The sequence below is a fragment of the Mesoplodon bidens genome (genome assembly GCF_964165515.1).
Source record: "Mesoplodon bidens genome assembly, chromosome: 4".
In the NCBI taxonomy this organism is placed as follows: Eukaryota; Metazoa; Chordata; class Mammalia; order Artiodactyla; family Ziphiidae; genus Mesoplodon; species Mesoplodon bidens.
Genome location: NC_138160.1, coordinates 128,929,368 through 129,049,020, shown reverse-complemented (window position 1 = coordinate 129,049,020; position 119,653 = coordinate 128,929,368). Strand labels below are relative to the sequence as shown.

The 119,653-nt window shown below is 50.7% G+C and overlaps 3 protein-coding genes across 8 annotated transcripts; 2 read left to right on the top strand and 1 right to left on the bottom strand.

Moving 5' to 3' along the window:
• Window positions 1-3,606: 3,606 nt before the first annotated feature.
• On the top strand, window positions 3,607-7,881 carry RPS14 (ribosomal protein S14). 2 transcript variants are annotated; one of them, XM_081230519.1, is made up of 5 exons: window positions 3,607-3,753; window positions 4,614-4,764; window positions 5,268-5,429; window positions 6,752-6,828; window positions 7,759-7,881. In XM_081230519.1, the coding sequence occupies exons 2-5, from the start codon at window positions 4,616-4,618 to the stop codon at window positions 7,824-7,826; spliced, it is 456 nt and encodes a 151-aa protein (XP_081086645.1). In that variant the 5' UTR covers window positions 3,607-3,753; window positions 4,614-4,615; the 3' UTR covers window positions 7,827-7,881. The 2 variants fall into 2 exon arrangements, with proteins under 2 accessions (XP_081086645.1, XP_081086646.1); XM_081230520.1 differs by lacking the exon at window positions 3,607-3,753 and adding an exon at window positions 3,766-3,956.
• Window positions 7,882-26,287: 18,406 nt separating this feature from the next.
• On the top strand, window positions 26,288-35,182 carry CD74 (CD74 molecule). Its single transcript, XM_081233610.1, has 9 exons — window positions 26,288-26,530; window positions 30,249-30,421; window positions 30,625-30,698; window positions 31,243-31,305; window positions 32,068-32,163; window positions 32,439-32,526; window positions 33,550-33,741; window positions 34,230-34,292; window positions 34,565-35,182. Exons 1-9 carry the CDS (start codon window positions 26,454-26,456, stop codon window positions 34,573-34,575), a joined length of 837 nt encoding a protein of 278 aa, XP_081089736.1. The 5' UTR covers window positions 26,288-26,453; the 3' UTR covers window positions 34,576-35,182.
• Window positions 35,183-36,556: 1,374 nt separating this feature from the next.
• Window positions 36,557-76,070, bottom strand: TCOF1 (treacle ribosome biogenesis factor 1). Of its 5 annotated transcripts, none has more exons than XM_081232794.1 (27): window positions 75,932-76,070; window positions 73,464-73,519; window positions 70,468-70,619; window positions 68,114-68,187; window positions 66,990-67,176; window positions 66,294-66,367; window positions 64,239-64,466; window positions 63,173-63,355; window positions 62,722-62,949; window positions 62,339-62,545; window positions 61,993-62,175; window positions 61,605-61,859; window positions 61,318-61,515; window positions 55,595-55,732; window positions 55,217-55,402; window positions 54,886-55,089; window positions 51,528-51,635; window positions 46,848-47,031; window positions 45,300-45,436; window positions 43,632-43,745; window positions 43,075-43,321; window positions 42,522-42,607; window positions 41,807-41,987; window positions 39,319-39,867; window positions 38,534-38,631; window positions 37,742-37,785; window positions 36,557-36,948 (listed from the first exon to the last, which is right to left on the bottom strand). In XM_081232794.1, exons 1-26 carry the CDS (start codon window positions 76,037-76,039, stop codon window positions 37,759-37,761), a joined length of 4,392 nt encoding a protein of 1,463 aa, XP_081088920.1. In that variant the 5' UTR covers window positions 76,040-76,070; the 3' UTR covers window positions 36,557-36,948; window positions 37,742-37,758. The 5 variants fall into 5 exon arrangements, with proteins under 5 accessions (XP_081088920.1, XP_081088921.1, XP_081088922.1 ...); XM_081232795.1 differs by having other exon boundaries at window positions 36,557-36,945; XM_081232796.1 differs by having other exon boundaries at window positions 42,522-42,604.
• Between the last annotated feature and the right edge of the window lie 43,583 nt (window positions 76,071-119,653).

The following is a 119,653-nucleotide window of genomic DNA, read 5'->3' as shown; positions in this document are numbered from 1 at the left end:
CTCGGTCTGGGAAGATCCCATATGCCGCGGAGCGGCTGGGCCCGTGAGCCATGGCCGCTGAGCCTGCGCGTCCGGAGCCTGTGCTCCGCAATGGGAGAGGCCACAACAGTGAGAGGCCCGCGTATGGGGTGGGGGGGGGACGACAAAAAAACAGCTGGGGCGTTGTATGTGAGGGAGGAGGGATGGGAGATTAGGCTGGAGGAATTGCAGGAGCCACTTTCTGCGGGCTCTTACTTCGCAGTTGCCTTGTCGGTTTTTCCCATCCCACCCAACCCCATGCGCTATCAATACTTTGAGCACAGGAAACATATCTACCACCACCCCTCATAGGTGATTCATTCATTCAGTAAATACTTACTGATCACCTACTAGGTATCTGGCACTGTTCTAGATACTTGGGATACATCGATGACCAGAACAGATAATGATCCCTACCAACTTGGAGTTTATATTCTGGCAGGAAAGGCAGATGTCTTACCTAAGTAAATGCCCTATTACGTTAGAAGATGACCAGTACTATGAAAGAAGAAGAAGTCAAGCAAGGTAAAGGGTATAGGGGTCTGAGGAAAGGGGTGGGGCAGGTGCAGAATTAAATAGAGAGGGCAGGGTAGCCTTGTTGAGGAGAGATTTGAGCAGAGGCATGAAGGAGGAAAGGGAGCAAGCCTTTCCATTATTAGCGATAATCTAAGGGAACATTATTACTGGAAGAAGGAACAGCATGTGCAAAGGCCCAAAGGTGGAAACACTACTGACATATTCTAGGAAGAGCAAGGAGGCTGGTATGACTGGAGTAGGGTTAGTGAGGGGAGATGGGTGGGTGACAAGGGGATGTAACGATGAGAGAAAACGGGTGGTGGGGGCAGATTATATAGGCCTTTAGGTCATTGTAAGGATTTTGGCTTTTGCTTTGACTGAAGCTATTTGGAGGGTCTTGAGGAGAGGACTGACAGAATCTGACTCATGTTTTAATAGGGTCAGTATGGATGCTCTGTGGAGGATAGTCTGTCAATGGTGGTGGCATGAGGGACTAAAGTAGAAGCAGGGGTCACAGTTAAGAGGTGAAAGATAACTGGTACCTGAGACCAAGGTGGCATTAGTTGGGAGAGAAGGAAGTGCTCAAAATTTGGTTGTATTTTGAAGGTAGATCCAACAGGATTTCTTGGTAGATTAAACATGGGACATGAGAGAAAGGGCTGTCAAAGAAGACTCCTGTAATCCAAAGCAGGAACTTACTCCACACTGCTCCAGACTCAGCTAACAAACCTCCTTTACTGGGGAACTCAGTGTTCAAGAACAAAAAAGTTTTTTCTTTCAAAGAATATAAACAGACAATTCACAAGAGAGATGCAAACGCGCAAAACAATCCATAAAGAGGTGTCTGACCTTATTAATTATGGAATAAATACAATACAGCAAGGAGATAGATTTAGTTTCTCAGTTTAGCAGAAGTGAAAATTGGTATCAACTTTCTGGCGGGCAGTTTAGCAACATATATCAAAACTTAAAACATATGTTCCTTTTGACTGCTGGCAGTTTACCCAAGGAAGGAATAGCACAAGTGTGTTTCGGACACTTTTGTTTATATTTGAAAATTCTGGAAATAACTTAAATGTCCTACAATAGAGAACTGACTAAATAAACAATGGTACAGCTATAGAGAGGAATATCATATAGTAATAAAAAATAATGCAATACAGGTATTCCTAGTTGCTTGCAAAGAAGAGGACTGAGTTGCTGGGGACAGAAATGACAGAAGTAGGGTTCTGGGGTTTTTTTTGTTGTTTTCTTGGAGTAGGGTTTTTTTAAACATACTTTTTGATAACTGCAATTTTTAATTTGTGTGAATACATGTAATATTCAAAATAATAAATGAAATTTTAAATATCTGTAAAAAAAATGTTGTAGATCTCTATTAGTTGTTACGGGAGGATGTCCACAATGTTGAGTGAGAAAAAAAGTTACCAAATGGCATATAGAAAACAATTTCATTTACATGAGATTGTATATTACATACTAAAAATATAGGTATAGATATAAGTATAGAAAGTTATTTCTGGAATGATGCTCCAATTTGATAATAGTGGTATCTCTAGAAGAAAAAATTTAGGATGATTTTTACTTTTTTGCTATATACTTTTCTGTATTGTGTGAATTGTTTATAATGAGCATGGATTTTTTTTTATACTATCAGGGGAAAATATTGTAAGGTTATTTTCTTTTAAAAAGGAAGTGCCTCAGACTTCCCTAGTGGTGCAGTGGTTAAGAATCTGCCTGCCAATGCAGGGGACAGGGGTTCGAGCCCTGGTCCGGGAAGATCCCACATGCCACAGAGCAACTAGGCCCGTGTGCCACAACTACTGAGCCCACAGGCCACAACTAGTGAAGCCCGTGCGCCTAGAGCCCGTGCTCCACAATGAGAGAAGCCATTGCAATGAGAAGCCCCCGCACTGCAACGAAGACCCAACACAGCCAAAAATAAATAAATAAAATAAATAAATTTATTAAAAAAAAACAAAACTAGAAACAGAACTACTATATGATCCAGCAATCCCACTCCTGGTCATATATATCTGGAGAAAACCATAATTCTAAAAGATACCTGAACCCCTATGTTCATAGCAGCACTATTTACAATAACCAAGACATGGAAGCCACCTTCGACAGAGGAATGGATAAAGAAGAAGTGGTACATACATACAATGGAGTATTACTCAGCCATTAAAAAAAGAACGAAATAACGCCATGTGCATCAACGTGGATGACCTAGAGATTATCATAGTAAGTGAAGTAAGTCATACAGAGAAAGACAAATATCATATGCTATCACTCATACGTGGAAACTAATTTTTTAAAAAATGATACAAATGAACTTATTTACAAAACAGAAACAGACTTACAGACATCGAAAACAAACTTATGGTTACTAAAGGGGAAACGTGGTGGTGTAGGGATAAATCAGAGGTTTGGGATTAACATACACACACTACTATATATAAGATGGATAAGCAACACGGGCCTACTGTATAGCACAGGGAACTCAGTATTATGTGATAACCTATATGAGAAAAGAATCTGAAAAAGAATGAATATATGTATATGTATAACTGAATGACTTTGCTGTACACCTGAAACTAACACAACATTGTAAATCAACTATACTCCAATAAAATTTTTAAAAACAAAATAAAATCGCTTTCTTTAAAAGGGAAGTCAAAACAGTATCTATTTGATAGTGTGGTGAGGATTAAATGAGGCAATGCATATGAATCGCTTATCCCAGGCTGGTATACAATGGTAAGTATTGAATAATTTATTCTTATTTTTCCAAGTACACAGAACTTGAAAGTCTACGATCACCGTGGTTTTGTTGTTGTTGTTCGCCTCCACACCACGAGGGACGCTGCCGCCTCCAGGCTAACCAGGCTCAGGGTCAGGGAAGTCTGTCTAGCCGCGGTCGCCACCATCTTAGGATACAGGCCTTCCTCACCCACCGTGTGTGGCTGCTTCGTACAGTCTTAGAAGCAGACCCGCTCGCCAAAACACCCAGCCTCTTACCTCCTTAGGCTCTCCTTTAAGTAAGCCGTATTCTCGAGGGCGTTTTAATCTCCTTGGAAACGCTAAAATCGGCGTCTTCCGGGAGCCGGACTCGCCCCGTGACCGCAGACGTACACTTCCGGGGACACGGGCGTGACCCGTCGCCCCGCCCTCTCCCTCTCTCTCTTTCTGGTGGCTGATTCTGGAGAAGACGAGTAGGTAGGATTGCTGGGCGAGGAAAATCGGGTGGCATCCTGCGGCACGGGGGCCCGCCGGGGCCGGGGGCGCGGGGCTGGTGTCTTTCCGTGGAAGACAAACCAAGCGCCGGGCGAAAGGAGCTCGGCGGGCCGACCCAGACGCTGGTTCGCGCCCTGTCTCGGGAGGCGGCGGTATTGCTTCAGGGAAAAGCCGGTAAAGCAGGGGTGAGTTTGGGTCTAGCCTCGAAGGCATAGGTCCCGCGCCACGACCACACCTGCGCTTAAGCGGCAGCACAGCGTGGTTGATTGGGAAAGGAGAGGGAAACTAGTCTGTTGTGATCTCCCACCTTTACCCCACCAGCTTTTTCGTGGGCGGTCGCAGGCCGGTCCCCTGATTTCTAGTATGTTTTCGCTCTGGAAAGTAGGAATGGTCGTACGAATCCCGTGGGGATGTAGTGAGGATTCCAGAGGGGAATGCAGAAAAAATGGCCCTTCGTTAGGTGTTTCCTAAATCTGAGTGACTGCTGCTAAGTCGGGCATGTTTTAATTTCTAGGCGCTCAGGGCAGGTTTCTCAAAGCCAGAAATTAGGGGAAGGCTTAATTTCCCCTAACATCAGTGTTTGCTGAGCATCTACCGTGCGCCTGGTGTCGTTGAAGGCCGAGACGAGGGGCGCTCAAGTCTTGCCAGGGTGGGGTGGGAGGTGCAGGGCAGGGTTAGCCTCCAGCAAGCGACACCTGGAAATCCTGAGCGCTGGCGTGTTCGCGGCGTGGGGCGGGAGAGCAAGTGTCCGCGCACCTTTCTCGGGGGAGCAGTTGTTCCTAGAGAAGTAAACCTTGGGGTTTTCTGTCGTTAACACTGGGATTCTTTTTTCTTTCCGTAAGAAATGGCACCTCGCAAGGGGAAAGAAAAGAAGGAAGAACAGGTTATCAGCCTTGGCCCTCAGGTGGCCGAAGGAGAAAATGTATTTGGTGTGTGCCACATTTTTGCATCCTTCAATGACACTTTTGTCCATGTCACCGATCTTTCTGGCAAGTGAGTACCTAGGTGGAGAGGCCGAGGACCCAATTAACAAGGGTTGGGGTTAGAAACGACCCTGGAACTGGGTGGCAGTTTAAGGGGATCTCTTGAAATAAATGTTGTTAAAATGTTCAAATAAGGATATGTGCTTGGTTGATGAGTCCACACAGATGGTGTGATTCTCCTAGGAATTCTAAGAGAGAAGGAGACATTTTGTGCCCTTACGGGCTTACAGCATGGGGACCTCGTATGTAACATGAGGAGGAATTACTTAATGGAGTAATAGGAGGATTAAATGTAAAAGTACATGTAAATCGTCGATACAGAGTTTAGTTATCTAGGATCTGAACCCCATCAAGGCAGAGCCCATGGCAGTCTTGTCAGATCAGGATGCATGTTCAATTGACCTTCATTCTCTGCCCTACCTGAGCAGTCGTGCTTTTTACTCATTAGGATGTGGTATGCACTCTGAATCCTTGTTGGGTAGGAAAGAAAGGACCCTGTGCTTTTGTCCCCAGGGAAACCATCTGCCGTGTAACTGGTGGGATGAAGGTGAAGGCTGACCGAGATGAGTCATCTCCATATGCTGCCATGTTGGCTGCCCAGGATGTAGCCCAGAGGTGCAAGGAGCTGGGCATCACTGCCCTCCACATCAAACTCCGGGCCACAGGAGGAAATAGGTAAGGCTGGGACTGGGTAGTGAGGTCACTGGGCTTGGGCAGGACATCCTAGGTGTGTACATAATTAATACAGGCATACCTCAGAGGTGCTGTGGGTTTGGTTTCAGACCACTGTATTAAAGCAAATATATCAGTAAAGCAAGTCATGTGAATTTTTTGTTTTCCCAGCACGTATAAAAGTTACGTTTACACTGTACTGTATGTAGGCTACTGAGTGTGCAGTAGCATCATGTCTTTTTAAAAAAAAAAAAACAACCCAGTGTACATAACCTTAAGTTAAAAACACTTTACAGCTAAAAAAAAGTTTCTAACCATCTGACGATGAAGGGTTGCCATAAGCCTTCAATTTGTTTCTTTAAAAAAGGCATTATCTGTGAAGTGCAGTAAAATGAGATATGCCTGTAACTGGTTCCCTCACCCTCCCCTTCTCCAATTTACTGTGTTAATTGAGCACTCAGAGCATACGAGGTGCTATGTTCTAAGTACTAGAAGAGAGTGATGGGGGAAAATAGATATGGTCTCCATCCTCCTCCGTGGCTCTTAGGCTGGTGGAGAGTCAGGCTTTGAGCAGTATAGAGCAGGGGAGCATGTGGTTTCTTTTTGCAGCAAGTGCTGGGAAGCAAAAATGTGTCAGGGATGGGTTGGTAATAAAGTTTAAACTAAGACCTAATGTGGTGGTGTTAGAAGTCGGTCCAGTGAAGGAAGGACAGGAGAGAGTATTCCAGCCAGGAACAACTGGAAGGAAAAGGTCTTGGGGTGGAAATGAGCTTCATCTGTGGGAAAGAGTGGCATGAGGTGTGAACAGATAGGAGCGGGTGAGGTCCTGCTGGGTCTTGAAGAACCTGGTTAAGATTTGGACTTGGGCTGGGTGGTGGGGGCATGAAAACTTGTTAACAGTAATGATCTGTTGAGGTTGGGTTGTATGGTATTTCTTTGATTGTTGTTGTTGTTTGTCTTTTAAGATGACTGCTGTGTTGGGAACAGACCAGATAGGAAGTTGTTAAAGTGGTCCAGTGGACCGATGATAGTGTCGTGGTCTTGGGAGGATGGAAAAGGACAGATCACCAGAAAGACTTAGAATCACAGCATGTGACCAAAATGGGTACTTCCTTAAACAGGGTGCAGGCAGAGCAGGATACAAACTGTGACCCATGGCGGGGGGTGTGTGTGTGTGACAAAAAGTAAGTGGCATACTAAGCCTGAAGTATTTACGGTCTGGCCCTTTGCAGAAAGAAAGTTTGTAGAGCCCTGAACTAGAGGGTTGTGGGATCTTCTAATGACTTGGCCAAAGGCTTTTCTTAATTTAGATATTCATTTCCTAGGACCAAGACTCCTGGACCAGGGGCCCAGTCAGCCCTCAGAGCCCTCGCCCGCTCAGGAATGAAGATTGGGCGGATTGGTGAGTGCCTCTCTTTGGCTTATGCTTGGATTTGCTTTGAAGCACTGACCCCGGAAAGCATGTGGTCTGCGCAGTGGATACAGGGCCTAGTCTGGTAGCTTTTGGCAGTTAGGTTTGTTAATAGGGAGTGCAAGAGGCACTATGTGACATAAACTCTCTCCCTGATCACCCTTGTTGCCTTGATGTGAATGTCCTGCATTGGGACAGCGCCGTCTCATTTCTGAACTTGTGTGCCTGATGGTGACTGGTGGAACTGATGAGATGAATTATCCTTTCCAGTGTTCTCATGGGGGTTGCTATTGGTATTTTGGGGGGGTGTCTCCTGCGTGATCATTGACTACTCAATATCAGTAGGGCAGGCTAGGTGTTGTGACAAGAGTGTATGGAGGGGGCAGTAGCTCCCATGGTTGAGAATCACAGCAGTTCCCTACACTTGTGTAGCATGTATACCCCCATGTCTGATCTGGTCATTTATAGGTCTTAGGAAGGAGATGTTAGCCCTTCCCTACTGTTTCTGTGGCAACGTGTACTGATCCCTCAGTCTACTGGTCTAGTCCTCTCAAGATTTTTTCAGAACATTTTCAACCTCTTAGCTATTAAAAAGGAGATATTCTTCAGTTTATGAGGATTTTTCCACTAGAGTCAGTGTACTAGGTGTCAGAAACCTGGACTTATCACCTGCCTCTGACATCCTGTGCAAGTTACCTACTTTCTCTGAGCCTCAGTTTCCCCTTACGGTAAGTTGAGTTCAAACCACATCAGAAATTTTGAGGAAGCAGCAGATGGGGCAGCTCCACATCTATCTGTTAAATACTGAGGACTTGCGAAGCAGCAAGATCCACTGCTGATCCCTTAGACCGTTGGCCTAGGGAGGCCTGGACCCCTTCCCATCCAGCTCCAGGCAATGATGTTTTCTCTTCCTCCCCACAGAGGATGTCACCCCCATCCCCTCCGACAGCACCCGCAGGAAGGGGGGTCGCCGTGGTCGCCGTCTGTGAACAGGACTCCTCAAATTATTGTTCTCTGTTAATAAATTGCCTTGATGTAAGCTCTTTTCCGACTCTGGTCTTTTCTCCTTTGTGTAGGCCACCCTCGGGGATATTTTGATTCCTTCCTCCTGTATTTAACCAGGGTATGGGACTGTCTTGAGGTCATGGGTGCATTGATAAACCAGCAGCCATTTAATAGATACATTGCTTCAGAGAATGTATATAGCCTGTCCAAGAGGAACACAAGAGGTACTGATTCAGCCCCTACCGTGGAACAGGGTGAGCCTGTGTTCTGTGAACTGGTTTCCTGGGAGGAGGAGCCCAAGGAAAGGTGAGATAATGGTGGCTGCTGTTGGGTCTTTTCTACACTGCTTGTTGTGGTGTTAAGTTACCTCAGTCATCTAAAGCCGACCGAGGCCTTAAAGACCTTGTTTTGAAAGTGAAGATGTTGATTCCAAAAAGGGACCAGTTCTTAAAGAGCGGGAGTGGAGTGGAAACTGTTGAGCTAAGTGTATGTAGCCTGAGCAGAAGAGCCTTCCAGACAGCCATATATAAACACGTGTGGGTGTGTACTCGCCCCCCACACCTTCTGTGCAAAAAAGGGATCGCACTCTTGCATCTCGCTTTTTCTCACTTGGCAGATCTTGGAGGTTGTTCCACATCAGTACATAAAGTACATAAAGATTCGGTCACCCACAAATACACACCAAGCCCTATTTTCGTCGGAGATGAAAAAGAAAGTTTCTGCTTTCCGGAAGCATGCATCCAGCTCCAAGGACCCAGTGGCACCAGATGGTACTGAGTGTTCTGCAGAGGCTTAGCATAGGGCTGTGTGATAGTGACTGCTACCCCAAGGCAAGATAATGGCATAATGTTTTCAGGGTTCATCACAGCATGTTTCAGAACTTCATTCCTTTTTATTGCTGATTAACGTTCCATTACCTTGATACACAGATCTCTTCACAGTTCTCTTACCACTCAGGAAGAACCTTGGACAGGTGGGTCTTGCCATGGCTCCTACCAACTTACCCTGTGTGACGGACAAGCCATCTTTTTTGAGTCTCTTTGTTTCTTCATCTTAAAAATGAGTGATTACAACCCAAAGTATAAAATGAGTCCATGCTGTTGCAGGTGATTTGAATAAATTAAGCCGTAAGTCTTAAAAAAGATTCTTAATAAAAGTAGATGCTCCCCCTTCCAGTAAGTGGAACTTACTGTGGGCTAGACTTAGTGACTCACTTTCCAAAGAATAGAACATGGAAGAGGGAAAATGTTAACTTTGTTCTGGAGAGACCTTAACCAAACTATTAAGGTTGCTTAACACTTCTGATATATCATGTTGATAGTACTCTGATTTGACAAGATGAGCACTTCACCTCAATTCTCTCTGAAAACCCATAGTCCAGTTAGAGGACATTCTACAGCGTTATCAACATTTAAATTGTCAAAAGTTATGATAAACAAGGACTTAAGACCAGAGGAGGGACTTCCCTGGTGGCGCAGTGGTTAAGAATTCTGCCTGCCGGGCTTCTCTGGTGGTGCAGTGGTTGAGTCCGCCTGCTGATGCAGGAGACACAGGTTCATGCCCCAGTCTGGGAGGATCCCACATGCCGCGGAGTGGCTGGGCCCGTGAGCCATGGCCGCTGAGCCTGTGCGTCTGGAACCTGTGCTCCGCAATGGGAGAGGCCACAACAGTGAGAGGCCTGCATACCGCAAAAAAAAAAAAAAAAAAAAGAATCTGCCTGCCAATGCAGGGGACACGGGTTTGATCCCTGGTCCAGGAAGATCCCACATGCCACGGAGCAACTGAGCCCGTGCTCTAGAGCCCGTGCTCTGCAACAAGGGAAGCCACTGCAATGAGAAGCCCGTGCACCACAATGAAGAGTAGCCCCCGCTCGTCGCAATTAGAGAAAGCCTGCACGCAGCAACAAAGACCCAATGCAGCCAAAAATAAATAAATGTATTTTAAAAAAAAAAGACCAAAGGAGCTGAAGGAGATGTGATATAATGCATAGGATCCTGGACCAGAAGAGGCATTAGTGTAAAAGCTAATAATATCTAATCTGGAGTCCAATTAGTAGTAATGTACCTATGCTCATTAGTTTTGACATGTATTGTTATAATGTAAGATGTTAACATGAGAGGAAACCAAATGAATGTTAAACAGAAACACCATATGTTTGCAACTTTTTGGTAAATCTTAAAGGATTCCAAAATAAACATTAGGGGAAAAAATGAGGGTACTTTTCTACTGTCATTCTGGTTTCTAAGGCAGGACGTGGTGCACAGACCCTCAAGTGGTAGGCATTCCAGGATGAAAATCCCAGTTCCCCAGATTTGGACTCTAACCTCAGGCAAATTATTTAACCCCTCAGCCATTTAGTGAAAATTCCTGTGATAAGGGCAGCCTCATAGGGCATCACAAAACTAAGATTAAAGCGTTTAGCACAGTGCCTGGCGCTGAAGAAGCTGCCGCTATTCTTATGCCTGTTCAGTTCTGCCAAGCAGCATGAATGACAGCTGGCTGGAATCCTGGTGGGAAAATGCTGGCGCTTGCTGGAGCGTTCTCTTTATTTCCTGTGATGGGACTTTGCAACCTGTCCTGCTGTTTCCTGGTAACCAGGGGTGCAGTCAGCCAGGTCTTTGAAAGCAGTTCACTTCTAGGTTTTGTTTGCAAGTTACAAGGAGAGCTAATTGGTGCAGCCCAGGTTGGAACGTAAGCAGCCTCCTGGCCACTGAGGTGGACAGGGCAGGACTCGAGATGTTGCCCCCGCTGAGACTGCAGACCATGGAAGCCCAGCTGCTGGCTGTAAGTGCAGCCTCAACCAGGGCCATGGACATGGTCCCTACTTCTCGCTCCTTTCTTTTACCTGAGCTTCTGCAACAGTCTCTCCAAGTCTCCCTGTCTTCCCTCAGGCCCCTGCCTATCCCTAGGCCACACTGCAGCTGTGTGATCTAAAATTAATTGGATTCTATCACTATCCTGCTATTTTATCCCTGCCCCACTCTTCAGTCTAGAAGCCAATCTCCACGAATCTCCGGTGTTTTATCTAACCCTGCCATACCCTTCACCCTCTCTGCCCATGCCAAACCTGGTTCCTTTCAGTTTTCCAATTCTCCATGCCTTCAGGCTTTTGCTCATGCTTCCCCCTCCCAGCCTGGCTCCTTCAGTATCTCCTCTCCCCAACTTGGCCTCACTACCTTCTGTTCACCTGTTGGAATCAGTTTTTCATCACTCGCAAAGTTATCTTCCTGGATGCCCCTCAAGATGCTTCTCCACTCAGTTCCCCCAACACCCTTACTCTCCTTGTGGTACCACTAGTCTCCCTCTGTTCTAATAGCCTATTTCCCCACTAATCTGTGAGCTCTGAGAGGGCAGAGAGATGTCTTGTTCAGTGTCTGCCAGCCTAGTCTGCAAAAGTAGGGGCTCTCTAAAGATTTGTTTGATGAATCATTGAAAGAATGGGCTTCACCTTCTGTATAGTCAATTAGATAGCTGAAGGACTTTTCTAGATCCTGGATACATTAAAACAAACATGCATTCTTGGGCTCTCTTCCCAGGAGAGTTAAAGAAATGAGAAAGAAAAGGACATTAAGATGAAATGCATTAGGGAGCAGAGAGCTGTAGGCAAAGAAAGTTGGGGTAGCCCTCAGGGCACATACTGGAGTCGGTGCCCAGAGATTAAGTTTAGGCTCTGCCCTCAGCCCCACCCACAGCTCCAAGGTGAGGGAACTGAACTTGACCTTCATATTAAGCCAGAAATCCTCAGATTTCAGAGCTAATGTGGTCCCAGGTGGGAGTGTCTTTGGGCTCTTTGTAGAAAAGCAAGTCCTCTTTGGAGAAAACCATCTATATTTGAGGTCTTGCCAGTTGTTTCTTCTTCCGGTTCGCTTCATTGACCTGGGTGATGGTGTCATGGCTCCCTTTTGCCCAGGAGAATACTATCAAGGCCATCCTCAGTCTCTTAATGAAGGATCTGGAAAACCTTTCCCAAAACGTGGCCTCAGGGGAGCATTGCTGACCTTAAATGGTCCAAAGAGAAGATGTATAAGGGACTTAAAGTAAGTAAAGTTCTGTCTTGGGGAAGAGGGAGCAAGCAGTCTTGTTGCTTGTAGTCAGTCCTAAGGTGGTAGAACTTGGCCAGTGGGTGGGTAGGAGTTGTAGAGAGATTTAAGCATCAGATAAAGAAGAGTTTTCTAAAAGAGAGCTGCTGAGAGGAAATAAAACTGCTTCATGAAGAGTGGATCTCCTAATCATTGGAGGCATACAAGTGTAAGCCAGACCCCCAAAGGCTAGTTACATCAGAATCACTTAGTGTGGCAGAGACAGTTGTTCCCTCAAGTGCTTCTTGTTTCATTATGAATAGCAGTCTCAATTTTTAGCTGGATGTATGGTTGATCAGAATAGAGATTACAGTTCCTAACTATAGTCACCATGCTGTATATTACATGGACTTATTTTATAAATAAAGGGAACATTCCCTTTCCTCTAGATAATTGCTTTCAGATCTTTGCCGGAACTTGTTACCTTATCAAACAGCCCTTCCTTGATCATCACAGATCAGTTAATGTTTCTGCCCCCTGCCCCACCTCTAGCCATCATTCTTAAGCTGTTTACCTGCCACATTCATAGCACTTAACCCCAACTGATAGTCCGGGGTCTGTGCCTCTTGAGTCCAGTGGTTCTCAACCTTGAGAGTGCATCAGATTCAGTAGATCTGGGATGGAGGCCTGAGAATTTCTATTTCTAACAAGTCCCCAGGTAGTGCTGATGTCAGTGGTCTGGAGACCACACTTTGAGAACCATTGGACTTGTCTGTTTAGGTCACTGCTGTATCCCAGCACCAGGAACAGTGCGTTAAGTTGTGTTCTCTAAATGTTTGTTGACTCAAATTGCAGATATTATCTCATTCAGTAGCTTTAAGGCAAGTACTGTTATCCACATTTTACATATGGGGAAACTGAGGGTCAGGGTAAGTGAGTTGTCCAGGGGCACATAGCTAGAAAGGGTCAGAGTAGAGATTCAAACCTGCGCTTGTCGGTAACCGTGGAGCGTGCCCTCCTCAGTCACTAAGCTGTCATACCTTTGTCAGGCTGGGGCTCAGTACAGTCTGGTTGAGGAGCAGGAAGAGGAGGACCCTCCCTGTCCTTGCAGAGGATTGGGAAGTAGATGGCAGCAGAGTGCCTCCTCCCGAAGGGAGCCCAGTGGCTGTTGAGTTTGCAGCCGTCATATATGGGTGGCCACCAGGTGGCAGCATTGTACAGATAGGAAGCCACCTGCTGGGATGGGGGGAGGTGTCTGGGTTCTACCACCATTAACTTCTGTGGCCCTAGGCATACGCCATTTCTTATGGGCTTTAGTTTCCCCATATTCACAGACAGAAGACTGGATCTCTATAATACATAAAGAAAACTTGCAGCTCAAATACCACCTATAAGAGACAGGTGCAGCTACTGAAAATCAAATGCCCCCAAACCAATTATACTGTTTCTCTTCTCCCACACTGAAAAAAAAACCCAAAAAACCCACCACCAACAAACCCCCCCCACATAATACTCCACTGTACTATCACTGTCCAAAACAAATATGCAAACCACAAAACCAAGCCACATGTAATTTCAAATTCTCTAGTAGCTATATTAATAAACTATAGAAAGTGACATTAATTGTAATAATACATTTTATCTAACCCAGTATATCCAAAATATTTTCACTTCAATGTATAATCGATATAGAAAATTATTACCAAGATATTTTACATTTTCTTTCTCTACTAAATCTTTGAAACCCGGTGTGTGTTTTACACTTAACAGCACATCTCAATTCAGACTAGCCATGTTTCAAGGCTTCAACTGCCACATGTGGCTAGTGGCTGCCCTGTTAGACAGCACAGACCTAGGATATTAATCGCAAATGTTTATTGAGGTAGGCACTGTACTGTTTTATATACATTATCTTAATCAGTCCCCATAATACCCTATAAATCAGGCAAGATTATTATCAGTCAAATTTTGCAGATAGGGACTTCCCTGGTGCTCCAGCAGCTAAGCCCATGACCCTTGGGGAGTTCGTCTGGGCTGGGGCAGATGGAGAAGGCTTTGGATGGGAGAAAAGTGAGGGGGATGGTAGCTTGGGCCAGGAAAGCTGTTTGAACAAAGCAGTGGAGTGAGACTTTGTGGATGATGGGGAATTGGTGGCTGGCTTCATGAGAGGTGGGGCTGAGGGTCCTGAATCCAAGATCTCACTTTGATGTGGCAGGGTCCAAGGCAGGCAGGTGAGGGTTTCTGAACAGGGGGATCAGTTGAGCCAGGATCAGGTATCTGGGATTTGGAAGGTGAATCCAGCAGCCACAGGAGATCAGAGGAGAGACTTGGGCAGGGAGACGGGAAGGTAGCAGAGACTCTAGGAGGCAATAGGGATTTCTGGTTTATCCTCTGGGATCAGCTCCAGGAAGTTCTGTTTCTGAAATGAAAGCAATCTCATCTAGCCCAGGCATGGGGACTGAAGCTTTTTGCCTGTCCCTGGAGGCAAATGACTGTCACTGGACCTTGGAATCCAATAGCTCTAGACATTACCAGCTCCTCCAGGAAGACTCCCCTGACTTCCCAAGGAGCAAGTCCACCCTGGAGCCATGTTCTCTTACGTCAGAACCAGGCCCACCTCCGGCTCAGCCCAGCTTCCTCAGAGCTTTGACAATACTTCCTCATTCAATTGACCCAATTCCATCAGCCCAGAGAAGGCAAGGAAAGTGTATGTGGTCCCCTTCCCCGGGCAGATCTCAATGTAGCTTAGGGGACCAGCCTCAGTGACTGAAAGCAGCCAGAGAGCAAGAGGGGAGCACCTGTAAGCGGTACCCTGCATCTCCCATGAGCTTGGGGCGGGCCCACCGCACCTGAGACTGAGGCTGAAGTCTGTCCCAGGTCAGCCCGGTCACCTCAAGGCTGAGAGCCAGAGGCTCTGACTGTTCCTTCCAGGAAGGCCTTATTCCTCTCCTCTCCCTCCTGTTCAAGGTCTCCATTTCCCTGCTTCCTTACTTCCCCAGAGCACGATCCAGGGGCCTGGGCCCCCACCTCGACTCCGTAGCAGCGGGCTGTACAGACTTCTTTCCAAACCAGCTGTTTTGTGACCTTTTGTGCTTAGAGGTCATGCCAGCCTGTGGCAAAACCACCGTGTACTGTATTTATTTATTCTGTTAGTTGAAAAAACAAGACTCAAATGCCCCTCCCCTGCTCGGTCCCCTGTGTAGTTCAGCATGACACTCTGTCTCGTGTATCCCTCTGTCTGACTTCCTGTGACATTGTGACCTGTTCTTTGTCCTACTTGGCTAATAAAAGAGAACCTGGCAGCACACACACACACAAAAAAAATGCTTCCACTGCAGGGGACCCAGGTTCGATCCCTGGTCCGGGAAGATCCCACATGCCCTGAAGCAACTAAGCCCATGAGCCACAACTACTGAGCCCGCGTGTCACAGCTACTGAAGCCTGTGAGCCTAGAGCCTGTGCTCCGCAACAAGAGAAGCCACCACAATGCAAAGCCCACGCACCACAACAAAGAGTAGCCCCAGCTCGCCACCACTAGAGAAAGCCCACGCGCAGCAATGAAGACCCAATGCAGCCAAAAATAAATAAAATTAAAAAAAAAAAAAAAAAAGATCCCACATGACATGCGGTGTGGCGAAAAAAATTAAAATTTTTTAAATTTTAAAATTCATTTTGCAGATAATGAAACTGAGATTCAGGGAGGCTTCTTGGCCAAGATCACACAGCAGGTAAGCAGAAGATTCTGGATTTGAACTTGGCTCTGTCTGGCTCCAGAGTGTGTACCCGTCACCTTGACATAATCCTGCCCTGATAGATGTTAAGGATATGCAGTCAATGAGGCCCACTGATTGGGATTCCAAAGTCAGGGAATGCAGAAGCCCAAGAGCCAACAAGAAGGCCTGTGAGGGCAGGAGGAGAGAGACCTTGAAGCTACCATTCTCCCACCCCCCTCAATGTTTGGCAGCGTTGAGCTTGCCTAGCAAACAGCCAGTGACTCTGTCAAGAAGAAATCATGATCTTAGGAAAATCATGTTAGCATGATGAGTAACTGAGCTTGCAAAAAAAAAAAAAAATTGGTGTCAGGAGAAAATGAAAATTGAGAAATGCAGGACAATAGGAATAACCTGCAGAGAGTACGGAAGAGGGCAGAATTCCAAGGGAGAGGGCTAGGCCCAAAGTGTGGAAGTCGTAGAGAGCAAGTTGTAGCTCTACCTCAGGAAAAATAGCAATAATGACAGTGTCAGTAGCTAAAATTTATTAAGCACTTACCAAGCAACTTAAATGTAGCGTCTTATTTCATCCTCATTATCATACTAGGAAGTAGGTACTATTACTACGATTTTACAGATGAGGAAACTGAGGCACAGGATGCTAGTAGGAAGCAGAGTTGCGATTCAACCAACTGGAGTCCACACTCTGGATTGCCACACTCCTGCCTAGAATGAGCTGCTTGTGGAGGTACTGAGCTCTGTGCTCTGGAGGCATGTAAGCAGAGCGCCAGAGATGTGAGGAAATGCTCCAAAAGGACCATTCCCAAGGACAGAACTAGTGCACTGACAATTAAGCTTGTCTGGAGAGTAATGAAGGTAGACACTGCCCACAAGGATTGGGAAGGAATCCTATCTGCCTTTTGAATCCAACCCCTTGGGAATAGGGGCTGTAGGCGGCATGGCCTTCACTAAGACTGGTCAAAGTGAGTTAAGGGCTCTATGGGAGGCAAGGTACTTAAGAGAATGGGCTCTGCGGACAGGTCAGACCTGGGCTCAAATCCTGGGTTTGCCACTTGCTGGCACTTGGCTAGTGTTTGTACATCTCATTTAATCTCCCTGAGGCTCACAGGGCTATTGTGACAATAAAATGAGAAAACACAAGGAATAATTTATACTCAATTAGAGATGAGACAGATATCCGCCAAGTCAGGAAAGTCAGGAGCCAAGGCCTTGGTGTAATTCAGAAAGCTTCACTTTTTCCCCAAACCCAGTGGATGGGCTGTTGGTGGTAGCAATTGGGAAATGAGCTGCCAGGCTGAGGAGGCAGGTCTGAGAGCCAGAGAGCAGGAAAAGAGAGGCGTCAGGGATTTGGTCTGGTGCCTTCGCAGAGAGGCACTCCAGGACCACTCTTGCCTGGGGAGGAGGCTGGTCAGCCACACGACCCTGCGGTTCAGGGGCGGCTCTGTGGAAGTACCAGGGACTCACTGCGCAGGAGCTCGGCAGAACCCCTCCTCTTCAGCACCATCAGTCCCTCCCTCCCTCCCTCCCGCCCTCCCTCCTGAGGTGTTCCCATCTGGACAAACATGTTCAAACACCGTGACCTGTGTTCTCTTCCAGGGGCTACCCTCACCTCTCTGCTCCCCCTCCCATGCTGGCTTCACTTCTTCCCTCCCAATCACCTCCCAACCCAATTCTCAGACCTGCTTTTGTCAAGATCTCCCGTGACCTCCATGTGGCCCAGACCAGTGGGCATTTCCCTCAGTGATATTTGACACAGCTGACACTCCTTCACTCCTTTATTGGGATCTGTGATCACACCCTCTCCCCATTTTCCTTCTGATCCCTGACCACTCCTCTGCACTGCTCCTCATCCGATCTCTACACATTGAGGGTCCCCAGAGCTCAGCCCTGATCCCATGGTTGAAAATACTGTCTGCAATTTGGTCATTTACAAAGGTGTATGCTCACTCTTTTTCAAGTTTCAGTCTGGGACCTTCAATCATCTACTTGATGTCAACACGTGAGTGTCACACAGAATACAGCCAGAACCAAACTCTAGGGTCTACCGATTCCAGAATGTGTTCTCCCATCTTCTCCATCCCAGCAAATGCCACCATCCATTGTATAGCTCTAAACCCGGCCACCGTCTTTGAACTCACTCCCACAGCAAGTCCTGACATTTGTACTTTCAAAACAGCTATCGAACCCATCCACTTTTCCTTGTCTCCACCACCGTCTCTCACCTAAACTTTACTTTACTTTACTCCTAACTGATCTCCAAGCTTCCACTCCTGCCCTTGGTAAATCTATATGCCGCACATCATATAAAAACATAAACCAGCCCCAGCCCCTCCCTGCTTGACACCCTTTGCCAGCTTCCCATTGTTCTTGGAATAATACGTAAGCTGCAGCCCAGCCTGTCCCCTCAACAGCATCTGAAACCACCCTTCCCCTCACTCACTAGGCTCAGATGCACTGTACTTCTTTCTGTTCCTCAAATGTGCCAAGGACTTCTTGTTTCTGTGAATGACATCATCTCCATCACCCAAGCAGAAAAGCTCAGCAGGCATCTTGGTCTCACCCCTCTATCCATATCCAGTTTTGCCTGAGCCCTGTGGACTTCCTCCTGACGCTTTTATTCTTCGTCACCTTTCCTCCAATGCTCCTAGCTGTAGCCTCCAACAGGCCTGCCTCTCCAGCTTGACTTTTCACCACAGCCTCCTGACTGGTCTCCCTGCCTCCAGCCTCAGCTGTGACCTGACCCCAGCCACAGATTGACCCCGACCCCTAAGCCCAACCTCAGCCACTGGTGGCCTGGTCTCCGCGTGAGACTGGGGCTCAGCCATCGCCAGGTGTCTCCAAATGCCCCTGTGTCCTAGTGACAGGCACAGAACTGGTGCTTGATACATATTTGTTGGATGAATGAATTCTAGGGGAAGGCTCCGTCAGTCCTGCTCAGCTGTGCTAGCTGAGATCACGTGTCCAAAGGTCATGCTGTTAACCTACCTGCCAGAGAAAGAAGAGCAGCTGGGAGAAGAGTAGGGGATTCCCAGATCCTAAATTGGTTGTAGAACATCTGACCTAGGGCAAATTAAATCCTCTCCTCACTCAATTGTCCCTTCAGTAGGATGGGAAGGAGTGAAGCAACTAGTTTCTTTCTCCCAGAAACACTATACTATATTCAGTATAAAATGTTTCCGCACCCCAGTTCTCCTTGGACCTTCACAGCAGTGCCATGAGGCAGTGGGGATTATCTGCCCCTATTGTACTGATTGTCAACACAGCCTGAACCACCCTTTTAAACTGCAAGTCAGATAATGACACTCCTTTGCTCAAAGCCTTCCCATGGCTCTTGATTTTACTCAGAGTAAAAGCCAAGGTTGTGACAATGGCCACAGGATCTGACCCCAGAACTTGCTGACCTCATGTCCTGTCATGCTCCACCTTAGTGGCGCCACTCTAGCCACACTGGCCTCCTTGCTGTTCCTCAGCTATGCCGGGTGCATCCCCACTCTGGGATCTTTGTTCTGGCTGTTCCTTCTGTCCAGGGAATCCTTCACCCAGACACGGGCTTGATTAACCACCTCAAGCCTGTGCCCAAATCTCGCCTTGTCAATGAGGCCCAGCCCAACACCCTATAAAGTACTACAACCTGCCCCTATCCTGCTGCTACAGTAATACCTTTCCTTTTCCCGATCTCTGGCATCACTCTTTTTTTTTTTATTGGGGTACAGTTGTTTCACAATGCTGTGTTAGCCTCTACTGTACAGCGAAGTGGAATACCCTGTGCTATACAGCAGGTTCTCATTAGTTATCCATTTTATATATATTAGTGTCTGCCATCACTCTTTTTAAAATTAGTTAATTAATTTGGTTGTGCCAGGTCTTAGTAGCGGCCGGAGGGCTCCTTAGTTGCGGCTCATGGGCTCCTTAGTTGCGGCTCACCAGCTTCTTAGTTGTGGCATGCATGTGGGATCTAGTTCCCTGACCAGGGATCCAACAGGGGCCCCCTGTGCTGGGAGCGTGGAGTCTTAACCACTGCGCCACCAAGGAAGTTCCTGCCATCACTCTTTGATAAACAAACTTACTTGTTTGTTTCCCACTAGAATGTAAACTCCATAAGGGCAGGGATACTTGTCTGATTTGTTCATTTATGTAGCCCAAGGACCTGGCACAAAGTAGATGTGCAATAAATAATTGTTGAATGCGTAAATGAGTGAGTGAAAGAAGTGAAGTAAGTGGCTTGCCCAGGCCAGGCATAACAGGTACAGGACTGTAGCCCAGGCCTACTCCTTCCCCACAAAGAGGACCTTTACCGACCCCTTGTTCGTGGCCAAGGTGTGCTAGGGTCCAAGGGGCCCCCACACAGAAAGGATGGCCAGGCCATGTGGGGTGGTAGATAGGGCTGGACATGCACTGCCTACCACCTGGGGTGGCTCTTTCCTCTCAGGGACTTTGGGACCAAGGAGGAAAACAGGATGGGAGAGGTCCTGGGGGATTCCACCTCCTGGCTTACCCCGGTGATCTGGCAGGAACTCACACCTCTGGGTCTTGGAGTGCCCAGACCACTGGGTTGCATCTCAACCTAGACTAGCTTAATGGGGACACCACAGGAGGAGACTCCCAGAATGATCCAGAGGGGGAGGAGGAGGCCCCCTCTGGCTCTGTTGAGCAGCTCCAAATCTCTGGGTACAGGCAGGGTCCCAGATTCAGATGCAGCAGCTTTGCAGAAAAAAATTTATCACTGAACTACCTAACATTTATTGCACACTTAGTCTCTACATCAGGCATATGTATATTAATTCATTCAATACTCCCAACAATCTAATGATTTAGGTTCTATTAGTATGCCCATTTTACGGGTGAGGAAACTGAGGTACAGTGGAGTTAAGTAATTTGCTCAAAATCACACATCCTGTAGTAGTGGAGCTGGAATTTTTTCCTTATCAAAACAAAACTTTTGATAGTTTCTGAGAAATTTCAAGGAGGCTTACAACACACATTTTGTGCTCATGCTGTGAAAGAGCCCCCTGTCAATGTAATAATGTGTCAAGGTAACAGTGATGGGAATATAGTGTCTTCTTAGCAGCTAGCACAGTTCTTATATAGCAGGAAATAGGATTTGTACACAACTGCCTTTACTTTTTTTCTAACCAGTTATTATTCAAAATTTCAAACATACAGAGAAGATGTTCATACATATACCCACCACCTAGATTCACCTATTGTTAATTTTATCTATTATCTTTCTATCTTTTTTTCCTATTTTGAAAATAACTTGCAAACCTCATGTCATGTCACCTCCAAGAACTTCATTCAGCCTTCGGCCTCTAAAAGTATATTTTTCTAGCAGACTAAAGTTCCATTATTGCACCTAAGAAAAGCAGTAATAATTCCCAAGTATCAGCTAACATTCAGTCCATATTCAAATTGCCCCAGCTTCTTAAAAATATTTCTTACAGGGACTTCCCCAGCGGTCCCATGGTTAAGACTCTGCACTTCCAGTGCAGGGGATGCGGGTTTGATCCCTGGTCGGGGAACTAAGATCCCACATGCTCTGTGGCACGGCCAAAACCCCCCAAAAAACAGGGACTTCCCTGGTGGCGCAGTGGTTAAGAATCCGCCTGCCAATGCAGGGGACACGGGTTCGAGCCCTGGTCCGGAAAGATCTCACATGCCGCAGAGCAGCTAAGCCCATGTGCCACAGCTGAGCCTGTGCTCTAGAGCCTGCGAGCCACAACTATTGAACCCTGCATGCCACAACTACTGAAGCCCACACGCCTAGAGCTCGTGCTCTGCAACAAGAGAAACCACCACAGTAAGCCTGCATACCGCAAAAAAAGAGTAGCCCCCGCTCGCTGCAACTAGAGAAAGCCCACGCACAGCAAGGGAGATCCGATGCAGCCAAAAATAAATAAATTAATTAAAAAATTGTATTTAAAAAAAACCCCAAAAAACAAAACCAAATAAAAATCTCTTCCAGATTTTTTCCCAACCAAAATCTTGTCAAAATTTACCAATTACATTTGGTTGTTACATTTCTTCAAGCTTTTAAAATATAGAACCCTCTCCACACCCACACACTCACTTTTTTCATGACATTGACTCTTCGATGGGTACAGTTGTTGTTTGTAGACTGTCTCTGAATTTGTCTGTTTCCTCATAGTTTTATTTCATTTGTTCTTCTGTGTCCTGTAAACTAGAATTTAGGTCTAAAGGCAGATTCATTTAATGACTTTTTTAGCAAAGATACTCCCCGGCTGAGCATCTTACCCCATTAGGAAATACATGATGTCACGTTGCTCCACCACTGGTGATGCCAGAAGTTTGATCATGTGGTGGTGACAGCAGGGCTGCACCATTGGAGAGTGCCTTTTCCTGTAAACAACCAGCAAGGACTTTGGGGATGATACTATGGCATGTGGATATCCTGTTCTCCCCCAACCCTTTGTCTCATGGTTTTGGCATCTATTGGTGGTCCTTGCCTGAGTTAATTATTACACTGGGGGTTACAAACAGGTGATTTTCTAATTCTGTCTTTTCTTTTACATTAGTTAGCTTGCATTCTTCTAGAAAGAAGGGTTTTTCCTCATCAGCTGGGATTGAACTATATAGTTCCTTTTAAAGGGGCGGGGTAAATTATTCCTATTGATGCTGGAATTGTCTCATATTTGGCTGGCAGATGCCTCTTCAAGTTGGCTCCAGGGTCCTTCTGACAAACTCCAGCCGTCTTTGAGCACTTCTTCGCTTTCTGGGAAAAAAAGATGTCTCCGACTCACCTGTGTTTTCCCTTTCTCAGCCCTGGGATCTGCCATTTTGGAACTAGAATGTGAATCCAGCAAGTTGGCCTCAGAGCTCTTTTGTTTAGACCAGTCCCAGCTCTGTGTGACCTTGGGCCAGTTCCTTTCCGCTTTCTGAGCCAGACTTTCTTCATACGAACAGTGGGGGAGCAGAATCCTGCCTTAACCCTGGATACCCCTCAGGGTGTGGCAGATACCAAGCCTTCCTTCTTCCTGTCATTCTATCTCCATCCCCATGCAGGAGGGTGGGTAGTACGGGGCTGCTCCACTGGGCAGCGGGGCCTGTGTGACAACTGAGACCTCTTACCCTACTAGAAGAAAAGGAGGGAGCCATCATCCAGCCCACCCTCCTAGCTGGAATCATCTCCAGCCTCCTGTGGACGAGGTCAGGATGACCCTTGGGGTCACCCTCAGCCTTGGCCTAAAGCTGCTTCACAAGGAAAAGGCATTAGACTTTAGACATGAGAGGCCCATGTACCGCAAAAAAAAAAAAAAAAAAAGAAGTCCAAAGTCATTCTGATTCCCGGTCCTTTATATCTGTCTTGTTTATTTCTTTCTGTGGAACTTTCCTTTTGTCTTTATTTTTCTGAAACTTCACTTGATGTGCCTTGGTGTGAAATATTTTTATACTTTGTCCCTGGTATTCACTGGGCCCTTTCAGTTTGGAAATTTGTCTTTGAGTTCTGGAAATTGTACTGAATTTTTTCACTGATTTCTTCCCCTCTATTTTCTCTGTTCCCTATTTCTGGATCTCTGATATTTGGCTATTGGGCATCCTGGACTGGTCTTTAATTCTCTTATCTTTTCTATTTCTTTCTTTTTATCTTTGTGGTCTACTTTCTGGGAGGTAAAACACACACACACATACATACACACAAAACCTTTATCTTTTACCTACTGGTTGTTTAATATCTATCTACCCTCATATTTTCAGTCTTTAAGAGATTTTTTTGTTGTTCTTCTTCTAACAGTACTTCTATCTTTATAGCATCCTATTCTTGTTTCATGGGTGCAGTATCATCCTTTATCTCCCTAAGGCTATTGATGACTGTTCGCTTCCTCCATGGTTTTGGGGGTTTGGTTAGTTGTTTTGTTCACTCTCTTTTATGTTAGAGGTTTACTTCAGATGTCCCATGACCCTTGATTGTCTAAAAAATCAAGTGGAAGCCATGACCCATGTGAAGGGCTTATTTACTGAGGGCTTCCCTACAGGGTTATCTGGCTGGGTTGTTTCATTGTTGAACCCCAATATCAGCATCTTTAGGTCATTCCTTGTGGGATGGTCATGCTCTCCAGGGAAGCCTTCTCTCATTTATTGCCTGGAGAAAGAAGGTCTGGCTTCTGGCATTCTGGGAACTGGGTTGGGGAGAAGGCTGGGACTCTCAGCTTTAGAACTGGGCCCATGCCCTGCACTGTGCCTGGGGATGGACTTCCAGTCCTCTTTCAGGGAGGGAGGGATAGTTGGGGAGTGAGAGGACATGGATATCCAACTGTTTTCATAAGCAGACTTCCAAGGAATCTTCTTTTTAGCCCCACCTGTACTCCCACCCAGTGTGCCCAATACCTCAATTCCTGAGCCTGTTCTATCATGTAAATTGGTGGCTTCTCAGCTTTTCTAGCTGCAGGTTTAGGATTAAGCTTTCTGGGGTCTGTTAATGACTACATCTAATCCACCTGCTTTCCAGCTTCCAAAATTCTGCACTGTTTTCTCCTGTTCTCTTTGTCCTTATAGATTTACACTAAAAAAAAAAAAAAAAAAAAGGCAACTCTTTGCCATTTTAGTGACAGAGCCAAGTGAAAGAGAAAGCAAAGCTATATATGTGTTCTAGCTATCATTACCAAGAAATCTGTTTTTAAATTGAGCTATAAATTTCACACAATAGTCAAGCTTTTAAAATGGTACAATTCCGTGTTTTTTCCATGTATCCACAAAGTTGTGCAACAATCACCACTATCTAATTCCAGAATATTTTCATCACCCTGAAAGGAAATCCCATACCCATTAGCAGTCATTCCCCATCCCCTTTTCCCCCCAGCCCCTGGCAACTGCTGATCTACTTTCTGTTTCTATGGCTTGCCTAGTCCAGACATTTCAAATAGATGGAATCATACAATATGTGGCCTTTTGTGTCTGGCTTATTTCACTTAGCATGATGTTTTCTTTTTAAAAAATAAATATATTTATTTATTATTTTTGGCTGCGTTGGGTCTTCGTTGCTGCATGCGGGCCTTGTCTAGTTATGGTGCATGGGCTTCTCACTGCAGTGGCTTCACTTGTTGCAGAGCATGGGCTCTAGGCAAGCGGGCTTCAGTAGTTGTGGCATGCAGGCTTCAGTAGTTGTGGCTCATGGGCTCTAGAGCGCAGGCTCGGTATTTGCGGCGCACGGGCTTAGTTGCACCGCAGCATATGGGATCTTCCTGGACCAGGGCTTGAACCCGTGTCCCCTACATTGGCAGGTGGATTCTTAACCACTGCACCACCAGGGAAGCCCAGCATGATGTTTTCAGAGTTCATTTTGTGGCATGAATCAGTACTTCATTCCTTTTTTAAAAAATAAGTTTTATTGTGATATTAATTCTTCTTTATGGCTAAATAATATTCCATTGTACGGATAAATCACATTTTGTTTACTCATTCATCAGTTGGTGTATATTTGGGTTGTTTTCACTTTGAGGCTATTATGAATAATGGTGCTATGAACATTTGCGTATCCACACAAAAACTAAGAAGTTTTTGTGTGGATACATGTTTTCATTTCTCTTGAGTAGATATCTAGGAGTGGAATTATTACTGGGTCATATGTAACTCTGTATTTAACTTTCTGGGAAATTGCCCAATTGTTTTCCAAAGTAGCTGCACCAGTTTACATTCTTGCCAGCAATATATGAGTTCCAATTCCTTCACATCCTTGTCAACACTTGTTATCTGTCTGTTTGATTATAGCCCTTGTGGTGGATGTGAAGTGGTGCTTCACTGTGGCCTCAATTTGCCTCCTAATGACTAGTGATGTGGAACATCTTTTCATGTACTTATCGACCATAAATTTATTAATGACAATTTAAACACACACACAAAAGACATAAAGATTAATTTAAAAAATATGGTCTACAAGCCACAGATAGTCAGAAATAAAACCATGCCAGCACAGTTAAACCTCCCCTGGGCACCCTTTCCCAGTCCCTCCTCATTCCCTCCCTGTAGAGGTCCCCGCTTTCATGAATTTGAATGACGCAATTTGAGCATGAGGAGGCAGAGGGTAGAATGGTTAAAATCATGGGCTGCAATTCCTGGATGCACGATCCTGGGCAAACATGTAGCCTCTCAAAAGCCTCAGTGTCCCTATCTGTAAATGGAGATAATAAAATAAAACAGCCCTTAAAGGGTTACTGTAAAGATTAAATGAAACAAAGCAAGCAAAACGATTAGCACAGTGCCTGGCACAAAGGAGGGCTTGGTAAGTTGTGGCAAATATTAGTACCAGAGCCTTCGAACCATGGACTCAGGTTCATAAAATGCTTGAGTTAGAAGAAAGCAGAGGGAACAGTGAATCCAACTTTCCTCCTCCATTTTGAGATGAAATAACTGAGACTGAGAGGAGAGGAACTTGTCTAAGTTCACAAAGGGGGAACAGCCCCTTTCTGCACCCACTCATCCAATAGGTGAGAGGGGAGACAAACAAAGCATTTTCGGTATTTTTTGCTTCAAAGTGATTTCCTGTCTAGGGAGTGAACATTTGCCTGTTTCTCAAAACATCCAAAGAGCCTTATGAATCCACAGGTCTGCCCAGAAACAAGTGACGAGGGCCCTGGGCAGCCAGTGGAAGCATGCTGGCCTTTCCACCTGCCTGGGGGACCTCCCCCTACTCATCCTGCCCCCTTAAAGGCAGCTTTTCTCAAGTGGGGGGTATTTCCAGCTCTGTGGCTTTCACTTCCACTTCTACTAGGTGGGCGGAGTACCCTCCTGTGGACGAATCAGATTCCTTCTCAGCCCCAATTTCAAGAGGTGAGCCAGGGGCTCAGCATCCCAGACAGGCAGGAGGCAGCAGCAGCAGCAGGCGTGGGGAAGACCAGAGGTCAGCACCATGGAAGACCAACGCGACCTCATCTCCAACCATGAGCAGATGCCCATGCTGGGCCAGCGCCCCGGAGCCCAGGAGAGGTATGTGTGAACGGCAGGAGAGAGCACACAGACCTTGGATCGCACAGAGTGCGCACGTGCTACAGGAGGAGCGGTAGACCAGGAGTCAGAGGAGGCATGGACTCGGGCTCTGACCCCAGTGCTAACCGGGTGATTTTGAGCAAGTCTCTAGCCCGCTCTGGGCTTCAGTTCTCCCTCCTGTAAAGTGAGGGAGCTCCTCTAGGACAGGGGTTTTAACTTTCTATGCATCATGCACTTCTCTTCTGAAAATCAGGAGAGCTCTGGATTCCTTCCCTAGAGCTTCACACAATATCAGGAGCTTCACAGGGTCCCCTGAAGCTGGGCCATGAGGCCTAGGTTCGAACCAGGTTTTTGGACCAGATTTTGAAAATAGTATGGATCCTAGATGGAGAAGTAGATTTTCTAAAAGAGATTGGTAGAAGCAGCTCATCATAGAGGAGTTTCCCCCTAGTTACCATAAATTGCTATATGTGTTTATATCAAGGGAATTATAGTTGCAGGTGTCTGCAGAGTAGATGGAGACATTTGCCATCACAGGAGGGAATGAGAGATGTTGGAGGGGGATCAAAAAAGGGTGAGGGGGGCTCTGGCTAAATTTCTAGAAGGGACTGTGGGCTGATGTGGGTGGTACCTTGCCTGTGCCCCTCTCCCTTGCAGCAAGGGGCCAGCACAGCCATCCAGAGGACCCCTTCCCAACTCCAAGATGGCCTCATCCATCTGTTCCCCTGAAAAGAAAGGGGGGTGGTTAGAATGCAGCTACCCTAATGCCCCTGCTTCCCCAAATAATTTGCAAATGACAGGGAACTACAGTTGTGATGTCAGCTGTTGCCAGGCAGAAATGGGTTTGGGAGAGACTCTCAAAAAGGTGTCATGAGGAACTGCATACTGTGGGACAGGTGACTAGAGACCTTTAGAGACCGTTTTCACAGCCTGTGAAAATCCTGGGGAATCCCATGGCTAGGAGGGCCGACTCTTATGAGGGCTGGAGTCTGGTCCAGGTTCTGCTACTGTCATGTGTGACTTGTGTAAATCAGTGTTTCTCTCTGGGTCTCAGTAGTAGTAATAATAACAACTATGACAGGAGTTATGATAATAGTTCCTATTCACTGTATACCTGTCACCAATCTTCAGTCACTGTTAGCCATTACTATGATTAATTTTGTGCTAGATATATAACTAAATGCTAAACTCAATCGTAATTCTCTTAGAAACCCTATGAGTTGGGTACTTTTATTATTCCCATCTTTACATGAGAAAGTTGAGACATATCAGTAAGTGACTTACTTAAGTTATCGCAGCTACTGAATACTGGAGCCAGAATTTGAACCCAGGAGTAGTCTGATATCAAAGTTTGAGTTTATTCTACCATCTGACCTCCTTCTAGAGGCACGATTTGCAGGGAGGGGAGATGGGTCCCCCTCTGAGCTCAGGCCTCCCAGTGAGTTGCAGACCCAGCATGGGCTCAGTGAGCAGAAAGGGTGCCCCCTCGTCAAATCCTTGTCTCATTTTCCTTTCAGTTCAATTACTGCTTCTAAAAACTGTCCTGGCCTGTTTTGGATCCTTTTGTGAACACTTCTGCCTGGCAACATTTGTAGTTCTGGTTGGCTAGTTCTGGTTGGCTCCCGACTTTGGCCAATTATTATAACTAGTCAAGAAAGAGGCAGTAGAAAGGAGGAAGTGAAGAGAGGGGTGACAAGGGCCTCCCTGGTGACGCAGTGGTTGAGAGTCCGCCTGCCGATGCAGGGGACACGGGTTCGTGCCCCGGTCCGGGAGGATCCCACATGCCGCGGAGCGGCTGGGCCCGTGAGCCATGGCCGCTGAGCCTGAGCGTCCAGAGCCTGTGCTCCGCAACGGGAGAGGCCACAACAGTAAGAGGCCTGCGTACCGCAAAAAAAAAAAAAAAAAAAAGAGAGGGGTGACAAGAATTGGCCTTTGTCTAGAAGCAGGAGGCAGGCAATCAAGATGCATAAAGAGGAAGGAATCCAGATGCTAAAGTTAACTATTAACTCCTTTGAGATTAGTGCTCAGTGTTACTTATGGGGTGCTAACTACATGCTAGGTATGGAGTCGAGAGTTTTACCCCCGCTCTTATTTTATATAACAACCTTTGAGTAGAGTAGATGTTCTTACCTCAAGTTACTCAGAGAGGTTAAGTGACGTGCCCCTGGTCCCCGAGCTAAGGGAGTGGCAGAACCAGGATTCCAATCCAGGTTACATGGTCTCGTCTTCATTATGACCCTCTAGAGTCTCAGGCCTTATGAGAAACTGAGGTTCAGAGAGGGGATGGCGGGAGGCAGAGCTGGGGCTAGATTGGGGGTGGGGCTGCTGAAGGGGTGAGACTGTAGAGCTTGAACTCAGGCAAGACCCAGACTTGGTTGGACTTTTCACCACTTCAGAGGCCAGGCCACCCCTGTTCCTTGGGAAGGCCAACAAGTAGGATTTGTTTTCCCCTCCTGTCGGTTTTTCTCCTTTTCTCCACACAGGCTTTTTACTTTCTCCTTTCAGAATAATCCCTTGGGCTGGGCCTTGGCCCAGAAATCACAGAGGACTGACAAGCAGAGAGCCAGTGAGAATGAGCCATGTGTGTGATGTCATGAGTTACTAGGCAGCGGGGTATTCCGGGAGGTTCCTAAACTGTGCTTGCTGATTGCTGGAGTAAGCAGGGTGCAGTCTCGTCCTCAATTTCCAGTGGGGTCCTAGTAGTTCTATTCCTGGGGTAGGTGGGAAAAAACAATCCGGTCAGGAACTCTCAGGGTCCTGGGGTGGGATCCTTACTTCCCCCACACATAATATGTACGTGTGCCCTCAAAACTGTATCCAAGTCCAATAGCTCCAAGGGCTGGCCAAGGTCCGGCCACCCCTCCCTGTGCAGCCAGCCAGTCCAGAGAGCGTGAGACGTTCTCCCAGGTCATACAGGCTCAGGCACCAAACTCCTGCTGAGATACGCCCCACACTGCTCCCTAACCCCCACCCCCGGTAGATATTACCATTCAGAATACTTCTGTGGTCACAGACAGATCTTACTTCAGATGATGACCACCAAGTTCTAGAATTGCTGATGTGAGAGGTACCCATGAAACAGGCCCAGAGAATGGCAGAGATGTGCTCAGAGGCACAGGGAGTGTCTTGGGCAGCGGATGTATTCCCACAGGGGGTGGTCCCTGGCCCTGCTCCAGCCAGACATTGTCTGATGCACCCAACCCACTCCTAAAAATGGCAAGGCCTCACTTCTCTTTTTCAGGTGGGCTGCATGCTCTGCTGTCCAGGCCCTACTTCCTTCCTTCGTCTCTGATTTCACTGCAGGGGTTGGGTGCATAGTGGGGGCTGCCTGGAGGGCAGCCCTGATCCTCAGGAGATCCTCTGGTAGAGGGAACCTGGGGAGATCCTCCACCTCAACCCCTCATTGCACAGGTGGGACCAAGGCCTGGAGAAGACAAGGCACTTGTCCCCGGTTCTTCCCCACGCAGCCTAGGCCCAGGGGCAGCTCCAGGATTTCCACCTGGAAGGGCTATAGGGGCAGCACTGGTTGGAGGTAGGGGGTCTGGGGAACATCTTCAAGCTGCAGGTTCACAGGCACCTGTGTTTAAAGTGTGTGTTTGTTAGGGGTAGCTGAGGGCCGAGGGCTGGAAATGGGGGGCACACTCCCCACTCCCTGCTAGTCCTCAGGGCAGCCGCCTCCGCGGACCCTCTTCCGACCTATCTCCCCTTCCCCCAACAGCAAGTGCAGCCGTGGAGCCCTGTACACAGGCTTTTCCGTCCTGGTGACTTTGCTCCTGGCTGGCCAGGCCACCACCGCCTACTTCCTGTACCAGCAGCAGGGCCGCCTGGACAAGCTGACAGTCACCTCGCAGAACCTGCAGCTGGAGAGCCTGCGCATGAAGCTTCCCAAGTGTGCGTGCCCCACTTCTATCCCCACAGCCCTCACCCCCCCGTCCCTCACCTCAGAAAACCCCTCATTCCTGCACCCAGCTGTGCCCGCCGTCCCTTCTTTGGTCTGGAATTCCAGCCCCTCATCTGGGTCTGAGATCTCGGTCCCCGGAGCTGAGTGCCCTCTTCCCTGGGGTCACGCTCATGCTGTATCTTCTGCCCCACAGCTGCCAAGCCTCTGAGCAAGATGCGGCTCGCCACCCCGATGCTGATGCAGGTGCTGCCCATGGGAGGCCCGGAGGTAAGGCCAGCCCCAGGGCGGCGGAAGAGGGAAGCGTTACCTAGCCTGGATGGAGGGCAGGTGCCAAGGGACAGGGGAGGACAGCTGGCCCGGGAAAAGTAGAGCTGGAGAGGGGGTCCTTCCTGACTGCTGGGGGAGGAGGAGGAACTCCAGAGGTGGGGGAGGAAGGAGCCTCTTGGGGCCCTCCCTGGGAAGAGGGCTCAGTCCTCCACAACTTACAAAATACTTCTCATTTCCCAGAGCATCTCACAGTCCCTCCTATTCTCAAAGCCCTTGATATCACATATGGGTAATGTCTCTGTTCACAAAACGATCTCCTGTCCACAAAGCCTTGGGCAGGAAAGCCTATGCAGAGTTGACGAATAGGACATTGAGGCAGGAAGGTAGTGACTTGCCTGAGCTCTCACATTTGGAGGTGGCAGAGGTGGGCCTGTTGAACATCTGGGAATCCACACTCTCACCCAGACCCCAGCTACTGGCTCTGCTCTAGGGCCCCTCCTCCATGGGCCAGTGCTGGGAAACACCCTATTCCTTCCTTCCACAGCCCATGCAGAACGTCACCAAGTACGGCAACATGACACAGGACCATGTGATGCAGGTGCTCCTGGTGAGTGGAACCCGGCCAGGCATCCCTGACCTCCTGCCCCGTCCCCATAAGCCCCCAGTGAGGCTATGCTTCAAGACCTGCACCATGCCTGGCTCACAGCAGACATCCAATATGAGAGCACGAGATTAGTGAAGGAAGACAAGTGTGGCCCTTAAACATTATATGAAGTCCAGACCTGCCACTCCGTTTTGTGTTTGGGATGGAGAAACCAAAGCCCAAAGTCTGGAAGTGACTTGCTGAAGATGCCTGTTTTTTCCTTCCCAAATTTTTGCTGCATGTCTACTCAGTGCCAGGCACTGTGCAAGGCTCTGGACCCACGATCGGGAGCCATCAGATCCAGCTCCTAGTCCCATGGAGATCTCAGGCTAGCATGGGAGACAGACAAGTGACCAGGTGATGAGGGATGTGCAGGGGGCTTTGTGAGGAAAGAGGCCGAGGACCCAACCTAGCTGGGCGGTTGGGATGAGGTCAAGGAAGTCCTCCTGAAGGAGGTGAGACCCGAAAGATGAACAGGAGCCTGCAAGGAGTAGAAGTCTGAGGGTTATTGGTAGAACTGGGCCTGGAACTGGGTCTCCCGACTCCTAGCCCTGGGGTCTTGTAGCTGTGTGGCCGGATTACCCAGTCCACCTCCCCTCCCCACTAGCTCCAACATGCTGAGGGCTGGGGTCCAGCCCTCAGAAGACCAGGGGAACATGGGCTGCACATTAAACCTTGCCTGCCAGGAAGCTTTTTAACCTTCCTGCCTGCCTTGCTACCCTGCAGAAGGCTGACCCCTTGAAGGTGTACCCGAAGCTGAAGGGGAGCTTCCCAGAAAACCTGAAACACCTTAAGGACACCATGGATGGCATGGACTGGAAGGTCAGCAGCTTCCCCTGTCCTGGTACCCTCCCTCTCCTGACATCTAGAGCAGCCTTGGGAAGAGGCGGGGTGAGCAGGGAAGCCATTCTCAGGAAGCTGGAGGTGGTTTACCAGCACATAGAAAACCACAGCCATGGAAGAGTGACCAAGCCCTGTGGGGTCTCTAAGGAGGAACCAGGCTCCCGCTGGCCCTCCATGTCTCTGTCCCCAGGGACAGAGTCAGGCTGGGTTGGAGAGGGCTACTGAGCCTGACTCTCTGCCTTTATCCCCATTAGCTCTTTGAGAACTGGATGCATCAGTGGCTCTTGTTTGAAATGAGCAAGATCTCGCAGGAGGACAAGCCTTTTGAAGTTCCACCAAAAGGTAGAGGGAATGGGAGCCTTGGGGAGGCAGGGTTTCTGGGAGCTCCCTCAGGGGTAGAGCCTTAGGCACTCCCTGATCCATGCACAGGACTCTCCCAGCCTCTCAGCTCTCACTCCTGTCTCTCCTGCCTGCTCTTCTGGGCTCGGCTGCCCCCAGCCCCCATCCTGTCTGGGGTACAGAGTCCTCCCCTCAGGAGGTGACCCTCCTTGTGGAGGATGGTACTACACAAGGGGGCCTGGAGCAAAAACCACCCCCCAGGAGTCATGGCAATGACCTTCCCCACCCAGCACTGCACCCTGCAGGTTCCCGTGAGACGGCTGGGCTCATGATTCTCACCCTTCAAAGGTACCTCTCCCAGGTCACACAGCCAGCAGGTACTAGATAAGAGGGCCTTGGGGTTTTTCCATCTCATGGACAATGTATATCAGGGTTTTCAGCCCTAAAGCCTTTATGGGTCCTGTGTTCTCATCCTGATGCTAATTCGCTGTGTGACTTTGGGCAAGTCTCTTCCCTCTGGGCTTCAGTTTCAGAAGTGGAAGATCAACAGTCCACCCCTCTCTGGGCCTCAGGTTCTCCATCATAGAGTCATAGAGGGCACATCGGATGCTATCTCGACCAACTCCCAGCTAATGTCTGAATCCCCTCTATAACATCCCCATCACATAGTAACCCCCACTTCTACTTGGATACCCCCAGTAATGCAAGCTCAGACTTACCAAGGTGTCCATTGCTTTTCTCTAGAAGTCAGAATCACAGGTGCAATTCTAAACTTTAATAGGCATTGAGTGTTAGAAGAAATCATGTTCTGGGATGAATTAGCCACACAGCCATTCACTTCCTCTTTGATCCTGGACCTTGTTGGTTCAGGCCTCAGTTTCTCCATCTGTGCAATGGGTAGAGCAAGTACAGCCATTTGGACAGAAGGCATTAAGCGCACAGCAGTGGTATGTGGATCTCTGGTTCTGCTGAGACCCTGGCCCAGAGCTCGCTCACTCACTGTGTTCACCATGCCTGTCGCTTCAGTACTGACCAAGTGCCAGAAAGAGGTCAGCCGCATCCCTGACATCCACCCGGGCACGTTCAGGCCCAAGTGCGACGAGAACGGCAACTATATGCCGCTCCAATGCTATGGGAGCATCGGCTACTGCTGGTGCGTCTTCCCCAACGGCACCGAGGTCCCCCACACCAGGAGCCGTGGGCACCATAACTGCAGCGGTAAGCAGTGGCCGCTGTGCCAGGAGCAGGAAGGACCAGGAAGGCTGAGGGGCAGGAGGTCCCTCCTGGCACACCTGGGGCCAGGACACTCGAGGTGACAACTCCTGGGGGGGCAGCCACTCAGCCATGCATCCACCCACCTGTGCATTCCTTATCTGTTTGTGCATTTATTTCTCTCCTTTGCCCACACTCATCTACTTACTCATTTATCCTTCAGTCCTTCCACTTTACCCATCCACGCATGCATCCAGGAGTCTCCAGATCCACCCGTCTGATTTCATCACCCCCTCCTTGGCCTTGCTCATTCAATCCCCCGGCTGTACTTCATTGCCCTTGCAGCCATCCAACAAGCATCCTTCCATTCACATCTGTTCTACCAAGCACCAGGCTCGGGGCGAGGTTGGGAAGAACTAGCCCACCCAGGCCCCTTGTCAACGGGTGCGGTAGGCTGGGCTGCAACTAACAAGGGACGCTGTGCTCCTTTGCAGACCCACTGGAAATGGAGGATCTGTCGTCTGGGCTGGGCATGTCCAAGCAGGATCTCGGTCAGGGTAAGGGCCCCTGCAGGGGATCTGGTCCCTAGCAGCTTACCCCCCGAGGGGCCTACTCCCTCGTGGGTAGATGACCCTGGGCCATTCTCCAACATCCATTTCACAGATGAGGACCAGGGTTGGGGGTTTCAGGGGCTATGACGGTCAGTACTTGTACCCAAGCGGGAGGCAGTGGAGGGTAAAGAGCCCTCGACTGCTCTGAGGCCACAGGATGCTGGGAAGGAGCAGCAACAGTTGACTCCAACCCTAACCTGCTCTGTCTCTCTCTGCAGTCATCCTGTGAGCACAGCAGACGCAGATGCCAGCACTCAGCCAGCCCTGCATGGCCACAGCTTCCCTGGCCCCCTACCCTAGCCCCTCTCCTTCCTTTACACACCCCTCCCCTTGCCGTCTCCCACCCTGCACCTCATTCTATGAGACTCTGGCGCCTGGCTCTCCATCATCCTTGGACACATCAAATCATCAGAACGGCACAGATTAACAATGCACAAGGGCCCTGCTGCTCAAAACCCCATCCACTAGCAGAGACACAAGGCCCCGGGAGATGGACCATGAACCAGGCCGACCCCCACTTCTGACACCACATGGTGCTCCAAGATCTAGGCCCGTGGAAGAGGTGGGCAGGTGTAGGGAGAAGGGATGGCACTGACCCAAGCCCCAGGATGGACGCCTCTGCCGTCCCCTCCCCCACTGGCCTCGGCCTTCCAGCCCATTAACTGTGGGGGAGGAGCCACCCTTTCCCTCTCCCCAGCATCACCCACCCAGGAAGAACCAGCCTCTCCACCCGAAGCCCCTCCCTTCTACCAACCCCTCGTTCTGTCTGCACAGCCAAGCTTGTCATCGGCCCTCAGGGCCACGGCGCCTGTGAGAATAAAAGGTAGTGAACAGAACTCTCCCAGTTCCCGGCTGCTCTGTTGGGTCCGGTTCGTTTCCCCGAAGGGGGTGAACTGCAGACCTTGCATCCTGTGGTCTAGGTGGGAGGACACAGCCCAGGGAGCCCAAACACAGATGCCTGTGGGCGGGGCCGGGCCGTGGGGAGCGGGGCTGCAGTCTTTGGACGCAGACACGCTTGGTCTCCATGTTCCACACACGGGATCTATTCCCTACTTCCAAGAAGAAACAGGCTCTTGCTCACAGTTCTTTAAGCACAAGCTCCACTGGGTCCGGCTTCTCACGTCCCCATTTTCTTTTCTATACTGAGAACAGTACGAGTGTGATGACAGATGGCAACAACATGGGCCCTTGTGTCGGGATCACCAGGGAGTGGCGGCTGTGGAAGTGGGGGCCCCTGTCCTAGTTAAGCGGCGGCCGCTGCGGTGCCCCAGCCGCTCGTTGCCAGGAGGTGCAGAGGCCCCTGTGGTCAGATTTCTGGACTTTTTCAAGAGGAGCCCCAAATGAAGAAGTTCACTGAAATCTCCATTTCTAAGTCTGAAAACTTGCTGTGGGTCAAAGAAGCCCAATAGGACACTGCTCTGTGGCCTCTGTTCTAGATCAACACACTTAAGGGGAGAGAGGCTCCCTGGGGGAGGGCCTGGCCCAGGAGCCCCAAGTTAGGGTAAATGTGGATGCCACCCTGGCTCTCCCAGACCTCCCCAGCCCAGTGTTCTGTTTCTGCACGGCCTCTTGCTGCCTCTAGCAGAAGGCTAAAAGCCTTGGAGCGGAATCCATGACCTTGGGTGCTCCACACTACTCTGGGCTCAGGGAAGTGGACCTCTGCATCACTGGCCATCACAAAGTCCTGCGGACGTCGCCCTCACACATTTTTCAGGTTCCTCCACTTCTTGCCTTCATCATCGCAGAACCTCTGTTACCTAGACAAGTGGACAACTCTGTCCTAACTGGGCTTCCTGCTCCTACTGTCCCTGCCAGCTACTCGCCACCAAGTACCTCAAGAGAGCCTGCCCGCAGCTTGTCCTAACTTCAAAAGGTGACTTGGAAGACCCCCTTCCATTTCTTGCTTCCGGGTATCTGCCTGACCTACCTACCCCAGCAACCAGCCATGACCATGCCTGAGCTCCCCCTTAGCTTACATGCCACCTCCTCCAGGAAGCCTTCCCCACCCAATTCAACACCAGGGCCTTTTGCTGAGTCTCCTTCTCTGGCAAACAGTGTGTCACTCACCACAGTATCACAGAACCTTGATACACGGTCAAGAATAAATCCTGAGCGATGGTTTGTCCATCTGCAAGTGTCAGCCAGACTCTCCCTTCCAAGAATCAACCAATTGCAAAACGTTTGCCCCAGATGCAATGGGAACTTGCACCTTTCCTTCAAGTCTTTTATTTTCTGAGTTATTACAAAAAACACAAACAAAATGGGAGAAAACTGACAAAAAGAGGACAAAGCCTCAGCATAGCTGGAGACCAGGGGCATGGAAGGAGTCGCAGGCTGAGCCTCACTGGGTCTGCAGGGCAGAAGTGGAAAGTCCCGAGACCTCTGGGCATGTTGGGTCTGAGAAGGGAGGGGCAGGTCACTTAAAAAATATATATATGTATTGTACATGTCCATACGAGGCATCCTTTGTCGGCACAGAAGTCAGGCCAGGGTCAGTGAGTGGAGGTCACGGGAGCTGGGCGTGGTTCCTCCTCCCGGGACCAGCCTCTCTGCAGGGCTCACTGGCTTGGCCAGCATGGACACCGCAGCTGGCCATCATCTTCTGGGGAAGGAGGGGAAGTTAAAAATTCAATTCCAACCCTTGGTGGGCAGAGGGAAGAGGCACGGGGCTGGCCACCGCTTGGCTAAGAAATCCTTGGGAGAAGGAAACGTCACACTTCCTGACCTGTTTCTCCTCCAAGGAGAACAAACTCAAAATCTGGCATCTCCTATGCAGGGGAGGGGCATTAACTAACCACGGTGGATACTTGTCAGTGCTGACCATGTCCCAGGAACTGGGCTGAGTGCTTTAGAGCTTAATTAACTGCACTGAATCCTCACTACCAGCCTAGGCCTGTATTACCCCCACTTACAGCAGGCTGGGGCCAGCTCAGCCAGGCAGATCACTTAACCACTTCACCACTACCTGGGAAGCACAGAGCCATCAGAATGGCTTGTTTTGAGCAAATCATCTTCCTTCCCGTGAGCAAATGCCCTAGAATTACAAAATCATAAGGAAAAGGAACTGGCAGTGGCAAGGGAGAGACTGACCTGTCCCTGACCTCAAGCCTTAGCCTCATGTACAGAAGCACCAGACCAGTGCCCACCTCCCACTGCACACTCAGTGTCAGTCAATGCCAGGACTGTCCCGGACACTTCTGATTCTGCAGCTCTGGTTCCCAGCATCACCCACTCACCCTGAGGAACGCAACCTCTTTCTCCAAACCCCCTTCCCCTCAGGGCCTACCCACGAAGCCCAGTCTAGCTCCCCGGAACCACGGTGAATGCTGGGCCTGCCCCCCCACTCTCCCCGGGGAGCAGATGGTCAGCAGGGGTTCCCGGGTCAGGAAGTGCACCTGCCGCCTGGTGTCCCTCAGTCAGTCTGCTCTGCCGTCTTCTTCTGTGAAGAGAGAAGTACGTATGAGAGGCTCCTGTACCCGAAGCATCTCCCCACCCACGCTGCCCCCACCAGGAGGGGATGTGACAGTGGCCTCCTGAGGACTCGTGGCCCCAGAACGGAGTCGGGGCTATAGAGATCCCGAGGGTAGGGATGGCGCCCCGTGTGCCCTGGAGGAAGGAGCTCCGCACTTCGCAGCAGCAGATGCTCAGCTTTTCTGACCACAGCTGAAGCCCTGCTGGCCACGGTGAGAACTGCGCCTGAGTACAAGGCGCTGAGGGCTCCCTGGCCAGGCAGGCAATCAGCCCTTGACATGCACGAAGCAGACTGTGTGTTTCTGTGGTGGGGATGCCCTGCCCGCTGGGGCACACACATCCCAGAGAACGTTTCCTCTCACCTGGAAACCTGCAACAGCCTACCTGGCCTCCCTGCCCACCTGGGGGGCTCTGCTTTCTTCACTTGTCGTAAGAATATCCTTCTATCTCACAGGCAAGAGAGGGCCACTCCATGGTGCCCATGTGCACAGACCTCGTGCCCCTCAGGGTGACGCCCCACCCCTAGCTCTTCTCCAGTGTATCACAACGCACAAGCCCCCGTTCTGGACCCTGAGAATGGAAGGGGCACAGGGACCAGGTCTGGCCCACACGAACCCCTACCCTGACATGCAGAGGCTGGGGCTGATCACATTCACCCTGGGGACTGGGTTTGGGCCCCCTTGTTGCGCCTGAGACTCCTCAGGAACTCACTCTACCTTTTTCTTCTTCTTCTTCTGCAATGGTGAGTCAGGGTCTTTGGTTGAGGCCTTTTTTGCTTTCTTCTTCTTTTCTTTTTTTTCCTTGTCTTTTTTTTCTAAGGGAAGAAAGTAAACTTGCTAAACAACAGGTGTTAGTCTTAAATGTTGGCGTCAATGTTGAGAGACACAGGGGGCGGGTCTCCAGGGGCCCTGGAGCTCTCCCCTCCCGATGCCCCACACCGTGGGGAGCCATCAAAGCACGGGTCCGTAGGCCTTTGCGACCACCTGCCCTGGCCCTCTGGCCAGCCTCGTGATTTCTGCTCCATCCATGGACCATCTGGACTATTACCATTTTCCTTGAACTCACTCTGTAAAACTTCTACACATTTATTTTAAAAAGACCCTTTCAACCTGTAAATGGGAATGAGTTATCACCCATCGTACAGGGCCGGAGTGAGGGTTAAAGGCAGCCCTGCCGCATGCGGAGTCGCAGAGCGTGCTGAGGGGCGGCTGCTGTCCAGGAGCCTGGATCGCAGGGGCCTGAGCTGCAAGTGCACGCGGCAGTGGCTGCTGTGAGGGAGCTCGGGGCTCCGTGGGCACAAGCCCTGGAGCCGTGAGCACCTTCTCAGCAGTGGTGGCCCCTGTGCTCCGGCACCTGGTTCTGGCTTTGCCCATCCTGCCCTCCATGGACAAGCCATTCTCAGCCCCATCTCTGTGCGGGCTGGAGGCTGCCTGCCCGGGAGGTGACCGACAGCGCTCGGCGGGGCTGGGGAACGCGCTCCGGGGCTGCACTGGGCACTTACTCTTGTCGGCTTTCTTCTTCTCCTTCTTGCTCTTTGGGTTGCCTTGGTCTCCCCCCTCACCCTTCACCTTCCCCGGCTCCCCTTCTGGCTTCTCCTTGGCCCCTTGGGAGCCGGGAGACTCCTTCTCCTTCTTCTCCTTGATGTCACCACTCGCTTTGTCTCTCTTGGATTTCCCCTTGGAAGTCCTGGGGGCCTTTTCTGGGGAGACCGCACGCTCCCCACCATCCCCGGCCGACAGCTGCTTCTTCTTCTTGCTCCTGGGGGCACCGGCAGCCGTCTGGTCTTCGCAGAGCTTCCGCTTGTTGCCCAGGCGGCCCTTCCGGCTGCCCTCCTTGGCGGCACCCACAGCCTTCTTCTTCTCCTGCTCCAGCAGCTCCGCCAACACCTTCGCCACCGACGCCTGCACCTGCGCCTCACTCAGGGGCCAGGGCTCGCTCAGCAGGCGCCGGGTGATGTCGCTCTGCAGCGCCAGCATGGAGGCCTGGGGGCTCCTGGGCCCCTTCCCAGTCTTCTGGGGCTTCTGAGGTGTGGCGCTAGCCTCTCTTCTGCCTATGGAGAGAAGACCCGGGGTCACGGATCGGAGAGAATCAGGAAATAGACCTCTCGTGGAATGAAAGTCAAGGGGCTCCAGCACAGACCTGACCTCCTCTGGTGCAGTACAGAGGGGGACGGCGGGGCCCCGCTGGGTCTCCGGCCAGCTGCCAGCTTCTAACTTAGAGCTCTTTTCTTGTCCCCTCACACTAAAAACTCAAGTTCAGGTTGGGGATGGAAATTAACTCCAGAATGTTCATCAATGGGCTTGAAATCTACCAACAAATCAAAGAATCTAACTGTCAGGATAGGGATAGTATCTACCAGTCAGGAGTCTAGCGCTGGGAGGCAGGAGACCTGGGTTCTGGGTCTGACAACCAAACTCAGTTTCCCTGTTTGTAAAATGAGGGGTTAGATGAACTGTGAGCCCCCTCACCCCCAATCTAAATCACAGATTCATAATAAAAGCGAAGGCCATGCAGTCATTCAACTCACACCCACCTGCGCACAGTGGGCCCAGGCCCTCCGTGGTCAGGGGTCCAGGTGGCGTGGCCTGGGGGTGCTGGGTGCAGTGAACATGCACATGGGGGCTGACTAAGCAGGTTTACTGCCTGCCAGAGCGACTCCTGCTGCAGCCTTTGTTTAGAATTTTCCACGCCTCTGCTCTCCTTTGATAATTGTATGCTGACTACACGTGTGAAAAACCTTCCACAGCCCCCTCTAAAATGTCTCCCTGTCACACCCGCCTCTCACAAAGAGAAGAACGCTGGGGAAAAAAGTGAGCAATGACTCCTCTGCTGACCCGGCATCAGGCAAGCTGCACATAAAGCCCAGGGACTGGGGGGTGTGGGACTCAGCGTATGTCCTGACGCCGCCCCAACTTCACAGGTGACTTGGCAGGTCTCAGCTCCATTCGGGGCCTCACAGCACAAGTGTGCCGACACCCTGGGCTTGGGGAGGTGCTGGTGGCTTGGCCCCGGCTCCACGTGGGGAGGAAAGGGCTGTTCCCGGCAGTGTGCAGTGGGCCCTGCAGCAGCTCTGGCCCCAGAGCCCTAGTGGGCCAGGGGTGGTGGGCAGAGGGGGTCGCAGGACAGACGGAGGCCCAATTCAGTCCTCTGGTGCTTCTTGGCGAGGACAGGAGTCGGCTAGAGCAGGGAGCTGAGGAGGGCACCGGGTGCCTCGGCAACCTCTCCCCCTGCAGCCCACCCCTCTACTTCCTGTCTACCAAACACCTTAGGACACCAAGGCCGGGGAACCCCTAGAGCTGTCCCAGGTGTACCCTCTAAATGTCCCATAGCACTGGCACAGTCAGCGGTGGCTGATGCCCCAGGCCAGGTGACCTGAGCACTCCAGTCTGCCCTCCAAACGCTGCGTGACCATTTTCCACATGTGCCATTTTCTACGTGACACCAATGGAGGCATCAACCCCTTCCCTGTCTGGTTAAGGCACTGAGGTCCAGAGAGGCCAGGGGCTCGTCTGAGGCTTTAGAGAACGTCAGTCCATAGCCTGGGGTCGTCGCCACGTGCTGAAGACTTCTCCAAACGCGGCCCCACCTTCTGTCTGAGCAACCCTGAGTCCTGATGTCCCGCACACCATGAGCCTACCTGTTAGGAAGAAAAGTCAACATGGACAGCTAGAGAGAGCCAAGGCCTGCCCTGAAAGTCAAGGTGCATCTCCTCTAAGGCAGGGGTCACCCTACCAGGTGCACCAGCATCCCACAGGGCTGGATAACCCAACCTCCAGGCTGCCCTAGACCACAGCAGCCAGCCCCCCGGGCGCAGGCCCCTGCCCTTTGATGAGCACCTCCAGGCCTGATGCAGGGGTACCAGGCCTCACTTGGGGAGGCCCTGCTGGCAGATAGGACCATGTTGGTGGGACGGCTCCTGAGGGAGGGAAAGGGGCCCCTGCCTTGTCCTTCCACATCCTGCTGTGTCCTTCCTGCAGCCCCCGACTCACCTGTTTTAGGGGACATGGTGCCTGCTGCTTGTTGGGGCTCCACTTCCTGCTTGCCGTCCGGGGCATCTCTGGTGGCCGGAGTAGAGGAAACCGAGGGGTTGGGGTCTGGCTTGGGAGTGGCCTTTGAAGCCTGGGAACTGGCCGGAGTCAGCCCATGGGTCACATAACCTGAGAGGAGAGACTGAAGAAGCCCAGTGTGAAGAGGCCCAGCAGTGCATGGCCTGCTATGAGGACACCAGCATAGGGACCCCGAGGGTTGGGCCAGCCCTACTGGGTGGTGGGCACATCAGCCCTCTGTGAGTACCTCCTGCACTATTTTAATTAATACATAGTTTTAACAGGCACATTTAAAAAAGAAACTTCTTATTACTAATGCAAACAGAAAAGCACTAGCATTTGCCACGTACAGATGATAACCTTAAAAGAAATCCCATCTGTTAAAGAGTGTTTTTATATGGGGATCACCTAAATCAAGGTAAGCCCTGTCTATAGACTCGAAGAGCTCACGACTTTATGCTGAAAAGGGACCTCGGGGCAGAAGCCAGCCTGGCTCCACACGGACAGGACCCTGCCCAGGGCCCCCGGGAAAAGGAAGAGCCCAGACCCATGAGCCAGGGGGTGGCCTTGGCCTACAACTGCATAGGTGGGCAAGAGCCTGGCCTGGGGCTCCTGCCCCAAGGCCCCCAAGGTTGCCAGCCCCTTCCCTCGCGGTTACCTGGGAAGGTGCCACCACCTCATCATCGCTGGAGTCTGCTGTGGTCTCTTCCACCAAGGTCTCCCTCCTGGAGGGGGCTGGGCCTACTGGAGAAGCACAGGTATCCTACTGGCAGTCCCAGGTACCCTGTGCCAGCTAGACAGGCCAGAGCCCTCAGGAGGGCCCCAGGATGGCCTGGTCCCTGTGTATGTGCCTCACCCTCCCGCCCAAGGCTTCATCTGCTCCCTTCCAAGGTCTACGGCTATTCACAGCATTCCAAGTGAGACACCTGAATGCCAAAACCTTCTAATTCCCAAGGGAGGCATGGCCCTGGGATTCTGGGGGCTCAGTTAGGGGAGCTTAATACCAAAAAGTTGGGAGTGGCCAAACAGCCGAGTAGGAAGGCCTCTAACATCATGTGGACCAACTCTGTTATGGGGTTGTGCAGCTGGGTAAACTGAGACCCTGTGTGGGATGGCTAGGCCAAAGTCGCAGAACAAGTGGAGATACAAAGCAGAGGCCTGAGGCGAGGGCTCCACCAGGTCCCCCAGCCTTTTCCTCCCAGGACCCTCACCTGGCCTGTGGGTCAATGGGGCCACCTGGGGCCCCTCAGCATCTTCTTCACTCCCTGAAGAGGTGCCACTGCTGTCCTTGCTGTCATCTGAGGTCCCAGAGGCCTTGGCCTTGGGGCGTCCCGAGGGAGGGGCTATGGCCCGCTGGGTTGCAGGAACCTCAGGCTTTTTGAGCTTGTTGGCCCCTCTGGCCTGCGCAGGAGTGCTCTGGGGACTCGTCATGGGCAGTGTTCCCAGAGCACTGTCGGTCTAATTTGATGAGAGGAGAAAGGGTGAAAGGAAAAATTAGGGGAAATAAGATCTGGTGCTTACTGAACACCTCAGTTAAGGGCCAGGCACCGTGCTAGCTGCTTCGCACACAGGCCTCATTTAATCCTCCCACAACTCTCTAAGACGGGCAGCAGAAGCCCGGGAGGTTAAGTGCGTGTGCTAAGGCCAGTGCTGGTTAAGTGCTGGTGCTGGGACTCAGGCCTCTGCCTGGGCCCTGCCTTCTACCCTCTGCGGTCTCTGATGACCATCCCCTCCAGAGTGGGGCCTGGCCCCCGGCTCCCCAGCTCACCCCACTTGAAGACAGGGTCCTGGCAGCAGGAGGCTGGGCCTCACTGGCTTTCTGGGCAAGGACCTTCAGGGCAGCCTGGGTCAGCGGGAGGTGAGCTGGGTTCCTCTTTGTTACCTGTGGACAGCCAAAGGTAGCCCTGAGACTCCCAGGTTCCTGGGATGCCATCATGCCACAGCCTGGTCAGATCCTGTCTGGCTGGGGTGGAAGGGGACCTGTAGCTGCAAGAGGAACCTGGGGCTGGAGTAGAGGACTGAGGGGCAAAGGGGCAACGCCACCATCTGGGCAGAAAATGGTGCCAGGCTTCAGGTTATGAGCTAATCATAGCGTTCTCAGAGGTCCAAAGACGGTTCCCAGCCCAGGGTGGGGAAGCAGCTCAGGTTCCACCGGAGGCCCCACCACTCAATCTGAGCCTCTAGCCTCATGGCTGTAACAGCCTCCTTAACGGTCTCCCTGGTGTCACTCCTGCTTCCCACACACGGCAGCGGCCAAGGAGAGAGAACGGAACGAGACCTGGGTGTGATCCCTCGCTGAAACCTCCAGGCCCCCCGCGGCCCTCACCAGGCCTCAGGCCTGGCCCCTCCGCCCCAGCTTCTTCCAGCTCTCCAACCCCCAAGTGCTTCCCCAGAGGTCCCTGCACCTGGGTCTCCCTGCTTGGAGGGCTCCCCAGTTCGCCCAGGCCTGGCTGCTTCTCCAGCCTCAGTGCTGCCTCCTCTGGGAGGCCACTCCGGCCCATCCTTCCTAAAGCAGGTCATCCCCCGGTTCCCTAGTTGGTGAGTACTTTAACTTTTGGTCTCCTTGTTTAATGGCTGACCCCCGCCTTGGGAACTCCACGAGGGCAGGGACCCTCCTTGTCTTCTTCCTGTTGTATCCTCAGTGTCCCACATGGACAGATGCTCAGCACCAACTGCTGGCTGAACAGCCAAATGGATGCAGGCTGTTGGGTGCCGTGACCACACACCAGCCACCCACTCAGCACCCATGCTCCCAGGAAGCTCTTTTTGAGCTGTAGCTCGTGATGAGCCCCTCTGAGTGGAGGTGCCCGAGTCCTGCTGCCGCCTCCCCAGCTCTCCCTCCTCCTGCCTTCTCAGCAAAAAGGGGCGGGCACAAGGGGTCAGGGAAACAAACCCTACAGCCCCAAGAGCAGTGGACTGGGAGGCAGGAGCCCCGATTCTGACCCTGCCTGATCCTGGTCACGTCTTGACCCTCTTGCTGAGGGCGCGGTGCTCAGTTTCATCATTTGAATGATGAGCCATTAACTCTCCCCTACCCGGTTTTTAACTTCCAGCAAGGACCAAATAAATAAAAATGCACTGAAATCCGTGAAGGCTGGGAAGAACGCTCATGGTCACTATGACAAACACTGACGCCGGCAAACTTTTGTTCAAACCGGGAGAGAAAAAAACAAACCAAAGGCCTGACACTGTTGAAAAAGCTGCTGAGGGACTCAGGGAGCAGGGCTGACTCTGCCTGGGCGCCACGTGCCAGATCACACAAGACTAATTTGGGAGTGTGGATCAGGGCTGCGGCCAGGCCAGGAAAGGCTCTGGCTTCGAGGGTGTGGGTGAAAGCAACTGCGGTGCCACCCAGAAGCCCTGTGGGGAAGTGGGGGCAGAGGAGGGAATCCCTCAGCCCTGCTAGCCCGCACAGCGCCCCCTGCCCGTCGGATACCTGAGTGGCTGGCGTCTCCTGTTTCTTGCCTTCAGACACCCGACTAGTGTCCTCACTGCTGCCGGCCCCCACCATGCTGGCTCTGAGGGCTGCCCTGGGGTGGGCCGTGGGCACAGTCGCCACGCTGGTCCTAATGGCTGAGACGGAGCGGGAGGGGCTGCGTCAGGGCACAGGAGCCCGTGGCCTCCCCAGAGGAGCAACACCCAATCTCTCAGCCCATCCTGGGGACCTGGCGCAGTGCCCGGGGCCTGTGTGGTAGAAGCCCATTAAATCCCCTCCCGAGCCTTCCAGGCAGGATCTGCCACTGTCTCCACATCACAGGGAGATAACACGACTGCTGTGGCTGTCACCCCAGGCCTCCTCCTCGGCCCCTCCCCACCTTCAGCCCCCCCACCCCCCACTGGCCAGGCCTCTCCTCCTGAGCAACAGGCAGAGCACTGGAGCCAAACGTGACTCTCCGCGCATGTAAGTCTCTCGAGGACAGCCTTGGTCATGTGCAGAGGCTCAATTACACACGTTCACTGCAGCAGTGTTCATGACAGCCAAACACCCCAAACAAAACCCTCAGCTTCCTCCAACGCGGCTCTGGCTAAGCGAACTGCAGGATCCCACCCCAGTGACCACTCTGTAGCCAGCAGACATCATGCTGTAAATATGTAACGTCACAACATACCAAATAAAGATTACTGAGCGTATGTACAGTGTGGTCTCACTAAAAACACATGGCGTTATCTTAGGTTTTTGCAAAGTTAATAGTTGTAAAATGTTAACAGTAATTATTCTGGACAGTGGGATTCCAAGTGAGGTTTTTCCTTTTGTGCTAATCTGCATTTCTTAATTAGCCTACCAAGATCAGGTATTAATATCTTCATTAAAAAGTGTTCTGGTAATAATAATAGTAATTAACCATTTTCTTGCTATCACTGTTAGAATCACAGATTGTCAAAAGTCAAAGAAGGGCTTCCCTGGTGGCGCAGTGGTTGAGAGTCCGCCTGCTGATGCAGGGGACACGGGTTCGTGCCCCGGTCCGGGAGGATCCCACATGCCGCGGAGCGGCTAGGCCCGTGAGCCATGGCTGCTGAGCCTGCGCGTCTGGAGCCTGTGCTCCGCAACGGGAGAGGCCACAGCAGTGAGAGGCCTGCGTACCGCAAAAAAAAAAAAAAAAAAAAAAAAAAAAAAGTCAAAGAAATCCCAGATCTGGTCCTGTCTCCAGGAATCCTTCCCTACGTGTCTCTGTTTAGGGATTACCTAACCCCCCCCTTTACATGCCACCAAGAATGGAAGGCTCACTACCTCACAGCCCTCTCCATGTTCAGTCAGTCAGTTGTTACAAAGCTCTTCCTTATACTACAAACCTGGTCCCTGCAGCTTCTAGCCTCTGGTCTGGGTTCTACCCTTTGGAGCCAGCACAGAGAAGCCCCAGCAGCTACTTCTCCTGAGCCAGCCCAGTGGGTGTGTGTGTGCGTGTGTGTGTGCACACGAGTGTGTGTGCGTGTGTGTGGCAGTTGCAGCAGGGGAGTCAGCCCTGCACAGTGGGCCTGTGCTCACCAGGAGTCGAGCACTGCGTAGCGGGGATCACGTCCTCATCCTCACTCTCAGAGGAGCTCCTGGGTGTGCTCTCTGAGGCCTGGGCCTTCCTCGGGGTGCTTGTAGCCTGGGCTTGGGCGGGGGTAGCAGCTGGGCCAGCTGGACTACGATTAGGGTCGACAAAAATCAGAGGGGTTTTAATCACCTTGAAAAACAAAAACAAAACACACCCCCCCAGTGATTAAAGGCTTGGCCAGGGGAAGAGGAAGGGGAAGGTGGGTAGGGGAGGGTTTTATAAGGCAAGGGGTCTAGAGAGCTTGGGGTGGCTGGGCACAGTCAGAGGCCATCCTAGCTGCCCAGGGCACTCCCAGCTCACTCCCAGCCCACGTACCCGCTAAGACCCCGCACAGCACCTCACAGCTCACAGGAGCCCATCAGACCCTCACATAAACCCCTGAGGTCAGCAGCGTTAGCTCCACCATACAGATGGGAAAACCTCAAGTCCAGAGAGGGGAGGAGAGCTGCCCAAGGTCACACGGCCCAACGGAAGCAGAGTCAGGGCCAGAACGTGCAATTCAGCTTCCCTCCTCTGGCTGACTTCAGAGACACCTGCCGAATGGGGCGCTCCAAGCAGCGCCCCCCTCCGTTGCCTGGTTGTAATACATGATTCACCCGGGGAGTTGTTCACAATCTAGTTGCCCCAATGCCCAAAAGTCTGATGCCGCCTCCTGAGGGTGCAGCCAGGACGCAGCAACCCAACTACATCAGCCCAGTATCTTCAACAAATAAACTACACAGGGAAAATCAACAGAGTAAGACCAAAGGGACCCAGTACAGTGTGTGGCTCTTACATGGACTCCTATTTGACCACGCCAGATATTGAAAACGTCATTCATGAGACAACTGGGGAAATGGGGACACTGACTAGGTGGGTCAACTTTTTAGAGATTTTGCTTAAAAAAAAAAAAAAAATGGGATTCAGTGGTGTTGGGGAAGTGAGTTGAAGGTTTGGATGAAACGAGCTTGGTCACAAGTTCAGAACTACCAAAGCTGGGGATGGTACTTGGGGGCTCTGTACACTGTTCTATCTGTGGGTATGCTTTGCATTTCCCAGTGAGACACTGAAACAGAGAGAAAGAAAGCAGCACCACCTGGTATTCTACAGATGCCTGGGAACCACAGCTCCAGTGAGTATGCCCACTGCACAGAAGGGCATCTGGGGAGCCTACTTTCCAGTCCCCAAAGGTCAGGTCTGGTCTGGGTTCTGGCCCCAGCCCCACCCCCACAGGGAGAGGAGGGCAGCAGGTGGGAGCTGCCCACGGCCACGGCCATGGTCTGGGACCCAGGTCTCTGCCCACCTCCCGAGCCTGACTCCACCTCCTCCCAGGGTGCTGCGGGAGAGGTAAAGTAAAAAGGAAAGCAGAAAGGGGCCCGCCCAAGGGGGGAAGCTCTGCTGGGCTTGGGCCCTTCCTACCCCTGCCAAACGGCCTCCCCCATGGCGGCTCCGATCTGCCACTTCCAGAGCCTTCCTTCCCATGTGATGAAAGAGAGAAGATGGAAAGTGGGAGAAGGCTTACAGTTGAGGGAGGGGGGATCTATATATATGTGAGAAGACAGAGGAACAGATTGTCGGGGATGAAGAGAGGCAGCAAGCCCACTGAGGCAAACAATAGCGTCTGGGATGTTAAAAGCAGCTCCGCAGCAGAAGCCTCCTCCCTGTTCCACCTGCCCACGCCGTGCACCCCTCCCTCCCCCGGGCTGGGGGCTGGGCAGGGGGCCTGGCTTTGGGGGCCGGGGCACGAGGGGGACCCTGGCTGAGCCCTGGACTGGGAGGAGGGTTCAGAAGGAGGGCTGTGCTGCCCAGGGGTATGTGGGATGCACTTCTGATCCCACCTCTGCCACGATCTCACCTTGTAGCCCAGCCCGAGCTTCGTGGGCCTCACTCTCCCACCTGCTGAAAGGGCTGTTAGTAACCCCAGCCTGGGCTCACACACCGGAGGGCCTCTGGTCTGCCCAGTACACACAGGGGTGACAAGGGCCTTCTTTCTGGGGCACGTCAGAAAAGACGCACTGGAAATGGAAGCAGCCCGAACATCTGGCTGGACGCCCCGTGTAGGTGCTGGGCAGTGAGGGCCCAGAGGGAATGCAGGCGCTCCTTTCCTACTACAGGGTCTGACGCCTGTAGGACCAAACCCAGGGGCCTTCTAGAAGTCACAGCTGAGCGCATCACAAGAGGGCCCTCGTTCCAGTCTGGGGCAGAGCAGGGGTCAGGCGGATTGGCCCAGGCTGCTGACCCCAAGGGACATGGCCATGAAGGCACCCGAGCTCTGGACGGCAGCACTTCTCCAAAGCCTCTCCCAGAACTGCCTGGGACTGGTTAGCAGATCCTGGGCCCACTCCACCCCAGGGAGATGAGAAATCCCACTCCCAGGGATGTGGCCTGGAGCCTCCATGGTTCATCAGCCCCCAGGGAATCTCACCCCAGGGGTTGAGAAGGCTGAAGCTCAGCGAGGGCAAGTGGCCCTACCCAGGGTCACCAGCAAACTGGTGTCAGAGCCAGGGCTGGAAGCTAGTCCTCCAGGCACCAGACAGGAACTCCTTCCAGGACCAACCATGCTAAGTCTCTGATTTAACACCCTCATTTAGTTTCTTACAGGTCTCTTCTTTCTTTCTGACTCAACCTGAAACTCTGAAGGCAGGGCCTTGTCTTTTTAATTTGGTACTTACCCCAGGCCCCAGCACAGACCCTGGCCTGGGGTTAATGCCAGCACAACAGGGCTGAGCCACCGACCACCCCGAGGTGCCCCTCAGAGAAAGGGGGGAGGCCCCACCCCCTGCATGGGGGGAGGCTGAGGCACAGTGAGGGGGCCTGGGAATGGACCACATCCCCTCTCTGCCTCCCAGCCTGGGGCTCTGCCCCCAACCCTGGGATCAATCCCTTTCCCGCATGGACGGGCTAATAATAAAAACAGTGAAACCCGTCAACAGAGAAGTGCCTGATAAACGCATAATAACGATAATAATAATAATTAGTGAGCTTGGGATTAAGGAGATAAAAATCCCCCAGTTAGGAGGAGGCTGCAGCTTCCCCAAGCTGTGCCATCTTCCCTGAATCCTCCCGGGGAATGCACAAAGTGCCGACATTTTTCTTTTCTCTTTTTCAATAGGGACTCCAGAACACTGAGGACTAACGTACCAATTAAATGGTTCAGTTTAAGCATGATGTTCATATTAATTGTGTTAGTCCACCCCCGCAGAGAAGGGCGAAGTGGCCCCCTCCCTCCCAGCTGTTTCGATCCTGCTCAGAGAAGGGGGAACCCTCCAAAAGGCTCCAGAGAGCCAGAGGGCAGTTTCCAAGCCCTGCTTCCTTCCTGCCATGGAGAGGGGAGTGTCGGGGTAGTGCCAGGGAGCAGAGAGCCTGGGTTCAAACACCGGGTCTGTCCCCTTGTTACAGCCCTGTGACACCAGGGCAGCTCACCCAACTTCTCTGGGTGAGAACTCCTCATTCCTTCCTCCTCAAAATGGGAATAAAAGCAGCACCTATCCTCATAGGTCTGTTGTGGGGATTAAACAGAATAATGAAAGTACAGGGCCTAGCACAGTCCTTGGCACTCAGGAAGTGACCAATGGTAGATGGAGTTGCTCATGGTTATTTTTCTAATCTAGGCTATTAAGGAGAGAAAGGCAGTGAGCACCCCAGCACTGGGGGTATGCAAATGGCATCTGACTTTACCGATGGACTGATTAGCACGTGGTATGATATCTAAGGGGAGCTGGTTGTTTTTTCGGCTGCACCGCGTGGCATGCGGAACTTCCCCGACCAGGGATGGAACCTGTGCCCCTTGCATTGGAAGTGCAGAGTCTTTACCACTGGACCGCCAGGCAAGTCCTTAAGGGGAGCTGGTTAAGGAGACCCACTGGTCTGGGGGTTGTGGGCTCCAGCATCTCCGAAGGGCCTGGCAGAAGCTTCTAGGAACTTGGGGCTAGAGGAGGACAAAGGGCAGTGCCAGCTGCAGGCAAGGCCTGGGGTTCACACAGAAGCTCAGACACCTGCCAGGTGAAAGTGGGCCTCTGGAGTTGGGCAGACAAGGTGGGCTTGGTCCCGCCCTCAGGGGTAGAGTCAGGGGAGGATGGCCGGCAGCGTGAGGATGGGCCGCAGGTGCGTGAGGGCGGTCTGGGACCAGGCCTGTGGAATTCTGACGGGCCCTGCAGAGAAGGCCCCCGGTTCCCAACAGGAAGCAGGGGTATCAGCGTTTGTCCCTTCCTTGGCTCTTTATGGGTCACAGGAGTCTGGGGAAATCACTTCAAGCTGTTGGGCCTTGACTCCTGATGCATCACCACGTGCCCTCCTGCATTCACAGGCCCTCCCTGTCGGGCGGCACGTTGTATACCTGTGCCAGCATGCAGAGCGGGGAAGCAGGACTGCCACCCTGCCTGTTCACAGCTGAAACAGCCGGGCCTCAGCATGGTTAAGGCGAACCCGGGCCTTGGAGATGGTGGGCGGGGCAGCCGGCTCTGACCCTACACCGTCTGGCTCTGCTGCCTGCCTCCGGGGTTATTGTGAGGATGAACGTGTTAAAACAGAAGAAAGAGCTCAGGAAACTGGGAAGTGCTATTTAAGTGGGACAGATCTGCCCCCATGCCCGGGCCCACCTGCCCAGCTCTGAGCCTGAGGGTCCTCAGAGACAAGGCCTGGCCTACCTGTCTCGCTGGCAGCTCATCACTGCTGGTTGAGGAGCCCTCTGCCTTCTTCTCCGGGGGCGCTGGGGCCAGGGTCTTGCTTCTGGCAGTTTTGGAGTTACCCTCCTTCTGACGGGACAAGCATATGGTGGGTGAGGGGGCATTTGTTAGCCGAGGGGAAGCAAAACTGAGAGGCCGGGGTGGGGAAACCACGGCCAGCGAGCAACGACCCTCAGTCTCCAGGGAAGATAGCATGACCCCCCTATATACAGCAGCTGGGGCACAGCTGCTGGCCCGGCATGCCTCCCAGCCACTGGGAACACAGGTCTCCACTCCGTCTATCCTTCCTCCAGAGCTGACTCTGAACGTGAAAGGGATGTGTGAGTCAGACACCACTAAAACCTGACGGCTGGTGTGCTGTTGGCCGGGCATCTGAATGAGAGGTGATAGGGGCCCGGGACAAGGTGGCAGGGGTGGGGCCAGTGGCCCCAGCACAGCTCACACCTGGCTGTCACAGCCCCAGCTAAAAGCAGGAGTTGGCTGAGAGTGCTCCAAGCGGCTGTTATCCCCTCCTGCCCTCCTCTTGCCGGGCTAGGCGTAGATGAGGGGGGCGGGCTGGCTGGGAAGAGCCGTCAGGAGCCAGAGGATGACTCGGAGAGCAGCGATTAATCAGCAAGGCGCTGCTGGTGACCAGCTCAGGGGAGCCCAGGCAGGTGCAGAGGGCAGCTCTGGGCCTCCCTACTGGTGCGAAGGTCCCACTTTCACCACTCAGAAAAGCAGGACCCATGCTGCCTGAGCCTCCAATTTCTTAAGAAAAGCTAGAAGATGCTGATTTGTGTATTTCCCAATTTTTAAAATGAATCAACTACAATGCACACTGCAACAGCCACGCCCCCATGGCTTCCTTGCTCACAGAAGCCTGACTCTGTTCTGGGGGTCCCCACCACAGGCTTTGGAGAGGGTGGCTCCTTCTCCTAGCCAATCACAGGAACTGCAGGCCTCTCATCAGTGAGTGACTTTTTTGGGGGGTGGCAGGAGGCGGGCAGAGCACATGCCTTAGATCTGGTCAAGGAGACAAGGGGAGGGGAAGTCAACTGGGGGATTTCCTAGCTCTTTAGGAGATGCTGCAACCCTGCTGTGACAATGAGGCACTGGAGGCATAGAGACGGAAGAAATCTGAGTCACTGATGATGCTGAGCTGAAGGAACCACCTTTACAGACACCTTACCCTGAAACATCGTGCGATGAGATAACCAATCCCCTTAGCATCTAAGCGCTTGTTAAGTAGCTCCGTTTTCTCCTGCAGATTAGGATGTCCCGAATGATACAATAACCTGGTTAAAACTTTACAGGGACTTCCCTGGTGGTGCAGTGGTTGGGAATCTGCCTATCAATGCAGGGGACATGGGTTCAAGCCCTCGTCCAGGAGGATATGACATGCCGCGGAGCAGCTAGGCCTGTGCGCCACAACTACTGAGGCTGCGCTCTGGAGCCCACGAGCCACAACTGCTGAGGCCCGCGCACCTAGAGCCTGTGCTCCGCGATGGGAGAGGCCACCACAATAAGGAGGCCACGCACCACGGCGAGGAGCGGCCCCCGTTTGTCGCAACTAGAGAGAGCCCAAGCATAGCAACGAAGACCCAACGCAGCCAAAAAAAAAAAATAATAATAATAATAATAAAAAATAAAAAACAAACAAAAGAAACTTTACAAAAAGCATCACAGTCCAAAACATGGCTGGGACCCTTGTGTCTTAGTCTGGCATTTAGGCCCCCATAAATGTTACAGGTAACAAGCAACTAGAAGTGACTATTGCCTACAGGACAGCTGGCCTTTACTGAACCTACCTGACTTTACATTCCCCCTCCCTTTCCACACTCCCCTCCCCAACCTGGAGGGTCTGTCTCTACTTTTGTGTCTAGGGAACCCCAGGTCTTCCTCCAAGCTCAGCTCATTCGTCTCGTTTGGCCTCTCAGACACGTGTTTTCCCAGCACCATCAGAGCACAACCAGAACATTCTCCAATAATCTGGTCACCTCGTCTTGCCCTACAGACTATATGCTCCTTGAGGGCAGGGCCAACATCTTTCATCCCTTTGTCCCTATCAGTAAGACAGCGTGTTCAGTAGTGGTCTGATGCACTGAAGGCAGAGAGGTTAGTGCTAGGAGCACTTACACTTCTTGGTGCTTGTTTACTCATGAAGAAAACAGAAATTTAGGAGGGGCTGGAGCTCAGCGTGGAATAGGGATTTCCAGCTTCCCTTAAGAAATGGAAGATCAAGGGACTCCCCTCGTGGCACAGTGGTTAAGAATCCGCCTGCCAATGCAGGGGACATGGGTTCGAGCCCTGGTTCGGGAAGATCCCACATGCCATGGAGCAACTAAGCCCGTGCGCCACAACTACCGAAGCCTGTGTACCTAGAGCCCGTGCTCCGCAACAAGAGAAGCCACCACAATGAGAAGCCTACGCACCCCAATGAAGAGTAGCCCCCGCTCTCTGCAACTAGAGAAAGTCTGCTTGCGCCCAGCAATGAAGACCCAATGCAGCCCAAAATAAATGAATAAATTAATTAATTAAAAAAAAAAAAAAAAAAGAAATGAAGATCTGGCCTCACAGAGGGTCCATCTCCACCAGGTCACAACTGGCTGGAGCTGACAGGGACTGCTTTTCTAGACGAGACAAGGGCTCTCCAGTTTGTCCTAGTTGCCACCACTCCCTACTGTCTCTCTTGACACCAAGGCTCCATGTCAGTTGCCAGCTATCACCCCTACCAGGCCTGAGCCCGTCGTTTCCATCACATGTCTGAGTCCTGGAGTTTGTCACCCTGAACTTCTGTGCAAGCAGACAGAGGGAAAATGGTCAAGATAAAAGTCGGTTGCTCATTCCTTCCCTCTCCCCACTTCCCAGGCTTCACGTTAAGCTAGAACAGCTCTCCTTGAGAGATACACATGCCTACAGGAGGCCCCAGGCCCAGGTGAGGGATGTGACTTCCTCCAGCTTCCCAGGGCCTCATGGTACCTGCATCACAGTCCAAGCCTCCTCATGGCCCTCTGTAATATCTTTGGGGGCTTGGCGGGAGTTGCTGGCCTAGCCTTCCATGGGGCTGGTGTGCCCACTCGTGCTGTGGAGACCTTGGTAGATATGGGAGTGCATAGGACACCTTTCATCAGGGAGGCCTTGGTTAGGGGGTTTTTACAGCAGGTTTCACCTAAGGAGACATGGGGGACAGCAGCTGGGGGAAAGGATCCTGGGGTCAGAGCCTTAATCTGGTCTTAATTCCTTCTTCACCTGGCCCTGAACCCACGTTCTGATGCAGGAGTAGGTGGCAGTCGGTGGCTCAGAGGCCTGGCACTGTAGCTGCTTCCTCATGAGGCCTCACCTGGGCTGGGGGCACAGCTGCCGGCGTCTCCCCGTCACTGTCTGACTCCTCGCTGCTGCTCTCCGAGTCCTCTTCCTGCTTCCCGGCCTGGGCAGCTGGGGCTCCTGCCTTCCCAGGGGGTGCTGGGGCAGCCCCTTTCCTGGGGGACCCCTTGGTGGAGGCTGAGGCAGTTCTGACCTGGGGGGTCTTCCCTGAGGGCTTCGCCTGGAGTGAGAGAAGCAGAGTCAGGGAAGGGCAACGGGAGATGGATGGGGCATGTGTAGCTGTGCTGTGGGCAGCTCCTGGCACAGAGAGGAAGCACAGGGCTGCTCTCTGCCCTCCCAGGCCTCACCTGAGCGGGCGCCTCCCCCTCACTGTCCGACTCCTTCTCACTGCTCTCCGAGTCCTCCTGTGGGCCCCTGACCGGCCCCAGCTGGGCCTGGGCTGCTGCAGCCAGTGCCTTCCCCATAGCCGGCACAGACGCCTGGCCCCTGCCCGAGACGGCACTGCTCTGGGGGGCTCTTGCTGGTGGCTTTACCTGAATCATGAGGAGGGAACAGTATTGGGGAAGGAAGAGGAAAGCACAGTTCCCCTTAAGTGAAGCCCCACCCAGGGCATGGCAGTGGGGAGATCACTCCCGCTTGTGCAGGGCCCTTGTCCAGGCTGGGGCCACTGCTTGGCCTCCTCTCCATCCCACCCTGGCACCTCTTTTGGCGCTGGTCCTACTTGCCTTGGCTGGGGACCCCAGTTTGGCTTGAGCAGCTGCAGAAACCCCTTTTCCAGGAGCTGATGCTGCCCCTTTGGCTGAAGCCACTCTGGTGGCAGCTGGGTTGGCTTTGGTCTGAGGGGTTTTCACTGAGGTCTTCACCTGGAAGGAGAAAAGGGAATTACGGAAAGGTGAGATGCAATAGAGCAGGTAGCCAAGAATGCTAATTCTGGAGTCAGATGCCTGAGTCTGGGTTCTGGCTCCTCCAGTAATAGCTGTGTGAACCTGGGCAAATCATTCGACCTCACTGGGCCTCAGTTTCCTCCTCTATAAAATGGGAATAAATGAGGCCTACCCACAGGGAGGGTGAGGACTAAATGGGAGATTTCCAGTGTTTAACACAGTGCCTGGCACACAATAAGCACTCAAACTTATTACTGTGAGAACTTTTCTTTTTTTTTTTTTCTTTTGTTTTTGTTTGCGGTATGCGGGCCTCTCACTGTTGGGGCCTCTCCCGCTGCGGAACACAGGCTCCGGACGCGCAGGCCCAGCGGCCATGACCCACGGGCCCAGCCGCTCCGCGGCATGTGGGATCCTCCCGGACCGGGGCACGAACCCGTGCCCGCTGCATCGGCAGGCGGACGTTCAACCACTGCGCCATCAGGGAAGCCCGAGAACTTTTCTTACTGTTAGCTAAGTATAAGACTACCCAGAGCAAAGGTGTTTTCCAGGCTCCCTTTTAGCTAGGTGGCCCTGTGATTAACTTCTGGCTAATGGATGTAAGTCAAGCATACATTTGACTTTCTTACACACATAGGAAATGTGTCTCCTTCCTCTCTGCTACCTGGAATGCTGAGGTAATAGCTGGAGCTCAAGCAGCCATCTTACTCTATGAAATGGGAGCCAAGTACTCAGGATGGCAGAACAAAAAGGAAAACCACTGTTGTTTGAGGTTTTCTTCAGCTTAACCTAAACTAAACTGATATTCAAGGAATCCCCTAAAAGCTTGTCAGAGTCTATAGACAGAACTATAGACATAAGAGCAACAAAGAGCAAAATCCTTGATAAGAGTGTGAAAGCAAGCCTTGCTAATGTGAAATCGGATGAGGAATTTGGCATCATCTCAAGGCCCCTGTCTCCTTCAGAGATGTAATTTGAACAGCGATATGCCCTACAACCCAGCTTCCCTCATTTGCATGGGACCAAGTGAAATAAATTATCAGTCATGAATTGAAGAAAGAAAATTCTCTAAAGCATGGACTATGTATGACTAAGGCTAAGGTGGTTAGCAGCACGGAACTCAAGTCATCCAGAGGGGAATAATGTTTTTTACATAGACTTACAAAAACAAAACAAAAGATACCAAGTCTAAGTTGACCTAACAAGTCTTAAAAGTTTAAAAGGACTGAAATCATACAAAATATATTCTCCAGCCACACAGGATTAAATCAGAAATCAACAACAAAAAGAAATCTGTATAATTCCATATATTTGGAAGCTAAGTCACTTCTTAATAATACATTCAAAGAATAAAAATTTAAAAATACAACATTTCGGGCTTCCCTGGTGGCGCAGTGGTTGAGAGTCCGCCTGCTGATGCAGGGGACACGGATTCATGCCCCGGTCCGGGAAGATCCCACATGCCACAGAGCGGCTGGGCCTGAGAGCCATGGCCGCTGAGCCTGCGCGTCTGGAGCCTGTGCTCCACAATAGGAGAGGCCACAACAGTGAGAGGCCCGCATACCGCAAAAAAAAAAAAAAAATTTTCAAAATTCATGAGACAAAGCTAATGCAGTCCTCAGAAGGAAATTTACAGCTTCAAATGTTTACATTAGAAAGAAAGAGCTAAAATCAAAAATCTAAGATTCCAGGGACTTCTCTGGTGGCACAGTGGTTAAGAATCCACCTGCCAATGCAGGGGACATGGGTTCGAGTCCTGGTCTGGGAAGATCCCACATGCCACAGAGCAACGAAGACCATGAGCCACAACTACTGAGCCTGCACTCTAGAGCCCACGAGCCACAACTACTGAGCCTGTGTGCCACAACTACCGAAGCCCGCGTGTCTAGAGCCCATGCTCCACAACAAGAGAAGCCACCGCAATGAGAAGCCCACACACCACAACGAAGAGTAGCCCTCGCTCACCGCAACTAGAGAAAGCCCATGCCCAGCAATGAAAACCCAACGCAGCCAAAATAAATAAATTTAAAAAAGAAAAGAAAAAAAAAATCTAAGATTCTACCTTAAGAGGCTAGAAAAAGAAGAGCAAAAGATCAAAGTAAGGAAAGAAATAATAAAGATCACAGTGGAAATTAATGAAACAGGAAAATGATACAGAAAAATCAATGAAGCCAAAAGGTGTTTCTTTGAAAAGAATGAAATTGATAAGTCTTTAGCTAAACTTACCAAGAATAGGACAGAAGACACAAATTACCAAAATTTAGGAAGGAAAGCAAGACATCACTTCAGACCCTATAGATATTAAAAGGATTATAGGGGAATATTATGAACAAATTTATGTTAACCAATTAGACAAGTGAGATGAAAAGGGACAAGTTTCTAGAAAGGCACAAATTATTAACTGTGCACAGAACTATTAACAGGTACAAAATAGAAACTGATTCAAGAATAATAAAATCTGAATATACCAATATCAATTAGAGAAATTGACTTAGTAAGTAAAAATCTCCCCACCATCGCCCACAAAAAGCCCAGGCCCAGTTGGCTTGACTGACGAATTCTATTAAGAAAGAAATAATACCAATCCAACACAAACACTCAGAAAGCAGAGCAGAAAATACTACCCAAGTAATTTTATGAGGTAGTATCACCCAATACCAAAGCCAGGCAGAGATATCACACGATATCTACAGACCAATGTTCTTGATGAGCACAGACACAAAAATCCTTAACAAGTGATTTGCAAACCAAATCCGGCAACAAATAAAAAGGAATATACACTAGGACCAAGATGGATTTATCCCAAGAATGAAACATTGATTTAATACCTGAAGATAACTAATGTAACACATATTAACAGAACAAAGAAAAAAAATCACTTCAATAGAGAAAAAGCATTTGATAAAAACCTAACTCCAATTCATGGTAAGAACTCTCAACAAATTAGAAATAGAAGGAAACTTCCTCAACCGGATCAAGGGCATCTATGAAAAACCTACAGCTAACATCACACTTAGGAGTGAAAGACAATGCTTTACCAGTAAGATTAAAAACAAGGCAAGGATGTCTGCTCTCATCACTACTATTCAACATTTTACTGGAGCTTCTAGCCGGTGCAATAAGGCAAGAGAAAAGCCATCTGGATTAGAAAGAAAAAAGTAAAACTGCCCTTAATTTGCAGACATGATCTGTACACAGAAAATCCTAAGGAATCTACAAAAGCCACTAGAACTGGTAAGCATGTGTAACAATGTCACAGGACATGACATCAACATACATCACAAGGTTAGGCCCAGAAGGCACCACACCACTTATCTGGCCATTCATCAAACACTGACTGAACATTTCTCTCCTGCCTTTCTCACACAAGGGCTGTCTTTCTATGATATTTAAGTCATGAATCATCTCCTTCCTGAGTCTCTGGCACATTTGGTTTTCCAGAACGGACTCTCTGACTTTGTTAATTTTATTTATTTATTTATTTATTTTTTTGGCTGCATTGGGTTTTCGTTGCTGCGTGTGGGCTCTCTCTAGTTGCGGCAAGCAGGGGTTACTCTTTGTTGCGGTGCACAGGCTTCTCACTGTGGTGGCTTCTCTTGTTCTGGAGCACAGGCTCTAGGTGCACAGGCTTCAGTAGCTGTGGCTCGCAGGCTCTAGAGCGCAAGCTCAGTAGTTGTGGCGCACGGGCTTAGTTGCTCTGTGGCATGTGAGATCTTCCCGGACCAGGGCTCGAACCTGTGTCCCCTGCGTTAGCAGGCAGTTTCTTAACCACTGCGCCACCAGGGAAGTCCTGTTAATTTGTTTTGAACCTCATTTCCCTCAATGGATGGTTTACTTTGAGCTGGCTTGGTGTCTCTGAGCAGATCAGAGATTGTGACTCATTTCTGACCCCAGCAATGCTAAGCAGAATAGAACAGCATTTTGCAGGTGAGGCCATACAAGTATTATTTCAATCCTCATAATAACCCCACAACAGAAGCAGTTATTATCCTCATCCTTCAGATGAAGGCAAGGAAAAGAAGGTGGTCAACAAGACTCCTATCAGCCCTGCTTGTTTTAGCAGAAGCTCTTCAGACCTCTTGAAGCTAGGAAAGGCAGTAGCTTCTGACAGAGCATCAGGCTATAAGGCTACGCCCCTATAGAGAGGGACTGGCTGCTCAATTTTACCTGAGAGAAAATAAGGCCCCAAAGTATGACCATTTCTGTGGCTGGAAAAGCTTTGGCCAAGATATAGCAGAAGGAAGTGGGAAAGGCAAAGGCTTTGGAGGCAGGCGCTGGTGGGGCTGGAGCAAGTCACCAAACAACTCCTCTAAGCTCCAATTTCCTCTTCCAGAAACCAAAGTAAATGAACACCGTCTCATGGTACAGGTGGGAGGCTCAAACGGGAAGACAGATATTTAAGTGAACGGCACACTGAAACTTTTAAGGCATTGGTCTGGAATATGTCTGTATCTTGGAAAAACAGGATAGGAGACTACTGACGTGAGACTCTGGGAAGGCCAAGAATAGGTTAAAATCTCAGTAAAGGAATGATAGGACCTTGGGTCCTACAAGATAATAGTGAGATCAGGACCAAAAAAAAAAAAAAATCCGTAAAAATGTGTGCTCTGGTACAGGGAAACAAGAAATGACTAATTTGAGTGGTTAGCGAAAAAAAGAGTGACAATTAAAAATAATAAATGGTGGGTGGATGAATGCAGGGTGTGAGATATCTTCACCTCTCCCAGGCTGGAAGGCAACTCTTGATTCTGCTCCCTCAGGGAGACGGATGAGAACTTGCTGTGTGCAGGCCCTTTGCTGGGTGTGGCAGCTGAGATCTCATCAAATTCTCAACTCTGCAGGTTGATTTCCAATTTACAGAAGAATAAACAGAGGCCCTAATGGATTACTTCATTTGCTAGGCCATGGAGCTAGGACTTGAACCCAGGCAGCCTGGCTCCAAACCTCCCACCATTCGCCATTCACATGGTCTCCCCTAGTGATCCCACCAGAATGTTCTGCTTGGGGAAACTCACAAAGCCAGGCACTCTCCCATCCCCTGGCTTTTGCGCAGGCTGGTTTCTCTGCCCGGAACACTCCACATCACCTGGCCAACTCTTTCAGCCCCCAGTTTAGATGCCACTTCTTCAAGAGGTCTTCTCTCCCGAAAAACCTCTAGACACCATCACCTGCCACGCCCTGCTAGCCTAGGCACACATCCTCCATCTCAGCCTTACTATCACACCATGCTGAAATAATCTGTACATGTCCACGCCCCCCCCCATCTAGGCTGGGAACTCCAAGGGCTAGGGCCAAAGGAGCCCCAGACAAGTTGGCACCTGGCAGATGGGGTACTTAACAGAGCTTGTGTATAAAGAAATCTCAGTGGGAGCTCAAAAGGTGATGAAGGAGACCCTGGAGCTCGACCCTGGAGCTCTGATGGGCAGAGGAGACGAGTGGAAGGTGTGGAATGAGGCTGAGCTGAGGCTGCTGCATACCTGGGGCAAGAGCAGCCTAGGTAAGCGCATCCTCAGCCCCATCCCAGGCGACGGTGTGGGTGGGGCAGGTTGGCTCCTCCCAGGTCTCACCTGTGCTGCAGTTGAGGCCACCTCCTCATTGTCCGACTCCTCCTCACTGCTCTCTGAGTCTTCCTGCACCTCAGCTTTGACCTGGGCCACTGCAGGCCCTGCCTTCCCAGGGAGCCCTGGGGTGGTCCGTTGCCCTGAAGGCCCCTTGGTGGGTGCCGAGGCAGCTTTCACCGGGAGGCTTTTCCCTACAGACTTCACCTGGAATGACATGGAAAAGAGGCATGTCACAGGAGCCAAAGGACCACGTGGGGGCTGGCCCTGACCCAGGCAAACAAACTTCGCCTCACCTGTCCCACGGATGCAGCAGGAGCTGTCTCCTCCTCGCTCTCCGGATCCTCGCTGCTTGAAGAGTCCTCCTCTGGTCTCTGGGTGCCCCTGACCACGGCTGGGGATGATGTGCAGGTTGGCGAAGTCACCGTTCCTGCTTTCCAGGGGGCTGGTGAACTTACTTGCCCTGGTGGGACCTTGGCAGATGCGGGTGTAATGGGGGTGCCCTTCCTTGGGGAGACCTTGGTCTGAGAAGTTTTCACAGCTGATTTTGCCTGAGGGGACACGGAAGTCAGAAGCTACAGAAGGATCTTGGACTCAGAGCCCCCATCCGCTCAGGGCTGGAGCCCCACTGCCATCCGCCCCCACAGCTCCCTGTGGAGCTGCTCCCCCGGCGGGGGCAGCTACCTGGGCTGGGGTCTTGGCTGTGGGGGCCTCGTCCTCACTGTCTGACTCCTCCTCACTGCTCTCCGAGTCTTCCTTGGACCTTTTGGCCTTGACCTGGGCGGCTGCAGGCCTGGCCTTCTGAGGGGGGCCCTGGGTGGGACCTGAGGCAGGTCTGCCCTGCAGGACTTTCCCCGAGGACTTTGCCTGCAGCGAGACACACAGGCTCAGGGGAGAGCACCCAAAGTGTGGCTTTGTGCAGAGATGCAGAGACAGAGACACGGAGAGGGTCAACAGGCACGGTGAGCGGAGGGGGATGGGGCTTCCGGCACTGAGCCGGAGAGAAGAGCCTGACGAGCAAGGGCCTCACCTGGGCCAAGGCCGCTGCCCTCACCGCCTCCCCCTCGCTGTCCGACGACTCCTCGCTGCTGCTCTCCGAGTCCTCATCCCACTTTGCCACCTGGGCGGCTACAGCCCTTGCCTTCTGAGGAAGCGCTGGGACAGCGCTCTTGGCTGAGGGTCCCGTGCTTGTGGCTGAGGCAGCTCTGACCTGGGAGCTTTTCCCCAAGGGCTTTGCCTGGGAGTGACAAAGGACAGGGTCAGGATAGGGGGCTTGGGGGGAATGTGTGTGAGGTAAGACAGGAGGTGAGCAGGGCGGATGGAGGGCAGCGGTTCTGGGTGCAGAGAAGGAGAGGCCCACGGGGTCTCTGCAGGTGACGCACAGGGCCGGGCCAGGCATCCTTCCAGCCTCACCTGAGCCAGGCTCGTGGTGTGGGGCACGGCTGTGGATGCCTCCCCCTCGCTGTCTGACTCCTCGCTGCTGCTCTCTGAGTCCTCCTCCTGCCCCCTGGTCTGGGCCTGGATGGCTGCAGGCCCTGCCTTGCCGGGGGGTGCTGGAGGGGCCCCTTTCCTAGGGGAAAGCACCTGGGCAGGTGCTGCTGCGGTGGCTCTGACCTGGGGGAGCTTCCCTGAGGGCTTTGCCTGGAGCGAGAGAAACAGTATCAGGGGAGGGAGCCCAGACGGTGGGCGTGAGGAAACACAGGAGAGCAGACAGGGTTAAGGACACCGCAGACACCACACCACATGGGGAGAAGGCGCAGGGCTCTGAGCATGGCTGGGGTGCATGCGGAGCAGGAGAACAAGCCCTCTGAAGGCCTCCTGGGATGGGGCGCTGGCTGTGGGACTCTCCCTCCCCAGGCCTTACCTGCAGCACGGTCTGGGCAGCTGGTGTTTCCTCCTCGCTGTCCGACTCCTCGCTGCTGCTCTCCGAGTCCTCCTCTGGCCTCCCTGCCTTCCCAGGGGGTGCTGGGGTGGCCCCTTTCCCAGGGGCCCCCTTGGCAGGACCCGAGGCAGCTCTGACCTGGACAGTTTTCTCGGAGGCCTTCACCTAGTAAAAGAGAAAGTGCAGTTTGCTCCCCTCCTTCTGAAAACCCCCTCGTGACACCTTAAGAATAAGGCTCGAAGCCTTAGCGAGGCTTGCAAGACCCCCTGCTTCTCTCCGCGCTCCCCACCTTGACTGGTGCTCCAGCCTCTGTGGCTCGCCAGCCAGTATGGCCATACCTCCTCATTCCCGGGGACTTCACACCCCCTGCCCATCTCACCTGACCACTACCGCCTCATCCTCTGGGTCCCAGACAGATGCCAGTTCCTTATAGCAGCTCTCCATGATGGCCCTGCCCCAGGGTGGGCAGGCTCAGGGATCCCAGGGGCCTTTTACCACCTGTCTGACCCCTATTCCTCCCTGCTCTCTGATTCCAACAGCTTCCCAGCCTCTCTGGCTTTCCCTTAGGACATGCACAGCTGCAGCTCTGGCTACCCAAGCGAGGAGAAGGGGGTCCCAGCCGATGGAATGGAAGCGGATTCCTGTTTGCTAACAAGCCATGATTTGGCCTGAGAAGCCAGAGGACCAGGTAATTAAAACTTCTCAAGTCCCTTCACAGCAGGACTAGATGGGACAAGGACAGCAGCCCACTTACTAGACAGGGAAACTGAGGTGAAGGGAGTGGTTATTGACTGGGTGGGGTGCAGCACCTGCCCTTTGGGAAGCAGCCATTCCAGGCCACTGCTTGGACAGGAAGGGTCATTTCCAGAAGCGGCTGGAGCAAAACCAGGTGCCCTTGCCCTTCAACTCCCTTAGCCCTGTCTCCCTCTCCCTAAACTCCAAGGTGAGTCTCCTCTGGCAGGGAAGGTGCTCATTACACAGTTACTCCACCAGTCTCGGGGCCAGGGAACCAGGGAACCCTGAGGAGCAGGCCTCCCTTGGGCCTCACCTGGCTGGGTGTCCCCGCAGGGGCCCCCTCCTCACTCTCGGACTCCTCGCTGCTCTCTGAGACCTCTTCTGGCTTCGTGGCCCTGCTGGCTGGGGTCATGGCATCCCCTCTGACTTGGGGTGTCACACATCCCGCCTTCCCTGGGGTCGGGGCTGCCCTTCTCCTTGGAGACTCCTTGGCCGCAGCTGCTGAGGCTTTGACCTGTGGTGGTTTTACTGCAGGTTTCACCTGGAACGAGAGGATGGAATCAAGAGAATAATCCTCTCCACCCCTGAGGAGTATAAGATGCTTCATAGTTTGTAAAGCTCTTTCCTAATGTCATCTGGTTCTCAAACAACTCCCTAAGACAGATACTATGTTTACACCTATTTTCCAGTAAAGGGCAAAAGGCTCAGAGAGGTTAAACCACTCAACACCAATACTAAGGGCAGAGTTGTGACTTGAACCCATGTCTATATGGCCCTGGGGGCAGAGCTCTCAACCACGATGCTCCTCTCCCACCTGGCACACAGGGCCCAGCAGAGGGGCAGCCACTCTCAAACAGGACAGCTCATGATTGTCTGTCCCTCCAGCTACAGTATCTGGTCATGGTGGCCACCCCAAGGGCCAGGAGGCTAGGATCTGAACCCCAGTCTTGGCACTGGCTTGCTGAGATTCCTGGGGCATATTCCTTCCCTCTCTGGGCTCTGGCCCACTGAAGCTATGTGTTTGGTTGCTGGTTTCCCAGGGCCAGGAGTGTCGCTCATTCCCTTGGCAGGGCCTGGGGGATGGGAGCCCAGGGCGTCCTTATGGCTGGCTGTAACGAGGGCCCAACGGTGGGATGGAATGTGGGGAGCAGCCCACAGCTAGGCCCGGGGTAGCTGGGAGCAAGGTCTCCACCTTCGTGGGTGACTGGCTAAGGCAGGAAGGCAAGGTAGGAAGCACCGTGGGTGCCAGGCCAATCCATCCCTGAATGCTACTTTTCTCCCTCTGCAACACCTTTCCCCAGGTGTCCTGGCGCCAGGCACCAGCGTTTCCTGCCAGCACTACTCCAACAACCCCTCAACCATGTCATTACATCTATTCAGCACTGTCCTCCGATCCAGGCCACGAGCAGCCATCTTTCCGAACCATAAGTCAGGCCACCTTGCCGCTGGGCCTGTAGCCCTGCAGTGGCTTCTCACAGCCTCCAGAATAAAACCCAAATTCCTTTCAGCAGTCCTCTTGGTCAGGCATGGATCTGGCCCCCGCCTACTTCTGACCTCACCTTGTATCACTTTCCGCCTCATTCATGAAATTGCAGATCACCGTTGCTTAAAAGCACCAAACTCATTTTGTGTCTGCCTCTGCCCCTGCTGTCCCTCTGTCTGCGTCACATTCCCGTTACTGCGCCTCAGAGCTCTCCATGTTTCCCTTTCATAGTAACCAACACCACGGCGTTAAATTTCTGAGGGAACCCTCCACTTCCCCACGGCAGCAGGAACCCCACCCGTCCTGCTTACCACTGTTTCCCCAAGGCCTGGTGCTTGGAAGGTGCACAATAAGGAATAACTTGCAGGGACTCCCCCCAGGTCACGATTCACAGAATAGACACGGCCACAGACTAAAAGACCTGCCTATCCCTGGCTGGTGCTGAGGCCTGGCATTCACCAGCAGGCCCAGAGACTCTGCAGCAGCCTCACCCACACCCCAATTCCCCGGACAGCCACGTTCCTGCCCCGGGGCCTTTGCTCACGCAGTTCTTCCCGCTCAAATTCCCCTCCCCCCACCTCCCTCCCCGGTGAAGCCTCCTGTGCGTCAAGGCCGCGGTCCAGTGCCGCCTCTCCCAGGAAGGCTTCCCCCCACCTCACAGGCAGGATGGCGTCTCTTCCCCCCAGCTCCACACCTTCGCCTGCCTGGAGTACAGTGAGCAGCGCCTGGCTCCCCGCCTCCGCAGGCCTCAGCCTTCCCAGCTCCCAGTCACCCTGACACCCTTGCTGAACTGATCCGGTGCCCCTGGTAGGTGAGGCCCCGGCCAGGCCCCCAGGAGGGTTAGAGGTTTGCAGAGGGCAGCTCCTGAGGATGGGCGGCAATTACCTCCACGTCCGTCTCATCGCTCGAGCTGGAGGTGTTCTCGCTGGAGCTGGCGGCCTGGCTGGCGGCCGCCATTCCTGAGGAATAAACAAGGAGGGGCTGAGGGCCTTTCCAGACCCGCCCACCCCTCGCCCGGCACCCTCCACGCCAACTACTCAGGGCCAGGTGTGAGCGCTCCTCCTCCCGCCGCAGCTCCGCGCTCTCTGGAAGGCGCACAGCCGAGGGGCATGCCACTCTGCCTGTGCTCCTGCGCGGCTCTGAGGCCCTGGTAAGGCCTGTGATGTTAGGTCCTAGCACACGAGCGCCAGAAGCTGATGGCTCAGATGATCTCCTTCCACCAGCACACAGCAGCAGGCAGGGCAGACGCCTATTTTACATGGGAGATGGAGGCAAGCCCAGGCCTCTCAGCTTAGCCTCTGAGCCTCTGCGGCGGGCCCTGAACCCACCTGAGAGCAATAAACCAGAAAGGGCTCCAAGCCCACCCCGGCTGCTCACACTCCCTGGCAAGGCCTGAGGTGTCCCTGCAGCTGACTCTTCCTCACCCAGGGGAGGGGAAAATGGCCTGAGGTGGCGGTCCTCGCTGTCATAGAGACAACCCCCTGAATTCCAGAGGGCCCCAGGGCCTGACAAAGCAGCGCCCAGGTCTGCTTCCTCAGCCCACACTCGGGGGGCCTGGTCCTAGAGGGCAGGGCTGCTCACCAGGCTTGGCAGTGGTTCTGAGGGCCGAGACACCGCCCTCCTCCTCAGTTTCTGAGACCAGGACGGTATTTGCCGAGGGCCCTGCCGCCTTCTGGGGTGACTTCCTGGTGAGGAGGTGGGCCACTGCCTTCGCGGAGGCAGGGTGTGCCGTGGAGTTCACCGTCTTGCTGGCTTTCTTGGTCTTTGCCTACACAGAACAGGAGTGACAGACAGTGGGTATGGCCTGGCAAATGAGAGCACAGACCACATCTGATCCCAGGTCCACCACTTCCTAGCCCTGTGAGCTTGGGCACACTACCTCCCTAAGCCTCAGTTTCTTCATCTTCAAAGTGGGGCTAACAATGGTACCTCCCCTCACAGAGGTGTGGAGAGAACCGAATTATAGTTCTTGGGACACAGCAGTTTTGCTCAGTGGTGAGTAGCATTTTGCTGTGGACATTACCATGGCCTCATAATTCTTTCTACATATTTTTTGCTAATGCTACAGGCAATATCAGGGACATAATCCTTTACATGCCTGTGACACTGCTTTGTGGATGACCAAAAAAGGATATTCTACTTTCCAAGTAGTTTCCAGCCTAGAAAGTGATTCTTGAGGGACTTCCCTGGTTGTTCTGTGGTTAGGACTCCACACTTCCACTGTGGGGGGCACGGGTTCCACCCCTGGTCGGGGGACTAAGAGCCCACAAGCCCCCCGGCACGGCCAAAAAAAACCCAAAACAAAATAAAGTGCTTCTCAAGCTTTCAGAGCCACAAGTGTCTTATCTGCTCTGGTGTCTCCACTGCCTTGTGCAGTGCCTGGAACATAATTGTATTGGTAACGATTTGCTGAGTGAACAGGTGAATGCGGGGCCGGAGGAGGAAAGGAACTGTCTCTTCCAGGTGTGTAATGTGCCCAGTGGCCCATGGCAGTAGGTATTATCCCCATCTTACAGAAAAAAAAAAACTGAGAACCACAGAGGTGAAGGGACAGACCACAATCACACTGTGACTGAGGCTGAGATCTGAATCCAATCCAAGGGTTGGGCCATTACCCACAATCCTATCCTTCTGACACAGGGGACTGTGTCCTCCAGGGCACTTCAACTCCCACGGGCGACAGCTTGGAAGGTGGTCTCACTCACCTTGGCTTTTTCTTTCACACTTGAAGGCAAAACCATCCCCGTGGCTGAGGAGTTGGTAGATGCTAGTGCCGGGACTGCAAGACACAAACACCGGTTGGGTGAGCCAGATGAGCATTTTCTCATGGGTGAGCGGCAAACAGGCTCAGCTCACCTAATAATTCAACTGGTATGGCTGCCTGGTGCTGGCATGAGATCTGAGGCTGAGCCTGGACTGGGAAAGAGCTCGGTGGTGCATCAGCCACATCCCCCAGGAGCAAGAGAGGAGAGTGACGACATGAAAGCCATGTGTGTGCATCCCCCATGGGGGTCCCGATTCCCTGGTGGCACGAGATGCTGAAGCCCCCAGAGGAAAAGGGATTGGCTCCTGGTCCTGCTGCATACTGCCCCGGAGGCCCCGCACAACTCCAGGGTGCCATTCCCACAGGCCACCTGCCACACTGCAGCCCTAACGTCACTCAGCAAGACAGGGGCAGGTCAGGCAGCCCCAGGTCCACAGAGAAAGCTGCTCGAATTAAGCGGTTTCTCAGTGGAGAAGTAGCTGAACCATGAGACGGGGACCCTGTTAGATGTCGAGCTTTCCAGATTCTTGTTGCTTTTACACCGGGGTATCGTCTCCTTAGAGCTCAGATTAGGGAAAGGCTTCTAATGTATGCTGTGAAATAAACAGGATGTTGTTGAGATGAATGATATGATCTAATTCTTTTCCTGACATTTAATTCCATCTCTCTATTTTTTTTTTTTTTTTGCGGTATGCGGGCCTCCCACTGCCGTGGCCTCCCCCGCTGCGGAGCAAGGCTCCGGACGCGCAGGCTCAGCGGCCATGGCCCACGGGCCCAGCCGCTCCGCGGCATATGGGATCCTCCCGGACCGGGGCACAAACCCGCATCCCCCGCATCGGCAGGCGGACTCTCAACCACTGCGCCACCAGGGAGGCCCCTCTCTCTATTTTTAATTACGGAAAATGTTAAGCCCGTTCCTACGTAGAGAGAAAGTGTATAAAACCACCCTGCCCCAACCGTTATCAACTTGTGGCCAATCTTATTTCAACTGTCCCCTCATTTGCCATGCCCTGCTGAGTATTACTCTGAAGAAAACACCAGACATCGTATCATGTTGCCCACAGATATTTCTGCATGTTTCTCTCAATGAGGACTCTTAAAAAGTATAATTATAATTCCATGATTACAGCTTTAAAATGTATTAATATCGAGTAGCCCGTCCGTAGGAAATTTTACAATTTTTGTTTTAAATAGTGTGTAGGTATGAACGTAGGCAAGTATGGATGTCTATCTGTATGATTTCAGATACAAAGGAGAGCACTGTAAGGCTATCCTCCAGGAGGTACGTTTAGGGAGTGGAAGGGGAGCAGGCGAGGGGAACAGGAAACCTCCCACTTTTCTTCTGTATGCTTTTGTACAGTTCACAGTGAACTTGCTTTGCATTATAATTCTAAAAGATTAAGCAAGGTATAAAATGCATATTCAGTATGATCTCAAGTATTTGAAAAAACATGTTCAGGAACAATAAATGGAAGAATAATTTGCCAAATTATATGTGGCAAGAATATGGGTAATTTTTCCCTACCTTTCTGAAAAGTAATTTTCACATATTCGATAATGAATACTCCATAAAAAGCCTATATTTCTTTTACCATCAGAAAACATATTTAAAAATTAAGAAATTATCTTCTATGTAAGTAAAAACCAATAATGCAAAGAAGAACGATAATTCCTCTGTGGAGCTATGACCACTGTTGGTTAAAGCACAAACTGCCCTGAGAACATGGGTAGAAGGGGCTGTGAAGGCCTCCCCGAGTCACCCCTGCCAACACCCTGAAACCAGAGTGCCCGGGACGGCCTGCCAGTGCTTACCTGCACACTTCCAAAATAACAGGAAGATCGGCAACTCCTGAAGCAGCCCATAAGCACACAGAAGAGGTGCCCGCCAGCTGCCCTCTCTGAAATCTCTCTAGCAGTTCTTCTGAAAATGTGGGCTTCTTTCTATCTTTACCAGAATCACCTGGAGGGCTTGTAAAAATACAGCTCCTGGGCCCCACTGGAGGGGTTGACTCCACGTACCCCAAATTAGACTGTAAGGGCCCATCCATGTTTTTGTTCACCATTGGATTCCTAGCACCTGGGACACGATGTCTGGCCCAGAGGGAGGGCTCAAATCAAGACTGAAATAGGTATGTGGGACCCTTCCAACCTTCCCTCTAAAAGGGCCGGTCCTCTGAGGGCTCACTGAAGGAGAAGCTGGAGGTAGACTCTCCCCTGGAACAATCCAATATACAACAGCCTGTTCCCGAAAGGTGCAGGGCACTGAGCTGAGCCCCCAGCACAAAGGGCTCTTACTGGCTTTGGTGGTTCCCGCTGCTGCCTCCTGCGCCTCCTCCTCATCCTCTTCTGAGCTCTCTGAGCTGCTAATGGGGTCTGACACGCGGGTCTTCTTGGCCTGCAGGGCTGCATCTTCCTCTGCCTTCCGCTTCTGGCCAATCTCCGAGGTTCTGCAGGACAAGGGTGACTGGCTAGTTCAACCAGGTGACAAGGATAACCCCAGGAGAGATGAAAAGGAAACCTCCCCACATCCTCCCTGCCCCCAAAGGAAACGTGCATAAAGAGAGTTTAAACAGTGATGAAACAGTGTTAGATACAATTTTGTGTTCTGCATTTTCACTCATTTCATCGTATTTTTACAATTGTCTATGAGTCTTCAAATATTCAGGAAGGGTGGACAATATTATATAACAGCTGCTAAGAGTCACTGAGCGCTAAGTGCCGGCACTACAGACACTTCACAGCACCATCCAGGCTCCTCCTTCCTCCAGAATTTGTGGCACCTGCAGTGTCCTCTTCCTGGAAGAGTCTGCCCAGGTCGGTCCCTATTGTCCTTCAGGCCTCAACTCGAATACAGCCTCCTCAGAGAGGCCCTCCCTGATCACCCCCCCCCCCTAAGACATTCTCTGCCCCACCATCCTGTTTCATTTTCTTCAGAGCACGTTTCTCTCTCCTGTTATTTAACCTACTTCCTGCTTGAAGCCCCCACTGCACAGCCAGGCCCCTGGAGAGGAGGGCTGGCAGGAACCTTGTCCAGCTCCCTCAGTACCTGGAGCACATAGTATGAGTCTCACGGCCAAGTGAGTTGCCCAGAGTCAAAGAGTAAGTCTCAGGTACTGGGGAGGATAAGCACCCAGATGGCTGAGTTGCTGGAACTTTCAAGCATCATCTCCCCTGACCCCAGCCTCCTGCCCCGAGGGAGTCACTGTCTGTGCCCCATGTTCTCCAGATGGGACGGATGCTGCTCTGCCAGTTTGGGATGTGCTGCTTGGGTCCCTTGTTCCCAGGGAATCTTCTGCAAAAACAGGTTTCATTTACTACATGCATCAGTTCACTGTGCCTCTCTCCTCCCAACAGAATGTAAGTTTCACAAGGGCAGGGATTTTTCTCCGGTTTGTTCCCAGCTATATCAAGAACAGTTCTGGCTCACAGTTAAGTGCTCGATAAATACGGAGGTGAGTGGGGGTGGGAGGGGGATGCCTCCAATGGCTAGGTTTAGCACTTTACCATTATTATCTTCATTTTACGGATGGAGACAGACTTGGGAGGCCAAGTTTGTCCAAGGTCATATGGCTAGTTGCTGGGTTTGAACCACTAGGTTAGGTTAGTTCTGGTGGGTGTGAGGTCCTCATCCCAGTCAGTACTCCTCACCCACAGAAGGGGCTGGTGGCGGGGAAGGGCGTGCGCTGTGGCTCACTGAAGGAGTTCTCTGGGGAAGGAAGTGCTGTGCAAACACACAGACACCTGGGCAAGTGGGAAAGGAAGTGGGGGTGTGCCCTGTGCTCACCTCAGCAGCAGAGGAGAGCCAAGAACTGAGGGTTGACAGGGCTCTCAAAGACCTTAGCTCTCTACTGGAAGCTTGGATCCCTTCCACACCATGCCTGCCTTTGTTTACACACTTCTTATGACAAGGAACTCACAACTCCACTGTAGCCTACCTCATTTCTGGAGAGCTCTGATGACCCACTGCTTTTATTCAGAAGCTGAAACCTGTCTTCCTAAAGCAGGTACATATGGGTCCCACTTCAGTCTCTCGGGCGCCAGGGACCACCCCACTCCCTTTGTCTTCAAAGATGTGCATACAGAGGTCCCTTGCCTGCCCCTCTGAATCTCTTTCCCATCCCAGACGGTTCAGTATTCACTATCATTCCTCATGGGATATGACTGCAGGTCCTTCACTCCCGTAGTTGGCTGTGGTCAGGCCAGTTCATGGAGAGAACGATTATCCCTCCTTCATTTTCAAACCATTCCTCTGCTGATATGTCCTTAGATTATTCCCCTCCTTGTTTCCCATGTTTTACAGGCATTTCACATTCAACATGTCTTTGAAATCTTTCCCTCCAAATTGGGTTCCTTCCATTCAGGTGTACAAGTCAGACACCTGGGAGTGGACTAGACTGCCTCTCCAAACCACCCGCAGACCCTCATCTCATCCTCTCACATTCCTGGAATCTACTGTCTCCCGCCCATGTTATTACTGCCTCAAGCTCCATCAGCTCTTGTCTGCATAATGATATCCACAGCCTCACCTGGTCGCACCATGCTGCAGTGATCTCACCACTCTCTGCTTCACCCTTCCGTGGCTCCCACGGCTTTTGGGGTAAAGACACAACTGCTCCCCATGGATGATCAGGCCTTGCGTGGAGTGGGCCCTGCCGACGGTCCAGCCTCATCTGCACTGTGCCCGCAGCTACAGGCCTCAGACCAGTAGTTCCCTCTGCCAGGTACACTCTACTGGCCCCTCCACATCTATTGCCTCGTTCACTCCCCCACTCCCTGCAGCTCTCAAATCAAAGGTCACTTCAGGGAAGCCTCCCCTAAACCCCCAAATGAGGCTAGGCTAACCCGTTTAGGTAGTTTTGGCACTGGGCACCTCTTTGCATAATCCTTACTACCACTATAATTGTACACTCATTTGTTTTTTCTGAGGTGTGCTTACCTTCCTGGACTCCAATGTCAGCTCCAGGAAAGAAGGAACCACGTATGTCTCACTCATGACAATATCTTTGTACTTAGAACAGAGCCTGGCATTCAGTAGTTACTCAATAAATGTTTACTGATTGAATGAATAATAAAAGCTGCTGAGAAGCTTTCGTCCTTAAGAGGCACTGATCACAGCTCAGTGTCCTCTCCATCACCAGACACCCGTATCTGTGACCTGGCTTCCTACAGGTGATAATAGTATCTACAGTGGGCTATGGGGACAGATCTTAGACCAGATTAGTATCCTAGCTGATCCCAAGCTGAGGGCTTGCAGTGTCCCTGCTGTACTCTCTCAGTCCCATTAGACTTACTGTTGCCAGTGTGTATAGATGTCCAGAAGGGTTACAGGCTGAGTCAGGAAACTTTTCTGCAGAGAAGTAAAGAGAAAGCAGCAATCAATCCCCCAAGCACAATAAGGGTCCTCCTTGGGCCCCACTCTCACAACGTCATGATCTACAGAGAGGTGGTTGAGAAGGGGGTCCTTCTGCTCTGGGAAGTATGTTTGCTTGACCCTTCCAGTAACACCCAAACCTTCCAGAGACAAGCAGGGCAAGTATTTCCAGCTAAAACCTTTTAAGACAACATGTTGGTGAGGAGTACCTTTGAAGATTAGAGTTGGGATGTTCCAGGCTAGCATTTATCCAGCCCCCAGCCTCCCTGGCACTCTCCAGGCTTAGGTGCCACGAGACAGGGCTTTTTCCACTCCTGACCTTTCAGAAGGCTTTCAAAAGCCAGGCTGGTCAATCTCCCCAGGACAGTAGGAACCACAGCCCAGACACCGCGCTGCCAGCTCACCCGCTGGGAAGAGACTGGAACCAAATGGTGCCAGTCCTTTGGTAGAAGCAGAGGCCTTTGGAGCCAAGATCAGAAGCCCTATTCTCTCTGCAAATGTCAAGAACCTGGGGTGTCAAGTGCCCCAGGGAGGTTGAGTGAGTAATGTGGGGTGAGGGCAGTGCCGGGGATTTAGGCAGAGTGGTCAAGAGGGTGCACCTGGACTCAGGCAGAGCGCCTGTGTTAACTGGATGGGCTACTCTCTTCACCTCTTCAAACTTCTGGTTCTTTCTTTCTAACATGGGGATAACAGCAGTACCCACCTAAGATGTTGCTGTCAGGCCTGATCGAGACCATCTAGTCAGTGCCCAGCACAGAAGCCAGTAACATTGAGACTGTAACTGGCAGTAATTGAAAGTGTCAGTTTCATTCTCCTCGGCCCCTGGCACACTGGCCTCCTCACTGTCCCTCAAATCTGTCAGGGCACCCTGCCCACACGGGGGCTTGCTATTCTTTCTGTCTGGAATGCTCTCTCCTGCCAACTGTACGGCTCACTCCCTCACTTCCTTCAGGTCCTTGCCCAAATGTCACCTTCTCATTGGGGTTTTCTGACCACCCTATATAGATAATTTAACTCTGACATTCCTTATCCCCCCATGCCTGCCTTATTTTTATAGCTAGCACCTACCATCACCCCACACACTGTGTCATTAACTTTAAAAAAAAAAAACTCAGTCATCTTTCGGCTCCTGCTGGAATGTATGCTCCATGAGGGCAGGATACTTTTGCTTAGGTAAATGCCCCGAAGCAGATGGGTATTCTCCTTCACCCGTTGTAACTGTTAAGTCATGTTAACTGGAGTAAGAAGGGCTACCGAGGTCCAAAGAAAACTGGAAAAAGCACAGGTAATGTCGTGAGGCCCATCATCCTTTAGTTTCTCCAGGAGCTCCTGAGAGCAAGCATCATGACCACAGCCTCCATCACAGCCAAGGGGTACTGATTAACCAAGTCAGTAGCCACCATACTAGCTTAAAACTTCCCAGTGGCTTACCACTGCTCTTCAGATGAAAACCAAAGTAAGCCAACTCCCTGCCTCTGTCTCCCCAGGGACCTCTATCACCCTTGTACTCCACACTTCAGTCAACTTTCTGGGGCAGTACATATGCAACAATTTGCACCTCTGCTTGGAATATCCACCTCCTTTCTCTCAGATCTCAAAGCAACATCCACTTCCTCAGGAAAGCAACCCTGGATATCCCTGAGGAGGGCAAACTGCCATTCTTGTCTTAGCACCCTATGCCTCTCATTCTTGGCACTTAATGCAGTGATAAGTGTACAGGTGCTTTTATGGCTCTTTGATTTATGTCTATCTCCCCTACCAAATTCAGACTGTAAACTCTAAACAGTGAATTGGGGGACCGTGCTCATTATTCTGTCACCAGCACTCTGACCGCCAGATTAACAGCTGCTCAAAGAATGGATGAAGTAAGAAATGACTGCACCACGAGTTCGAATCCCAAAGCTGTCCGACTCAGTACAGAGGGGCTGCTAAGGGCTTGAGCTCCAGCTCAATTAAGGGGCTTCAGACCCCCTCTCTTGGCGCTCTTTCGCCCCACCAGAGCTGGTCGCAATCCACCTCTCAGACTCGCAGCAACCTTCTCGCCCCAGGGAGCTGCGCCGAGCCACGTGGCCCGAGACTTCGGAAACTTTAAACTGCCGCTCCCAGGAAGGGGGTGGAGGTAAGGGGCGCGGGAATTATAAAGCCCTGAGCGTCATATCTCACGTCCCGGCCCGCCCACTGCACAGACAGGGAAACTGAGGCCCATAAGAACTGGGAGCCGCAGGGGTGGGGAGCAGAGGCTGAGCCTCCTTCGGCACCCCAGGCCGCGTCCCGGAGCACCGCGGGAATCCGGCTCTGGGCGCCCTCCAGGCCGCCAGGGGAGGAGGCGCGGGCCTCCTCTCTTCAGATCTTGCACGCGGCCCTCACACACGGCCCGGGCACGCTTACCTGGCCGCTCTGCTCCTTCACTTCCCGCGCCGCCCGCACATAGCCCGCCTGCAGCAGATGCTGGTAGATGAGGGGAAGTAGCTCCCGCCGCTTCCTGGCCTCGGCCATGCCCGCAACCCCCGACTTGTCGGCTTACCTGCACGCCCCCCTCTGTCCCCGCCCGCCACTTCCCTCTTGCCCTTAGACCTCGCGCCCCCCACTTCCGGCTCCTCCTCCACCCGCCGCGCGGTACGCCGGAACATGTAGTCTTATCTCCAGGAGTGGCCGGCCCGCCCTGGTGGGTATAAGGGGCGGAGGCAGGGAGGACAACAAGACCTCCCATTGGCTGGAAGGGCGTGGTCAGACCCGGATACGCCCCCTGGGCCGGCCACGTTTCGAATGACTTCCTCTTAAATCCTTCGGACTCGTTCCTTGAGGGGATTTGTCTTCCACTTAGCTGTCTGACAGGTGCGATCAGGTTTTACTCATCTCTGAACATCCTAATCTCCAGCTCTCTCTAGACCCGAACTTGCAGTTACCCACTCGTTTATTCATTTCACAGGTGTTTTAGAACCCATAAACCAAGTACTATTTGGCATCGTTCATTCATTCACTGAACAAATACTTATTGAGCACCATACCTTGGGCTGGCGCTAGGCTAGGATTGGGGAATAAAAAGATGAATAAGATACGGCAGCTGCCCTCAAAGCTCACAGGGAGGAGAGAGACAGTCGGTAATCAAGCAGGGAGGAGAGAGACAGTCGGTAACCAAGCAACTGTGGTTCAATGTCTTCTGTGCATTGTCCGGGACAGATACAGCCTGTGGGAGAAAGAACGAGGGGCCTCTGACCCCAAGGAGATATCTAAGCTTAAGCTTAAAGATGGAGTAGGAATTTCTAGGTGCAGAGGAGAGGGATGGCATCCCACGCAGAAGGCACTGCATGAGTATACACAGGAGAAACCACCCGGGTACAGGCTGGGAAACCCAGACATAAATCCAAGTCTGTGCTGCTGGGCTGTAGAGTTGGAGGGTTAGGGAACGAGTGAGGACACAAAAGGATGGAGAAGTTAGCAGGGCCTACAGCACCCCCTCCCCCCAGCCACAGTTTTCACCTTTGCTCCAAGGGCAATAGATAGTCTCTGACTGATTTTATGCAGGAGGGTGACCTGGGTTTATTTTTTTTAAAGATTGCTGTGATCAAAGCATGGAAGATGGATTTTTGGAGAACAAAACTGGACGTGAGGGTGTTGTAGCTGTGGAGGGGAGGTTGGCAGGGAGAGGGTGACCTAGGCTGGGGAATATTTGAATCAGCTGTTCTTTTTTTTTTTTTTTTTTTTTTGCGGTGCGCGGGCCTCTCACTGTGGTGGCCTCTCCCGTTGCAGAGCACAGGCTCCGGACGCGCAGGCTCAGCGGCCATGGCTCACGGGCCCAGCCGCTCTGCAGCATGTGGGATCCTCCCGGACCGGGTCACGAACCCGTGTGCCCTGCATCGGCAGGCGGACTCTCAACCACTGCGCCACCAGGGAAGCTCTGAATCAGCTGTTCTTAACTTCATGGATCCATCGAGAAACTGAAGACAGCACGAACCTAACCTTTGCTATAGAAAAATTTGAAGTGTACAGACACATAACATTTTCCATCCAGTTTTAGGACATGGATAAGCACGTACCTGAACCTCCTAGGCTTAGGAACTGCTGCTCTAGGAAGAAACAGGGACAGGACCAGGTGACTGATGGAATGTGGTGAGAGAGGAGACTAATCTACATTCAGCTATTTAGCAAATATTTACTGAGTACCTACTATTGGGGATAAAACTGTCTCTACCCCAATAGAGCTTATAGTCTAATGGGGGAGACACAAGCTAAACAAACAGTCATACAAATACACTGTTACAAACAGTAGTAAGTGCAGAAAGGAAAAGGATAGTGTTTTCTTATGGAAGAATTGGAGACGTCCCTGGTGGTGCAGTGGTTAAGAATCCATCTGCCAATGCAGGGGACATGGGTTCGAGCCCTGATCCAGGGAGATCCCACATGCTGCAGAGCAACTAAGCCCGTGCACCACAACTACTGAGCCTGCGAGCCACAACTACTGAAGCCCAAGCGCCTAGAGCCCGTGCTCCACTACAAGAGAAACCACTGCAATAAGGAGCCCGCGCACCGCAATGAAGAGTAGCCCCTGCTCGCCACAACTAGAGAAAGCCGGCGTGCAGCAACAAAGATCCAACGCAGCCAAAAATAAATTAAAAAAAAAAAAAAGCTACACTGGAGTCATGCTGCCTGTGTTCAAATTCCCACTTTGCCTCTTATTAACTAGGTGACCTTGGGTAAGTTACATAACTTCTTGGTCCCTCAGTTTCTTCACCCATAATACAGAGATAATTATAATTTCTACCTCATAGGGTTGCCATGAGGAGTAACTGAGTTCCAAGCAGAAATGCACAGAAGAGTTCCAGAGAATAGTACAGCGCTTGTGTGTACATTAGCTATTACTGTGAAAGCATTTGATAGGATGGAGGGACCTATCTCTTCTCGGGGAAGGATTCCCTGAGGAAATGATCTTTGTGAGGAAATCTGAACTATATGCAGGGGAGGATGGGGTTCAGGGAGAATCCTAGGCAGAAGAAAGAACCTGTGCAAAGGGCCTGAGGCAGAAGTTACAGCTAGAGAAGAGGTGAGAAAAGGCCTGTGTAACAGGGCCAGAGGGAGAGCAGGGGGACTGGGGAGTGCAGAAGGTGGGCAGAGGCAGATTTTACATTAAGGATCTTTCTCTTCATCCTCCGAGTGATAGGAAACCACTGACAGTGTAGGCCCAAGAAGGACAGGATGACATTTGCATTTTAATGTGACCCGTGTGAAGGCCTAGTGGAGAGTGGGGTAGTGTGTGTATGAGTAGCTGCAGGATAAGTTAGGGTTAGGAGTACGGGCAGGCATCCAGGGAGAATATCACAGAGGTGGTGCTGGTGGCAGTGCAGTTGGAGAGCAGTGGAAGGTTCCAGTTATCAGGAAGTAAAATCGTCACAGAGATGTGTGGGAATGGAAGGTTAGGGAGAGATAGTGTCAGGATGGACTCTGAGGTTTCCCTGCAAACAGGCAGGCAGTAGTTTTCACTGAGATGGGGAAAACTGGAGACCACTGGGAGGCGGTGTTGGGTGAGCAAGGATGGGAGGTTGTGGAGGGGATGTGGAAAGAGCAACTTCCACTTTAGATGTGTTGAGCTTGAAAGGCCTTTGGGACACTGAGTGTAAATGTTGAGTAGGCGCTTGGAGGCCTGGGTTTGGAGGCACATGAGGATGGGAAGTTGTCAGGAGACAAATGATCACGAGGCTGTGGATGAGGGCTGGATTGTCCAAAGAGAAGGTGCCCCAGGATGGAGCTGTGAGACACACCACAGGTTAGGGTTGTGCAAACGAGGATATACCTGCAGAGGCTGAGAAGGAGGGCCTGAGAGGTGGGAGAAAACCCTGGAGAGTGGGCATAGGGAAGACAGCCAAGGGAAGGAAGCTGAGAGTTTCAGGAAAGTGGGAGGAGTCAATGGGGAATGCTCTGAGAGGTCAAAAGGATGTGGATGGAAGCAGCGGCTTTGGTTAATGACAGACACGGGCAGATGCTGGTGGCTTTAGGGAGCACTGTTTCTGCAGAGTGATGAGAGGGTCAGATGGCGGCGGGTCTGATGAGTGAAGGAGGGGTGAAGGAGGCAGTTGGTCTTTTGAGAAGTATTTGTGTGAAGGGGAGGAGAGAGATGCTGTGACGGGGTCAAAGCATATGTTGGGGCAGGGGGAGGTGTGTTAGAGGTGGAAGAGACCTTAGTTTGTTTACAGGCTGATGGCAGATCAAGGGGAGAGATTAATTAAGGATGTGGGAAAGAGGGGAGATAATCAGCAAGCGATGTTTATGAGCATGTGCGAGGGGATGGGATCAGGCATGTAGGAGGAGAGGTTGGTCTTGGAAAGGAGGAGGGATGACTTCTCTAGAACCAAAAGAAGGAACAAAGAGAGGATGGGTGCAGATGTAGATGTAGGTTTGTAGTGGGATGTTAAGGGAGATTTCATCTTGAGCTTCTATTTTTTCTGCAAAGTGGGAGGCAAGGTCTTCTGCTGGGAGTGAGGAAGAGGTGGTGAGGAGTTTGAAGGAAGGAGGAGAGTGTGCATTCAGACAGTTGAGAAGCAAACTTGCCCACAAAATCCCCAAATGTCCGACAGTGTTGACAACCCAGTGTGCCCTGTCCTGTCGGCTGGGTGATTTCCCCCACCATGGGTCACCTACCCACGTGCAAACAGGGGAAAGTACTTGGTGGGGTTTATCCAGGCCCAGGGCTTTGCCAGATGGGCGGGGAAAAGGGCAAAGGGTTCTAAAGTGTTGGCAAAAGAGATGCCCAATCTTTTGGCCTTGGGAACTAGGCTGGGCGGGGTGGGAAGTGAAGACAGATGGGGTCCATTTTCAGGGAGAGAGTGGAAGCCTTCATGGACTGAGCAGCCACAAGGTCAGTAACCAGGAGCCTGAGCTCAGGGTTGGCAACTCGAATTGATGACTGGGTGGCTGGTAGGGCTACTCACTGAGACAGTGAACAGGCTGATAAGCATGTAAATCATTAGGAAGATAAAAGTTTTTTTTACCCCTCCAAGAACCAATTTTCATCCCCTTGGGGCATTATGGCCCCAGTTGAGAATGCCTGCCTTAGTAGAATGTAAATTCCCTGAAGGCAGACTGGTGGTCCTCTTGTTGCCTGCATTATTCCCAGCCCTGGTCCGTAAATACTGGCCAGTGCAAGGGTGGTTACAGCCTGTCTCCTGAAGAAGAGAGGAGGGCAGAGCAGGCAGGGCACACACCATGAGTACAGACCTGGAAGCAGAAATGTGGAAGTCTTCTAGAAGACAGTGGAGAAGGAACTGGGTCTTCCGTCCTTGGCTGACCTTGGAAGAAATGGAGAATTGGTATTAAATTAAAAAACAAAAACCAAGCCAAACCAGGATGATCTAATACCTTTGGTCTGGCAACAGGTTGTTTGTTTTTGTTTTCTTCCTAATGAAATTCATTTTAGGCGTTTATGGTTTATCCTTGGCTCCCGGGAGGCTGCCTCTTCTGTGGGCAATTTCTCTGTTTCTTTGATTTTCCAAATCATTCCCTGCGCTGCATTGCCTTGGGGCTCAAGCACAAAATCAAAACATTAAACTGATAAAATATAACATGGCAACAATTAAGACAGCAACAAACAAAAGAGTGCATTAAAAAAACAAAACAGCAAACACAAAACAAAACAAAACACCCACAAAACTGGCCTCAGAGCATTTTTCTAACACTTAGAAAAAGATGTCTTTGTTAGTGTTAGAAGCCAGAAGCTTCCAGGCCACTCGACTGTGAGCGCCTCTCGGGTAAGCAGTATGCCTTAGTCATCTTGAATTCTCGAGCAGGGCACTCAGGAAATGAGTGAAGGAAGGACTGTCAGTAGAAGGAAAGGAAGCTAAGCAGGTAGGGTTCTATCCCCTTCTCTTCCCAGCAGGAGTGGCTCCTGCACAGAGGTGGGAGGTAGCTTGATACAGGGGAGAGGTTACTGGGCCAGGAGTCAGGAAACTGCTTTTTTGGCCTGGCTCTACCGTGTGACCTTGGGTTAGTCTCTTGCCCTCTCTGATCTTCAAATTTTCTTTTTGTTGGAGAAGCTGGACAAAAGCCCTTCCAGCACAGACACTCTCAAGACAGGAGCCCATGTGGGATGACTGCCTTTGCCCCTGGCACCCAAAGTCGGCCCCTTCATCCACTGTGAAAATGGATTCTCCCTGGCCAAGTCACTTGGGCCAGCTGTGTTTCCCGCAGCTTCCTTCTCTCTCCTGGGATGACAATTCCTCTGTTTCTTTTTTTCTTCAATCGCACTGGAGATTTTTTTAAAATTAATTAATTAATTGATTTTTGGCTGTGTTGGGTCTTCATTGCTGTGTGCTGGCTTTCTCTAGTTGCGGCGAGCAGGCGCTACTCTTCATTGTGGTGCACGGGCTTCTCATTGTGGTGGCTTCTCTTGCCGCGGAGCATGGGCTCTAGGCGTGCAGGCTTCAGTAGTTGTGGCATGTGGGCTCAATAGTTATGGCTCCCGGGCTCTAGAGTGCAGGCTCAGTTGTTGTGGTGCATGGGCTTAGTTGCTCCGCGACATGTGGGATCTTCCTGGACCAGGGCTCGAACCCGTGTCCCCTGCATTGGCAGACGGATTCTTAACTACTACGCCACCAGGGAAGTACCTGCACTGGAGATTTTAAAGGTTATAAAAGATTGAAAAGTTATTATTGCAGTAACAAAACAATTCATAGATATATAAAGACCGAGTTAATCTTCCCTTCTCTCATTTATTCCCAGCCCACTCCTGAAACCGAGTGAGGCCTTTTGGGGCCCCCGGGCATGGAGGCCCTTTTGTCCCCAGTTTCTTGTCAAGACTCCAGCCTCCATGACCTTCCCTGAGTTCCAAAGGGCAGATTCGAACAGTTGCTAATCCTTCTTCCGCAGCCAAGAAACCACCCGAGGAAAGATTAAAGGAACCAAAGGGACTACCCTGGTGGTCCAGTGGTTAAGACTCCCATTCTGGGACTTCCCTGGTAGTCCAGGGGTAAAGAATCTGCCTTACAATGCAGGGGATGCGGGTTCCATCCCTGGTCAGGGAACTAAGATCCCATATGCCGCGGGGCAACTAAGCCCACGCATGCCACAACTACTGAGCTCGCCCACCTCAACTAGGGAGCCCAAGTGCTGCAAACTACAGAGCCCACGTGCCCTGGAGGCTGCGTGCCATGACTAGAGAGGAGAAAACCCGCACTCCACAACTAGAGAGAAGCCCACATGCTGCAACGAAGGGCCTGCGTGCCACAACTAAGACCAGACGCAGCCAAAAGTAAATTACACGAATAAATAAATAATAAAATAAATCTTTAGAAAAAGAAAAAGACTCCTACTCCCAATGCAGGGGGCCCGGGTTCGATCCCTGGTCCAGGAACTAGACCCTGCTGCAACCAAATAAATAAATTAAAAAAAAAAAGATGATGAAAGGGACGAGAAGCTCATCAAGATTAGGAGACCGGGGCTTCCCTGGTGGCGCAGTGGTTGGGAGTCCGCCTGCCGATGCAGGGGACACGGGTTCGTGCCCCAGTCCAGGAAGATCCCACATGCCGCAGAGTGGCTGGGCCCGTGAGCCACGGCCACAGGGCCTGCGCGTCCAGAGCCTGTGCTCCGCAACAGGAGAGGCCACAACAGTGAGAGGCCCGCGTACCACAAAAAAAACATATTAGAGCCATTTCTCCGGATGTTTGGATCTGCCACGGCCTTTTGAGTAATAGTAACAGCTCACATTTGTAGAGTGGGTACCATGAGCCTCTTCTGTGCACCCTAGGCAGCATATAACTGGCTATCAGCCCTGTTTATAGATGAGGAAACTGAGGCTCAGAGAGGTCAAGGCCTCAGCCGTGCAGCCAGTGAATGGCAGCATTCAGACAGACTCCAGCTGTTGAGTGCTCTTAACCATTCCCCTGTGGCACCACTGACCGACAGAGGCGGGAGATAGTATGATATAGGTTATTCCCTTCTAGTTGTTTGGCTAATACAACAGTGCCGCTCAGAACAGCCTAGTAAATACATTCGTACAGACCAGACCTTTAATTTTCGTAGGATGGAATCAAAAGGGGGCCAGAGGAGATGAATAGGTTTATTTTAATAGCTAAAGCCAGATTAACTGCCAAAAGGGTTGTAACAATCTGGTCTCGTCGGCATAATTTCTTCTTTTTTTTTTGACTCAAATACACTTTATTTATTTTTAATTTTTGAATCTTTTTTTATATAGCAGGTTCTTATTAGTCATCCATTTTATACACATCAGTGTATACATGTCAATCCCAATCTCCCAATTCATCCCACCCCCCACCCCCAACCCCCGGCCGCTTACCCACCTTGGTGTCCATACGTTTGTTCTCTACATCTGTGTCTCTACTTCTGCCCTGCAAACCGGTTCATCTGTACCATTTTTCTAGGTTCCACATATATGCGTTAATATGCAATATTTGTTTTTCTCTTTCTGACTTACTTCACTCTGTATGACAGTCTCTAAATTCATCCACGTCTCTACAAATGACCCAGTTTTGTTCCTTTTTATGGCTGAGTAATATTCCATTGTATACATGTACCACATCTTCTTTATCCATTCATCAGTTGATGGGCATTTAGGTTGCTTCCATGACCTGGCTATTGCATAATTTCCTCTTTATGTGGTTATTTCTCAGAGCCAAAAGGGTCCTTGGAGGGCATGGAGCCCAGCTCTCTCCTCTTGCCCATAAGGAAACAGGCCCAAAGGTAGGAACTGACTTGGAGAAGTCCCCAGTGGGGTAGAGTCAGAGGTAGGCCCTGTCCCTCTTTGCCTGGACCATTGCCACATTGCTCTTCCCTCCAGGCAACCTCTGTCCTCATTCTCTTCTCCCCGTCACTCTCCCTTCCCCTGTGTGTTCTTCACACTGCATTTGGCACTGCACCACTCTGCTGCTTACCAAACCTTCCCCAGATGAACCACTGACCATGGGATCAAATCACAGTTTCCTAATAGGCATTCAGGCCCATCCCGGTCCGTTCATCCTTCAAAACCAAGTACAAATGCCACCTCCACAATGATGCCTTCCCTGACTACCCCAGCTTCTCATCTCAGCATCGTCGTCTGCAGCAAGCCCCCCCTCTTCCGGCTGCTCCTTCCAGGAGGAGCCACACTGCAGAAGAACGGGCCAGGAGGGGGCAGTGCACACCCAAAGAAGGTCTCCCTAAAGGTCAAGGTCTCCAGGGTGCCTGGGGCCAACGGAGAGCCCTGTGGTGTGTACTTCTTAGTCTCTCCAGTGTGGATGCCTGTGGAAAAATGAGGTTCCACCCAGGGCTGTGACCTGTGGCAAATGCCACCTCTGCCTGCACCTCAGTTTGCATCTCTGTAAACAAGAGGGATGGACAAGTTTAATGTTTCTGAAAAGTGCAGTGACTCACAAAATGATTTCAGGAGATACACAGATGGACATTTCAAAATGGAAATCATTATGTATTTATTTTAAAGTGTATTAGACAAAAAACAACCAGCACCTCAAACCTGTTATTTCACAGGTATCATTGCTTAGAGTGGGGCTAAAGTAGGCATTCAAGTAAAAAAAAAACAGTGAGTCAATGTAAAAGAAAGTATCGATTAAATAATAGTACAGGTCGTAAGACAGCGGTGAATGGCTGCAATTGGGAAAACATTGGTCTGCCTCTGACATTCTAGTTCTAGAATTCTGTGATTTGCAGTGACTCCTGCCCTCGCCAGGGCGTGGAGGGATGGAGGAGAGGAAGGAGCTGTCTCTAGGGGCTGGGGTGTTGGTTCTTGGGGCGGAAGGGCAGGAATTATGCAGATGGGCCGTGTCCCCACCACCAGCCCTTCCTCTCCCTGTGGAGGGTACCAGTGCTTGCCCCTCTCCCCGCCTTCTTTCTCAGCTTTCCTGCAGTTACTAAGGAGTGGGAGGCTGAGAGGGGCTGCATTCTGGAAGCTCATCTGCTTCCTCATTCTCACCCAGCACCCTGTTTGGCATAAACTATTCAGGGTGATGATTAACGAGGATGCAGGAAGGCACTGGGGGTGGGGAGAGAAAATAGGTGATGTGGATAGAGTTTTCTCACAGACGTGAATGTCCAACCTGGAATGACCGTCTAACGATTCCCAGACTTGCCCAAGCATTGGAATCACCTGGCGATTCACTAGAAAGACAATTCCAGGGCCCCACCTCAGGCAATTCTGATTATGGGGCCCCTGCATCTGCATTTTTCAAAGCTCCCCAGTAAATGCTGATGCTTCTAGGTTTGCATCTCCCTCAGTGTACCTGGGGAGACACTGAGGCTCAGAGAGGTTGTGTCACTTACCCAGTAAATCAACAGCAGATGTCCTGACTCCCAGCTCAGTTCTTCCCACTAAGCATCCCTTGCTGAGCCTGGTCCACTGTTAGCAAAGAGAACTCCACTGACAAATGTGGTGCAATTCGTCTGAGCCTTCTTTGCCTCTGAGCTTCTCAAGGACTTTCCACAGAAAAGAACATGCTGTGTGAGCAGCCATCTGCTGAGAGAGCCGGAAGAGGTGGTGAGGGGTGGAGGAGGGTGGCAATGGAGGGGACGGCTGGGAGATGCGGTTCCTCTCTGCAGTTGCCAGCCTGCACAAGTAGCCTGCTGAGGGCAGGAGCCAGTTCGTATGTATGCCACCAATAGTTGGGATTTCACATGGGATCCTGATGGAACAGAATTAGGAGCAATGACTAGGAGTACATTTCAGATGGAATTCTCTAACCGTGATCAGTGACCTGAGAGACAATTGACCTTGGAGCAACTGTCCAGCTCCCTGCTTTTCTTTTTTTCTTTTTTTTTTTTTTTTTTTTGCGGTACGCAGGCCTCTCACTGTTGTGGCCTCTCCTGTTGCGGAGCACAGGCTCCGGCCGTGCAGGCTCAGTGGCCATGGCTCACAGGCCCAGCTGCTCCGCGGCATGTGGGATCTTCCTGGACCGGGGCACGAACCCACGTCCCCTTCATCGGCAGGTGGACTCTCAACCACTGTGCCACCAGGGAAGCCCTCTGCTTTTATTATAAAATATTTAACATGAAAAATATAGAGACGAATACATACAGCTCCTATGTTCCCAGGACCTAGATTGTGAAACATGACATCACAAATATATAGGAGCTTCTCAGCCTATTCCCCTCCCTCCTGCCCAGAGAGTCACCACCCCATTCCCTGAGGTTGGTGTGAATCCTTCCTGTACATGTTTTCATATTTATGCTACATATGTATATATTCATAAAACACATAAAGTGTTGCTTTGCAGATTTTTGAAGTTTACGTAAATGATATAATATTGTACATTGTCTTCTGCAACTTGTTTTCGTTCAACCTTTTGTTTGAAATTTATCCACGTTAATGTGCAGAGCTCTGCAGAATACATCATCACTATTCTAATCCTTTTCATTGTATGTACCACAATTTATTAATCCATTCTCTTGTTGATGGGTATTTATTTCCAGTTTTCCACGGTACACACCACACAGCCATGGACATCCTTGCATCTGAAGGCCTGGCTAATTTCTGCCTTTCCACGTCCAGGCTCAGGCAAGCTATTGTCAGACTTCAGAATTTATGTTGCTCTGATAGGGGCTAAATGCCTCCCCTTCGTAGTTTTAATTTGTATGTCTTTGATCAGTGAAGCAGAAACGTTTTCATCATTTATTGGTCTTTTGCATTTCCTCTCCTGTGAATTGCCTCTGTATCCCGAGCCCTGTTTCCTTGGGTTGTTTGTGTCCTTCTTATTGATCTGTGACAGCTCTAATCCTGGGTCTGTTTCTACTATCTTCTGCCAGTTGGTGGCTTGTCTTTTCACTTTATTTATGGAGTCCTGATGCACAAGGGTTTTACATTTTAATATAACCAACAGCACCAATCTCTTCCTCTACCGTCTGGGCTTCTGCGGGCTGCAGAAGCTGAGGCCATTTTTCGGTCATAGCACCCTTCTTGGGAGGCCTGGGGTGGAGTGAGAGGTGAGTGGCTTCTCCAGCTGGGCCAACCTGGGCTGAATTCAGCCTGAGAGGTTTATAGGCTTGGTGAACTTGGGAGGAATTTACCTTACCTCTGGGTTCCAGCTTCCTCACTTGTAAAATTGGGATGAGGGGGAATTCCCTGGTGGCCTAATAGTTAGGACTCAGCGCTTTCACTGCCGTGGCCCAGGTTCAGTCCCCGGTTGGGGAACTGAGATGCCACAAGCTGCGTGGAGTGGCCAAAAACATAAAAAATAAAAATAAAAAAATAAAATAAGGATGAGGACAGTCTTGAGTTCTCTGGGAGGTGGGGAAGAGGAGGGCAGTGGCAGGAAGTACTGAGGCCCCCAGGCAGGACTCACTAAGAAAAGTCTCTGGAGAAGCTGCACCCAGAAGGCCATCCCGTGAGGCTGCCCCATCTAACTACATCTCGGAGTGGCACTGGGTCTCTGGAGGAACTGGGACACGGGGAGCCCAGATCTACCAGCCCTGGGTCCCGAGGCATGTTGGCTGGCTCCAGAGGCAGGGATGTGAGTGGAGTGGCATTCCTGGCCTCTCAGGAGAGGAGGCAGGATGCACACCATGGCTGCAGAAGGCTGCCCATTCACCCGTGGCAGCAGGCTTGGGAGAGCACCTGACGGCTCCAAGGAAAACATTTGTCTGGGGAAGGAAGGGCCACACGTGCCTGGTCACTTTCATTCATATGTGACCACATGATGGCCACCAAAACAGGTCTCTTGAGGCCACAGCAGGGCGGTTACCCCTGTTTCCTCCAAGTAATTCATCCTGAGCACAGCACCCTGTTGGGGTGGGATCAAGCTGGGGTGGGTGGGCAGAGCCCTCTCAGGTCAGCAGCCTCTTGGACGAGGCCATAGAGCCATGGTCAGCAAGGCCAGGGGGTGTCTCTCTCTCTCTTTTTTTTTAGGTCATTTAGCTTATCTTTTAATTTTTTTTAACATCTTTATTGGAGTATAATTGCTTTACAATGGTGTGTTAGTTTCTGCTTTATAACAAAGTGAATCAGTTATACGTATACATATATCCCCATATCTCCTCCCTCTGGCGTCTGCCTCCCACCCTCCCTATCCCACCCCTCTAGGTGGTCACAAAGCACCGAGCTGATCTCCCTGTGCTGTGCGGCTGCTTCCCACTAGCTATCTATTTTACATTTGGTAGTGTATATTGTCCATGCCACTATCCAGGAGATGTCTCTTTATTCACCCCACTTACTGACCCCAAAGTACTACCACTGACACCAGGACCACCACAGAGGGGTCAGCCTGCTCAAATGACCAGAGCACTGGGATGGCAGTCAGGAGCATTGTTTACTTTGAAACATTTCTGGAGTAGGTAATACATATACATGATGCAAAATTGTAAATGTACAAAAAAGATACAGAGAAAAGTAAGTCTCCCAGCTTCCCAACCCCTCCCCCAGATTCCCAGGAGGAAGCAATGATACCGGTGAGTATATACATACATGTATTTACATGACATTGATAGAGGCACACTATACACACTGTGGTAAACCTTATTTATGTTTTCCTACCATATCTTCTCTTTCCCAGATTGAGGACAGGCAGGAGTGAATGTTCTAAGAATGTGGATTAGTGAATGGGGTGGTGGATGAATGAATGATGTTCGACCAGGTTTAGGCCTTTTTTACTCTGTATTTTGAGACTCATCCCTGACCTTGGGAGGTTCCCTCCTCCTTTGGCATGTCACTGCAGGTGGGTAAATTCAGGCCTTCTTGACCCTGGCATGGAGCCATAATGAGGGAACTAAGTGAACCAGGCAGCTGAACAGCTTAATTGTCATTTCCACCAGCAGATGGTTACCAGGGAGACTCAAAGAATGTTAGAACTGGGAGGGCTTTTTCAGCGACGTGGAGGCAGCCTGACAGGATCTCAGATTGGGGGTGGGGGGTAGTCCCCAAGTTCATTAAGACTTTAATTTTTTTATACTCATTTCAATGATAATCTAAAACAATTAAAAATTATATTATCTGGTTGTCTCTCATGTGCCTCATGTTGCATGGCCATGTGACTACACCCGTGTTGGTGTTTGTATTTATGATCACATGGGCACTGGGAGAATTAATGATTCCACAGTCCCTTGAATAAACCAAGATTTTCAGGTAGATCAAACCGAGAAGGTTCTTATATTTTGTGTCTGCAGACCTCCACAGTCAAGATCCCTTGCCGTATTCTTAGGATCGATAAGAATTTTTTAAAAGGCATCTGGATGTTACTCTAGTACCAGAAACCCTGGTGAAGACAAGAGGATGCCAGGCAAGGGTCAGGAGGCTGTTTGTGGGTCCTGTCTCTGCCTTTGATTGGCTGGGTCACCTGGACTCTTATGTCTCTTATGCTTTAATTTCCCCATCAATAAAATAGGGATCAAAATGCCTTCTTCACAGGATATTATGGAGGCAAAATGAGACAGTAAATGTGAAAGTTCGGTCTTTATAGCTGTGTTCAGCCTTCTCATCTTACAAAGGAGGGGGATGAGGCCTGAGAAGGTGAAATGACTTTTCCAGCATCAATTATTGGCAGAGTTGGGTTGGGAATTCAGGCTCCTAATCCCACCTGGTGCTTCTCCCACTGTCCCGGGCACCTAGGCCATTAGCAGTAATCGTGTGACTCTAATTCTGGAAGGTGTAGTAATAACATCTCAGGCCGGGCCTGCCACAATTTGGGCAAACAAACTATCTTTATTTTCGTTAAAGAGATTAAATTAAGGAAACGAAACAAATAAATGAGCACATTGAACTCCCCACAGCTATACTTCTTCCCGGAGCAAAAACAAACTCTTCCTCAGGCAAAATGTCAGGCAGGAGGTCGATGGAGACAGAACACCCAATCAAGCACTGCAGTGCCTGACGCTTTGATTTACCAGTTTACTGGGGTGAAGGGATACTGAGCCAGGCACGTGGGCTTCATTTCAGCACCTGCTATTCTGGGGGATGCAGTTTCAGGTTCAGGGTCATCCAGGGCAGACTTTGAGCTTCAGAAATCAGGGACCATGTCTGGTCAGTGCTGTTTCCCCCAAGCTCAGCTCAGAGCCTGGCATACAGTACGTGCTCAATGAACATTTAGAGAATGAAGGAATGAGTGGCTTGTGTCACTTTCTTTGTGTTTAAAGATTCGGAGGGGCTTCTCAGAGAAGATTTTTGCACAAATCCCCGTTCAAAATCAAGGAGTTCAGGAAGTGAGGGAGATCAGGGCAGAAATGGCCTGTGGCCTGGATTTCAGGGATCAGGCAGGTGGTAAGCAGGCGTGAGGACAGGTCCAGAGGCTGAGGTCAGACACAACAGGTCGATTGGTTGATTAACTTATTGATTTGTTGGATCAAGTCTCTGTGCTGAGCATGTTCCATATGTCAGGCTCTGGAGGCTGGGGATCCCAAGTGGAGAAAGTCCTACATCCCAGGAACCTCCAGTCTGCGGTGATGAGCACACAGTAGTGAAGAAGAGTTTGGGCTTCGGAATCAAAAAGACGAGAGCGCAACCCCAGCTCCACAATGTGTGACCTTGGACAAGCCCCTTTACTTCTTCTCTACATGTCAGTTTCCCTCCCTGTAAAACGAGATGAAGACTAGTAACTTCCTCCTCTGCTGGTAAATAAGATACAACCGAAAGGCACAGAACACCTGGCCCAGAGTGATGGCTTAGTACCTGCTATCCAGCATAACCATCTGACTGGGACTGGGCCCCACTAAGTATGGGCCCAGCTTCTCCCTCTACCCTGAGTCCTGACCAGCTTCTCTGACCCAGCAAGAGGAAGCAGCTCTGATGGGCACCTCTTGTCCGTGCACATCAAGTTATTTATAGTTGATTTGTTATTGTGGTTGTTATTTCTCCTAAGAACATTGATGCTATGAATAAACTGTGCATTTCTCTTAGTGAATGTGGAAAAGAGTTTCTCTCTGGTGTATATAATAATAATAAACAACCAGAAAAATAAGGACAATGAGCAATCAGGATGAATGCTATGGAGCTGGAACCTGGCTTGGAGGTGTTCTGAGAGGCCAGGTGTTAACCGTATAGTTGCTGGATCATGGAGAGGTTGGGGGTGTCCCCAAGGGAGGAGCTGGGGCAGCCAGAGCACAGGGCATCACATGGTGAAGGGACTGGGGAGAGACTCAGAGTAGTAGCTATTTACTAACTGGTATTATTTGGTTCCTAATACCAACATGGAATTATTTCAAAATTTTAACAACCAGTGTGGTCAAAATGATAAGCACTGGGCTTCCCTGGTGGCACAGTGGTTAAGAATCCACCTGCCAATGCAGGGGACATGAGTTCGAGCCCTGGTCCGGGAAGATCCCACATGCCGTGGAGCAACTAAGCCCATGTGCCACAACTACTGAGCCCACGTGCCACAACTACTGAGCCTGTGTGCTGCAACTACTGAAGCCCGTTCACCTAGAGCCCATGCTCCACAACAAGAGAAGCCACTGCGATAAGAAGCCTGCGCACCGCAACGAAGAGTAGCCCCTGCTAGCTGCAACTAGAGAAAGCCCATGTGAAGCAACGAAGACCCAATGCAGCCAAAACTAAATAAATAAAATAAACTTAAAAAAAAAAGGTAAGCACTGGTGTATATACACCTGGGAGTATATATGTCCAGGAGTGGAATTGCTAGATTGTAGGGAAAGTGAATGATCAACTTTATAAAATATAATAGGACTTCCCTGGTGGCGCAGTGGTTAAGAATCCACCTGCCAATGCAGGGGACACAGTTTGAGCCCCAGTCCGGGAAGATCCCACATGCCGCAGGGCAACTAAGCCCGTGCACCACAACTACTGAGCCCACACGCCTAGAGTCCATGCTCCACAACAACAGAAGCCACTGCCATGAGAAGCCCACGCACTGCAACAAAGAGTAGCCCCTGCTCGCTGCAAGTAGAGAAAGCCTGCGTGCAGCAAAGAAGACCCAACGCACACAAAAATAAATAAGTAAATAAATTTATTTTTTTAAATGTATATATATAATAACAGATTGTTTTCCAAATCACTTATCCCCACAGACATTTCCTCTAGCAGGAAGCATCTGGTTGATCCGAATCCTTTTCAACACTCGGTATTGTCAGGTTCCTTATTTTTTTTTCCCAATGTAGTGGATGTAAAAGGATATCTCATAAAGTTCTTAATTTGTATTTCTCAGAATCCTAACGAGGATAAACATCTTTTCATATGTTTATGGGCCTAGAGTTATTTGCTTAAAGGACCTGGGCCTCTGACACCACAGAGAACATTCTGCTACCTGCCTTGATCAACAGCCAGGTGGAGTGCTAAGAGCACCTGGTGGGAAGCCAGGAGACCTGGGTTCCAGCCTCAGCATGGTCACACCCCCACTCTGTGGACTTAGGCAAGGCATTTGCCTTTTCTGAGCCTCAATTTTACCATCAGCCACGCTGGGGAGAGCCTTAATCTGCTCACAGGTTGGGCAGCGAAGAGATCAAGTGAGATCATGGAAGTAAATGTGCTTTGGGGACTGAAAAATCCTGCAGCAGGCAGGGATACGTATTCCCTCTTTGAAGACAGTTTAAGAAGGCTGTGAAGCCCGGAGAGCAGGAGCAGCCAGCCAACCTCCCGGAAGCAGAGAGCACCAGTTCCAAGGCTTGCACGAATGTCTTCTTCCTTCTTCCTGTCACCACCTCCAGGCACTCTCTACCCCCCATCAGGCAGAGAAGGAACAAATCCCTTTAACTCATGGCACAAACATGCCTTAGGCACTCTGAGAGGCTTTGGGAACCCAAATTCATGCCCAGCTTGCTCTAATGTGAAGACAGTGGGCCTCCTGGGGCCTGGTCCTTTCTTGGGAGGCCTGCTGGGCAGGCTTGCCAGCAGGTGGCCACGGACTTAGCTGTCCAGGCCAAGTCCCAGAGACGCAGCCACGTGACAGTGCCTAACTCTTACATTCATGGCTCTTTCCTCTGTTCCTTCTGGCCTCACATCCCTCACCTGTTCAGTAGCAGGAAGGTTAGGCTAGACAGGCATTTCTCAAAGCGTGTGCTGTGGAACACCAACCATCATGGACAGTGGTTAATAAGAGGAGGAAAGATTCTGTGGCGAATGAAACATTGAGTTAAATTACTTTTGCAGCTAACATTTGCTGAATGCGCCAGACACTGGGCTAGGCACTTTACAAGCATTTTCTCACTGACCTCTTACAACAACTTTCTGAGGCAGGTCCTATGGCTGGCTCCATTTTACAGGTGAGGAAACTAAGCATTTGCAAGGTTAAATGACTTACTCAAGGTCTCTCAACTGGTAAGTGGTAGAGCCACGATTCAAACCCAGGTGGCCTATTTCCAGATCTGTTCTCAATCAGGTTGAATTAACAGGATGTGGTGATGGATGACACTGGGGGGTTCTGAGGAAGGGGAGGAAGAATTCACAGGCCCTTTCTCTGATTTAGCTCAGTGTCATATAGTAGCGTTCTGGTGGCTGGAGGAGAAATACAATGAAAAAAACCCCACAAAATCCCACCATACTCTACCCTCCCAGAACTTCAGATGAGGAGGAAGGTTTAGCAGAACATGAAAGCACACTGAGGTGGGTATGGGGAGACAAGGCTTCCTGAAGTGGTCTCTTTTAAGCCAAGACTTAAGGGACCATTAAACATGGGAAGAGGGCGGGAAAAAGGAGCCCCAGGCAGGGAAAATATCATGTGCAAAGGCCAGGAGCTAAGGCAGAGCATGCAAATCCACAGGCACAGTGGATTGAAGTGGTGGGGACAAGGGAGATGAGAGCCTGGACGTCAGCATCCAGGGTAGTCACCCAAGGCCTTGACTTTGAGGCTTCTAGAGTGGGACTGGGACAAGGGAAGGGAGGGAATTTGAGGAAGTACTGGGGGAACAGTGGTCTGTTGTCTGGAGCTGGGAACATGGGCAGAGGAGTGAGGTTGGGGGTTGAGGGGCTGGTGGTAATGAGCTTGGCTTTGGCCTCCCCAGTGTTGAGGGAGGTCACCGTTAAGGTCTCTTCCACTGCTGACCTTCTCAACTTCCCTGGAAGGGAGGAACATCTCCCCGCAGCCCCTCCACCCTCAAATATTCTGGGCAGGAAGGAGCGGAATCTGTTTTGTCAACGCAGCTTGTAATAAAGAGTCTCATTCAGGGAGGCAAACAGCTGCTTGACTATTAATAGGCAGGGGCCTCAGCCGCAGCCTGCTGGGAGGGCCACGGCATCCAGTTCTGCAAAGGTGAATCGCTTCCTTCTGCCTGTCTGGATTTTGCACCCCGTGGCAGAACAATTGGCCAGGTGCTCATTTCTCAGAAGGTCTCACCCTAGGACTTGGCTGGGGCAGCTTAGAACACGTGTGGCAGGGCCCTGCTGAGGTGCTGACCCTCCCACTTCATGCTGGACCCAGCCAGAGGGAGAGGGAGCCCAGAGGACCCAGAGCTGGCCTGAGAAGCAGATGTCCATGCGGATGGAGGGGAATGTCTTGTTGGGGTCTCCACAGCTGCTCTTATGGAAGATCAGGCACCCACCCTGAAAGGGGTCATAGAGAGACCAGAGTTGGGTGGCTGGAAGGGAAGGGGGTGGGTGTGTGAGTGTAGAAACAAGAGAACTGATGAAAGGAACTGGAGGACACAGGAGGTGGAGGTTGAGCCTGGGGTCAGAGAGAGCCCATGCATGGGGCATCCCTGGTCACGAGCCAGGCCAGGGCTCAGAGGAGTCTGGAAGTCGAGACCTGAGAGGGTGAGGCCTAGGGAAGGCCACAGGCCCCTTCTGGCTGCTGCCATCATGACACATGACCTCGTGTGTGGCCAGCCGGATCGCCCCTCTGAACGAGCCTGTGGAGAGGGCTGCTGGGAGTGAGCTAATAGAAACCCGACGGGTGCCCTGCTGAGGCCAAGTCCTGCCGTGTGAGCAGCCCCGTGGTGCCCGCCCGAGCGGACACAGGCCTCACAGGCTGGCTTTGTTCCCACCCTCTCAGGTGGCTGCTTCAGGTGGTGGCCACTTCAAAGAAGCCCCATTTAAAGCAGGGCCTCCCCTCAAGTTTCCTAAGGGCCCTCCCTGTCTGGGCTAATGAGATCATTAAGACGCTCCTTGTTAAATGGTTTAAATAAGGGTTGCCTGTATGGCCTTTGGCTGAGCCCTGCGCCCTGGGTGCAGTTTTTAAAAAAATTTTTATTTAATTTTAACATATGTGTATTTGTATCTGCATACATACTTAACAACGTGCTTGAGAGTGTAGGCTCAGGCCTTGGACTGCTGGGATTGTATCCTGGCCCCCTCACTTTCTTGTAGTGTGACCTCAGGCCAGTGACCTACCACTCCTCAGTGCCTCAGTTTCCCCATCTGTAAAAGGGGGCCGGTAGCCGTACTGCTGAATCATACTATAGAACCATCCGCTGACTCCCCGTTGCCCTCAGGAGAGTGACCAGGCTCCTTAGACTGGTCAAAACTTCATGGCCTGTGCATGGCCCCATTCCTCACCACACCCCTTTCTCACTCTTCTCACGTGGACCAAACGCACCCGCCCTCTGGATCAGTCTTCACGTGTGCTCTTTACCCATCGTGGAAGGCTCTTTGCCTTCATCTTTCCCTGCCTCACCTTCCTTCTCCTTGAGGTCCCCATTAAAGTTCTGCTTCCTGGGAGGCCTCTGCCGATCACTCACTGGTTCTGTGTGTCCCCCCCGACAGCACCTGCCGCATTGTACTGAGATGTCTGCCAACTCGGTGGCTTTCTTTGCTAGACTGAGGTCCGTGAGGGCAGGGACTCAGCCGCACTCCTCACGGTACCTCCAGGGCCCAGTGCTGCACGTGATAGTTTCTTAATAAGTCTCCGTCCTTTATTCGCAGTTCTTTTAAAGGTTAAGGCTGCCTCCGGGTCTTCTGTCATTGGCTGTTCTTGAAGTTGCCCCCTGTTCCTCCTCACTGGCCTTGACTCAACCCCACTGCAGAGAAGCGCGTGCCAGGAAGGAAGCACGGGGTCAAGGTAGGGGCCCAGATCCAGGTGCCCTGGAAGCTAAACCCACCTGGATGCGGCTGTCATTCCTCCATCGACAACCCGAACTCCAGCCTCTTGATTAGGCCTATCTGGCTCCACTGGGCCTTCTGCTGAGGAGAGTACGCAGCTTTCTAGAGCATTCTGAATCTTTGTACTTCTTTCCCCCAGAACCCCACGACACTGGTGTCTAGATTGATAGGGAGGCCCATGAAGTGGCGCCCAGCTCCAGGTGGGAGGTCTAAGGCTGTCTGGCTGGCATAGCAAGATGGAGGTCAGGATCCTTACTGATGGGGGGAAATAGCATTTTTCAAGTCACAGGGATGAGGAAAGAGCAGATAAATGGGAGGCAGAGTAAGAAAACTAAAGTTGGGGGTGGAGCAATCAGGCGAGAACCAGGGCCAGCTTGGAAGAGTGAATGGAGTCTGGGGGTTCAGGACCAAGTGCGTGAGCAGAGTGAACCCACTACTAACTTGTGCCATTGGGGACAACCGGGCAGCTTATGGGGGCCACTCAGGCTAAATACTCACCTTCCCACTAAACCAGGAGGTCCTCAAGGAGACGGACCAGGTACTCTTCACATCTGTGTCCCCTGGATTGCAGAATGAATCCCATATCCTTTCACGCAGTCAGCATTTAACAGAAGGGTTCTCTTCCCTGGGCACGTGAAATTGCTGATGCTCCTCCTCTTGTAAAAATGGGTGTAATTTGTTGAGCTCTTACCATGTACCAGGCACAGTGCTGAATATTTCACATCCATCATCTCTAATGCCGTCAGGTCCACGAGAGCAGGAACTGGGCCTGTGTTGTCTCACCACTGCATCCCCAGGGCCCAGCACAAGCCTGACACAGAACTGATGCTAAATATGTATTTGTTGAATGAACAAACAGTCTTGCCTATAAGCTGTATTTAACAGATAAGGAGATGAATCTCAAATAAGCTGAGTAACTAAGGTTATTTAGTTAGTGAGATGGGGAAGTCAGTATTTGCACCCACGTCAGTCTGACTCCAAAGTTCATGGGCTTAGCCATGCTCTGCTGTCATGGCTGTTTGTTATCTCAGACCTCGCTAGCAAAGTGTGACCTGAGAACCAGATCACTGGCATCACCTGGGAGCTTGTTGGAGCTGCAGAATCTCAGCTGCACCCCAGACCTATTGAATCAGAATCTGCACTGTAACAAGACGCCCAGGTGATTCAGATACACGTTAAACTGTGAGAAGCCTGTTTTCAGTGGCACACACTTCCTCCCTCCTCCCCAGCCTGTCCACCCCCACAGACCCTCAGGGGGTCTGTGCCCTTGACTGCCAAACAGCCTCATTCAAACTACACTTGGCCATTGGGTCCTTTGTCCTTTGCCACGAGACTGCTGGGTGTAATTGTAGTGCTGGCAGCTTTGGCCTTGACTTTTAAAATGATTACCCCTGAAGGATCAAAAGCATATTTTCACCTTTTAAATCTTGTATGCCCATCAAGTTTCTAGCACCGGGAGGTACATATTCATGAAAATGGAGAAAGAGTTTTCCAGATGGTGGTCTTGCCTCTGAACAGGACAATCGGAGGGGGTCTTGTCTGGACAGGGGCCCTTCTTGACTCTCTGCTGTTCTATATCCAGTCACAGAGGTTGTGGATTCTCAGCCCAGCTTCTGTTGATTATGAACAGACAATTTAATCCAATAATTTTATTTATAAACAATTCCCCAATGATTTAAGAGGCTCTGCTTTTTTATATTTTGAAGATTATGAGTTTGGTCTTTCAAAATAACTTAAAGAATTGCTTTGTCTAACCAAAGGAACAGAGAAGATGGCTCATGGTTTACTTCACCCAAATTTCTGCCTCTCCCTTCTCTCTCTGGCTGAGGCCCCCCAGGTCTCTAGGCCATCGACCCCCGTGTGTCTCTAGCCTCTCCAATAAATTGTGTGCTGCTCTTGTTCAAGAATTCAATGTAGGAAACAAACTTATGGTTACCAGGGGGTAACGGGGGTGGGGGAGGGATAAATTGGGAGATTGGGATCGACATATACACACTACTATGTATAAAATGGATAACTAATAAGGACCTACTGTATAGCACAGGGAACTCTACTCAGTACTCTGTAATGGCCTATATGGGAAAAGGATCTAAAAAATAGTGGATATATGTATATGTATAACTGATTCACTTTGCTGTACACCTAAAAGTAACACAACATTGTAAATAAACTATACTCCAATAAAAATTAAAAAAAAAAAAAGAATTCAAGGTAGGGATTTTCTCCAGACTCACCTGACTTCTGCTTATAGGTTTATCTAAGTCAAGAGTTCTTAACCTCAGGTTTGTGAAATGAACTAGGAGGCCTTTGATCACCAAGAAACTGTATGTGAAATTTGGTGCCAGCATGCATTTTTACGGGGGAGAGTCGATAATTTTCTCAGATTCTCAGTGGGGTCTGTGACCTCCAGAAGATCACTGGTGTCTCTTGCCCCTGAACTTTCAGGACCCACATCTGTTTCTCTCCTTGTATTCAGGTGACTTGGATTCTATCCTATTTGTAAAACTGTAAGTTCCATGCGAGTGAGGACTAGAGCCAGTGCCATTCACGTCAGAGGTTCTGCCTTTTAACGTATGAGATCCTTTTGCAAAGCACATCATCCTCCTTACACCAAAACACGTGAAAGGTGTTGTAATTTCATGTATTTAGTTTGCAGACAATTCTTGATGCACTGACGACTTCCCAGTCCTCTTAAAAAAAACACTGCCCTCCTCCTCGCATCACATCCTCCCCACCCCCGCCCAGGAATCTGTAGCTCACAGGTTGAGACTTTGGTCATAGATGATAAGAAAGGAAAGATTCTTAGGTATTATCAGTCCAATTCCCCCATTTCACAGATGAGGACACTAAGGCTACGAAGAAAAAAAGTGACTTGCCCAAGGTCAGGATGTCTGTCAGAGCTAGGGCTAGGAAACAAGTGTTCTGACTTCCCGAATTCCCTGCCTGTCCCCCACTGAGGTCTGTGTCACCTCAGCTACACAGACATTCTCAAGAAATGTTTGTGAAATAAATGGTTGAATATTGGGCATGGTAAGGATACCTGCAGATTTGAAGTTTATTTAGCTAAAATAAGTTAATAGTCTCTCTCTCTCTCTCTGTCTCACATACACACACGCACGCACACACACACACACACACACACACATGCTTAGACTGTGCTGATACAGCAGTTCGAGCCTGGAGGAAAAGCCTGAAGGGATGAGGGGGCTTCTTTCTTTGGAGCTTCAGGTTAAGGAGCCCTAACTTGATTTCATTTGACTCCAACTTCAGTTTCTAATAATAATCTTACCATACCACTTTTCAAGCATGGATGCATCCATTTGATTATTATTTATTGAGCAATTTTTATGTGTTGAGTACTGTGCTGGGCTGAGGATGTGAGGGTCAGTAAATACAGGCGTGGTCCCGTCCTCCTGTTGCTTGCAGAGGTGATGGCTACGAACCTTCTTTAGAGGCCATGGAGCCGATTGTCTCCATTTTCCTGACTGCAAGTCTGATAGATCTTCATTGATCCAAGGGAGTCCAAGTAGCCAGGATCACTTCCTTCTTGTGGTGGGCACTGCTGCATCTGCCACTCCCAATGCCAGGACTGAAAGGAACTTGGAGGACGTTCAGTTCAATGCTTTGTTTCATATGGGGAAACTGAGGCCCAGAGCAGCCACGGGACTTACCTAAAGTAGTCAGAGAATCATGGGTCCAGCCAGGACCGTCACCTGGGTCTCGGAATTTGGTCCTGTGGGCTGGATTAAGCCAGGGGCAGAGAGGAGGGTGAAGGCAGGAATAAGGGCAGAGGGCAAGAGGCGGGAATGTACCCGGGCTGAAGGGAGCAGGGAGGAAGGCATCCCTGGCTTTTCAGATATTGTTCTGGAGTCAGATGAAGAGAGGTTGCCTTGGATGTGAGGTCAAGGTCACCATCACGGAGAAGTTGTTATGCGCCCAGCTGCCGACGCTGAGCCCAGTTCAGAGACTGATGCTGCCCTCAGGAACCAGGGGGCATGGCAGGTGGGAAACAGAACTGTTACCAAATTTATGAAGTACTTCCCTGTACTAGAACCTTTTTTTTTAAGATATTTTTTTTGGATGTGGACCATTTTTAAAATCTTTATTGAGTTTGTTACTACATTGTTTCTGTTTTATGTTTTGGATTTTTGGGCACGAGGCATGTGGGATCTTAGCTCCCCTGATCAGGGATCAAACCTGCACCCCCTGCATTGGAAGCAGAAGTCTTTTTTTTTTTTTAATTTCTTTCACTAGTGTATTTTTAAAATTTTGTTTATTTATTTATTCATTTATTCATTTATGTATTTATTTATGGCTGCGTTGGGTCTTCATTGCTGCGTGCGGGTTTTCTCCAGTTGCGTCGAGCGAGGGCTACTCTTCTCCAGTTGCGGCGCGTGAGCTTCTCATTGTGGTGGCTTCTCTTTGTCGCAGAGGATGGGTTCTAGGTGCGCGGGCTTCAGTAGTTGTGGCGCATGGGCTTAGCTGCTCCACGGCATGTGGGATCTTCCTGGACCAGGGCTCAAACCCTGCACTGGCAGGCGGATTCTTAACCTTTGCGCCACCAGGGAAGTCCCGGAAAGCGAAGCCTTAACCACTGGACCACCAGGGAAGTCCCTGTACCAGAACATTTACATGTATTGACGCTGTCAATAAGAAAGTTGCTGCCCACCCCACCCTTCCCCAAAGAATTGTGAGGGTTAAATAATAATTATTATTGTTATAACAATAATAGCAGGAGCCATTTATCTGAGATACAAATATGTGAGGTGGGAGTCAGCAGGCAGTGATACGCGATGGTCAGAGCTGGTGCATCCATCACCATTTTACAGGGAGGAAGTGGCTCCATGGAGGAGAAGAAATTTGCCCACGGTCCCACTGTGGACCAGCAGTGGGTGGGATTAGGACTTGGGTTCTCCTGCCCAGAGGTCAGGGCCTGGCCTGATGCCCCTAGCTCTGCAGCCAGCCCCAGAGAGGGTGAGCACCGCCATGAACAGGCCAGTTCCTGCAGCCCCTCAGCCTCCCTGACCTGGGGGTGCAGCCCCACTGGGTCTGTGCCTGCCCTCTCCACCCCTCAGGCAAAGGCATCACCTAAAGGCCCAGCTGTCATCACACCTGCGCTGAAGCAAGAGCCCTTCTGCCCGGCTGAGTCCTGCCAGCGGCTCGGGGGCCACGGATGTCTCTAACTGTCTCCAGGTGGTTGGCTTTGAGGGTTTCCAGTCTCCCCCTTCTTAGCCAGAGGGGGATGAGCAGAGGAAGCCCCAGGCCTAAAATTGAGGGCAATTATCTCTGGATAATACGGTTATGGCCTGGGAGGTGAGAGTTCCGGGTGCCTTCACCCACGTAGCAGAGCCAGGGGATTGGCACAGTGAAGGGACACACTCCTGTGGTGAACGTAGGCGACGTCCAGAGATGGCGTGGCACACCGAATCCCTTAATGGGAACGAGATGAAAAGTTCAGTTTTATTTTCAGGCCTTCTCTTTATACTGTTTTAATTTGATGCTAACATGTCTTTAATACCTCTTTAAGCCTTGCTAGCTTGTGTGTGTGTGAGAGTGTGTGTGTGTGTGTGTGTATACACACACACAGTTAAATAAATTTTTTTTAAAGCAGGCCTTGGGCTGGGAGCCTTTGGCAGGCAACAGTATCTAGTTAGAATTTAATAACATTGTTTTTATGGTATTTATTTTTACTTTTAGCTCCTATTTATGGCAGGCGAGACTGGTTTTCCATTTGCAGTAGTGATATAAAGTTTCCATTTGAAAGACATTTGTTTAAGTTAAAAAGAGTCTATTTAAAGAAAAACACTAAATGAATAATAATACAGGTGGTATGCAGACATAACCTACATGGTAAAGGTGGTACGGGTACCACTGAAATTTGGGAAATACTGACACATGGAATTGTGGAACAAAAAAAGTCGTATGTTCTCAGAATCAAAGACCATTGAATTTTAGAAGCCCAGGATTCTAGAATCCCAGGACACAGACTCTTAGCACCATAAATCCTAAAATGAACAATATAATATATATGATACTATAAAACATAGTCTCTCACGAATCTTTTTTTTTTTTTTTTTTTTTTTTTTTGCGTTACACGGGCCTCTCACTGTTGTGGCCTCTCCCGTTGCGGAGCACAGGCTCCGGACGCGCAGGCTCAGCGGCCATGGCTCACGGGCCCAGCCGCTCGGCGGCATGTGGGATCCTCCCAGACCGGGGCACGAACCCGTGTCCCCTGCATCGGCGGGCGAACTCTCAACCACTGCGCCACCAGGGAGGCCCATCTCACGAATCTTTGCATGTGGAGGAGAAAGCCTTGAAGCCATCTGTCGGTTCAATTCCCTCATTTTGATGTGGGGAAACTGAGGCCCCAAGAGATTAAGGATAGAATGAAATAACATACGTGAAAGAGCCTTGTAAAACATAATGTGTTCTTCAAACATGAGGGATATATGTAAAAGGCTTCCCCAAAGTCACAGGGCTTTCTAGCAGGGAACTGGGGCTGAAGTCAGCTTTCTTGACCCCTGCCCCTGCATCTGGTGCTTTCTTGTCCTCCTCAGCTATGACGAGTTTCTTCAGGCTCCTCTGGCCCAGGTCCGGCCTCTGCTGGGAACAGGGGGACATCTGCATGGGGGTGGCCTGCTGGGCCCCCTCCAGAGGTGGGAGCAGAGGAGAGGGAGGCCAGGTTCAGGGGTCCTGGACATAGGAGATCACACAGTGCAGTGGGGTATGGGGGTGGCGATGGGGGCACATATGGTCCTCTCCCTTCTCTTAGCTGTAGAGTTCCCACTTACCAGACCAGAAGGTTGCCAGATGGCCTCCAAGGGAAAATCCATTTTATGATTCTAACTCAGTTTATTCTGGGGCCTCAGTTTCTTCTTCTGTCCAATAGGAAACTAACTAACACTTTTCCTGACCCCCAGGGCTGCAAGAATGATTCCCAGGGTCTTACCTGTAAAGAGAGCAAGGGCTCCATCCCAAGGGTGCCTTGGAGAGTCTCAGTGGGAACCAGGACGTTAGGCAAAGCAAGGTCTTGAGAGCTGTTGATGGGATGAAGGGAAAAGACATCCATTATTCTGCTGAGAAAGACTTCTATCCCCCAGCTTCTTCCAGAGTGACCTTCCTTTCTCCGTGGGCCTGAAATTTATGGGCTCTCCTTGGCCTGGGGTCAACTGCCCTGAAGATTGGGGCTCTAAGCTATGGTGACAGGCTGGACCACGTGGGGAGGTCAGATATGCTGATCTGACTTAGTGCCTCTGGGTACCCAGTTTTTAGAATTGCCCGCTGAGCTCCAGGCACAAAATGTGGCCCCATGCAGGTCCCAGCCCTTCTTCACGCTGTAGGGAGAGGGGGTCTCTGGCAGGGGTCACGGCGGCAGCAATTCCCTCTAACCACACAGCCAATGAGCCCTTTCTCCTGATGACCAGACCTCAGGGAACTCCTTCAGACTAATTCTCCGGAGATCCAAGGCCACAGAGTTGCCCCCTTCTCATGGGGCACCTCATCTGCCAGGCCCAAATTATCACACCCACTTCTGAAGTATGTTCTCTCTCCATCTCCCCCAAGAACTGTTTCATGTGGCTCATGGAAGGGGAAATGTCACGGGCAGTTGCTTCTCTGTGGCCTCCTAGCTGGGGCTGCAGCAACCTCTCTTCCTGAGGTGGCCCGCAGCCCACCTCCCGGGTGCCAGGAGCCCTGTGTGTTCAGTGAAGTGGATTCCTGTGCAAGTTCCAGGTGGCCCAGCAGCAGCCCGCACCAATACGCCTGACCCTTCCTGGCCCATCATCCTCCAGACAGGCGCCTGAGGAGGAGGGAAAAAAGGAACCACTTCTCAGCGTCGGCCCTCAGAAGCGTCTAAGCCATTCTCCCTACATTAATCATGGAAAAGACAGCACACCCCAGCCCAGAAGAGAAAAGGCGCCTTTTTCATCTATCTGGCTACATGGGTCTCAACACAAAAGTTCAGCTCTGACTAAGCTCTCACTCTTGACAGCTGTCCCACCACCTCTGACCGATCTCAGCCTCTTCCAACCACACCCGCAAAAGGTAACAGGATTAGGTCAATTTCACTTTGCCGAGAAATCGTTCCATAGCCTGTCTTGTCCACTGTGCAGTGGAGGCCAGCTTGGGCTCCTTGGCACCCAGCGGCGGGATCCCTGCCCTCCCTGGCCGTTATCCTGGGCTGGGGCTGTTAAGTATTTCCTCATTAAAGCCCTGGCAGCTCGGCTCAGGTCTGCAAGCCAACACCAACAGTTACAACGGCCCCAGAATGTTTGGACAGATTTCTGCAGTTACGAGTTTATGAAGTTGAAAGGTTTTATAGACGGGGACCATACTGGTGTTAAGGAAGACCATTCCTCTGGGAAGGGGGCGCTGGTGCTGAGCCTGTTGTCTTAAGATCCTAGCTGCAGGAAGAGGAGACGAATGGTCCAGAAGGAACCAGGGAGGGCAACCAAAGAGCACGAATGACGAGCCCAGACTGCCAGGAGGTAGGGGCAAGAGTGAGAGGGGCACCAAGGGGCACTTTTCCCTCCAAGTGAGGAAATATAAATCCCGCAAAAGGCGAGAAACAAATCTTGACCACCTTTTGCAACCAAAGGAAGAGCCATTTGATCTTCACTGTTTTCTGTTCCCAAATCTGAAAACCTCAGCAAGGTCAGGGTGTCTGGGGTAGGTATCAAAGGGGCTGAGGACCCCTCTCCCCAAAGCCGATGCAAACTATTGTGAATGTGCTTTCTTGGGGAGAGGATCTCTAAACCGTATTACATTTGAAAAGGTGTCTGTGACCAGAGCTCTGGAGTTATACCTACCTTCCCATTGTGTTGATAGGAGAACTGAGGCCCATTCTAGTCACTCAACCAACTGTTCATCAAATATTTATTGACTGTCTAAGCACTGAGGCCACAGTAGGGAAGCAGACAGAGGGTCCCTGGTGGCATGATGCTGATTGTCACGGGGATGAAAGGGGAAGGGGTGCAGACATGGGCTCGTGGGACGGGGCTGGTGGTGGGCAAAACCCCTCTGAGGAATGACATTGCAGCTGGGGCTCCAGGTTCAAGAAGGAGGCAGCCATGTGAAAGTGTAAGAGAGTTCTAGGCAGAGGAAATAGCCAGTGCAAAGGCTCTGAGGGCATATGAGCTTGGAGGGAAGGCAGGGAGCTAGTGCGATAGGAGGGGTATGAGCAAGAGGCAGAGATGGGGGCAGAGTCAACTGGTGAGGTGGATCACGTGGGACCACGGCAAGGACTTTGGGGTTTATTCTCAGGGCAGTTGGAAGACACAGAGAGTTTGGAGTAGAATACTCCAGATAATGTCCACCTAGAGAATCTTCAACTTAGAATTCCAGAAGGCAAGCCCAGTGCTCTTCCTGCTGTATCACGCTGCCTTTCTCCAGGTTGCCCTGCATCCGTCACTCTCTGCTCTTTGTGGAAAAGGAGGAACCTCAAGAGAGGATCTGGTGGGTGAGGTGGCCTCCTTAACCACTGCAATAGTTCAGCTGTAGGCCACTCTGTATGAAAGGGCCCTACTGTAACATCTGGCCCAGAGAGGGAAAGGGGCTTGTCCAAGGCCACACAGCACATTCATGGCAGAGCAGGAAGTAGACCTAGTTCCTCTCCCAGGCCCGTGGTCTCTCCACTGGTCCATATGTTCTGGTTTATCACAACACACTCTGGTCCTGACAGTTAGCCAGCCATGGGCCAGGGCCAGGCTGGGGCCCTGAAAGGGGGTGGGTAATGGTCTAGAGCCAAAGGGAATGACAGACAAAGAGGAAGCAAGAGGTCTGGTCCTGGAAGGGAAGCTCAGAGAATGGCCAGAAAACTCCATAAATCTTCTTGTCCTACTGGTAAAACCATTAAAACAATGAAGCAAAGCACCCACCTCTTTTCTATTTTAAAGAAATTCACACTTACATTAAAAATGAGTTATACAGGGGGCTTCCCTGGTGGCACAGTGGTTGAGAGTCCACCTGCCGACGCAGGGGACACGGGTTTGTGCCCCGGTCCAGGAAGATCCCACATGCCGCAGAGCGGTTAGGCCCGTGAGCCATGGCCGCTGAGCCCGTGCGTCCGGAGCCTGTGCTCCGCAACAGGAGAGGCCACAACAGTGAGAGGCCCGCGTACTGCAGGAAAAAAAAAAAAAAAAAAAAAAAAGACTATTGTTTCATATAGCGATGATTTCCTTAAAGAAAGGACTTTTTGATATCAAACAAAGCAGGAAGGGCATAACTCCTGAACAAAAGACAATTCTTTAAACTGAGTGAACGAAGCTTTAGGAAAAACTATGCTGTTCTTACTCTCACTTTGCTGTAGATCTATGAAATCTTCCCCTTGGACCAGATTTGGAGTTGTTCCTCATCAGACTCTGCCTAGTTCTGCCTGAAAAGACCCTTGGCACTGCTCTCTGCCCCAGCGGGGTTTTCCCCCAGACCCTCACAGCCGTGATATTCAAGGGGTTATTTTTTTTTCACCTTGAAAGAGAAGCAGGGTCTGTGGATTCCAAAAACTGTTATTAATCCTTTAAAAAATGCCATGTTCCAACCAAAATGTGGACATGTTTTTAAATGTTTGTAGTACCTCCCTCTCCCTCTCAACTTTCAAGAAGTGAGGACTTCAAAGGCCATTTCCTTGCAGAAATAAACACTGGGGCTGGAGGTAGGGGAGAGAAACATGGGCTTGCTGAGTGGAAAAGAAAATTGTATTTTCCTTCTAAAAGGCACCCAGACCCGTCACCGAGAAAATGGCCTCAGGTCTGCAGGACAATCATTCAGAAGGTTGAGGACAAGGGCTGGGGGTGTATGCGGGCTGTGATGACTGGTCCCTTTGCCCTTGTGTGTTCCAACATGGGGTGGGGTTGAGCCTGGGCGATTCTATGAACAAGGGCCATGTTGGTGCCTGAGAACTGCTTTATCAGTTGAGCTTAAGAGCTCGACTCTGGAGCCTCCTAGCTTCATTCACAGCCCAGTCACTTAGCAGCTGTGTGGATATAACTTTTCCTTGCCTCAGTGTCCTCCTCTGTAAAGTGGGGGTAATAGTTTTTGTGAAGATCAAGCCAGCTAATGCATGTGTAATTGCTTACAGCAGTGGCTGGCATATAGTAAGCACTAGATAAATGGTAGCTGTTGTGATTGTTATTATTTATGAAAATGTCCAGAGAGCAGGATGGCTGTCTAATTCCCTTCCCCAAGGTTTTGCCCAAACTTGAAAATTCCTATGGTTCTGATCACCTCCCAACCCTATCCCACTCCCTCATCAGGGGAAGAGGCTGGATTCCCTGGAGAAGCAGCAGGCCATTGGCTCACTTGGCAGCCCGGGCAAGCCCCGCCACGGGGGTGCCGAGCAGATGGACTCTGCAGGCCCTGCTCCTCCAAAAGGCATGGAGGGAGAGGTGGCACAGAGGGCTTTAGTGCCGACACCCTGGCTTAGAGCCCCTGCTCAACCCCCTACTAAGGCAAGGCCAGTGTTATAGGCCTTCATGTGTAAAATGGGACTAACAAGAGAGTCCTTGTCGGGATGCAGTGAGATGATGTTTGTAAAGGGCATGGTGCAGGGGAGCTCTTCTCCCCCTCAACTCCTTCTCTTCCTCTTCCTGTCTGTCTCCTTCTTTTCCTTCTCCATCTTTGTCTATTCTTCTTCGTCAGTGGAGCCTGCATGAAAATGGCTTCCTTACATGTCCTTCAACATCACCTTGGACTTCCCTGGCGGTCCACTGGTTAAGACTCCACCTTTCCACTGCACAGGGCACGGGTTCAATCCCTAGTCGGGGAACTAAGATCCCACATGCTGCGCAGTGCAGCCAAAAAGAAAAAAAAAAAAAGAAAAAATCACCTGGGGCTGGCCAGGTCCTGATTCTGGGAAGAAACATGGGGTTGCACCCAAGCCTCAGGGGAAGGGAAAAGATGAGTAAGGAGAGAAAATAGCGGAAGGAATCAGAGAGGATGCCCCAGAGGTGAGGCTGGAGAGAAAGAAGCCCAGTTTGGAAGCTGCGTCAGGGCAGAGGTCAGGGAGCGTGTCCAGAGCCTGACCCCAGTGTGTGTCAAAGTGGGAGGAGAGGGAGTGCTCCATGGAGGGGCGGGGATCAGGCAGCTGCCAGTCCACCATGAGATGGGGACAGCTCAGAGAGAAAGGACCTGGCCACCTCATGTGCAGAGAGTGGAGAGACTTGGGTGGGGGCGGGAAGGTCCAACCAGGCAGCTAGGGAGAAAGGATTCTCAGGGGTACAGGTAGAGGATGCCCAGGCTGGGATGGCTGAGCACCGTCCCTGGGTGGCCACGGTCCACCCAGGGAACCCAGCCTCCCAGGCTCCCTCCCCATTCCCTGAGTGACCACGCAGGTCCCACCTCACTTTCTCTGAGAAGCTTTCCTCTAACTCCTCCCTCTCCCCCAGCCTGTCCTCAGCCCCATTGTCACCAGGTGCTCTGCTGTCTGTTCTTGCACTGACTGCAAGCCTGGTTTATTGTTTGGTTTTTCCTCACAAGATGTAAGATCTGGGAGTAGACGGCTGGAAGCATCGAGTTCACCCCCATATCCCCTGGGCTCAGCTCCATGCCTGGGGCAGAGCGAGCCAGCGGTAAATATCGGTTGAGCAGATAAATACGAGCTCAAAACGACATTGCTTAGCAACAGCAATGGTGAGAGAGAAAAGGCTTCTTAGGTGATCTTGGCTAAATTCATGGCTATCCCTCCCTCCCTCCCTTCCTTCCTTCCTTCCTTCCTCTCTCCTTCCCTCTCTTTCTTACACAATATATTAAGCACCTACTCTGTGCCATTGGCTCACTTGGCAGCCCGGGCAAGCCCCGCCACGGGGGTGCCGAGCAGATGGACTCTGCAGGCCCTGCTCTTCCAAAAGGCATGGAGGGAGAGGTGGCGCAGAGGGCTTTAGTGCCGACACCCTGGTTTAGAGCCCCTGCTATTTTAGGCACCCGGGTGTTGTGTTGAATGGACAGGGGGTCCCTGTCATTATAGGGCAGATATGCTAGTGGCAGAGCCTGGGAAACCACAAACTACAAACAAGTGTATAGTATAATGTCAGGTAAGGATAAATGTTTTCAGGAAAAACAGTGTCAAGGCTGTGTATATGCGTGTGGTTTTAGGTAGGGTGGGAAGGCGAGGCTTTGCTGAATCCTGGAGGCCTGAATAAAGTGAAGCGGTACATTTATACTGTGGGATGGTGTTCCTGGTGGCAGGCACGGCAGGTGTTAAGGCCGGGTGGTGAGGGCAACTTTGGCATGTTCCAAAGCGGGGGTTGGTTGTTGAACTGCAGAAAAACAGACTTGAAGGGCTTTCATCTAGGCTAGCCTCTTCTGTGATGAAGGAGGAAAGACCCCCAAAGAGGGGAAGGAATTGCCCAAGTGCCCAGTGGCTGAGCAGGAAGTAGAGCCAGGGGTCCTGGCATTTGAGCTCCTGTCACTGTGCTGATCTCAGCCACTCCTGACCTGGGGCCAGAAGTGCCCTAAAGGACCACCTCAGGCTAGAATCACACAACAGGAAAGCTGGAGGGGCCTCCCAGAGACTGCACAGCCTCAGGCCTTCATTGTGCCAATGAGGAGACTAAGGACCAGAGAGAGTGGGGCCATTCCCCAAGCCTCACAGCAAGCCTAGCCAGTGCGATTTCCCAACAAACCGCACCCATCCTCTTTGAAGCCTGGCAAGGCACTAAGTAGGGGGCTGCATCGAACGCTGCTGGATGAAGGTATGAATGAAGGCCCAGGGCTAAGGGAGATGCAATTACCCCAATGCACTGGCCGTCTCTATGTTGTATGTGCTATTTCCTGGTGGTGATGATCAACTCAATATTAATGAATATTTATTCAATTTACCATGTGTCAGGCACTGTGCTGACTTAACTGCATTGCCTCTAAATATAATCCTTGCAATAAGCATATGGGGTGGCAACCAATCCTCCTACTTTACAAGGAAGGAAACTGAGACTTGGAGAGCCAAGTAACTGAACTAAGGAAGCCAGGAGAAAGGGTAAGTTCATGAGAGAAGCTCAGAGTTGGAGAGTGTTGGAGGGCTGAGGGCCCATCCTCGGGCGTGTCTAATTAGCAGAGTCAGTAGAAAAACTGTCTGCAGTAGGTCTGCCCAGCTCATGGGTGAGGATGGGAGAGCAGTCAAGGGCTGAGAGCAAGCCTTCTGATCTGTGCATGGGATTTCAATTGGCAAAGCCCCTTCACACCATACCCCACCTTGTTTGGGTCTCACAAGAACCTGGTTGGGGGTGGAGAATGCTTTTCCTTGTCTCACCATGAAGAAAAATGAGACCAGGAAGGGGAGTGCCAAGGTCATGCTGGGAGCAGAAGGCAGAGTCCAGGTGTTCTGATGCCCCAGCCAGAGCTCCCACTCACCTACGTCCCAGTTTCTATGGCCCCATGGAGAAAGTCAGAGGTCAAGGGGCCATGTCTCCTGACTCCTGGTGTTTTGGGTTGAATTGTGTCCCCCCAGAAGATATGTTGAAGTCCTAACCCCAGTACCTGTGAATGTGACCTGATTTGGAAATAGTCTTCCAGATGAAATCCAGTAAAAATGAGGTCATATTGGTTTGGGAGGGAGGGCTAATCCAATAGGACTGGTGTCCTTTATAAAAAGAGAAGAGACACACACACACGGGGAACACCACGTGAAGACACAGCACACGAGGAGAACATCCCATGACACAACAGAGACAGAGATTGCAGTGATGCTTCTGCATGTGAAGGAAGGCCAAAGTTTGACGGCCACCACCAGAAGCTAGGCAGAGGCAAGGATTCTACCCAGAGTCTCAGAGGGAGCATGGTCCTATGGGAACCTTGATTTTGAATATCTAGTCTCCAGAACTGTGAGAGAATAAATTTCTGTTGTTTTAAGCCACCCCAGCTTGTGCTACCTTGTTATGGCAGCCCTGGCAAACTAATGTACTTGGTACCCAATCTTTACACCAAAGGGACCCTCAGGAATAAGGGGGAGGGTCCCAGGCCTTCCACGCACAAGCCAGAAGCAAGGCGAAGGCAGGATTCCAATGAGCAGGGAACATACTGATACTTTGATGCTTATAAATATCTTCTTATGCACCAGGCATTGTTCTATGTGCTTTCCATTTATTAACATACTGAATCCTCACAACGGCTGTGCGAATAGCACAGTCCTATTGCCATCTTCATGTTATAGATGAGGAAACATCCCCAGAGAGGTGAAGTGATGAGTCTAGGATCACACAGCTAACAATCAGCTGAGCCTGGATCCAGACACAGGCAGTCTGTCTCATTACCATGACACTGGTTGGAGCAGAGATGGCAGTGTGGATCATTCCTGCCAGAGACAAACGCACAAAAGCAAAGCTCTGGAAGGGGGAGAGTCAAGGGCACTTTGGGGGAATGGTTAGTTTTCCAAGGTAGTGAACCCAGGGAAGGAGACCGGGTAAAGGTAAGAGCGTTCTATAAGGAAGACAAAGGCTTAGGCTTGGCCAGTGTCAGCATCGCATGGGAATTAAGGCTGTGGGCTCTGAAAAGAGGGCTGCATCTTCAGTATGTTTCTGGATGACATGCTCTATCACTCAGAATAGTTAGGTTATGCTGTGTTAAATAAACAACCCGAAAGCCTTAATGGCTTGTGACATCAAGGCCTATTTCTTGCCCATGTTACATATTCACTGTGGCTCCGCTGGGGGCTTACTTTCCTTGGCACTGTCCTTACTCTGGGACCTAGACTATGAGGCATCCGCTTTTTGGAAAAGAGAGTGTTGGAGGACCTCAAATCAGCAATTAAATGCTGCAGCCCACAATAATGTACAATTCAGGACCAGAACTGGTCATGTGACTCCACCCAACCACAAAGGGACCAGGAGGTGTCATCCTTCCATGTGCCCGGGAGGCAGAAACCCAGAAATGTTTGGTGAACGGTACTAACAAGGACCACACAGCCAAGCTGCATTAAAGGACTGGGAAGCACACAGTGAAAAACTGACTTCCTTTTCCCTCCCATTTTAGCTTTCAGATTCTTTCATGGAGAAAGCCTCCGTTCAGCACTAGTGTGTCATAGACACCCACCCAACACGTGCTAATCTCTCTTTTTCATCATTTGAGAGCTCCTCTCAGGTTCAGATCTTTGACAGCAACAGTATTTAGTTAGAATTTACTCACGTTATTTGGTTTTCATTGCATTTATTTTTACCTTTGCCCAAGATGGACTTTTATTAATAGCAACAAAAAGAAGTTTTCTTTGAGAAAAAAAAATTAATTTAAGTAAATAAAACACAATCAGGAAACAAAAACCCAGAGTGAGCTTTAGAGTCAGAAGGCCTGGGTTCAGATCCAGATTCCTCCACTTAATAGTTCCTTGACATCGGGCATGTAAAATAGTTCCTTGACATCGGGCATGTAATTGAATCTCTCTAAGCCTCAGTTTCCCCATCTGTAAAATGGCAGTAACAGGAGTAATCACATCACAGGGTTGTTGTGAAATGTTGGTTAAGTTCTTACCACCATGAAGACCCATAATAAGTTCTCAACGTTAGCAACTATTATGATCTAGCTGGGCGACCTCAGTTCAGGGGATGATCTATGGCAGGCTGTCATCCCTGCCTAGGACAGTCACCGTAGATGTCAGTGTGACTGAACTCTGCAGGCAGGGGGAGGACCCCAGCGAGCCTGGCAGCCCCCTCCCTTCTCCAGCCCGGGTCCCTCCCTGCAGGTGTTTTGTTGGACCTCTGCTGACAGCTGTGTTTTCTCTGCTCAGCAAAGGCCTTAACCATAAACATCAGAAATCTAGTGACCTCCGGGCCTCGGAAAGCCTCATTCCAGGGGCCTGGGTGAGAAAAGGCTCCTTGTGTCTGGGGTAGGGGTGGTTCTGCATTCCTCAGGTCCAACCATTTGGGCAGACCTGCTCCAGGAATGCAGCTGCAGGGTCCAGGCACCCCCTCCCCTGCCAGAAATAGCCTGTGCTGGGCAGCTTTGCTGTGGTCTCCCTGCTCCGGGGAGGGCCCTGCTGGTGCTGGGAGGGCTGAGGGTCACAGCATCCTGGACAGGACACAGGCTGAACCCTGGGGAGAATGGTCAAGCTCTCCCCAGCTGAGTTCTGACTCAGGAGTTTGGGAGTGTTACCCTGGAACCCCAGCCTACAGAGGCATGGAATTGCATTTAGAAAGAAATGAACAGGTTTTAACACAGCTTGAAAGGTCCTGCCGCTCTGGCAGCCCCATTCACCTCCTCACCCTTCCTTCCCCAGCAGAACTTTGCCACGTGCTGGAGTTTGCCCTGCCCTTGCCCTTGCCCTTGCCCTTGCCCTGGCAGAAGCGCTCCACCTCCTGCCTCTTCATGAGGCTGGCCTCTCACAGTTCAACCCTCTCATCTACAGCGTAAACATCACCCCCTTAGAGAGGCCACTCCTAGCTACTCCATCTAAGTGGCCTCCCCAAATCACCCTCAACTGTATCTGTCACTTTCTTGCTCATTATCAGTTTGCCTATTTACCATGTCACTTTTTCCCATTTGAATGTAAGTTGCATGATCGTGGAGACCACGCCTGTCAACATCCATGTTTTCTCTGCTCAGCCAAGGTCTCAACCATGAACATCAGCAACTAGATGACCTCTAGTCTCTGGAAAACCCTGTTCTCAGCTTTGTTCCCCCCTGGTAAGTACTCAGTAAATATTGGTTAAGGGAATGAATGAGTGAATGGGTGAATGAATAAAAGAAGAATGCCAGAAAAGAGCCTGGATACTATTTACTATTATCTTAATAATAGCACTCAATTCTTAAGTGCTTTCTCTCTGCCGTGCCCTGTGCTAAGTGCATTATGTACATTTAGTCCTGCCGCAGTTCTGTGAGGTGGGTACTGGTCTTCCCATTTTCAGAGGCCCAGAAAGGGTAAGTAACTAGCCGAGGTCACATGTGAATAAGAGGCAGAATAGCGACTCCAGCTGCAAACCAGGTTTGTCTCATGGCAAAGTCTCTGCTCTTAACATCCGCCACCCCCTGCACACCACCTCCGCACCCAGAGGGGGGGAGTGACTTGACCAAAGAGGGGTGGAGGGCATGTCAGGGAACCTTCTCACTCCTTCCCACCTCCTCTCCCAGCCTAGACAGTTGCCAGGACCTCCCACCCCAGGCCCCTTCACAGAGAGCACACAGGGTCAGCTTCCAGCTTCCAGGCAGCACAGAAGCAGCTGAGGTTTCTCTGAGTCATCCAAACCCCTGAGACCCCCGCAGGTCAGCTCCCAGACCATTAGGCCATGACCTGAGGCCACTCATCCGGCTGACTCTCTAACATCCAGCCTAGCTGGAGGATGCACCAGGCTCACCGAGGTACAGGGGAGGGCCTGTGTCTGTGCTGTGTGCTCTCAGCCTTGAAGAATGCTGCTGACTCACAGTAGGCAGGCTGGTAACCATGACTCAGGGACAGTACAGGCACGGCCCTAGGGAGAGGAGGTGGGGATCTCCAGGTGGAGGCCAAGCCCCAGCCCCGAACTGACATGCCATAAGGGCTCTCTCCACATGAGACACTGTTATCCTCCAGCTTGGTGACCTCAGACAGCCCTTCCCTCAGTGGGCCTCCACTTTCCTGTCTGTGCATGAAGCAGAGACGAAGCATGATCCATGACTGGCTGTCATCTGCTGTGAAGATAAAGAATGTGGATGAGAACCAGGTGATGCAGGGCCTTGAGTGCCATTGTGAGGAGGTTGGACAGGACTCGGTGGAGGCCAAAGCCCTGAGCTGGGAGCTGGGAGTCTTGGCTTCAAGTCTCCCCCTTAACACCAACTCATTGCATGACCTTGGTAAAATTACCTCCCCTCTCTAGTTCCGTCATCAGTCAAAGGCTGGCTTATAGTGGGCGGAGTGGACGGTCACTGACTTGGCTTTTGTCCACACTGTTCCCACTGCTGAGAAAGCCCCAGCTGCCATCTCTGCCTCCTGATCAGTCAATGGCCTGTTCAAACATCACTTCCTCAAAGGAGCCTTTCAGAAACTTCCACTCAAAAGTCATCGCTCACAGATATTAAAATGATGGAAAATGATGGCATGAATCTACATTTGATGACATTTAGAAAAAGTCCAAAATAGATTAGGTGAAAAAAAGCAGGAGACAGAATAAAATGCATTAAAGGCATTTTTATCCATATCTATCTATCTATCTATCTATCTATCTAAAATGTTAACCATGAGAATCTCTGAGTCATGACAATTATGGTGATATTTACTTTTTCTTAATATTTTTCAAGGTTTTCTAAGTTGATGCGACAAGCATGTTGCTTTTATAAACAGAAAGGCTTTAGAGCTTCTTTCCAGTTCTCTTTTAGCTCTGATCTTTAAAGGTTCTTTTATTTATTAAACAAAAGTATAATTTTCTAAGAAGAGCACGCTGTCTCCCACCTCTTCAGGAAATGTAGCTTCTCCCAACTGCAACCATGTGACCAATGGGAGCTGCCATCTCTTTGCAGATCCACCCCTAGTCCCTGTTGATTGGCCAGGTTGGGCACCTGATCCCAAGCTAGGCCAATCAGAGCTCTCCTATGGGACTTTAAAATTTTATTGTGGTGAAATTCACATAACCTATGATTATGTGAGTGAACAATTCAATTCAATATTGTGCAACCACCACCTCTATCTAGTTCCAAAACGCTTTCATCACCCCCAAAGGAAACCCCATACCAGTTAAGCAATTGGTCCTGATTTCCCCTTTCTAACTCCCCTGGCAACCACCAATCTATGTTCTGTCTATGGATTTACTTCTTCTAGATATTTCACATAGATGGAGTCATATAATATGTGAAATTTTGTGTCTGGCTTCTTTCACTTAACATGTTAATTTTGAGGTTCATCCACATTGTAGCATGTATTGGGACTTCCTTCCTTTTTATGGCTGAGTACTATTCCATTGTATGTATTTACAACAATTTGTTTATCCATTCATCCCTTGAAGGTTATTTGGGCTGTTTCCACCTTTTGGCTATTGTGAATAGTGCTGCTATGAACATTCATGTACAAGTATATGTTTGAGTCCCTGTTTTCAATCTTTTTGGGTATATAGCTAGGAGTGGAATTTCTGGGTCATGTGGTAATTCTGTTTAACTTTTTGTTTCCCACAGTGGCTGCGCCATTTTACACTCCCATTCACAATATATCTACAAAGTCTCTAGGACTTCTTAACTTGGACCAGGGAAGACTGGCTCTGAATCTCTTCCTGGTGAGTCTGGGGCTACTTGTCTGGAATAATGAAAATGACACCCACAGAAGGGAAAAGGTGAAAGATGGGAAGAATGCAAGTCATCCCCGAAGTTCCCCTCCATCCTCGTGGTTACGCAAGTCTTGCCTAAGCTGGGCACTTGGGTTTCTGTGCCCCCAAGCGTCCTGACTGATACCCTCTTTTCAGTGCTGAGTTCAGAATCTTGATGGCTCAAGCTGTGTTTGAGGGTGCTCCAGACGCAGCCCTCTACATCGGGGGCCACCTGGACCCTGCAGCTGAACTGCTCAACCAAAAGCTCCCTCTGCTGCTCCCCAGGTCCTTAGCCAAGAGCCCAGACAGACCCTAAGGAAAATGTGACGCTGGCTGGTCCTCTAATGAGAGAGTCAGCCAAGGAGTCTGGTGGTAAGGGCGGGCGGGAGGTAGGTTAGAGGGGAGAAGAGGGCAGGGGTTCTTCTGAGGACACTGTGGAGCTGGGAAAATGGAAGGGAGGCTGGAGGCCAGACCGGGGGCGGGGGGTAGGGGTGCTGGGTCGGGGTGGTAGGAGGAGGAAAAGGTGGAAAGAAAAACCCAGCAGAACTGCCAATGTTTAGATGGCCTTTCACAGGGTAATGGAGACAGCACATCTGTGGCCAAACATAAAGACAATGTTCCTTCAGGTTCTAAGAGGAAATAACTCCAATTTTGTTTTCTGGGTAGGGAAAAGGGATGGAAAGTGATGGGGAAAGGTGGTTTCAGATGTAGAGTCCAGGCCATTCTGACCCCTTCGTTCTTCAGAATCTCAAATCTGTGATCTGGGCCCATGGGAACAGAGCCCAGCTGGTTGTTTTTCTAAACAGGATCTGGGGAGCACACACTGGCCCCAAGATGAGGGCCCCAGGGGTGGAGGTAGGGAAGTCCTAGTTGTGGACAATGGGAGAAAGTTCTGGATGGCCAGAGCAGTGTATTATTTAGGGAATGAGGGCAGGCCACAGGTGTCATCTTAGGTATACTCTTGTTAGGATAGGAAAACGACTTTGTAATCGTTTTCTATAGAGAAAGTGGAAAGGTAATCCACTTTTTCCTCTTGCTTGTTTTTTAAAATTAATTAATTAATTAATTAATTTCTTTTTGACTGCGTTGGGTCTTCGTTGCTGCACACGGGCTTTCTCTAGTTGTGGTGAGCGGGGGCTACTCTTCGTTGCAGCGCACGGGCTTCTCATTGCAGTGGCTTCTCTTGCTGCGGAGCACGGGCTCTAGGCGCGGGGGCTTCAGTAGTTGTGGCTTGCGGGCTCTAGAGCGCAGGCTCAGTAGTTGTGGCACATGGGCTTAGTTGCTCTGCGGCTTGTGGGACCTTCCTGGACCAGAGCTTGAACCTGTGTCCCCTGCATTGGCAGGCGTATTCTTAACCACTTAGCCACCAGGGAAGTCCTTCTTGCATGGTTAATTGCTTTTTTCTTTTTAGCTTCTGACAGTTGGAATGCACAAAACATGGGACTTCACACAGGGATGTACTCACTGTTTGTGGTACTGCTCCAGGTTTGTGGAGTACAGACACGGGTCTTCTGGCAAATTCTACTCCACATGTGTATTAGTTCACCAGCGCTGCCATAACAAAGTAACACAAACTGGGTGGCTTAAACACCAGAAATGTATTGTATTATTGTCTCCCATTTCTGGAGGCTAGAAGTCTGAAATCAAGGTGTCCGCAGGGCTGTTCCGTCTGAGGGCTGTGAAGGAGAATCTGCCCAGGCCTCTCTCCTGGCTTCTGGTGCTCTGCTGACCATCTTCTGTGTTCCTTGGCTTGTAGATGCTGTACCCCAATCTCTGCCTTCATCTTCACCTGGGGTCTTCCCTGTGTTTGTGTCTCTGTATCCAGCTTCCCATTTGTATAAGGACACTGGTCATATTGGGGTAGGTCCCATCCTATTGACGTAATTTTAACCTGAGAACCCCTATAACCTGTTTTTCCAAATTAGGTCACATTCTGAGGTACTGGGGATTAGGGCTTCAACATATCCTTTTGGAGGGACACAATTCAACCCACTGACAACATGATACTCATCAAAAGGAAGTAAAAGGTTATGGTGCATTTCTAATTGTATGAACTGTTTTATAGAGAATATTGCTGACAGGAAATAACTTCCATTTTGTCTAAGTATCTCTGAGCACCAAATCCTCTACTTACAATTGGACAGGCCTGATAATTGGAAGAATTTTCCACAGCTTAGTTTCTGGCTCCTTAGATTTCAAACTTCACTTATTCAGACACATAGTTCTGTTGCCAGTTATTGGGGGACACGTTCGCATCACTGTGTGAGCTCTGAGCCTGCACCTTTGGACAGGTGAATTGGCTCAGTGGCCAGAAAGAGGGTCCCGAAGGCATTTACATACAAAGACAGCTGACTTAACTATACATGGAGCCTACACAGCCACCAAATGCAGACTAAATGTTTTCCCAATTCACCTTCCCCTTAGCCAGACCCCAAAATGCCACAGCTATTCTAAAGCCATCTGACAGGAGGAAAATATGACAGTGAGGAAGGAGGTCAGAGTGGAGTCAGTAATCTCAACCCATTGCAGTTAAAATGACTGGTGCAAATGTTACAGAAGCATATGACCATGTGAACACATTGCTAGGGCCCCTCCCGGGGCTTAGGGAAAGGCCCGTGCCAGCAAGGGATCGTGAAGCTTATGCTGTACTAGTTTTATGGTCAGTCTGACTCAGAATGGGCACCACTCTCCATCTTAAAAAATCCCACAAACATTCATTTGAGAAAAACTTATTCATCTACTATATGCCAGACCCTGTGCTAGACATGGATGAGGCAGAGACAGATAAAGCAAGCTGAGTGCAAATCCAACTTCTAGACATCACAGCCTCCCTGAGGGACCCAGCCCTGGAGAGACTGGGTTTTCCCAGGCATGAGTCATCGTATAAAGTAGAAAAACTAGCCACAGCTTAGGCCAGAAAGTGGGGCCCTTCTCTTTGAAAAATGTAGTGAAAACTCCTGGGAGAAGAAGCCTCCTCCAAGATTTTTCCCCCCAAGATAATCTTGATGCTGGAGAGCCTTTAAC

Excerpts from the sequence above, each read along its gene's own strand:
- RPS14 (XM_081230519.1), top strand. The coding sequence starts at position 4,616 with ATGGCACCTCGCAAGGGGAAAGAAAAGAAGGAAGAACAGGTTATCAGC. Across the intron at positions 5,430-6,751 it reads CGGGCCACAGGAGGAAATAG|GACCAAGACTCCTGGACCAG; the intron begins GTAAGGCTGGGA and ends TTCATTTCCTAG. Across the intron at positions 6,829-7,758 it reads AATGAAGATTGGGCGGATTG|AGGATGTCACCCCCATCCCC; the intron begins GTGAGTGCCTCT and ends TCCTCCCCACAG.
- CD74 (XM_081233610.1), top strand. The coding sequence starts at position 26,454 with ATGGAAGACCAACGCGACCTCATCTCCAACCATGAGCAGATGCCCATG. Across the intron at positions 31,306-32,067 it reads ATGTGATGCAGGTGCTCCTG|AAGGCTGACCCCTTGAAGGT; the intron begins GTGAGTGGAACC and ends GCTACCCTGCAG. Across the intron at positions 32,164-32,438 it reads TGGATGGCATGGACTGGAAG|CTCTTTGAGAACTGGATGCA; the intron begins GTCAGCAGCTTC and ends TATCCCCATTAG.
- TCOF1 (XM_081232794.1), bottom strand. The coding sequence starts at position 76,039 with ATGGCCGAGGCCAGGAAGCGGCGGGAGCTACTTCCCCTCATCTACCAG. Across the intron at positions 47,032-51,527 it reads ATGAGCTGCCAGCGAGACAG|GTGATTAAAACCCCTCTGAT; the intron begins GTAGGCCAGGCC and ends TTGTTTTTCAAG. Across the intron at positions 45,437-46,847 it reads TACGCAGTGCTCGACTCCTG|CCATTAGGACCAGCGTGGCG; the intron begins GTGAGCACAGGC and ends GCTCCGTCTCAG.